Source organism: Gouania willdenowi, chromosome 3 (genome assembly GCF_900634775.1).
Source record: "Gouania willdenowi chromosome 3, fGouWil2.1, whole genome shotgun sequence".
Taxonomy (NCBI): Eukaryota; Metazoa; Chordata; class Actinopteri; order Blenniiformes; family Gobiesocidae; genus Gouania; species Gouania willdenowi.
Genome location: NC_041046.1, coordinates 3,385,528 through 3,529,706, shown reverse-complemented (window position 1 = coordinate 3,529,706; position 144,179 = coordinate 3,385,528). Strand labels below are relative to the sequence as shown.

General features: G+C 39.7%; 5 protein-coding genes and 1 long non-coding RNA gene across 10 annotated transcripts; 1 reads left to right on the top strand and 5 right to left on the bottom strand.

Moving 5' to 3' along the window:
• Positions 1-12,909: 12,909 nt before the first annotated feature.
• Positions 12,910-46,796, bottom strand: LOC114454635 (gastrula zinc finger protein XlCGF26.1-like). 4 transcript variants are annotated; one of them, XM_028435214.1, is made up of 3 exons: positions 40,882-42,926; positions 13,158-13,244; positions 12,910-13,062 (listed from the first exon to the last, which is right to left on the bottom strand). In XM_028435214.1, exons 1-3 carry the CDS (start codon positions 41,614-41,616, stop codon positions 13,021-13,023), a joined length of 864 nt encoding a protein of 287 aa, XP_028291015.1. In that variant the 5' UTR covers positions 41,617-42,926; the 3' UTR covers positions 12,910-13,020. The 4 variants fall into 4 exon arrangements, with proteins under 4 accessions (XP_028291015.1, XP_028291034.1, XP_028291026.1 ...); XM_028435233.1 differs by lacking the exon at positions 13,158-13,244 and having other exon boundaries at positions 12,913-13,062; positions 40,882-42,925; XM_028435225.1 differs by lacking the exons at positions 12,910-13,062; positions 13,158-13,244 and adding an exon at positions 18,331-19,605.
• On the bottom strand, positions 23,282-25,964 carry LOC114454650 (uncharacterized). The gene is made up of 2 exons (XM_028435268.1): positions 24,667-25,964; positions 23,282-23,389 (listed from the first exon to the last, which is right to left on the bottom strand). Exons 1-2 carry the CDS (start codon positions 25,885-25,887, stop codon positions 23,357-23,359), a joined length of 1,254 nt encoding a protein of 417 aa, XP_028291069.1. The 5' UTR covers positions 25,888-25,964; the 3' UTR covers positions 23,282-23,356.
• Positions 46,797-62,473: 15,677 nt separating the features above from the next.
• Positions 62,474-77,806, bottom strand: LOC114454643 (zinc finger protein 227-like). Of its 2 annotated transcripts, XM_028435255.1 has the most exons (3): positions 77,728-77,806; positions 63,744-64,932; positions 62,474-63,659 (listed from the first exon to the last, which is right to left on the bottom strand). In XM_028435255.1, exons 2-3 carry the CDS (start codon positions 64,652-64,654, stop codon positions 63,299-63,301), a joined length of 1,272 nt encoding a protein of 423 aa, XP_028291056.1. In that variant the 5' UTR covers positions 64,655-64,932; positions 77,728-77,806; the 3' UTR covers positions 62,474-63,298. The 2 variants fall into 2 exon arrangements, with proteins under 2 accessions (XP_028291056.1, XP_028291048.1); XM_028435247.1 differs by having other exon boundaries at positions 62,474-64,932.
• LOC114454658 (uncharacterized) lies at positions 68,620-69,141 on the top strand. Its single transcript, XR_003672574.1, has 3 exons — positions 68,620-68,637; positions 68,813-68,815; positions 69,003-69,141. It is a non-coding gene; the product is annotated as an uncharacterized LOC114454658 (long non-coding RNA).
• Positions 77,807-82,768: 4,962 nt separating the features above from the next.
• On the bottom strand, positions 82,769-126,386 carry nadsyn1 (NAD synthetase 1). The gene is made up of 21 exons (XM_028443294.1): positions 126,266-126,386; positions 120,265-120,325; positions 120,068-120,184; positions 119,866-119,919; positions 119,694-119,783; positions 114,445-114,496; positions 112,327-112,415; positions 112,140-112,257; positions 111,936-112,067; positions 106,045-106,116; positions 105,421-105,545; positions 99,189-99,237; positions 98,162-98,264; positions 92,751-92,919; positions 92,549-92,684; positions 92,287-92,393; positions 89,764-89,895; positions 89,609-89,678; positions 84,221-84,349; positions 82,974-83,150; positions 82,769-82,900 (listed from the first exon to the last, which is right to left on the bottom strand). The coding sequence occupies exons 1-21, from the start codon at positions 126,348-126,350 to the stop codon at positions 82,847-82,849; spliced, it is 2,121 nt and encodes a 706-aa protein (XP_028299095.1). The 5' UTR covers positions 126,351-126,386; the 3' UTR covers positions 82,769-82,846.
• Positions 126,387-127,356: 970 nt separating this feature from the next.
• Positions 127,357-142,370, bottom strand: LOC114457459 (docking protein 4-like). The gene is given in 13 exon segments (XM_028439288.1): positions 127,357-128,288; positions 131,387-131,504; positions 132,425-132,563; positions 137,498-137,511; positions 137,513-137,568; positions 137,571-137,606; positions 137,609-137,686; positions 139,413-139,532; positions 139,817-139,840; positions 139,843-139,930; positions 140,168-140,275; positions 140,862-141,062; positions 142,176-142,370. Coding segments are annotated over 12 exon segments (1,002 nt in total). The 5' UTR covers positions 140,985-141,062; positions 142,176-142,370; the 3' UTR covers positions 127,357-128,190.
• Positions 142,371-144,179: the final 1,809 nt, after the last annotated feature.

Genomic DNA, 144,179 nt, shown 5'->3' with positions numbered 1-144,179 from the left:
GCCGCTCTGATCCTCTGCAAGACCTCCTGGAGGTGGTGTAGATGCTGTTCCCAGGAGTTACTGTACACCACCACATCGTCCAGGTAGGCAGCTGAGAAATCTGACACATCCCGCAGTATGTGGTCCATCAGGCGCTGGAAGGTCGCTGGCGCCCCCTGCAGACCAAATGGCATTACTTTAAACTGGTACATACCAAATGGTGTCCTGAATCCAGTCAGCTCCTTTGCGTCTGGGGCCAGCGCCAGTTGCCAGTACCCTTTACTGAGGTCCAGGGTGGTGATGCAAGCTGCTCCCCCCACTCGCTCCAACAGCTCGTCGATCCGTGGCATTGGATATGGGTCGAAGTTGGAAATGGTGTTTAGGTACCTGAAATCAATGCAAAATCGCAAAGAGCCGTCCTTCTTCGGTACCAATACAATGGGACTGCACCACTCGCTACTAGACACTTCAATGATTCCCAGCTCCAGCATTAGCATTATTTCTTTTTGTAACACAGGCACCAACCGCTCCAGTATCCTATAGCTCCTCTGGCGAACCGGGGAATCCTTTTTCAGGCGTATTTTGTGCTGCACCAACGAGGTGAAGCCAGGGGTCTCCTTGAACAGAGACGGGTGGAGCAGTGGCTGAATGGATTCCTGCTGGAAGGGAGAGAGGTGAGAGAGGTCAATGGCAACAGTCTCCTCAATGCAGGTAGGGAAATATTTCTCTGTAACCTCTTCGTCCTGCACAACCCGAACCAGCAACTGTTGTGCAGGCTCCTGACGAACATGAAACTCCTTCAGCAGGTTAACATGAAAAACCTGGTGCTTCTTTTGTCTATCTGGCATATAGAGTTCATAAGTTACATTCCCCACCTTCTTAGTAATGTCATAAGGTCCGTGCCATTTGGCCAGCAGTTTGTTGTCACTCGTTGGTAACAGTAACAATACCTTTTGGCCTGGGCTGAAGACTCTCTCTTTTGCCTTTTGGTCAAACCACGTTTTCTGGTGCTGCTGCGCCTCCCTCAGATTCTCCTGCGCCAGTGCCACCATCTCCTCCAATCGCTCCCTCATGTTGATGACATACGTGATGATGTTGTCACCCTCTTTCTCTGTCTGCTCCCAGTAGTCCCTCAGGAGATCCAGTGGTCCCCGCACCTGGCGTCCGTACAATAGTTTGAAGGGTGAGAAGCCGGTGGATGCCTGTGGAACCTCCCGGTAGGCGAACAGAAGATACGGTAGCCACTGGTCCCAGTCAGCACCTGTGCTGGAAACAAACTTGCGCAGCATGTGTTTCAGAGTCTTGTTATAGCGCTCTACCAGCCCGTCCGTTTGGGGGTGATAAGGTGTGGTTCTAATCCCCTTAATCCCCAACAGCTGATAGACCTGCTTTAACAGTTTTGACATGAAATTGGTAAAGGTTGTAACTGAGCCTGCACAACTCCTTTCCCTGCTGTCAATTGACACTTTTCACAGGACTTACAAAACTTATTAATTTGTGTATACATGCCAGGCCACACAAAGCGACTGCCAACTCGGCGCAGGGTTTTTTGAAAAGCCATGTGACCGGCCCAGGGAATGGAGTGGCCCAGTTCCATAACCTGTTGTCTGAACTGGTGTGGTAATGCAAGGGCTTCAATTTTTTCATTAACTTGATACAAAATGCCATTTTTAACAATGTATCTGGCCCCATCCAAACGTTTTGTTTGCCCCTGATTGGCCACATTTTCAAACCAAGGTTTTAAAGTCAGATCTTGTTTTTGCAGTGCCCCCATATCTGAAGGGATATCAAACTCAACTGGACTGAGTGGTTTAGCCAAATCAGTGTTTTCTTTGGGGGAGCCTGCAAACTTCTCTTGCCTTCTTTGGGTTCTTGTCTTTCTAAGCTTCCCTGGCTGAGCTCCAAACTCTTCCTCCCAAAAAGGCAGCTCTTCCAACATAGCCTTTGCTTTTTGAGCCCTGGTGAGGACATTTACAGAATTAACTGGTTCAATAATTGGCTTTTCAGAAGCCGGATTAACCTTCTCTTTTCCTGTCAGGTTATTTTGAACTATAAGATCAAGTATGGTTGGAACGTCATTACCAAGAATGACTTCAAAAGGCAATTTTCCTGCAAGGGCCACATTTAACAAGTAGGTTTGACCTCCGACTGTCATATAAACCTCAGCTGTGGGGTAAAAATGCTCATCTCCATGAATACAGGTAAGTGGTGTTTTGTCTCTAGACCACCTCTCCTCTGGGACCAAACTGGACAGGATTACCGACTGGAAGCAACCCGAGTCTAACAGTGCCTCTACTTTTTGGCCATTAACTAGCACAGGTGTTGTGCGCCCCCCCCCCGCTTCTATATTTGGTACTGCAGCTGGTCTTGGTACAGCACACAATAAAGATTTGTTTAGATTTTAGGGCTGGGCAAAAATGCTGTGTATGGCCCAAGTTCTTACAGTTGTAGCACCTAATATCCTGGCGCTGTGTCCAATTTGAGGATTTTTTTGATGGACCTGAGTGAGACGGAAAAGATGGAGATGGCTTACTGGTGTTACCCCCAGGGACCGGACCACACCCATCACCCCCAAAGGACTTACGTGACTGGGTGAAGCGGGGCTCCCGTCCGGGGTAGCCAGCTCTGGTCCCTTGGCGTGCAGATAGGAAGGCCTCTGCCAGACGGGCAGCTTCTTCTGCACTGTCTGGGTCACGTTCTCGGATCCACACCTTGAGCTCTGGACTAACCATTTGAAGAAACTGCTCCAGAATCAGCCTCTCCAAAATAACACCTTTATTCACTTTCTCAGGTTGGAACCATCGGTTTATCAAGTCCTTCAATCGCACGTAAAGCTCCCGCGGCTTCTCATCTGGCTCAATTTTTAGCGACCTGAAGCGACGACGGTAGGTTTCTTCAGTTATCTCATATTTAGCAAGAATGGCATCCTTCACCTTATTGTAGTCGTCCGAGTGCCGAATATCCATCAGCACGAAGGCGCTGCGTGCGTTCCCAGTCAACAAGGGAACCAGACGGACCGCCCACTCTTCGTCTGGCCAGCGACTGACCTGAGCCATCCTCTCGAACGTAATCAAAAAATGTTCAATGTCATCTTCTGATGTCAACACCGGAAGTTTAGGCTCCCTCTGCGGTCTATAGCCATAGGCGCCGGTGGCGCCAGGTTCTGCCCCATCTTCTTCTAGGTCATCTTCTTCACGGGAAGGCTGTAAACCACTTGTCCGTCTTCGCACGTTAAGCTCAGAGTGCTCAGACCGCTGAACCTGCTGCTCCTGGATCTGCTGGATCTGTTGCTGCATAGACTTCCAGCGTTGCTCCTGTAGAGACATTTCTTTCTCCAGCCTTTTGTCTCTGGCACCCTGGTTCTCAATCAGTGACTTAACCAGGCCCGTCAATTCCTCCACTTCATTTTTAGGACCACCACTAGATGTTGCAGAGCCAGACACTGTAGCACCCCCGTCATCTGGCTCCTCAGCTCTCTTTCCTCCTCTAGTCATGTTGGTATTAGTAGTCACAACACTGAGTAGGACTTCTGACACCAAATGTGACAAAGCGGCACGAGCAGGAGGCGGTGAGTAAAGAGAAAAACCAGGGAGGCCGTCTTAGTGGTGCACTTCCTTTTTTTTTGGTATTTATTTTTTTTCTTTTGTGCAAAAATACAATAACGTGCACAGTGCAAAACAAAGGTGCATCAGAGGACTGACAGGTCTCCTCCAGCAGCAGAACCTAGAGTGAGGGCATCAGGCGCCTTAAATACCCTCCCACTAAACTGGATAAAACCATAAAAGCTAAGCAGGTGTAGAAAATAACATTAGCTTCTAAAACCACATTCAAATCCTCCAATAAAACCCATAGCCATAATATAAACAAAGAAAAACCCCACTACAATAAACTCCCAACCAACATCCCCTAACTGAATCAAACTACATCCTAAAACCGGTTAAAACCTATTCAGCCACCCCCAAGCTATTTCGCCCCTTGGTCCAGCCCGGAACGCTTTTCAGCGGCGTCTGTTTCCCTGGGGAATCTTTTGGCCAGACACCGCCACCCTGGACACAAGAGGAAACGTAAGTAGCTTGTACCCACACAGATACACATTCACACACCCAAACATTCACCGCATGCACGCAACACCTAAAGCATCAACTAATTCTTAACATAGCACATAATATTGCACAATCCCAATCCTAAACATCCCGTTGCCTCCGCAGGACCGGCCGCCATTACCGGAGGCGACGCACCCCGACCGGACCCACGGGCAACAACAACAAATCCTTTCAATAAACAATTTAAAACTGACCAACGTGTGCAATACTTTTATATGTGCAAATTAGCGTGTTTCAAGTGCAGTGTGCATAAAAGTGCTAGTGAATATAAAAGTGCTGTGTGTGTAAAGTGCAAGTGCACGTAATGAACGTCCTGTTCGTTACACCGCCTATGAGGCTTTCATGACAACATTAATTAATCTATATGATAAAAATTGTAAAATATCCAAAACGAGCGCTCGTACCAAGAAAAATGCTGTTAACAATCCATGGATGACAAATGGACTGAAAAATGCTTACAAGAAAAAACACTGTTTCTGTTTCTAAGAACAAGAACCAAAGATGATGAAGTTTGGTATAAAACATATAAAAACTAATTAGTTGGAATCATAAGAAGGCAAAAAAAGGATTATTATACTAAATTGTTAGACAAAAATAAAAATAGTACAAAAGACACATGGAGCGTATTAAATACTGTCATGCAAAAAGGCAAGATAAAAACAAAATTTCCTAAATATCTAACAAAGAATAATGTTGACATTTACAATAAAACTGAAATTGTAAATGAATTCAATAATTATTTTGTAAATATTGGTCCTACTTTGTCACAACAAATTCCAGATGGAAACATCAATGATGGAACAGTACCAGATAACGTTAACAGTATTTTTCTTGAAAGTGTACAAGCGAGTGACATATTGACAAATGTCCAGAAGTATGCCAACAAAAAATCAAATGATTATACTGATATGAATATGGTATTGATAAAGCAAATTATAGATGTAATTATTGAGCCTTTTACCTAGATCTGTAATTTCCCACCAATGGGTTACCAGCTACTTAAAAAACAGAAGTCAGTTTGTCCAAATTAACAACGTAAAGTCTAAAAATTGTAACATAACTTGTGGGGTACCACAAGGATGGGTCCTAGGACCTATACTTTTTCTTCTTTATGTAAATGACATTGTGTCTGTGTCTCAGTTACATAGGTGTATTCTATTCGTCCATGAGGTGATCTGGAGTTATGGATTTGATGGACTCTGTGGTTGTTTCAAGTCATTACAACCTCATTTATTTCATCCTGAGATAAACAGAGTAGTATTAGTGTACACAAATAGTTTGGATAATGTGTGTATTTCCTGTGTGTTTTATGTAATAGTTCACCTAAACTAGGTCCATGTAATGTATGTTATTCTTACCTGTATTTTTTTGAAGAAAACAAAACTGGATCAAAGATTTGTTCAAAAATGTGTCTGAGAAGTAGCCATCTTCTCTCAGTTTGTCAAACATGTCCATCCAAAACTGGGCACACACTTGGCAGGATCAGCCACCATCTTTCAATGCGCTGGTTTCCAGTGTTTGGACCAAAGGTTACTGATTCATTCTTATCTTGGTTCTCAGAAAAATGCAAAAAGCGCTGCATTTGTGCCATGTGTCTATTTTCTGTTCCTAAGTCAAGCCTCAGACGGGCAGGGCACCCTCCAGCAGTTATCACGGTATCTATGACGTAGCCAACAATGACCTTTGGATCATTGTTTGTCTTGAAAGCTTCAATAATTGTAGCAATATTCGAACAGTTTCTCTGTCAGTCACAATTCCATTTAGCCAACATTTTTGGTACATCCATCTGTACCCATGGCACTGACCAGAAGTCTCCATTTGTTGTTCAATAAACTGAGCCACATCAGTTTTATTCTTTCGACGCCAGAGCCTCTTTTTGCTTAGTATCCTTTCAAGAGTGCGTTTACTCAGCATATTTCTATGTGAATTTGGAAGCAAAAAAAGTATTTCATCATTTGTAAAGCCCCGTCTAAAGTAGTCTTTAAAAGTCTTATCAGCATCTCTCAGCGTCAGCTACTCACCACATGAACAAGCTGCTGTAAATGTGTTACTCATAATTATGACTTTATCTCATAATTATGACTTTATATCTCATATAGCAAACCTACTGTATATAACTGTATCAGACTTTTTCTTTCAAACCAGTAAGTTTGTTTTATCACATTACTTAAAAACTGTCATTATTTCAGGAGGACAGGGGTTGCGTCTAAATGTATGAATTGGTCTCAAACAAATGAACCTTATAATTATTTTTAAAATCAGAGAAAAGTGACAAAGACTTTTCTGATTTAAACAAAAATCCTTGCAGTTTGAATTTACATTGATGACTGATGCCAATCAATTGACCACAGACATGGAGAATTTCAGTATTTTCTAATTATAGTGGTTGCATGAACTACCCATTTTGATATATAGTGTTATAAGCCGAGTCATGTCCTCAATCATTCATTAGGACTTTCACCTCAGCAAAGACAAAGCTCTGACTTCCATCAACACAAACAAATATTTATTCTGCAAAAGTCAATATTTGGGTGTGACAGTGTACAGTGTGGGAAGAAGGCTGCAGATATTAAGAGACTCTGATGATGATGATGATGATGATGAATGTCTTTATTGTCATTGTACACATGAACCATGAGATTAAAACAAACCAACTCCAGTAACAGTGCAAGAAATAAAATAAACAATATAACATAATAAATAGTACAGGAAAGGAGGTCAAGTGAACGGTATGTACATTTTGTATTAAAAATAAATAAATAAACAACTACATTGCTATATACAGTGTCTGGTGTATAGCACATTGTCTATATATGCCGTTCAATTATATTCCAAAAATGATATTATTAAAAAGTGGCTGAGCAGAGTCCGTGGGTATGAATATGAGATCAGCGCGTATGAGAATTCAGTGGTTATTGCTTTTGGAAAAAAGCTGTTTTTGAGTCTGTTTGTTCTGGCCTTAATGTACCTGTAGCGCCTCCCTGAGGGCAACAGGTCAAACAGGTCAAAGCCAGGGTGGCAGCAGTCTTTGGTGATGGTTTTAGCTCTGTTGAGACAGCAGGAGGTGTAAATGTCCATCAGGACAACTCTCCATCCAGATCCTCTCCCTGTCTGCAGCGGTGCAGCTGCCGTACCGTACTGTGATACAGTACGTCAGCAGGCTCTCGATGGCTGAGCGGTAGAAGATCAGCAGCAGGTTGGAATTTAGTTTATACCTCCTGAGAACTCTGAAGAAGTGTAGTCGCTGCTGAGCCTTCTTGCAGACTGCCGTGAGGTTCTCTGACCAGGACATATCCGCGGAGATGAGGACACCAAGAATGTATGGACCCTCTACACACACTCACCGTTGATGTACAGGGGGGCTGGGTCTGTGCTGTGCTTCCTGAAGTCCACAATGATCTCTCTGGTTTTCTTGGTGTTCAGAGCGAGGTTATTCTCTGAACACCAGGCTGCCGACTTCAGGACCTCCGCTCTGTCGGACGTCTCATCATCCTTAGAAATGAGTCCGACCACTGTAGTGTCGTCGGCAAACTTGACGATGAGATTGTCATTGTGGGCCGAGCTCCAGTCGTAGGTGTAGAGGCAGTACAGGAGGGGGCTCAGCACACAGCCCTGTGGGGAGCCCATGCTCAGCGTATGGGTGGAGGAGAGGTGGGGGCCATGTCTCACATTCTGGGGTCGGTTGGTTAAAAAGTCATTTATCCAGGCATGTGAGAGGGGGGAGGACGAGAGTGTTCAGTTTAGTGATGAGTCTGTCTGGAATTATTGTGTTAAAGGCTGGACTGTAATCACAAAGAGCATCTGAACATAGCTCTGCTGCTGCTCCAGGTGGTTCAGTGCAGAGTGCAGAGCTACAGAAATGACGTCTTCTGTGGATCTGTTTGCACAATGTGTGGGTCGAAGTCTGGGGGAGATCGTCCTTAATGTGCTGAAGGACCAATCTCTCAAAGCACTTTATGATTACTGGAGTGAGGGCCACTGGGCGGTAATCGTTCAAGCTTGTGGTGGGGGACTTCTTGGGTACTGGGATTATTGTGGCTGATTTTAGACACAGTGGGATGACTGCCTGGGCCAGGGAGAGGTTGAAGATCCTGGTAAAGGTGGGGGCGAGCTGGTCGGCACATGCTCCAAGCACCTTGCCAGGTACTCCATCTGGGCCAGCCACTTTCTTAGGGTTCACTGTCAGAAGCACCCGCCTGACATTGTGTTCCTGTACAGTGAATGGAGTGGTGCAGGAGCCAGATAGGGTGGGGCCAGGGCTGGAGCAGATGAGTACTGCTGAGGGGTTTCAAAACGAGCAAAGAAGCAGTTTAACTCCTCAGCCAATGCCATGCTCAGGTCTACTGTGGACACATCACAGCCTCTGAGATTTGTGATGTGAACACTTCCCGTGTGTTGTTGCTGGACAGGTGGGACTCTATGCCCATCCTGTGGTCTGCCTTGGCTCTTTTTGTTCCTCTTTTCAGGTCAGCTCGAGCAGCTCTGTACAGAGCTCTGTCTCCTGACCTGTAGGCAGCATCGCGGGCCCTGAGGAGTGTGCGGACCTGTCTGGTCATCCAGGGTTTTTGATTTAAGAAAACCTGGATGTTTTTTTCCACAGTCACATTCCCAATGCAGAACTGGATATAGTCCAGTAACGTTCCTGTGATTGTCTCCAAGTCCTGATGTGCAAATAAGTCCCAGTCTGTCTGTTCAAAGCAGTCCTGTAGTTTGAGGAGCACGTTTCCAGTTCAGGTTTTAACAGTCTTAGTGGTGGGTTTAGCCCTACGTCTAAGGGGGGTGTAGGCTGGTGAGAGCAGGAGGGAAAGATGGTCAGACTGGCCAAGGTGGGGGAGGGGAACGGCTCTGTACGCATGATTAATGTTGGTACAAACATGATCCAAAGTGTTCTTCCCCCTAGTAGAACACTTGACATGCTGGTAGAACTTCAGTCTTTAAGTTGGCTTTGTTAAAATCCCCTGCGATTATGTGAACACCATCGGGATGGGCTCAGTGCTGTTCATTTATGGTGTTCAGCAGGTGAGAGAGTGCTGTGTTTACATTGGCGTCAGGTGGAAAATAAACAGACAAATGTTTATCTCGGTGGAAAAACTCTCCTGTATCAGCAAACGAAGGCTGAAATTAGACTGTTTTTAATATACTACTGTCAACGGAGGAAAGAAAGGTCTGGGAACAGGCAACTTTCAAGGTTCACAAGTCAATCAACATTCCAACAGCCGAGCTACAGAGATAACTGGCTGGGATTGTAAACCCCATATGTTTAAAGCCATCTGTTGAAGGCCTATACTCAGCTTTAAGTGAAAAGGTGTATAGCATAAATGAATATCATGTTAAGCAGTCAATATACATCAACTGCAAACAGTTATGAAAGGGGGCCAAGCCTTCCACTCGGCCCCCAGGTTCCACGGAACCCATGGAAGTACGTCACAGAGGATGACGGGCTTGTGGCGAGTGTCAGAACACAGGCCAACGTGCCATTTGCAGTAAATAGGTGAATATGAAGTTCATAAGATTGTGATTTAAAATGTTAAAGTTACAAGATAAAACGTGTTTGCACCCATTATAGCACCACCTAGTGGTACACTTTTTGGTATGGGTGATCTGTGTGCTCTTCTATATATATCCTGTACATTTCACAGCCCTCAACATTATACTCCAGCTGAAATAAATGTTAGTTTATTTATAATTTATGTTGTATTAAGCCACGCCCACTTTGACCCATCGCGAATAACTTCAAGATACAGCCTCAGGAGGGCCCCAAGGTGATACCCACTAAGTTTGGTAAAGATCGGTCTTGCCATTTAAGAGATATAAATTTTCCATATTTGCAGCGCCCCCTAGAGGCACCTTGCACGATTTAGCCTGCAGCAACACTTTTCCCAAAGGCCCCGCGGGCTTGGCCCCCTAATTAGGTATTATGTGGGACCTGCAGTAATATTGGAACACACATTGTTTTTAAGTGGTTGGTAAACAGTGGTTAATATATGTGTGTGTGCTTTCATTAAGCTAACAATGACTGAACAATGTCCAGTGTGTACAGTAGCTTTAAGCTTCTGATTTCTAGTGAAGTCAGTAAATATTAGGACAGGGACACCATTGTTAGCATTTGGCCTTTAAACACCGCTGGAGTTATACACATACTGTACATATGTACTGTACATCAGCTGGAAGTGCAGACATTGATGCAAAAGGACAACAATGTGGAATTATTTCTACCTCTGACAAATATTACAACATTTTCAGTTTTTAAAGAAGTCCATAAAGCTTAGCACTTTTTTTAGCAATAAAAACACCAATACACTACAGAAGTGTAAGTATAAAAAAGAGCAAGCTTTTATTATGGAACACAAATGAGGCTTTAATATTCAAAGGTAAAACACAAAATGTTTACAGTCATACAGTTGTGAATACAAATTGCCACAACTCAGCATAAATCTGTTAACTTCTTAAAAAAACTAACTTATAAAACTATAGGTTATTTACATAACCCCGGTTCTCTGACTGCGGTCAAACCAGCCTCCAAAATCCTGTTTGTGCCTGTTTATTGATTACAGTATGGTCTGAGGAAAGACTTCAAAATAAAAGCACCGACCTATGAACATTTTACAAGTCTGATGTGCTGCTACTTGGTTGAAAAGAAAGTCACGTCGGCCCATTGTGGAATAGTTTGGACATGGCTGACTTATTAATTAATTGAACATTTAATGAGTAAATTCATTGATTATTGATATACACTGAAAAAACTGAAATTGGGAGCTAACTACGCAGTTGTGCGGACCTTCTTTTCTTCTTAGCATTTTTGGACCTTTTGATCCTGCACACTGCCTCAAGTAAAAGGGAAGTGCGTGTTTTTTTTTTATTGTGCTACAGAATTAAAATGGTAATAATAATTCTGTAAATCATCAATTAATTCCTTAAATTCATCAATCAATTAACAGACTGACCGATTGATTGAATCCGTGTGAAATTGCAGACTGCCTTCATAAGTCATGAAGTCCATCCTCCGACTGCATTACCGTAAAATTATCTATAAACAGGCACCGCAAATTGGCTGGCAGCTAGAATGACCGAGGATTTTGGAGTGCAGGCTGGCTTGACCACAGTGTTCTCTGAGTAATATGAGTGAGATGTCTCACTATGGGATATACGCCTCCGCGTCACATCTCAGAAGCTCTATCTCATCACGCAATTAGTTCTGCCTATTATAAGTAGAGTGGGCGGACAATGCAGCACCATTCAATAAGCAAATCTCTTATTACTCAGCGAGCAGGAAGGGCGGTCTGGTGAGACTTCTCACTCATATTACTCATAGAAGTGGGGTTATGTATATAACCAATAGTTGTCTTTCATAACATTCGTTTTGATATCTCACTATGGGATGTCGTAGCTCCCGTATAGCAGACAATCATCAGCAGCTTATCACGTGTACACCAGCCCACAGGGCAAGCATGGTACCAATCAGGACAGAACCGCTCGTGCCACGCACATCCAGCCTATAGAAATGGACAAAGTGAGGGACGAGGACCAACTTGCTGTCGCACAAATGTCCTGAACAAACACTCCCCTGAACAAGGCCCAGGATGTGGGTAAACCAGCTGCAGACCTGCTGCTCACTGAGCTCCGGAAGTGACATCAGGAAATGAAGTCTAAAAAATACAAAATAAAACCGATAGCATAGTTGGCTAGGCACTTCAGGAAAGTTTTTCTACGTTTTAATAAATTTGTTAACTGGATTCCTCAGCAGTGTTACATTGAAAAAACAATAACATATAAATTGATCAGCATTTGCGTAAATGAGACACAATCGTTTTATTTGTGCTGCAGCCCCATCACAGCCTCCTTGTTTTAACCTTAAAAATGGGATAAAGTAAATGTTTAATGATTCATAGCATTGTGAATACCTTAAAATATTAAGTACAATACATAAAGGTAAAATATTTCATAACTGTTATGTATGGTATATATATCATTTTTTGTGAATTTGTTTGTGATTTGCGTATTCTTACTTTTTAAAAACTGCAAGTTTAAGGTTCTACTAGGATAATGTTTCATGTGCTTGCAATTCATGCTCATCTGTAGTAAAACTACACAAGAAATATTTAACATATACAGAATCACATGGCTTGAGAATCAAATAGTCATTAAGTAAAAGCACAGATCTAGTAAAAGTACGCCTAAAGGTATATATTATCTGCTATATGTCGTAAATCTGATATTGAGGACATCAGTAAAATATGAAATGCAGATTTTGTTAGTTATGAATAAGCATACTGTTATTAACCTATTAAGTATACAATGCCAGATACAAATACATTTACATTAGAAGCACTAAAACTTACCTTGGCGAGCACTAACAGTAAATGTTACAAAAATCATTGAGGACAATTTTGTTTCAAAGTATCAAACAAGTATTGTTTAAGTTATAAGAAAGTAATATGGAGAATAATTTTCTAACTAAAGACACAAATAAGTGGTTGACAAAAGGCAATATTTAGTCTAAAAAAGTACAAACTGAGTTATGTAAGATAAATAATATTAAACAAGAACAATGGGCTGTAAACACTTAAGGACATCTGTTTGGTTTTAAGTAACCTTAATTCAATTTCAATTCAACACTATTTATAAAAAGCAACTAAAATAATAAGTCACTTTCAAATAAACAAGCATCAGTGGGAAGAAGAAAAAAAAGAATAAAAGCTTTTATTGTCATTGTACACATCAAGAATGGCATAAAACACACTTAAAGCTACTCAGCAAACTGTATATATGACCATACACACAATATATGGGTATTTGATGAGGATTATTGAGTTTGAGTCATGGGATGATGGTTATTTTTATTCAGGGTGGGAAGGGTCAGAGGATGGCTCTAAACCAGCTGAGGCAGCGGGTGGTGGTGATCTGCTCCAGGTTTGGTAGTGACCTCCAAAGCTTGGTCCTAGGTGTCAACATCCCCCACAATCCATTGCTGTGCATTCATCTATGTAAAAAAAGGAAATATGCCTTTAATATGACATAAATACACACTTTAATATTCATCTTAGCACCTATGGGGCTTTACAGTTTGAATTCTACCTCCTCTATAAGCGTTTTCTCAGCATCAGGTTGAAGAGAGTCTTGTTCTTGTTGGAGGTCTTTCAGGTGTGGATGGTGTAGCTGACACTGTTTTAAAAAGGTTTGAATCAATCTGAAACAAGTTCCATTCAGAAATGTTTTGGTGTACACATGACACTTTTGGTTTTGCACAAGGACAGTGCCATGTGTTTTCTTGTAAGTTGTATGTAACAATTAATCTTCCAAGATGACTGTAATGGTTCCGACTTGGCTCATAAACAGAAAAACAAAACTGTACCATTCTTATTTGGTTATTTTTTTTCAAAACCAGATTTTTCCCAGAATAGATATAGAATCAACTGGACTTTTTAAAAAAGACAAACAAACAAAACAATATAATATGTTGGCATTGTTATTTACCATTATTATAAACACATTCAATTATGACTGTTATTACAATCTAATGGTATCAAAATTAACCCTTGCGACTAATATCAATGTGATGACGAACAATAGAAAGATTTTCCATTTCATCTATTTGAAAAAAAATAGGCCACGTTAGGTCAGCCTTATAAAAATAAAAGCTTTGTTCTACTGTTATTATTGTATTTTACATCAATAGATCATCTGAAGAAACTAATAGTAATAGTCAGTCTGAACACTGCAAGTGTAAAAGCAAAACTAAGTAACTTTTTCACCTTAATAAATCCTTCTCATAGTTTCTGTGGGTAATACAAGTGTTTATAGGGTTATTGGGGGTCTTTCCCCCAATTTTCTTATAAAATGTGCTGCTTAAGTGACTCCATGATTGGTTCAGTGAATAGAAAATGTATTGGTTCTGTTTTACTTCCACACCTATCACCTGGTTTTCCTCCGTGTGGTCCTGCCTCAGCTTGTGGAGCTCATGCAGTTGAAAAAAAAAACCTGTTATAATTCAAGCATGAAAAGCATGTTTTAGATCAGGAGATAAGATTTTAAGGCCTACATTTATCTGATTGTATTGTATGATTTGAGCTGTGTTTACAGACAGGGCTGTTTGTCACACATGAGTATGAAAATATTCTGTAGCACTGTGTCTTTAAGACAAACAGCCTCTGATTATCAAAGTGGCACTAAGGTCTGCAGCTGGGCTCTGCTGCAGACCCTAACTCGTAAAAGCCAAATCAATCGCTTTCACCATCCAGTGTGACAGGCGTTGCTTAGTAACAGGCTTCCCCTTGTGGGGCGGAGACAAAGAGCTGATTGCTCCTCCTGAAGCCCCGTCACATCCATGTAGGCGTGCAACACACGTACCGAACACAACAAATGAGGCTGCTGCTCACCCTGTGAGGCAGAAAAGGCAGTGAGGTCAATGGGAGAACTAGCGCCCAACACCTTTAGCACAAACACAGGGTTGGGCCTCAGCACCATCCTCAAATCACCCGTGAAGAATTGAACACAAGACGTGTGCACTAATAGTGCATGGATGTCACTGACACGCTGACGTCAAAGCCAGTAGTAAACACTGTTTTCAGGGACACAAACTTCGTCTGCTCATCCCATTGGTTCAAAGGGAGGACGTTTAAGTCTCTCCAGAACCACAGTCAAATCGCATGGTGGCACCAGCGGCCTGGAAACTGGGAGGAGCCTGCGTGATCCTTTCATAAAACTAACGATCAGCGGATGCTGACTCGCAGTTTTATCCCCAAAGCCCACATGACGCGCAGGAATAGCTGCCATTGTACATGATGTCAAAGGTCAACACTACAAGAAGTGTAATCTTTTTAAAGACAGCAATGCACGTATAGTTATTCCAATTAAATGAATTAATGTATTTTATTGCATAATTGTGACCATCACCAGCCCTCCCTAAGGAAGGGTAAGAAACACTTTATTAAAGAGAGAATATAAAAAGAGGGAAGTGTTACACCTGGGTGAGGGGGAAGGGAACAGGGAAGATGGAGTCGGGGTAGGAAATGGAAAGGGCAGGGAATAGGTGAGATGTGATGTTATATTATCATATATTGTGCTTATTATGTTGTGTAATCAATCCAGTCAGGTGACCAGTGTGAAGCTTAGGTATAATGGTGGTGTCTGTGGACAGAGGGAAGTAGTGAGTGGTAAAACCTAAAACAGGTATTTAGGATCAACGTGTCTAGTGTTGTGGTGGTCAAGACCGGTCTTGGTCTCGAGACCAAATTTTAAAGGTCTTGGTCTCGTCTCGGACTCTGAAGCATTTGGACTCGGTCTTGTCCCGGACTCGGGATTTTCCGTCAAGACCGTTTGAGACCAGCACTAATTCCTGCTATTTTTAAACTTCTCTCTGTCTCTGTCCATCCACTCTTTTCATTATATCCATGTCTTTTAAGGCTTTTATTACATAGTGTTGCTGTAGTCCAGGCCGCCGCCATCTTGGATTATGTCGTCACCAGCGCGTCATCGCCGCAGAGTTGCACTAGCACAGAATGAGTCAAATAACTGTAAAGAGGTCTTATATTAGTTTATTATCTTCATAAAGTGGTGTTTTTTTGTGTCTTTAGACTCCAATTACATGTATGTATATAATATGTTCCCTACAATATAAACAGGTTCACAATATAATTATTTTTTATAGTTTCTGTTTCCACTGTATCCATAATAATAATAATTCTCAACAAGAACAATTGATTAATTTGTCACATGACTGTTCCAGGGTTTGTTTTATTTAGTTTCACATCTACCTGTAGATCTATGTTTTTTACACTGATGACAACTTGTTTGTAGTTTTATTTCAGAAAGTTTCACTTTTACAGTTACAGTTGGAAACCTTTGTTAATTAAATATTCTAGTTACATTACAGTAACCAAATTAAACTATATCAACTAAGTGAATTAATAAAAATAACCTGTGTAAAGGCTTTTTCAAACTAAATAATGATCTTATTAAATCTCTGACCTGTTAAACCTGCACAACTGAAAGAATCAGAATCAGAATCATTATTTATTGGTAGAAATACTTTTAAACACTTGCTGTACATTCAGCTGACATAAAAATATTGTTTTCAAAAATGTAGAATAATTGTGAATTTATCAGTAGCAGTAGTAGTTTTAATATTTTAGTTAATTTTTTGCAGACACCTTTTCTGTCTGTCAAATGTATTTAAAATAAACTAAAATTAAAGAGAATGTTATTTAACTGTTGAACCTTGTCATAATTTTATTTATTTATATATTTTTTTAAATTGAAAAAAAAATGTTTATGGTCTTGGTCTTGTCTTGGTCTCAGTGCATTCTGGTCTCGGGCAAGTCTTGGTCTCAGTGCATTCTGGTCTCGGGCAAGTCTTGGTCTCGGATGGTGTGGTCTTGAACACAACACTAAACGTGTCTAAAGTTAAGCCCACTACCAGTTTATTCCACAGCCCCAGGCCAGTGCATCCATGACCATTGTTTGTGCAAGAACTGCTACTGCAAACCCAAGTGGATCCGAACTCCGGACTCGAAGATGCAGCCAGGCCAGCAGAAGATGTGGGAGCCAAGGAGCCCCAGGCCACCACAACACGTCCGAGCAACCCCCCAGATGTCCCCAAGATCCTAAACCGAGAGACAGCCACCGACCCCAACCCCAAGGCCCCCCGCCAACATCCACGCCTCAGCAAGAGAAACAGCTGAAACCTCCAAATAATTGAGCACTCTGGTGGCTCACATCCCACTAAACCCTCACAGATTGGCCCTTGAGCATCTCACCCCATTTCGTCAGGCTGGCGTCTGTGGTGACCACTTTGCTGGACACCTAGCGTCAGGAAAAACGGGGCACACCAGTGGCGCAGAGCCCTGGCGCGCTCTGGTGTGACCAACACCCTTCGTGCATGTGGAGGCAGCCGAAGCAGGTCACAAGGATGGCCCTAACCCATCAACCAGAGCAACTAAAGACAATCTGAATTGGACAGACTTTCCAGGTTGGAAAAGCGAGACATGTTTCGAAGGTTTCGAATGCACTCCTGTACCGGTTCCAAAATGCTTTTTTCCGCGTTTATCATGAAACCCAGGTCATCTAGGTGACATATCAGGATACGTGTGTGTGCTCTGGCCTCTGTCTCCAACTATGCCAAAAGCAACCAGTCGTCCAGATATGTGGCCAAGCCGATGCCCTGCCGTCTCAGCGGGGCCGAGGCTGCAGTGACAAAAATGTAATCTTATTATTTGTCATCTGAGATGAGGAGCTCAGAGGTGAAATCTTTGCCATCCCCACAGTCCAGGTCCAGGATGTCTTCCTCTAGTGGAGGAACGGTGGCGAGGTTGAGCTAGGAGCCCGAGCTAGAACCGAGCCTCACCACGGGCTCCACACAGGACCCCTTTTCCATCTCCGTCGTGATGGTGGTGCCGTGAGGAGGAAGATACGACTCCTGTTGAGACAGGCTGGCTTGGCGTACCAGCCGTCTACAAAGGCTCTTTACCGTGAAAACAGTGCAGCCAGAGGCACCCTGAGCAGACCTGGTGTGTGTCTTAGCAGATATCTTGTTGCCGCAGAGGCAAGCCTCTAGATCCCCTGGTGTGTAGGGCCTTGTTCTCCATTTTCCATTTGTGCTGGTGTACAGGCAGAAGGAAGTTGGCAGCAAGCTTGGTAAGTGGTGGGTAGCCACTAAGCTAGCTGGGGAACCACCATGTAGTTCCAGGCGACTGTGGTGGGGTGGTGAGGGCGGTGTTGTAACTTGGACCTTAACTAGAGTGTTAAGTCCCGGACTCGACAGCCTTGGTGCGGCGTCGAGGAAGTGGTGAACCGAGCCGAAAACAGGTGTTAGCGGTCGGCGTGCTGTACCGAGCGTGGAAAACAAAGAAGCACTGGTCGACCTGATGTGGTCGAGAGCAAAAAGCGTCCAAAAGCAGAGTCTGGAGACAGAATCCAAAAGAGGTTCCATCAGTGGACAGTTAAGCTGCTGCAGATGTGAAATGGCTCCGAGTAAGAAGAGGTTTTTGATTGGCGCGGTATCATCCGCCCACTCTACTTATAGTAGGTGGGACAACCTGCCGTGAATTCATACATTTCACCAGCCAATCAGTATTGGCGTAATGATAATGGGCTTCTGAGGAAAGACACCAAGGCATATATCCCATCGTGAGACATCAAAAGGAATGTTATGAAAAAGAACTCAAAGTTCACTTCACACTTCAACCTCCTAAACATCACGTCCACTAGTTTTTTCTCAGAAGTAGATTATGTTTGTGAAGGTGATGAAAACATTTACTACAAACATCACATTTGAATGGTTTCTCTCCTGTGTGGATTCTCATGTGTGCTTTCAGTGAAGCCTTTTGGTTAAAACATTTTCCACAAATATCACACAGAATGGGTTTCTGTACTGTGTGGTTTTTCAGTTTTGAAGCTGAACTGAGTGATGCTTTCTCACCACCCACACATTCAGATGTTATTTTTACCTGAACCTTCTTCTTTGAACAAATCTGTTGAAATGAACTAATGTGTGTTTTAGAAGCTTTACATACCATTTCAGCATTTTTACTTGAGTCACACATTTTTGCCTTTTTCCTAGTGAAGTCAAAGTCAGCTTCAGTTTCAGCTTCAGTTTCAGACTCTGACACAGGTTTCAGCCAACAATCAGAGTCTTCATCATCATCATCATCACTATTATGTTCAGTCTGAGACAAGTCTGTTTCTGTTCCATCAGGACCTTGTAGAACTAAACTGCTATGATCTGGGTTCTGGGCTGTTTCTGGTCCTTTGCTGTTCATTCCCACACTTTGTCTTGTCATTAATCCATTTAAAGTGCAGGTTGAAGGTTCCTCCTTCATGTTCATTTGTGTTTGTGGTCTCCAGTGGAGCTGGGAGGCCTGAGGCTTCTCCTCTTCATCTTCATCTTCACATTTAACAGGACAAGCAGCACTGTTTGTCTCCTGCTGCACACAAAGCTGCTTTTCCTCCTGACCTTCACTGAACGTCTCTGGTTCCTCCTTTATGTGGAGACGCTCTGGGAGCAGCTGCTCCACATTCTTCCTCTCACTGAAAACACAATCAGTGACTGACGGCTGCTGGAGCTGTAATCTGTGCAGATGAACTTTGGGCATGAAGGCAGCCAGCACTGGTTTTTCTGCTGGATCCGTATTTGGAACAGATTGGGAACCTAATTGTTTACTGGTGTAATGGTGGAGACTTTTGTCAGGAAGGATCATTTTCATTTCAGCATCCACTGGAACTTGTGGCACTTCCTGTTCAGTCTTCATGGCGTGTAACGGAGTGTTTGCTAGCTCTGTATAACGTTAGCCCTCTTTTTTAGGTGACAGTCTGTGATGCTGTGAGGCCACTATATAGAGCACAAAGCTTTGTTCTCTGCAGGGTTACCTGTGAGAGACAGTGGTGACGGTGCCTTCTACTGCTCTATTTCCTCTCCTTGTTCCTGCTATCTTTACTTTTCTTTCCAGTAGCGTCTCGGCGGTGCTAGCTCCTCTGCTAGTGTTACGGCCCCAAGCACTGGGACTGCTGTAGCAGTGAAGTGTGACGTCTGAAAAATGTAGTGTTTAGTGAGAACAATGAAAACTATGCTCTGTCTTTCTCATTCATATTCAGGGTTTCCCCAGATAACATGCTACGCCTGGTGGTAGAGAAGCCCATGTTTAAAGTTGAGGAATTTTGAAATTATGACTATTATGTGTTATTATAAGCCATTTATTAACAATACTTAAACGCAGAGTCTTACAAAAAGACACAATTTTGAAATACTGTTTTAACAAACACAAAAAAATACAATTAAAATAAATAATTTCAATTGTTTAGTGAATCTTAAAACAAGTCATTGCTGGTCACATTTAAAAGTAAAATAAACAAACATCTGTGTGTGTGTGTGTGTGTGTGTGTGTGTGTGTGTGTGTGTGTGTGTGTGTGTGTGTGTGTGTGTGTGTGTGTGTGTGTGTGTGGAGTGAATATCTCCCCGACGCAGTATGAGTTTGATCTGAAACTTTGTCAACAGGTTCCAAACACCACATTCATTTGTTAATTTGGAGTAATTTGGTGTTGAAAAATGTTTAAAACATTCATTTTAAGATTACGTCACTCTCTGTAATAAGCGGCTACTTCCGTTTCCAGGTTCATGACGTCACTGTGTCGCAGTTTGTTTGGGTTTAAAAAGGTAAATATTAAAAATGTTATTTATGTTAATATTTCATGGTTATTTAAAATTATTCCCGTGTTCCCAAACTTCTTTTAAATCACGGGTCATGGAGTTCACTTCCTCCTCTGTCTCCATGACTGTGTGCAACGGCACCATATCTCACACACACACACACACACACACACACTGTAGAAAAGGCCCCAAAGTTAAAGATAAATAAATACGGTTGTTTATGGAGGTCTCCTTTATCTATGATTGATGAGTGAGGAATATGTTATTCACTGCTGTTCACACCAGAGGTGAGTTTACTCACATCACATCAGAATCACATTCTAAATGGGTGTTACGCAGAAAGCTGTTGACGAGCTGACTAGTGTCTTCAGCGGTGAAATTATAACTTAACTAGAAGTTATTTGTGCATAAATGAAAGTGTGATTACCAGCTCTTATATACAGTAGTTTGTCATAGTCATTATGATATAGTTTGGTTAGTTAATGTGAATGAAAGCCACAGCGGTGTGTGTGTGTGTGTGTGTGTGTGTGTGTGTGTGTGTGTGTGTGTGTGTGTGTTCATGATAGCACACCTGACTCACTACGTCAGTTCTACATACGTCATGTCTAGTTAAAAACATGTTTCTTTATGTACTTATAACGTAGTGTTAGGATGGTTCATGTTTGAGCAGTTATTCTAGTGGTTAGTAGACAGGATGTAGTATCAGACCTGTTTAGAACATGTTTTAATGTCTGGGTGGATGACAGTTATTTTCTTATCCTCTGTCAGAAGGAACTGGAACATCAACGATGAAGAAGCCTTTGATGTAATTCCAGACTTCTTTAATGAACTCTTGCAGTGGTTACATGTGTGTGTGTGTGTGTGTGTGTGTGTGTGTGTGTGTGTGTGTGGTCTTTCTGGAAACAGTAGAAAGGAGGTAAACATAATTAGGATATGGTTGAATGCAGGTAACAAACCAACAGGCAAACTAATGCACCCTGAACAGGCCAGCGGTCTGAGGGCCAATGGCGCCCCCTCTTGGATGTATTAATGTACTGCACTCAACTATTGAGGCTGCAGTCGATGCAAAGGAGTACTTATTATTGACGCACACAGACGCAGCACATGTAACAACAACGTCACAAAGAGAAACTAGTCCAGGCTTAAACAGGTGGAGTGGAATGTACCATTGCAACAGGGGAACATGGAACAGTCCAAACGACACCGACCTCAGGGGGTTTTCTACAATACCTGCATATTTCACAATAAAAGCAGCCTGTTGGTTTCAGCAGTTAAGGGGTTTTGTTGCGTGTTCAGCCTCGTTGCTCATTCTTTCAGTGAACCACACGTTTCTCGTTTGAGTAGTCTTTATTCTCAACTTAGTTCTGGCATCCTCATCAGAACATAACGGAAGTAAACTAAAACATCTTCCCGCTCAAACGGAACCGGAAATACTCACAAAACAAAGGAAGTAAAAACACACTCAGCAGGATCTAGAACCACGTTCCGTGCCTATCAAAATAAAGTGCTAAAAGAAACATATAACATCACACAGACAAGGCTGATTGAGAACATACTCCAACACTCCCCCTTGTTCTCATCATCCTTGCTTCACAGTATTTAGTGTCCAAAGAACCATTTTTTGAATTTAACAAACTTAGCTTTGGGTGCAGGTTTGGTAAGGATGTCGGCAACCATGTTTTCAGATGGACAGTACATCACATTGATTTTCCCTTCTTTCAACGCATCACGTATGAAATGGTACTTTACATCAATATGTTTAGATCTCTGTCTGTTCACAGGATTTTTACACAATGCGATTGCCCCTTGATTATCACCATGGATTTTTGTACAGCTGTACTTTTTGTTGTCAATGCCATTTAACAGTTGGGTTAGATACATGCTTTCTTGAGTAGTGGCTGTCAAAGCAATGTACTCAGCCTCACATGTGGAAAGAGCTACAGTTGGCTGTTTCCTGGATTTCCAAGAAATAGCTGGACCTTGTGATGTTAAGCTAAAACAATAGCCTGTGGTGCTGCGTCTGTCCTCAACTGAGGATGCCCAGTCCGAGTCACTGTATGCAATGAGGTTCAAGTCTTCGTTGTTTTTCTTGAATGTTAGCTCATAGTCACATGTACCTTTGAGGTATCTTAAAACATGTTTAGCATTCACCAGGTCTTCTGTCGCAGGTTTAGCTAATGTTTGGGATAGTTTACTCACTACCCAACTGATGTCTGGTCTGGTGCAGGTCATTGCATAAATCAGACTACCTACTATCTCACGATAGTGTGTAGGATTTACAGTGTTTGTTTTGTCATCCCCATTATTTTCATTTAAATTAGCACTTTGCTCACATGGGGTGGATCTCGGTTTGGAATCTGACATTCTGTATTTTTCCAACACTTTCAGGACGTATTTCTTTTGGCTCATTTTAATTTCATCTTCTTCTTGCTTAAAATGTATACCTAAAAAATAATTTATTTTGCCCAAATCTTTCATGTTAAATTTGGATCTCATCGTTTCTTTGAAATTGTTCAAAAAATCAATGCTGCTTGCAGCAATGATCAAATCATCCACCCAAATGAGAACAATAACACTGGCATTTTCTGTTTGTTTTCTGTAAACACAATGATCAGCAGGATTCCTTTCAAAATCGTTTTGTTCGAGATGGTCATTTAAAAGTTTGTACCAGTTTCTTCCTGATTGTTTTAACCCATACAGGGATTTCTTTAATTTGTACACATACTTCTCTCCTGTTCCTGTGTGTTCTTCATAGCCCTCTGGCTGTTCTATGTAAATTTCTTCATCAATTGGAGCGTGCAAGAAAGCTGTTTTGACATCCATCTGATGTACTTTAAGGTTGTTTTGAACTGCTAACTGCATTAACACTCTCACAGATGTGATGTTTGCTGTTGGTGCAAAGGTTTCGTGGTAATCTATACCTTCTGTTTGGCTGTAGCCCTTTGCTACATATCTAGCTTTGAAGATCTTTTCTTTCTCTTCATTTTCTTTGATGGTATAAACCCACTTTCCTCCCACTGTGTTTCTACCTTTTGGTAAAATGCTCAGTTCAAATGTATCATTTTCTTTAAGTGAGTTTATCTCTTCTGTCATTGCTTGTTTCCATCTTTCTGATTGTGTTGATTTTTGAGCCTCACTGAATGTTTGAGGGATACCGCACACAGCCCTGTAACAAAAATCAACAGTTATTTGTGTTACATCTTTGATTTTGGAATCTGGTACGTAATCCTCAAAGTATTTTGGTGGTCTTTTCTCTCTTTTCGGATACCGGTCATTTTGTTTTGTTTTGTTTTCCTCATCTTCATTTTTATTTCTTATCATGTTATCAGAAAAATTCTCATTTTGTGTTTCATCTAGAGTGTTTTCCTCATCTTCACCTGCATTGATGTTTTCAGTGATGCCTTGGATTAACAGAGTCTCAACGTGTCTTTTGTCTGTCTGTTTTTCCTGGGTTTCTACTTCCCACTCATTTGTCTGTGTTTGTTGATTAACGCCATTTTCTTTAATGAACTTCACTAGTCTGTGTCTGGACACTTTTCTTGTCTGTGGGTGATACACTAAGTAGGCTGGGCTGTTTTTGCTGTATCCTACAAACATTCCTTTTTCCCCTTTTGAGTCTAATTTCTTGTGATTGTCATTGTAAGTGTAACAGTTTGATCCAAAAATCCACATTTTAGACAGATTAGGTTTTCTTCCAGTCATCATGTAATATGGGGTACTTTTAGTTCGGTTATTGTAGCACCTGTTGCGAATGTGGGCAGCGCACTGTACTGCATAAGGCCATAGTTCTTTTGGCAAACCCTTTTCTAACAACATGCACCTTCCCATCTCAAATAGCGTCCTCCACTGTCTTTCTGCTGTTCCATTTTGATGTGGGGAGTATGGTGATGAGGTCTCGTGTCTGATACCCTTTTCTCTGAGCAGTGTTTGAAATGAATCACTTGTGTATTCAGTACCGTTGTCCGATCTAATGCACTTAACATTGCCATAAGGTGCACAGTCAGCTAGAAATTTCTGTGTTGCTTTAGTTGTATCACTCTTGTTTTTCAGAAAATAGACAGTCGCTAATCCAGAGAAATCATCAGTAAAACAAATTGCATATCTGTGTCCCTCTAAGCCTGCAGGATCAATGGGGCCTGATAAGTCCGTATGGACTAACTGTAGTGGTGCTCCAGCTTTAACATCTGATTCTTTGTTTCTGCTGTTAATGAATTTTCCTTCTGTGCATATGTCACACTCTATTTTACTGTTGTCAGTGACTTTCATGCCCTCAACGACATTTTGTAAGTTCAGAACATCATTTACATTACAGTGTCCTAATATTTGATGCCATGTTTTGACATCACAGGCTAGTTTAACTTTATCATCACAGATCACATCAGTAAAATGCCTCTCAATGCATTTTTCATTGTTATTTTTCAGATAATACAGTCTCTCATGTACCTCGATTGGGAACACAGTTCCATCCTTACACAGGAGTTCATTTTGTCCTTCCATGAAGGTCACACTGGCTCCATGGGCTGTAGCTGCTTGCACTGAAAAAATGCTCTGTGGATAGGATGGGATTAGCAAAGCATTTTTAAGAGTGACTCTAACATACTTCCCCTCAGAGTTCAGCAGCTTAATCAGTGCATCACCCCGCTTCAGTGCAACATTGTTCATCTTGCTTCCATCCGCCAACTCCATAAAGTGCTTATTTGGGTCGAAGGTCTTGTCAAATTGTGTGAACTGCTCCTCATCTGTAATGATATGTGATGTGGCTCCACAGTCCACCATGATGCCATTAAGTTTGATGTTATCAGGTAGAAGATCCTGGCTGGCTTTGAATACCATCGTCTGATCCTCCTCGTAGTTGTCCTGCTTCTCTGAAGTCTGCTTGGCGTCGTCCTTCCGTTTGGCTCTTCTTCTGCATGTCTCATCACTGTGGGTTGTGCTTCTGTGGTAGTTACACCATTTTGGTGTACTCTTTTGACGGCAGTCTCTCGCCATATGCCCACGATTTCCACAATTGTAGCAGGTTACAGCTGTCATGTCTACTTTCATCACATTGTCTGACTTCAGTTTGTTTTCAAACTTTTCTGTCTCTTCGTAGCTTCTCAGTCTGCTTTTAAACTGGATAAATGTTAATTCTTCACTGCTCTGAGTTGTGTGAATAGCAAAAGGCTTGTATGACTCCGGAAGCCCCTTTAGGATCATTGCTATGATCAGTCCGTCACTTATCACCTCATTTGCATTTCTCAGAGACGTTGCTGCTTTTTCAGCACGTAAAATATAATCTGTCACTGTTTCCCCAGGGTCTTTTAACAGGGAGGTGAGCTCTGTGTAAAGAGCGATGATTCTCGGTTTACCGTGGCTGGCGTAATGGCCGCGTAGTATATGGAGCGCTTTCCGGCCGTTATCTGCAGCATCTCTCATCACCAACGACAGGCTTTTATCGTCGAGGAACTGTATTAGCTCTGCATAGCACTCCTCGTTTTTCTCTCGGTCTGGGTTATCAGCCGATAGGATGGTATCTTTTAATCCCAGCGTTCTCAAGTAAGCAAGGAATTTTACCTCCCATATTTCGTAGTGGTTTTCGTCTCCGTCGAAAACCAGTCTGTGCCATCGGCCTCCTGTGCTGTGCCTGGGCCCATAACCTGTTGCGTGTTCAGCCTCGTTGCTCATTCTTTCAGTGAACCACACGTTTCTCGTTTGAGTAGTCTTTATTCTCAACTTAGTTCTGGCATCCTCATCAGAACATAACGGAAGTAAACTAAAACATCTTCCCGCTCAAACGGAACCGGAAATACTCACAAAACAAAGGAAGTAAAAACACACTCAGCAGGATCTAGAACCACGTTCCGTGCCTATCAAAATAAAGTGCTAAAAGAAACATATAACATCACACAGACAAGGCTGATTGAGAACATACTCCAACAGGTTTATATGTTGGCTAATGTGTGATAATGATAAAATGTGGTTATTTTATGATCCTAAGCCAATAGCCACTGGACTCATTTTACTCATTTGAGTATTGTTAATGTATCATCTAGATACTGTTATTCTCAGTGGTGAATAATTAAGAGTTATATTAATAAACCTGATTTTTATTTTAATAAACCTAGTTGTATTCTTTTCTGTACTCATGTATTACATGTTTTTCAGCCTATTTGGAAATCGATCAGAGAATCGATAAAAAAAACGGTTCGATAAGCACAAATCAATAAAGCATCGGAATCGCACCACTAGTAGTTGTGGCTAAACTGCTAATGCTACGTGTGCTAGCAGCAGTGGCAGACTGTGCAGACTAAGCTAGCGTTTTCATGCTTTCCGTATAATCACCTGGGTGATACTTCTTCAAATGATTAAATAAATACGTTGTTTTTGACGGCACTGACTGCCGACATACCTTGCACATCGACTTAATTTGCTCCACGTCACTTTGGAGATACCAAACCACCGCCACACAACTGATGTTGAGTAACTTTTTCGCAATAATAGCCTCATCTTCAGAGGATAACTCCAAGTCATGGCTGACATCTGTTTATCTCCTCGCTCGTTCTGTTTACATCTCCGGCAACTTATAGGCAGAAGTATAGCAGGAAAAGGTCGACTCTGATTGGCTGTTTTAACACACATGGCCGCCTTCTTCCTCTTTATGAAGTACTATTATAGTTTGTGTCTTACAACCACACACATTTCCACCATGTGTGATCGAGTAAATATGCTCGCAGCTGATCACCGTAATCGACCTGAAAGTTTCTTGCGATCATGAATCACGATCATATAATCTCCCAGGCCTTGCAGTGGTTATCAGTACGTAATAAGGGTCCATTACCCAGCAGTCTATCAGTACGCAGCGCCCCTCATTGGCCAGTTTAGGTCACTCGATAGATGCACCACTTGACTTAAAGTTCCGTCACTTTTATTTTAGCTCATATTTATTTTTAGCTACCCCGCTAACCATTTTATATTAGCCCTAACCAGAATTTTAACCCAAACCCAGGAAATACCCTAAAATTTTGTCAGATATGTATTTTTAAAGGTGGAATTTGCTGTGTTAAATATGTTAAAGTGAAAAAGCATATAAAAAAATGTGGGTTCCAACCCACGACAGCAGAAGGAAGAATCCTTGAGTCAGGAGCCTTAGACCATTCTGACACGGTGAAAACACAGGCACAGCCTTACACTGAGGCACCGTCATCTTTCTTATGGTTTATTGATACGCATTACATACTCAAAGAAGTATCAACAAGTAAAATGTATCTGAAGAAGGTTTGTCTCCATATTTATCATAATCCTGTGTGATATGGGTGGGAGGGACTAAAAGGGGTGGGGTTAACTGATGTAGGCTGTACAGTAGGATAGTGCCATAGGCATGGGTGTGTGGAAATGTGGGTGGAGCTTATTGGTGATGTTAATGTACCATCTGTTATTGAGTCAATGTCATGTTTTTAGATCAATAACCTTTTAGTTTTACTAATTCTTACTGGATATTCAGTCATGTGACCTATTGTTGGATGACTTTATTCTAACACTTACTTTCTATGACTCGTTTAGACTGACTGGGCCTGGCCTTCTTTTAATTGGTCTAATTATGCATTGTCATGTTTTCATGTACAAACCTTCAATAAATATGATCAAAGTCATTTAATCTGATCATTTGTAATGTGATAAACAGATCCATCCATCCATCCATTTTCAAACCCACTTGCTCCTGTTTTACAGGGTCGCGGGGGTACTCATTGGGCGCTGGGCGGGGGTACACCCTGGACAGGGCACCAGTCCATCGCAGGGCGTGATGAACATATATAATCTTTAAATTGTTAACTAATATACATCTTTTTTTAAAATAGTGTTCCTAAACAAAGGCGTTTGGATGAGTTTGTCATGAGGAGAGGTTCATTAACCCCCCAAAAGGCTAAAGTACTAACAGAGAACATCCTGAATATGATAGTCATTGATATGAGATCAATATCTATGGTTGAGGATGAAACAGACCTTCCATCCAGACTTTAAAGTTCAAACCACCAGAACCTGAAACGCACGTTAACAACATATTTTGTTACTTTTTTACAACGTGTTTCTCTTTTGAGTAGTTGTTCAAGACCACATGCTCTTTCTATTGTTTCATTTATTGATTTTTTTTATTGTGATCACAATTTTTCATATTGAAAATACAACTATTATAAATGCATTATTTTGTCCTGTCATTGTTTTATTTCCTGTGTGTAAAACATGCTCAGAATACAACAGGGTCACTTTCACAGGTGGGTTAAAATATATATATCAATATATCAAAAACATATGCTTCAAAACAAAAACAATAATCGTGATTAGACTTATCAAAAACATATTGATGATTAGTCGACTACAAACAATAGTTGCAGCTCTAAACCTGACGGATACTGGCTGTACATACTGTAAATGTACAACAAAACCAACTTAATCAAACACTTCCACAGAAACTATTTTAATAGTCGACTCGTCATTGATTATTGAAAAGATAATTAAACTAATCAGATGACAAACGATCATTTGCTCTATGTTGATACAATCTCTGGCTTGAGGCAAATTACGACAAATAAAAAAATAAAACAATTCCCAACTAAAGGTGTAAACAGGTTCCTTACAGACACAAATTAAATTGAATATATCATCACTAGAATCTGCTTCAGTTAAAATATTTACACATTAAAAATAGAGCTCCAATATCTGCTGACTCATCATGGGCTGATATTTTTGTGCATAAGGGTCACTGCATTAGTTTTACTGTATGCACTTACTTTATTTCCTCATTTACAATAAAATACATTTCTGAAAAATAAATAAAAAGTACATGAAAAGCAAAACTAACTCCAATAGTGTTTTTATTTCTGCTGAATCTAGTTTATTTTATATCTGACAATGAGTTACATAAAGTTATGGTTGATAAATATCTCTCTGATTTCCTATAATTAAACCAAATCAGACTTGATGATTTAATCATTAATATACTGAGTATTACTAATGGGATATTCTGGTGTAATAATCACAATATTTACATTACTGTCTAATGGGACCAGCTTTGTCTGTGAACACGTAAAATATAATAAAAAATATTGTGTTGGGACGAAAGAATAGTGACAATAGTTTTATGCCAGAATTTATTTCACACGACATGTGACATGTTTAGTTTTTATCCTTTCATAAAAGTGTTAAATCTGACCATTATTATCATTATTATTAAAAATATTATTATTTTTACTCGTCACTTCCTTTCCCTGAGGCTAACCCTATGAAAAATAGAAAAAACTGACGGTTGTTTTTTTTTTAAATTCATTTCAAACCAGAAACAGGAAAATAGAAAAACCAGTATTTCAAAATAACAATGCCAACCTATTATATTGTTTTGCTTGTTTGTCTTTTTTAAAAAGTGCAGTTGACTTTATATCTATAAACGACAGAACACATTTCTTTTAAATTAAAAACAAAACAGGACATGTCTGGGTAAAACTGAACGTATGGTCAACATACATCATTATTATTTGGTCATGAACGGGAAAAGTGAAAAAATGAAAATGCAGTGTTATAGTTTAGTCACAGCTTTACAAAGTTCTATTACTTGTGAATATATGGGATTTTGGTGTTGTTTATCATATCTGCATTGAAAAAACCACCTTGGGATGAAATATTAATTACAAAATATTGTTTAAAAAAACATCAAAAGAATATTGACTCACTGGAACACATCTGTAACCTTTGTACACCCAGAAACACAATATAATATTACTGTAAATTAGGGCTGTCAAAATTGACGTGTTATTAACACGTTAATGCAAATTCCTTTTAGCACCACTATTTTTTTTAATGCGTAATTAACGTTGGCCAACTTGCAGGAGATTAATTTAGTTTGGACCTGTTCCCCACGCTCCGTGACAATATGATGGAGGCGACCACCGATAAAGAAGAACATGGGCTGCCCCAGTGCGTGGTTGGAAATTCAGGGAGCAACATGTTTATGGATAAAGGTAGAGCAGGGCGGAGCTATGGACACGGAAAAAGGGCTTTTAGATGAAAAGTTCAGCTTCAAAGTCCTGCCAGATGGTTCACGCAACAAAACAAAAGTCATATGCGTGAATTGTCAGTGTGAGTTGGTATATCATAGAAGTACGTCAAGTCTAAAATATCACCTAAGCATACAGCCAATGCTGTGGCCCCGCCTCCTCCACGCCAAAGGCGGACCACGTGGGATTGTTTCCAGAGAGACTGGACATCAAACTTTAACAGCAATCACTAAATGTGTGGCTCCATCTACAGGTCCATTAGCTTTGTGGAGGATGAAATAACTACACGTACACTGACTATGCTGAACACTATGATGTAACACCTTATGTTGAACCTACTTTGTAGTAAGGGATGAGTTTGTGTTTTATGTTTTATTCTATTCATGTGAGGTGGTTTGGCACAATCATATTGTGTGATATTAGCTTTGAGGTGGAACGTTTAGATGATGAATTGAAAATGTCTCTGTTGTGATGCAGAATGATCAGTTATTTATTTTAAGCTCTTTGAAAACTGGATGTTTATTAATTATTTTCAAATGTTGAGTTAAACACTACATTGTCCATTTTGAATTGAATTGTGCCCATTTGAGGTTTCCTGTTGGGCTGAGACGGGTAGAGACCACTGAGCTCACCAGGCATCATGACGGAGTACATGTGGGGCGTCAAACGGAGAGCGTACACGTGCAGCACATACGAGGAGGACCTCATCAGAATCATCATGGAGGGACCAGAACTGATGGACTATGATACCAGGACAGATGTTCAGCTGTGGTTCTCCCAGAGCAGGGGTCTGCAACCTGTGGTTCTGGGGCCTAATGTCGCCCTTTGACTCTTATACAATGGCTCCCTATAGCTTTAAAAAAAAAAAACATCTCCTCCTACAACATCTACAGACCATCAACTTTCCTCCACCTGTGACTAACCTTAAGTTTTAAATCCCTGGTAAGAAACTAAACCAACAAAAACACTATTTCTGGAAGAAAATACAGATTTTAATTGTGTGGGAACAGATTCATTTAACCACCAATGTACAGGTTAAATATGTATGTTTTATGTGTGGCAAGAAATGAGTAATTAGCATGTGTTGATCACATGATCATGTTTTATTATATTCATGTTACTTTTTATAGACTTTCATATACATTAACTATAAAAATCTACTTTATAAACATTATATTCATATAAACTAAGATGTGTAAGAATTTGAAGATGAAGATACTGTTTTATTTATTGATGTTATTTATTTTATTTTAAACTGTTTTTAAGTTTCCATTTACATGATCAATATAAATCACATCAAAGTAAATCAAGCATCATTCTTAGGGATGCACCGAATGTTCGGTGGCCAAATAATGCAAAAAAAGCAACATTCAGCCTTTGGTTTGGTGAGTTAAAATCAAGGCCGAATAATAGCGTGTGAAGCATTTTGAGACGGAAAAGTGTGTGCGCGTTGCTGCAGGAGCACAGCAGCAGTCCTTTCCTCACACAAACACAGCCAGACTCTTTCCTTAACGCTCTCCGTCGTCTGTCACCACGTAAACCCTCCAATTCCAGTCTGTTGTTAGCGCTGTGAGCTATGAATACATAAACATCTCCATCGTTTCCTCGTTACACTACACCGGGTCTCACTGCATAGACTGGTGTAGCATTAGCATGGAGTGCTAACAGCTGATGTGTGTAAACAATGGGTTTGTGGCTCCAAGCAGTGACTCTCAACACCATCAGCAGCAGAAAAAGTAGTGCAGTTTGTATTTACATATATGGTAATAAAGTATAATATATATTCTATAATAAACAGCAGTGTTTGTTTTAGCTGTTAGATAGTTGGAGAGGGAGGAGCTAACATTCTAGGAGGCGTGTTAGGTGACGTCACCTGCCAACGTGGGTAAAATCCAACTGTCCTGTTTAAAGCTGACTTTATATAAAATATGTAATAACAAGAGAGGAAACATAACTTTTTACACTTTGTTCCTCTGAATGAGGCTAAATGATGTTTATCACTGTAGATAAACCATTAGAAAGTCATTTATTATCATACCTCACCTTTAATGTACTTTAGATTTTTTAATCATGTTTTGTTTTATTTAAAGAGTTAATATAAATGATAAACTTTGTTGTCATAATGTCATAATATTCAATAAACATTTACTTTCTTTAAAAAACATGTCTAAAAATGTATTCTAGGTTATTTATGCACTATTTAAAAAAAAAAAAAATAGTGAAAAACTTAACTGTATTCAGCCACAAATTTTTATTTCGGTGCATCCCTAGTAAATTTAATTTTGTTTAATGGTTCTTTTAAATTTTTAAACTAATTCATGTCATCATTTAATTTATTTCATCCGTTCTGGATCTATTAAAGTCTTTTCATTAGTTGCTACTTTATTCATCCTGAGCTTATATGTTTTTTAATTACAGTAGATTTATACATCTTTTTGAAAGCTGTGACTGTTCTGAACTGTTTTATTTGATCTTTCCAGTCATTCCACAGATTAACACCTCTTACAGAAATACATCCACTTTTTTTTTATTTGTTCTAGATTTTACTATTAAAAAAATAGTGAACAACTTAACCTCTTGACACCCTACTATAAATATTATGTCTGCTATTTCAAACTGTATATTACAATGGTTTGCATATTTGCACACACTTAGCTATAAGACTTTTTTTTTTTTACCTGAAATTGATCAGAAATGATCTGATTTTCTACCATTTGTAATTCTTCTGCATTTACTTCATCCAGGGCGTAAATGGCTCTTTAATCGTTACGAGGAGGTTTATGTAGTTGACGTAGAGCTTTTATTCTCTATTACAAATCCACCAGGAAGCTGCAGTGTTTGCAACTGTTGTCACCGGTATAGATATAGAATCAACTGCGCTTTTAAAAAAACGACAAACAAACAAAACAATATAATAGGTTGGCATTGTTATTTTGATTTTAAAACCAATCCAATCAATTTATTTTTTTTTGTATTTGGTTTTTCCGTTTTTCTGTTTCTGGTTTTAAAATAGTAAAACAAAACAAAAAACAATCATTTTTTTCTATTTTTTATTTTGGTTTTGAAACGAAATAACCAAAGAACGAAGGGTACACAGATTTTTCAGTGCGGTCAAACCAGCCGTGGTTCGCGTTTGTCTGGTCAAATCAGCCGCACGTTGTTTTCTTGTGTGCGAATATACTGACACTTACGGTAATCACAATGAGACCGCCCTGCAGAGCTGCATTTAAGAATATTTCACCCAAATTTGAATTAAAATAATAAACTTTTTTCCCATAAGTAGTTCATGATTCATATTTTGAGTAACTTGAGTAACTAAGAGCCCACCAAGTTTTTGTTTAAAAAAAAAAAAAAAAAAAAGTTAAAATGTTAAAAGATGAGAGGATTTTTCAAATTATGATTATGTGTTATTATAAAACATTTATTAACTATATTTAAATGTAGAGTCTTATGAAAGGCACAATCTTGAACGATGGTTTTAACAAACACAAAAAAAATACATTTTAAATAAATTGTTTTCACTTAACTTAAATTCTAGTGAAAATAAAATAATAAATTAACAAATAAAAAGGGTAAAATCAGGAAACTCAGAACCTTTAGTGATTGACAGCCTACAACATGAAAAATGTGAAAGCTATTAGTTATTTCATAATAGATTCCATTTTAGTCAGTGTACTGTATATACATCAGATATTTGTTTCACCAGCAGAGGGAGATGGTAACCCAGTGGTCGTTTGACATGCAGCTATTCTAGCAGTGAAGAAGAGATGCTATGCTAGCAGACAGAGCTAATAGAAAAACATGACTTTTACAGATATTCAAGTATTACAGATATTCTTTTGGTGCTAAAGGGGTAAGAAATCATTTATGAACATGTTTAAGAGTAGAAGACGATTCCAGTTTTGATGTGCACAATGCACAGCAGTACCAGTAACATCAGAGCTGCCAAGTTTCAGAAAATGACAAGAGTTAGAAAAAAGTGTCCTTTTTTAACATGGCTTTGGTCTGTTTTACGTTGATTTAAACCTTCAGACTGATGTCATCACCTCCATGCCAGCGCCTCTCCCTTCACTGTGGCCTCCTAATGCTAGTTTTAATTACAGACATGCAACACCAATGACATAAAAAAGGTGACAACAAAATCCATTGTCTAGGGGGATCCTCCCCCAAATCATTTTTTTGTTTTTAACACAAATTAAGCAATCTGGAGCACTCTATATAGTACAATAAGGCAAAATACAATATTTTCTTCAAGCCTAAAAACATTTATTTACTTAAGTTGTGGTTTGTGAAAAATTACTATATATATATATATATATATACATATATATATATATAGTAAATATCACCACATTAGTCTGGCAAGAATATGAACAGAGGCCAAAGTGGTAGCAAAATGTATGTTTTTTTATTTATCTTCAACAATTGTAAAAAAAAATATTTTTATTTCATGATATGGTTTAAAAGCTTTACATACAAAAATATAATTAACTTTCAATACCAACAAAATTTTACCAAACAAGGTGAAGTTTATAAAATGAAAATATTAACAAACGTAAGGTTAGTAACTCAACCAAAAACAAACCAAACGTTAGACAAAGATTAACAAAATCAAACTAATCAACTAAACCTCACTTCATTCAGTTAAAGTGCATGGTGCTACGTTTAGTAAACATGATTTGAGAGCTTATCTGAACAGCAGTGGCCAACTGCATAAAAAAACATAACAATTAGCCTCCTGAACATCTACACTTAATAAAGAATAAATAAGACAAAAGCTACCTTCCACACTTGGAAACCTTGTTACCACAGGGGCTCAGGGCGCCTCACAAGAGCAGCATTTCCCCCTTAATGCAAACTCCACCCAGGGACAGCGCAACAATAAGTTATTGAGTACATTAATACCAAAAAGCTTGAAGAGACTAGTACTCACATTTAGCACCTAACAGTAGAGCCTAGGAGCCCCGAACACGCAGACGCTACGTGTGCGTGCACACCTGTTTATAATCCTTCTAATCAGAGGGTGTGGTTAAGAAAGCTTCAGGTATATATATGACGGTGGGAAACTACCGCCTGGTTACATCTACCCCCCTTAATGAATCGGTGGCCAACCGATTAATAAAACGACCTATGACCATGGGCAAAATATGACCGTCGTTAGGCTGCTAGCACCTTGGGTCCGAGAGGCAGCAACCCCATTTTCTTCACTCTGCTGGCAGATGTTCTTTGCAATTTAATTGGGAACCCGGGTGCCAGGTAGGTAGCGCTCCAACTCAATCCCCTCGCCGCCAGCAGGATTACATTGCCTGGAGAGGGCGTCCGCATTCTGGTTAATTCGTCCTGGTCGATACCTCACACTATAGTCGAATGCAGACAACTTGGCGACCCAGCGCTGCTCCGTTGCTCCAAGCTTGGCAGTGTCCAGGTGGCTCAGCGGATTGTTGTCCATCCATACAACACAGCGGTGGCCCACAGGTAATCCTTGAATTTGTCGGCCATGGCCCACTTCATGGCTGCCATCTCCAGCTTCACGGAGCTATAGTTTCTCTGTGCAGGGTGCAGGCTGCGACTGCCATAGGCCACGGATCTCACTTTTCCTCCTTGCTCCTGTGATAGCACAGCTCCCAATCCACAGTGGCTGGCATCTACTTCAAGGATAAATGGCAGAGAGAATTCAGCAAAAGCTAAGGTGGGCGCACTTACAAGGCGGGACTTCAGCTCCTTGAAGCTCTCCTCACACTCCTCCGACCATGCGTCACCCAGGTGAGTTCCTCTTCCCCACCGGTTGTTGGGACCAGATAGTTCTGCAACTAGCTGATGAAGGGGGGCGGCCAGCTTGGAAAATTCTTCCACGAACCTTCCGTAATAGCTGGCAAAGCCAATGAAGGACTGCAGCTCAGGGACAGTTTTAGGAAGGGGCCAGTTGGACACGGCAGAAATCTTCCCAGGATTAGTTGACACTCCTTCTTCTGAAATGCGATGTCCCAAGTATTGCACCTCCTGATTAAAAAAAATCACATTTCTCCAACTTCACTTTGAGTCCTTCTTGCTGCAGAAGGCTAAACACAACCTCCAGCTGCTTTAAATGTTCATCAACAGTGGAAGAGAAAACGACATCATCTAAGTTGAGTAGCAGTGACTGGCCATGCTGTGCGCCAAACATTCGCTCCACAAGCCTCTGGAAACTCCCCGGCGCATTACATAACCCAAAGGGCATTCGGTTAAATTCAAATAACCCAAATGAGGTACAGAAAGCAGTGTTTTGTGTGTCTCCCTCTGCCATTGGCACCTGATTATAGCCAGAGGCTAAGTCCATGATGGTAAACCACTGAGCTCCACACAACGAGTCCAGGGACTCCTCAATTCGGGGCAGCGGAAACGCGTCCTTTTTGGTTTTCTTATTGAGTTGTCGATAGTCCACACAGAGGCGCAGACTGCCATCGTTTTTGCGTATGATGACAATGGGGGAGGAGTAGGGGCTACTGCTCTACCAGATTACCTGAGCATCTAACAGTTGGTTTATGTGGGCCTTAACCGACTCGTACTCTGTTGGAGGAATACGTCTATAATGCAAACGCACGGGTACATTGTCCAAAAGAAGGATATCGTGAGAAATAAGCCTAGTACAACCTAAGTCACCTTCAAACGCGAAAAACACTGACCCGTAATTAACTAGCAGTGCTCTGACTTTTAGCTGCTTAGCTTCAGTCAACATGGAAAGATTCAGCCCCAATATTTTATCCCGCACCAAACCCTCCTTTGCCTTGTGAAACCGAATGGTAGCAACAATGGATTCACGTTCTCCGGGAACTTCATTTAATCTCGAGGGTAGGCTAACAACCTTGACAGAGAACACAAGGGCCAAGGGACAGCGAGACTTTAAAGTTACAGTGGACATACCAACATTGGTCACAGGTACAAAAACAGTCTCTCTAACAACACTAACCAAAGTGGGCGACGCAAACAGCCCAGGTGGCAGACTAAACCCATTCCCCAGGGGCTCAGCAAGGGTAGCTCCAGTACACCCAACTGCGGCGGAGCAAGTGGCAGCAACAAATTTTGTGGTTCCTGCAGGGATAACAACAGGCCTCCGACCTCAAACTTTTGCCAAACCATTTCTAGTTGAGAGATCCTGCGCCGCAACCTGTTAGCACAACTGAAGAGTAGGTAACCAGGGTATGGAGACTCCTAAGGTAAGGTCAAACAAATCAAGGCTGTACTGGTGATAAAGCTGCTTGTAATATGCTTTTATGACATTCATGCCAATAATACCGGCACGGAAGTGGTGCTAATCCTGTCCTGGGGGTCTTTTACTACCAAGATTCCTCTTCTAGTGATCACTCTCCCATCCACTTCTACATCAGGCTCAAGATAACATAGGTAGGGGATCGCTAACCCATTAGCAGCCCTCAATTCAAGCCAATTACATGACTGTAACTTTTGCCTGAAGAAGGACTCTGAAATAGTTGAGACCATTGACCCAGTATCTAGGATACACTGAACAAGAACCCTAGCCAATTTGACTGTTATCTGTGGATGAGCCTAGCCCACCCCCTCCTAATGTCTGGCTCCTGACAGTAGGGGATGCTAGTTTTCCATCTGCTGAAGACTAGTGGGGGCAACAGCCTGGGGGGAATGATCAGGATTGGGCCTGGAACAAAAACAGACATTACAGTGCCGAGCGATATGGCCAGACTGCTGACAGTGATGACAGGTAACACTATTGGGACCCGAAGACCTCGGTGGAGGTGACTGCATAGCAGTAAGGGCCTGGGTAATCTGTGTTAATTGCTCCTGTTGTTTCTGAACTAAGGCAGTTAGAGCTGCTAGTTGGGAAGCAGTATCGGTATGAGTCGGGCTCTGTGGTGGTATTTTCGCGCTTTGAATAGCACACAAAGAAGACACAGAATGGAAATTTGCTCTATTCTCAACAACCCCTCCCTCACGCTCCCACTTAATAGCTTCTGACCGGACATCAAGCAGCGTGCCGTTTGGATTTTCCCGCACTAAACGCTTGAGCTCTCTGCGTAAATTAGGGTTATTGACATTTTCAACAAACTGATCACGCAACAATGTTGGTGAATTTGTCATTCTATGGGGAGCATTGGCAACCACTTTTTCCATTAGACAAAACAATGCATGTGAAAATTATTGTAATGTAAGGTTTCTGACACCCATATAGCTTTTAAAATGTTAAAAACAGTCTCAGGGTTCTCACGTTCTTCAACAGTTCTGTACTTGATCTCATTCCACGCTTCACCCTCCAGATGATCAAAAATAAACCCAGGCTGATCTAGTCCAACATGCCTAACACACATGCTTGCACAAATTTCTTCAACCCACTCATCAATCCCAATACCTTGATTTCCTCAGAACATGGGGCACTTTCTTTCTCGAGGCAGGTAGATGATCCGGTCCATAGTGGCTGTGTTTTCTGCTCCTCTTTGACTAGGCATCCCGCTCCTGCTGTTTCTGGCCTCCAACTCGCGGACCCGGTCCTGGAGCTGCTGTAGTTCTTCCACCATTGATAGTGGGATGGACGTCAGCAGCCAAAGATCTTGGACCATGTCCCACGGCGCGCCAACTGAGCATCAATTCAGCTTTTTTTTTTTTTTTTAAATCAGGGGCTGGTGGTCCTGATTCCTGCTGAAGACCAACAGGAGGTGAGATAAGCCATCGCCAGTGCTCAACGGGGAAGCATCAACACTGCCACCGCCGCTGATTAATTAAGGAGACAAGGAGAGTCTAGTTTTATATAGAGACATTCATTCAATACAATAAATATATAAGACATTGGTTAAGTATCTCAGGCTAAGCTTTCTAGTTGTACTGAGGTTAGGATACAAAAACCAATACTTTGGATCCATGACATAGCAGCAGGCAACCCTCCCCCTCTAAAGGTGTCCCTTTATTTTCATCATTGTGGAGGAAATAAGGTCTTTAAAATAAAAGGTCCTTATTCTAGGAACCCGTCCTGTGACAACATACGTGTATTTTTTTAAATAAATAAAAAAAAAAAATGATGATGATTTTATGAGGTTACACAGATGAAGCTTTAATATTCAAAATAAAGGTAAAACAATTTATACAAAATGTTTAAGTCATACAGTAAAAATAAAAAAAAATCACAAAAAATCAATTGTAAATACAAACTGCACAACTTTAAAACTTCAGCATAAATCTTTTATTAATTTACTAAATATATGAAATTACAAAACTACACTTCAACTACCTCAACCCATATAGCTAAAAAAAAATAAAAATATATAAAGATAATACAGGATACAATATCAGCATTTCCCACAGCAAATAAATCATTATATACTTTCCACAGTATCACATTCAAAGGGATTGTTTTTCGTTTATCTTTTCATTTCCTTATCCAGGTCAGTGTTAGCAAACATCACATCCACTAGATTTCTCTCAGAAGTACATAATTATTGTTTGTCAAGGTGAGAATTTTGTTGAAAACATTTACAACAAACATGACATTTGAAAGTATTTTGTGTGTTGACACCTTGGTTTAGTTTTAAAAAATTCTGACAAACATTTTTTAGGGTTTCTTGCCTTTGTGCACTTTCACATGTGACAGCAGGGAAGCTTTTTGTGTAAAACATTTATTACAAACATCACATTTGAATGGTTTCTCTCCGGTGTGGATTCTCATGTGTAACTGCAGGTAAGACTTAACGCTAAAGTATTTATTACAAACATCACATTCAAATGGTTTCTCTCCTGTGTGGATTCTCCAGTGTGACTGCAGCGCAGCCTTTTGGCTAAAACATTTACTACAAACATCACATTCGAATGGTTTCTCTCCTGTGTGGATCCTCATGTGTGACCGCAGGGCAGCCTTTTGGATAAAACATTTACTACAAACATCACATTCGAATGGTTTATTTCCTGTGTGGATCCTCATGTGTGACTGCAAGGAAGCCTTTTGGGTAAAACATTTATTACAAACATCACATTTGAATGGTTTCTCTCCTGTGTGGATTCTCACGTGTGACTGTAGGTGATGATTTTTGTAAAAACATGTATGACAAACATCACATTTGAATGGTTTCTCTCCTGTGTGAATTCTCGTGTGTGACTGCAGGATATACTTTGAGGTAAAACATTTACTACAAATATCACATTTGAATGGTTTCTCTCCTGTATGGACTCTCACGTGTGACTGCAGGTGCTGATTTTTGTAAAAACATTTACTACAAATATCACATTTGAATGGTTTTGCTCCTGTGTGGATGCTCATGTGTAACTGCACGGAAAACTTTCGGGTAAAACATTTTCCACAAACATCACATTGAAAAGGTTTCTCTGCTGTGTGAATCCTCATGTGTGACTGCAGGTGATGCTTGTGGTGAAAACATTTACTACAAACATCACATTTGAATGGTTTCTCTCCTGTGTGGATTCTCATGTGTGCTTTCAGTGAAGCCTTTTGGTTAAAACATTTTCCACAAATATCACACAGAATGGGTTTCTGTACTGTGTGGTTTTTCAGTTTTGAAGCTGAACTGAGTGATGCTTTCTCACCACCCACACATTCAGATGTTATTTTTACCTGAACCTTCTTCTTTGAACAAATCTGTTGAAATGAACTAATGTGTGTTTTAGAAGCTTTACATACCATTTCAGCACTTTTACTTGAGTCACACATTTTTGCCTTTTTCCTGGTGAAGTCAAAGTCAGCTTCAGTTTCAGCTTCAGTTTCAGACTCTGACACAGGTTTCAGCCAACAATCAGAGTCTTCATCATCATCATCATCACTATTATGTTCAGTCTGAGACAAGTCTGTTTCTGTTCCATCAGGACCTTGTAGAACTAAACTGCTATGATCTGGGTTCTGGGCTGTTTCTGGTCCTTTGCTGTTCATTCCCACACTTTGTCTTGTCATTAATCCATTTAAAGTGCAGGTTGAAGGTTCCTCCTTCATGTTCATTTGTGTTTGTGGTCTCCAGTGGAGCTGGGAGGCCTGAGGCTTCTCCTCTTCATCTTCATCTTCACATTTAACAGGACAAGCAGCACTGTTTGTCTCCTGCTGCACACAAAGCTGCTTTTCCTCCTGACCTTCACTGAACGTCTCTGGTTCCTCCTTTATGTGGAGACGCTCTGGGAGCAGCTGCTCCACATTCTTCCTCTCACTGAAAACACAATCAGTGACTGACGGCTGCTGGAGCTGTAATCTGTGCAGATGAACTTTGGGCATGAAGGCAGCCAGCACTGGTTTTTCTGCTGGATCCGTATTTGGAACAGATTGGGAACCTAATTGTTTACTGGTGTAATGGTGGAGACTTTTGTCAGGAAGGATCATTTTCATTTCAGCATCCACTGGAACTTGTGGCACTTCCTGTTCAGTCTTCATGGCGTGTAACGGAGTGTTTGCTAGCTCTGTATAACGTTAGCCCTCTTTTTTAGGTGACAGTCTGTGATGCTGTGAGGCCACTATATAGAGCACAAAGCTTTGTTCTCTGCAGGGTTACCTGTGAGAGACAGTGGTGACGGTGCCTTCTACTGCTCTATTTCCTCTCCTTGTTCCTGCTATCTTTACTTTTCTTTCCAGTAGCGTCTCGGCGGTGCTAGCTCCTCTGCTAGTGTTACGGCCCCAAGCACTGGGACTGCTGTAGCAGTGAAGTGTGACGTCTGAAAAATGTAGTGTTTAGTGAGAACAATGAAGACTATGCTCTGTCTTTCTCATTCATATTCAATTCTTATTTTGTTCATAAACAATGTTATTACAGTACCATAAAAGTACATAAGTTAATCCAAAATACTATGCAGTGCCTGTAGGAAGTATGTGTTGCTATAGTAAAGTGGGAGGTTGTGTAGCTTTTTCATGGATGGTTTACATGGGAGCTTTAATTCAGAATAAAAGTTAAATCCACTTTAAACTTTTCTTGTAAACCCTTAAATCCTAATGCAAATTTAATTCACCAAAAAGTGAATCAAAGTATGATTCACTGGTGCCAAACATCAGTATTTATTTATTTATTTTTTATCCTATTACTCAAGTTAAGTATAGGGCCCTATAAAATCAAATGGACAGAATTGGCATGAAAAGCGTCTCTGTGAGAAGGAAGGAACGTTTTTATGGAAATACGTGTTTCTGGGGAGTGTTTATTAGGGGCACCCTCCTCCTCCTGTCCTGGCTGCGTTAAACAGCTCCTAAACCACCTGAAACCACATTTAAAATGCCAAAAAAACTACATAAATCATCAGTGACTCCTAAACACAGAGCCCACCAGTGCCTGCTTAACTTTAATGTGTCTCTGAAACTCTGTCCGTTTCTCATGTAGAGCAGCAGCTTCACCTGCTCAGTGTGTGTTAACATCTCATCAGAGCTACAGAAGATCTGTGGGAAAAGTTACATGTTGTTGTGGAAGAGACCATAGATACCAGGGTAATGTACTGACTGATATGTTTCATATACAGTGAAATGTTCCAGTTTTCATAAAGCACTGATATGTGTCCATGTTTACAGAGAAGTTGATAATATTAGCACTGAAATGACTATTTTCTGCATTCATTTTGTTTTTAATGATTTAAAGTTCATTTGCACAAACATTAACAATATTTTGGTGAAACATTATTTAGTATCAGTCTTCCTTTCAAGACTTAAACATAACACAAGGTCATGTGACTAGTTGTGGTCAGTGTGTGTTAATGTGCTGTACACACTGTGTTTTACTGTCATTCATGTGAAAATGATTAACAATGTTAAGTAATTCCTGTGAAATGAATTCAGTTCCGTAGATAAATTCTGAATTTCTTAAGTGACAGATATTGTGATGTATCGCGAATTAAATTTCTAGCGACATATCGATTATCGCTGTATCCTCGTATTGTGGGCACAAATATTGATATATCGTATCGTAGGGATGTAACAATTCACTCAACTCCCACTACGATTTGATTCACGATACTTATTTTACAAAATGGGACTGTAGACAAATGATGACTGAAAAATATTCCTTTATTTTTTTGGGGGGGGAAAACTAGAAAATACTGTACTATTTTCCTTTTATTTTTCATTGTCAAAAGAATCCCTTGATAAACTATTCAAAACAATAGAATTTAACTAAAAATAAATCTTGAATGAAATAAATAAAGGAATAATACAAATGAAGAAGCAGCCTATTAATTTAAATTCTGGTTCTATAGTAAACAATGCAAAACTACATAATAGTTCCTTTTCTTTTTAAAAGAGCAACTGAACATGTATTTGTGCCTTAACAATTGGACTTAAACAAAAAAAACAAAAAACACTGTAACAAACACTGTATTTAAGTCAGATATTTGTTTGGACCAGCAGAGGGCGCTGGTAACCCAGTGGTTGGTTGGCATGCAGATATTATTGCAGTGAAGAAGAGATGCTATGCTAGCAGACAGAGCTAATGGAAAAACATGACTTTTACAGATATTCACGTAATATTATAGATATTCTTTCGGTGCTAAAGGGGTAAGGAATCATTTATGAATATGTTTAAGAGTAGAAGGTGGCCAAAAAGAAAGTCCTGCGATTTAATTTTTAGAGCATCGATGTGAACCGCGATACCTATGAATTGATTTTTAACGGCCTCACGATTAATCGTTACATCCCCATCGTATCGTGAGGTACCTGGCAATACCCAGCCTTACACTCCAGCAGAGTGTTGCGCTCTGCCTGGCTGGGACGCTACGCGGTGTGAAGCACCATTCCTTGAGCACCCCTGTCTCAGCTCTGCTACCCTGACACAGAGCCTCTGCCACACCCACACCCACTAACCCGCCCAACTGTGCCATGTGGTCAAAGCTAGCAAAGGCTAAATCCAAGTGCCCGGGAGAAGTATGTATTCATATAGTGGGAGGAGCTTAAGTAGAGTTGTCAATTATGGCCAAAAGAGTATGTGTACATACTCTGTACTCTATAAAGGGTTATAAAGGGGTATATTTTCCATATGTTTTTTGGAGTCATTTTGTGTGTTTCTGGAGTTTTTTTAAAATATATTTTTGTGCATTGCTGTACTTTTTGTATAGTTTATTTTTTTATTTTATTTTACTCATTTAGTATATTTTTATTATAAACACCTATGTGTGGTGAGGGCGTGTTTTGAGATGTGTGTGTGTGACTCGGACTCTATCTCCTCCGTGGGTTCGCTCACACACAAGCAGCATCCACACGCATGTACATACCACATCACAGGTTGTTGAAATACGTGGGAAACAGCGCGTTAGTAAACAATTACACAGAGTTATACGGTTTAAACAATGAGAAACTTGTCTGCAAAAACTCACCAGTGGCTGATGGTTTCAAATGATTTATTCAGGGAGCTCCGTGTTTGAGACGCTGACAATAGCATGGTACAGGAGGAAGTGGAGTCTGTAACCTGTGATTTAATGGAAGTTTGGGATCACGGGAATAATTTTAAATAACCACGAAATATTAACTTAAATAACTTTTAGCACTGCAACACAGTGCCGCCATGACCCGGAACCAGAAGCACCCTCAATACCGTGCTCCAGAGGGAGCCGTAATCACAATCGCACACACACGCACACGCACACACACACACACTTTTTACTCTGTGGAATCGAGTCATTTGACTGCATTCTCGGGAACGTGGTACGCACTATTAGGTGCGGAGACGTTCCGTGGGCCCCGTCCAAACTTTTCATAATCGATAAATGAATTGATTATTTGACGAATCAGATTTTTTAAACACATTTTTAATTTCAGCCTCTTTATTTGTCCCATAGTAAATGTAGTGACAGGAAACCCTAAGGTAGATTCATTAGCACTGCAACATGTTTGTTGTTTGTGATCATTTCAGTTTTCACTTCCTTTAAAGTCTCCTAATTTTTTACCCCCATGAGCTTTATAAAATATCAAATGTAAAATATGTTGTGACCTGATTAAAGGTGAGGATCATTGTATTGAAGCTTCATCTTCAAATGTGAGTCGATGTAATAAGTTACTTTAAATATAATTAAAGCAGAACTTGTGCTTAGCGCTCGCCCTAAAGGTCCCTTTTAGTGATATCACTGTTGTAAACACTTCGCATCCACCTTTGCTCTCTCAAGACAGTAGCAACCGATCACTGAAAAATCCTACTGCAACAGTGACACTAAGGGTGCTTTCACACATAGTGTCCTGGTTATAAAGGGCGTGTCCTGCAGCTCCAGGTGGTCACACACAGCTTCTACTCCATGGTTGAATGGGTGAACAGACCAGTGTCAATCACTGTCTGATCACTAGCAGTGTGACTCTGAAGTGTTGTATGTTTGAAAACAGGTTTATGTTTTAAAATCTACAAAGGTTTGAACTTTGAGAGTGTTTAAACAAGAGAAATGTTAATTCCTGTCTGAGAAAAGTGTATAAAGTGTGTGCTGAGGGGTTTTACAGCCTTAAAACATGTATAAAAATTGTAAAAAATAATTGACTACTTCACGGATTTCGCCTATTGCTGGTTATTTTTAGAACGTAACCCCCATGATAAACAAACTCTGGAGCAGTCATGTGACAAATCAATCAACAGTTCTTGTTGAGAAAGATCATTGTTATTCTGGATACAGTGGAAGCTAGCAATTTAACGATTGATCGTAAGGCAGTTAAAAATCGATTCATAGGTATCACGGTTCGTATCAATTTTCTGAAAATTGAATTGCAGTACTTTCTTTAAGCAGCAGAGGGCGCTATATATTTATCCTTCTCTTGTCCAAATGCTGAGGCGGTGGGGGGAATCTGCTACTACTTTCTTTCTGGCCGCCTTCTACTCTTAAACATGTTCATGAATGATTCCTTACCCCTTCAGCACCGAAAGAACATCTGTAATATTACCTGAATATCTGTAAAAGTCACGTTTTTCTATTAGCTTTGTCTGCTAGCATAGGATCTCTTCTTCACTGCACCGAATAACTGCATCCCAACCGAACACTGGGTTACCAGCGCCCTCTGCTGGTCCAAACAAATATCTGACGTAAATACAGTGCAGACTGTTTTTTGTTAAGGCACAAAACACATTTTCAGTTGCACTTTTAAAAAGAAAAAGAACTATTATGTAGTTTTGTTTACTATAGAACCAGAATGTAAATGAATAGGCTTCTTCATTTGTATTATTCCTTTATTTATTTCATTCAAGATTTATTTTTAGTTAAATTGCATTGTTTTGAATAGTTTATCAAGGGATTCTTTTGACAATGAAAAACAAAAGGAAAACAATACAGTATTTTCTATTTTTTCCCCCCCCAAAAATAAAAGAATATTTTTCAATCATCTTTTGTCTACAGTCCCATTTTGTAAAATAACTCGTGAGAGAAGCGTATCGTGAATCGAATCATATCGGGAGTTGAGTGAATCGTTGCATCCCCAGTGGAAACAAACTATAAAAATAATTATATTATGAACCTGTTTATATTGTGGGGAACATATTATATACATAAATGTAATTGGAGTCTAAAGCCACAAAAAACACCACTTTAAAAAGAAAATAGACTAATATAAGACCTCTTTACAGTTATTTGACTCATTCTGCACTTCCGGTGATGACGCGCTGGTGACGACATAATTCAAGATGGCGGCGTCCCGGACTACAGCCGACACTATTTAATAAGAGATTTAAAAGACATGGATATAATGAAAAGAGTGGATGGACAGAGGTATAAACATACAGACTTTCACACAGACTTATTAAACACACACAGACCTCGGTAAACGAAACAGGCTTCACCAGACAGCAGGCACTAGGACCCAGAGGTGGAGTAAATGCATCCCTGTACTGCATTCACAGACTGTAATATCATCAGTTTATCATTTTACCTGTTGATAGAGCTACTGTCTTTACCAGGGAGATAATATTTATGGTAATTGTTTTACAGAGTTTTACTGGTGATCAGTTTCTATCTCTCTTCCGCTCCACTGTCCAAACTGAAACCGTAGCCACAGGCGCACAGAGAGAGAAAGAGAGAGAGAAAGAGAGAGAGAAAGAGAGAGAGCAAGCAGTCGCATTCTTATAAAAACACCACGTAAACGAACTGAGGAAGTCGTGGAAACAAACTAGTGCGTGCATTTAGGAATCAAAAAAAAGAATTGAAATGCAAACATCTTCGTAACGTTTCTGGAACCGGACGTTAGGAACCGGTTCTTGGTGCCCAACATCGTCTACATGATGATCACTGACATGAGGTCTGTGTCCATGGATGAAGATGAAGCTTTGAGGAGAATTAATGTCCACACAGCAGTAGGACAGACAACATTCCTGGCCCTCAGAGCATGTGTAAATGAGCTGACAGATGTTCTCACCCCCCTATTCAACCTCTCCCTGAGACAGAGCACCCCCCACCCGCTCCCTACTGCTTCAAAACTACGACCACTGTCCCCCACCCAAAGAATTGCCCCCCACCAGTTTGAATGGAGCTTTAATTCAGAATAAAAGTTAATTCTTCTTTAAACTGACCGTGTAAACAGTAAATTCCTAATGCAAAGTTAATTCCGAATTAGATGGCTGGTTTATTCTGATTTTAATTCCAAATTAAATAATTCCTCTTTCCAGTACACACTTGTTTTTAAAGTAGGGACAGTACATACACTGCGGATCAAAAATTTACATTTTGTACTGTTGGATCTTAAGAAAGTTCTAAGTAGAGCTTCAAAACGTAAAGAGAAGAAATACTAGTGAGACAAAAACAAAATTTGAGTCAGCTATTTATGGTAAACAAGAATTAAACTGAAACAGGCCGTTCATCAGCTGATCAAAAGTTTAAGACCATGGATAAAAAAAAATAAAAAATGTAATACAAATAAAAGTTGCAAAAAAGGACTGAGTAATGAGATCAATCATAATTACATGAATGGAATTCATTGTATACATTTATAAATATGAGTTTAAGTTATTATAAATGTACATTTTGAGTTTCATTATCTTCCAAAAACAAAATAACTTTTTAAAGTGCCGCTGAGCATTGCAAATAGCCCTAAGGTGCATTATAATAATAATAATAGTTTGATCAATTATGTTCACAAGTCTGAACATGATGACAAATAACCCTTTAAGTTCATTACGGTTGTTCTGAGCATGCGCGACTTGCCGCTGATGATGACATAATCCAAGATGGCCGCCCGGACTAGAGCCAAGACTATAATGGAAAGAATTGATGGACAGAAGAATAAACATGAGGACATTCTAAAGAACGTCAACAAATGGAACAGATTTCATCAGAACATGAAGCACCAGAGCTTCACTAATGATGTTTATGAAGTTATTTTTATACTCATCCTCGTCCTGTAGATGGAGGTAGAACAGCTGTTACATTAACCGCTGGCTTCAGCCGTCCTTCACTGTTCTATACCTTCCCAACCCCAGACCTAAAGCTGAATTAATTAAAGCCAAAATCAATTCAGAATTATTATTTCGATATAAACACAAAGCAGAACACTTTCATTCCAAATATTTTAATTCTGAATACCAAATTCCAAATTAAAACCGTGGCCAGTGACTTTGATAGAGCGGGATTTGAACCACCAACCCTTGTCAGTGGACAATCTACCACTGAGCCACGGTTGCCCAATATTAATACCAATATTTTCATAACAAGGTAACCAATAGAGAACAAACTAATTAGATAATATAATATTTTTTGTGTATTTTACAGTTGATTTAAGACATGGGTGAAACTGATCCATTAGCATTAGAGATGCTAACAGAAAGCTAACAAGAGGAAGAATTTAAGTATGGGGTTATTGATTTCAGACTCAGTAACTGTGAATAATTGTAAATTAAATTTAGTGAATGAGAACGTAATTGACTTTCAGTGGATAAAAATAAATAATCAGTTTAATTATAATTGGGAAAAATGATGGGCACTGTAATTGAAATGTAATTGTAATTGAACATGGATAATTGAAAGCATAATTGTAATTTTAAACTGTAAATGACCCCAACTCTGGCACAAACGCACACAGCCATCCAATATACACATTTTTAAATCCAAGTTAAAAGCTTTTCTTTTTCTCTACTAACTATCACTGAGAAATGTTAAATGTTTTTACTGCTGATTTAATGTTCTTATTGATTTTTAAACTTTTGAATCTTTTCTGTTACACTTTTTAATTATGTAAAGCACCTTCATTTACCTTGTGTATGACATGCACTATACAAATATATTAGCCTTGCCTTAACATTATACAAATATTGCACAATTATTTAATAATTATAATAGTATTCATAGTATTTTAATAATAATTGTAATAGTGTAAATATTAAAATCTAATTATTTACAGTTATAACTGTCCATGGTAGAAGTAGCTTGCGAGCGTGTGTACACCCCTACTTTACAAGATAAAACATTACATTAGCCCATATAGACCAATAATCATAGCTCAATAATTTCCCTCAAAATGGCGACAGATGACTTGAACTAAATTTTTCTGTGTCTAGAGATACGTTAAAGGTTAAAAGTGTTGTTAAACGTAGCCAAAACCCCCGGGATTATGGGAAACGTCATTGCCGGACCTTTTCTACATCAGCGGTCTAAGGTTCTGATTCAAGGATTCTTCCTTCCGCTGGCGTGGGTTCTAACCCCACTTTTGTCATAAATATTTTTTCATGTTAACATATTCAACTTCTAGGGATGTAGCGATTAATCGTAAGGCAGTTAAAAATCGATTCATAGGTATAACGATTCACATCGATGCTGTGAAAATTGAATCGCAGTACTTTTTTTAACCAGCAGAGGGCGCTGCCCAGAAGTGTTGGCGGCGAGCGAAATCTGCTAATACTTTCTTTCTGGCCTCCTTCTACTCTTAAACATATTCATAAATGATTCCTTACCCCTTTAGCACCGAACGAATATCTGTAATATTACGTGAATATCTGTAAAAGTCACGTTTTTCTATTAGCTCTGTCTGCTAGCATAGCATCTCTTCTTCACTGCAAAATATCTGCATGCCAACCGACCACTGGGTTACCAGCGCCCTCTGCTGGTTCAAACAAATATCTGACTTAAATACAGTGTTTGTTACAGTGTTTTTTTTGTTTTTGTTTTTTTAGTCCAATTGTTAAGGCACAAAATACATTTTCAGTTGCACTTTTAAAAAGAAAAATAACTATTATACAGTTTTGTATTGTTTACTATAGAACCAGAATTTAAATAATAAGCTTCTTCTTCATTTGTATTATTCCTTTATTTATTTCATTCAAGATTTATTTTTAGTTAAATTGCATTGTTTTGAATAGTTTATCAAGGGATTCTTTTGACAATGAAAAATAGTGTAGTATTTTCCCCAAAAAAATAAAGGAATATTTTTCAGTCATTTATATACAGTCCCATTTTGTAAAATAAATCGCGAGAGAATCGTATCGTGAACCCAGTATCGTGAATCGAATCGTATCGGGAGTTGAGTGAATCGTTACATCCTTACCAACTTCCACTTTTTAAAAATACATATACGAAAAAAATTAACATTTTAGGGTATTTCCTGGGTAAGGGTTAAAACAAAAGCGTTAACGTGGTAGCTAAAAATAAATATGAGCTAAAAAAAAACTGACAAAACTTTAAGTCACGTGGTGCACCTATCACGTGACCTAAACTGGCCAATGAGGTGCTGCGTATGAATAGAGTGGCCTTTTTATTCTTCAATAGTTTTACAAGAAAAACAATAACGGGTCAAAGTCAGTGGATAAAAATGCCACAAAAACCATATTAATCACTAGCAGCACAATATCAACATTTTGTGCCACTTTTGGCTTTTTCCTTCATTAATGCTGAAATGTGATTAAATTCTGTAGTGTTGCTTCTTTCGGTGCAGCCGCGAGTTTTTAAACCACATTCAGGACCTGGTCCCTTAGTGATAAATGATCACTACAGACGGTTCTATTATCCCTGTGATTAGTAGTCATGTTTTAATCCTTCACCATCTAATTTAGTCAGATCACATACTCTTACTTTACGAGATATATATATATATATAGTAAAAGAAGAGTATGTGATCTGACTAAACTCGATATACAACAGTATCGGAAATTATGTTTTTTGCACAAACATTGATTTAAATCAAAATATATCTATAAAACCCACACAAATACAAAACAACGTCTCAACAAATTCACATGACGATGTCCATCGATTTTACGGCAAACAAGAGCAACTATTCCAAGATATACAACTCAAATACTACAGATACTTATCAGTCATTCATTCAAGTTACTGAAGTAAAGTAAAGTGCTAATGGATTACCATGAAAGCAAAATAAAACTAAAATACAAAAGCTTCAGGAATGTCGACATATTTCAACCACGTGTGACGTCACAGGCGCGGGTAACTAAGCGGTAAATCTCCCCCTGGCGCCAAACTTCCAAACATGTGTAAATAATGATCAGTGTGTTCTGTAACAGTGTAACATAGTGATCAATCATTAGTAGTTACCTTACGCTATACTTTGGAACGACTTTCAGCGGGTACTGACCTGAAAAATGCAGTATTTAGTGAGAATTATGAAGACGATGGACTCACATCCAGACGCGTTAGAGAGGAAACAGGAAGTTACACTGTAAAATCCAACCTGGGGGAAACGCCTCCCACACAAAGGTTCCGCTTCACTCTTCTTCTTTTGGGGGTTTTATGGCAGTTGGCAACCTTAAAAAGTGCATTACCGCCACCTACTGGATTCTAGGTGGACCAGAATTTAAGAGGACCAAAAACTTGCAAAAATAAAATAAAGTAAATAACCCTGCCCCTCCCATTAGACACCCAGAAATTCACCACAGACATGTAGTGAATCCACTAGCTTTGCTGTCACTTTTTAACATGTTTTTAACTTCCTCCCATGACAGCTCCTTCATATTTAAGAACTTATCTGTTCTTTTCACAATAATTTCAATATTTTCCAATAAATGATAATAGCCTACTAGCATAACTGGTGTCATTAGATCTTTTAACTTTCTCCACTTCCTCACCACATTTCCTGTCCAAAACTCAATGTTCTACACTATTACAAAGAAGCTCCCAAAGAACAATGTGGTCCTTTTATTTCCCACTGCCTCCAATCAGATGACAGCATTCATTAAATTGGGATTTTTGGCTTTTTCAAAAATGTATGTGAATTTCTCAGTTTTCAAACAATTTGTCAGTATTGTCAGTATTCAGCTTCACACACAAATAAATAAAATAAAACAAGAGAACAGTAGTGAGCTTAAAAAAAACAAAAAAAAACCAACAGAAGTATGTAGGCTTTCTATAATAAATAAAGCAGAGGCCAATATAAATGTATAATTTGCATTTATAGAATAAAAATAAAATCTGGTTGAACAGCCCATAGCAGACCCACAACAGTCAGGAACAGGACATACTATCTCCCCTCTGCATTAACCACAAAATGCACAAAGTTTGAATAAACAAAAATAAAAAGTAAAAATAAAAAGTCTGTAGCCACTGAGTACCTCAATCTCTATTAAAATCAATCCTTTACACATTCATTGAGAAATAATCTTAGAATATGATGCTATTTAAGACATTAGTTAACAATATTAAAGATCATTTTTGCACTCACTCATCATTTTGACGTCCATTTTACCTTTTATGTATCAAACTTGTCAGCGAGGCTCTGTCGTTTCTAAATTCTAAGTATGCATAAGTATGCATACTCCGTACTAGTGAACTGGGTATGGACTAGTGGGAGTAGAAGAACGGACTTGTGGACTTTACATACTCGTTGTTTTGGGACAAAACAAACTTCCTGACATTGTTGTGCACAACAGTGTGTATTATGTGCACGTCACTGTAATTGTAATATGTATCATTGTTGTAAATATTAATTGTTTTGTAAACCAATAAAACATTTGGTGATACATTTAAAAAAAAACCAACATGAACAAAAATATAAATACAATAAACGTGTGTGTATGTGTGTGTGTTTTGTTTCATATATTAACAGTCCTTATAAATAGGTGGTTATGGATATTATTGGATGAACAAAAACAAGAAGCAACAATAAATGATACAGACATTTAATCCAAACAAATATAAAGCATCACTAACAATGGATCACACAGGTGTGGCTGCCTTTACCACTATAATAATAATAATAATAATAATAATAATAATAATAATAAATTATGACACACACACACACACACACTCCAAAAAACATACATTACATAAAAATACACCAAACAAAAAATATATATAAATCAGTAAAAAACTGTCACAGCAAATTTGCGGTTGACCTCATTTGGAGACATGACATAAACAGATAAGAAGGAAGAAACAGGGAGGAGGTCAAGTCAGTTTGTTCTGTTCGTTCGGAGATGGCGCCACCCCGTATCGGATGTGATTGTCATGTGCGCAGATGTGTGTAGGAATGTGTGTGTGGTGTATTGTGTGTGTGGGAGAGTGTGTATGGTTGTGTATGTGAGAGTGTGTGCGTGTGTGTGTAAGTCAAAGGCTGTCGTTCAGATAAAGCTGTGTTTTGGGAGGGTGAGTTAACCAACCTTCCAGAAAGAGGAAGACAAAAGACAGGCATGGAAAGTATACAACATAAGGCATTAAGTTGTATAAGATCAAATATATGAGTAAACATCACAAAACAAACACATTTATCATGTTTATGTCCCATAGAAATAAACCAGATAAATCACACACACTATTTTACACAAATAAACCCTTTATAACACTACAGAGTATGTACACCTTTATGTACATACAACCTTTAAACACATACTCATTTGGCCATAATTAACTCTACTTAAGCTCCTCCCACTCTGGCGGGCACTGTACTGGTGATGAGAATGAGCAAAAAAAAAAGTGAAAAAAGTTTTCTTGAAGTTTACTGTTCACAGGAATTTAAAAGTATTTTCTGACATTTACCAAAGACGTGACTTTTTGCACTTTAAGACATTTCAAAATTGTTCTAATTTCTTGATGTTTGCTTTTATTTACAATTATTCATTTTTATGGTTGTGTCTGTTTTTATATGTTATATTTGTTGTGCAGCCACTGGAACATTAGCACTAAACCTTTGTGAGATTCAAAGAATGAGAATGTGTTGAGTTTACAAAGTGTCTGTTACATAACTGTCAAGTATCCCGTTTTAATTATTACTGTAGTAATAATTAAAAGATGTCTCACTAAACTGAACGCCGCCACTAGCCTCGTGAGAACTTCCACCTGAAATGGCCTGAGTGGAAGTTCTCACGAGATTAGTGCTGACATCAGCAACAAACCCAGAACAGAGATGATGAATGAAGACGTTCTGGTGATAAAAACAAAGAACTCGTTATTCTTCATAAAGACCATCAGGATGTGACACAGTTACACGTTCTGTTAGATTAATAACTGATATTTTAACGTCTACCACAGCAGAAGGAACCACGTAAGTCACCATGAAAAATCATCCAATCACAAGCTCCACAAATATACACTGTTTATAAAGTGTTAAATAATGTAAAGTCTGTAATAAATGTGTTTAATAAGTCATTAGTGAATACCAGAGAACCACATGAGTGAGTATGAGAAATTATAATAAAATATATAATAAAATAAAATGTTAATGTCTAACTTAAAGACAAGCAACGTGAATTTAACAGTAATTATACAACGTGTTGACTTGTTTATAAACTGTAAGTATATTAAATAAACACATGTGCTTCATATACACATTTATGTTTTTATTTAGGCTGTTTTATAATTTAGGAATTAGAGCTGGGAGATATATCGATATTCAAGATGTATCGAGTTTTTTTATTTTGGTGATATAGAAAACTATAATATTTCATATATATATATATATATAAACATATCTAAATAATAGCTTATTATGTATCAAAATACTAGTTTTAGGAGTCAGTGCTTTTACTTCTCAGAACAACATGTAAAGCTCAGTTAGATGGATTTCTGAGTGCACATATTGATCAGCTGTTTGTTAATAAGACCCGATTATAATCACATAATTATATTTAATAAGTGGTTGACAAGTGGCTATTTTAGATTTCTTGTACACCTATCTTATTATATAAGAGATACTGGAGCTTGGTTGGGCGGGTGGGACGGCTCGTAGTGGACGCCAGAAAATTTCCCTCATTTTCAAATCCAAAACTTGACAGTTATGGTCTGTTACCACTTTTTTTTACACAGACTGTCTGTGCTTTGAGTTGATTTAAGTCGTTGCAATTTTGTTGTGCTCAGCTCATGTTAAATAAAACATACATGATTAATATAGCATGAGGTTCAATTATTCATATGAATATTCATATTTTTACAAATGCAGCGAGATAAAGCTGTATTTTCTATTTGCATCATTAGTTCTAATGATAATGTGTTCCATATCCAACTAAAATTGGTACTGCATGATATCCTTAACTTAAGAAACGAATCGGGCCCTTGTGAATCGAATCAAATTGATTTGGGAAATTTGAATTGATACCCAGCCCTAATTTCATCAGGTGGACAGTACACCTTTGCATTCTGGAGGACCATTCTTTCAGCTGCTTTTCTTTCTGCAAACTCTCTTGCTCACTCATGTGAGTCTGTATTCTCACTTTGTCCTTCCTCCTGCCCAAGCAGAGCATCAACTGGGAGATGGGGGTGTACTCCAAACAACATGTAATGGGGGGAGTAATCAGTTGAAGAGTGGGGCATGCACAAGTTCAGCTTGATGTTCAGGCCAGCAGCACTTTTTCTCAGGGTTAAGTGTTCTCAAAAGGTCATGCAAGGTCCTATTAAACCTCTCACATTGGGGGTTTTCTTGAGGGTGATGAGGTGTGGTGCAAGTTTTCTTCACCCCACACAAACTGCACAGTTCAGCAATCATAGCACTCTCAAAATGTCTGCCTTGATCCGAGTGCAAACTCTCAGGCACTCCGTATTTCATGAACTACTCTTTCAGTATGACTTTTGCAGTTGTGTCTGCTCTCTAATTTCTTGTGGGGAACGCTTGGCTGAACTGTGTGAATACGTCTGTAAGTACAAGTACATTTTCACATCCATCACTGAATCATTCCAGTATAGTGCAATCGACAGTAACCACTTCAAGAGGAGGTAGCTAGAAATGGGGTTTGCAGAGCATGAACTTTGGGCTATGGCAACTTTGTTAACACACATCTCTTACAGTTTTTAATCATCATACATACCACCCCAAAGACATCTTTGTCTCAACAGTCCAAGTGTCCGTTCTATTCCTTGGTGTCCCTTTTGATCATTTACATATGTGAGAACCTTTTCTTTGAGACAGGTGAGCAACAACAACTGGTGACGTTTTCCATGGTATACATCCTCAATCTCACGGTACAAGAGTTTATCTTTTTCTCTGAGGCGGGGGCATTGTTTCAGTAGGGACCGCACAGGCATTGGTAGGGCTCTTCTCTCTTACAAGAAGGGCTTTTGTTTCTTGGCCCTGAGCTCTTTTAAAACTTTGAGAGCTGGATCTGAAACTTGGAATGTTTGTAGTTCTGCTTTGGTGTAACTGGGAACAGTGAGGATGTTATTTAGGACTAAACCACTGTCACTATCTGGGTCTACAACATTTAACTGCCTCATTCTACAGTGCTCAACCCTTGCAGCTGCTAACTCACAACCTAAAGCAGTGCCTACCCTGAGACTGTTACAGATAGCTACACAACTATCAAACTGCATCCTCTGGTCTTCGGAGAGAGCAGACGTGTTTTTACTCGCTCCGACAACACGACCTTGGGAGATTAACAGCCTGAGAAAAGAAAACTTGGGCCCAAGACGAAAAGAAAAATGGTTAAAAAAGGCCATACAGAACCTAATCCAGGTTTGGAAGAGGTCAAGGAGATGATACGAAACCTCAAAGACGATCTATCTCTGAAGTTCACTACCGAGATAAAGTCGTTGGAAAAGACGCTGGACGAAACACTGGAAAGCCTTCAAAGTGAACTAAAGGTATTGGAACAACAGAATGTAAAGAATGCTGAAGAGATAAGACTGCTGAACGCGAGGGTTGAAGAGCTGGAACAAAAGGAAAGAGAGAAAGATGTCATCATTACAGGCTTAAAGATAACACCCAGGAGTTACGCGAGTGCATTGAGACAGGCAACGGAACCGAGTGACGGAGACACAAAATCGATTGAACAACAGGTCATTGATTACTTGGAAACAAAGGACATTGTCTTGAACCCTCACATCAACTCCTGCCAACTCCTTCCAAAGCGTAATGACACCAGAGCAGTAAAAATCACCTTCACAAATGTGAAATTTAAAGGAGAACTACTGAAGCAAGGCAAGAAACTGAAGGAAATGAAGGTTTCCATGAATGAACACTTGACGAAACAAAACGCAAGCATCGCATGGAAGGCACGCCAAATGAAAAAAGGAGGAAAAATTCTAAAGACGTGGACAAGAAACTGCAGGATTTATATCACACCACTGGGAGAACAGAACGGAAAACCAATCTTCATCAAAAAGGTTGAAGACCTGGGAAAATACGAAGGATCCACCTAAACAACAACATTACTGATGGTAATCATGGATATGGACTCAGATCAATACACACACTGGAAGAGCACTGTCAGAAACTTGGCTAAATTAACAAAAAGGTATGAACTTTACGATAAAAGGATATAAATTTGTCTGTAAGAAAATAACGAGACCAAAGAAAGAGAGCATATTAATCTGCTGTTTGTATCAAGATAACATCTTCACAAACATACAAAATTCAGATCTAACCAATGAAATATTAATAAATGACATCTCCAACCATTTACCAATATTTACAATATTTAACACTAACGACAACATCCACCCAGAAACACACAAACCAATAAATACAAAAGACTAGAAAGAGAAAAAAAGCTAGAAAACTTTAAACAACAGATAAGAACAGAAACGTGGAAGGAAGTTTTTACAAAACAAGATGTGAACATTGCATGTGACACATTCACAGACACAATAACTACAATATATGATGAATGCAAACGCATGCAAAAAAAAAAAAATACATTATATAAAAAATATCTTAAAGACAAAATATTGAAAACAGAAACAAAGTCAACAATCTCCTAAGAGAGAAAAAAAAGAGAAATAATACACTACAACACACAAATTCTCGCATTTAGGGCCTCACTTAAAACACTCCCATATCAAATACAAAAACGTTTCACATACAAACAAACGGCTTATGAACTAAGACATAGTAATGTGTTTATACAAGAAAGGGTTAAATCTAACATTGAAAAATACAGCTATCAACAGCTGGAATAACCTTGATGTAGAGACAAAACAAGCTACAAGCTTGACTAGCAACAAGGTGCCTTTGTAATCCTATGTATGTTTAGAAAACTTTCTGAAAATATCAAGGTACTTCGAAAGAAGATGAACTTTTCTTTTGAACTGGAGGAACGCAAACAATGTCTGGGAATGAAATCTGCAGGGAACAAGGCCGACACGAACAACGATAGAGAGGAGGAGGAATAAAGAAAGACAACACTGACTACAGATGAGAATAAATCCTACTCAAAAAAGGACAAAAAAAATAAATAAATAAAATAAAAATGAAATGATTTTGTCTTCAGAACAACCTAAGAATGTTTGACCAGAGAGACAAGCTTTGATGTAAATTTTCTGTGTTCAAAACAGGGGACGGGACTTAGATAAGCAATTTGCTTCTCTCGTCTCCTTTTTCGGCATGGACAAAAAAAAAAAAAAAGATTGTGTGACAGTGAATGTAACCATGTCAAAAATAAACTGAATAAATAAATAAAATAAATAGATCGGACTCTGCTACAGCGAACTGTCTGGATAGGGCGATACTTGACATTGAAATCAAACACAGCTAACTGTGCAACCCACCACTTTTGGATAGCCCCTAACTTGGCTAGCTAACCCTCAACCAGGAACAATAGGGCTGGCAGTCAATGTTGTGACTAGCCCGTCTGAAAACAACTTCTCTTATCTTCATTTGGCCCCGAGATGAACAGCCTCTTGTCAAAGTCAGTTTTTTTTTTCACCACACTCTTCCATGGACGGTATGTAGATTCTAGGGTTGTAGTCAACCAAGGAAATGGTTGGTCGACCAAGACTATGGCACAGGTAGCAAATAATCGACAAAAAAATTTAAATAAAATTAAAATTGGAGCGGAGAGACAGATTTGAGTCACGCTTGAAGCATCCACTTTTGAATCAATCATTTTTCTTCACAAGAACATGAAGTATCCTTATATTTGATACGTGGATTATGTAACTAGAGTCATTTCTAGCGCGTGGTGCACACCTGTGTGTTTGACGTGCACTCGTTTCCCCGTGCTCTGATCTGATGATGACATAAACAGTTGTCTGTAAAGTGTTAATAAAAGCAGGTTTACCACTAAAACAAACGTAAATGTGTCATTTGTATGAGGAAAAAATAGGTTTTAATTGTAGGTTTCGGGTCGTGCACTGATATAAATACCTAATGTCTGTCAGACCTGTAGGTTTCAGCTTCAATTTTGGGCCAAAGCTTGAATAAGGTCAGATTGGAGCCGTAAACCACTCTCAATGGAGTCTGATACAGGTCACATTTTAAATGATCATGTGAACGGATGAAGAAAAAAAATTGTAAATGAGCATTAGGGCGCTTTGGAGAAGATGCGCTCTGCAGGCGTGGATGGTAGGGACGCAGAGGAGTCGCTTCGCATCCAGAAGGAGTCTGTGGTATCTGCCCTGATTTAGTTTCCACACACCAGTGGCCCTGTAGAGTCACACTTGCTTCGGTCTTGAATATAATCCTTCATTTTGTTGAAACTGGATCCTCTTTGCACAGCAGGATGAGTGTGTTAGTCAGGTTGATACTGTCGTCTGCTATGAATGTGGACTGATCACACGCAGCGTTGCATCATATACTTAATTGACAGCGACGAGAGTTAACAGGGAAAAAAGCTGTCGACTTACAAAATATATCAGTAGACTACATTATTACAATCACACAAATATCACTCATTGTAATTTTATTATTTTGCAAATAATGAACAATTTTTAATGCTGAAATTGAAAGTTAAAGTCCCTGCATATTTAGTAAGTCATGGTCGACCAAAGTTGGCAGCCCTCATTGATTCGACATTCTGACCTTTCCCTCACTTTCCCATGAACACCTGGGATCTTGTCTCGGCTAACGAACTTTCAGGATCATCTCTACAGCAACGCCATCGGCATTGAGGCGAACTGTGAGAGACTGCAGTCTCAATATACAGGCTCACACAAACACTCCCAATCCCACACACAACCTGTTTTTTCACTGTCTCCTCTAGCTCCAATCCCTTCTCCTTCCCTGCAGAGGCAGCAGGAGGCGAGGCCGTAAGGACAGCACCATCCCATGTGATTGTCTTTTCATGTTTTTTGGTCGGGATGTAACTGAAACTGAATTGCCCCACGGGGATGAATAAAGTATTCTGAATCTGGATCTAAAGATGAGCCTTATTTAAATATGTGTGAGAACAGTTTCTGGTATCAATCCTCTCATACGCATTTCACCAACCTGACGGCTACACTTACTATTTACACTGTAGTGGATCAAACTGTGACTTTACATTGGACATAGTATGAAAATAGTTGGACATCACTTTGACCACATGGACAGAGGTCTGTGTCTGTCAGAGTTTTATTTAATCGAGCAGCAGCAGCAGCAGGAGAGGCACAACTCAAAAGATCACAGCTGATCATCTCCACGACGCACGACCTACCGTCTGGAGGAAAAAGAGTGGATGTCACAAATAAAATTTAATGAAATGGAACATTTTGTCCCGTCTAGAACTGGTAAATGTGAACATTTTACAAGTGCTGCTGGTCAATCCTTTGGCGTGCTTGTGTGACTCCTCCCACCCCAGTGACAGCGTGACAGTGTTACTTTGGATAGATTATTTCTGGGAGTCTGTTCGGCATTATGAGTCTGTGTGGCTTCAAATGTAACTAAGTCCATATTTCTAGTGCAATAGAATGTTTCACCTTGTGGGGCCCTGCACTTAATCCAGGTTCAGAAACAGAACATAACCAGATATTAAAATGCATGCAAGGCCAGATTTAGTAAGTAATTTATTTATAAAGCGCTTTTCACAGATAAAATCACAAAGTACTGTACAGAGTTGTGGAGAAATTAATACAAATACAACATCATAATAGAATAATAAACCATGTACATATACATCATAAAAGGATAAAAACATTTAAAATCCAGTAACTAAAAGCTTTTCTGTAAAGTAAAGTCTTCAACAGTTTTTAAAAGTAACCACACAGTTGAGCTCCCTGAGAGACTGGTGCAGGTTATTCCAGAGTCTGGAACACCAGGTCTCCTCTGGTTTTACATTTAGTTCTAGGGTCTTTAGGAGACCCTGGTCTGAAGACTGAAGAATTCACCCTGAAGTGTAGGGGTACAACAAGTATGAGATATATTGAGGGGTCTGACCATGTAACGCTCATGTAATGTAATAACTAATATTTATAGTTTATTCTAAACTTCACTAGAACCAGTGCAGAGTAGAAAGAATGGTGGTAATGTGGGATGTTCTAGAAGCACCAGTTAAAAGTCTGACAGCAGCATCTGTACGATCTGGAGTCTGTTTAGGGTCGACTTATTAAAACATGTCAAATTCCAATAGTTAATGTGTGATGATATAAATGTGTGTATGACCAGTTCTAGATCTGATTTTAATAATAAATGTCTGACTTTAGAGATATTTGTCAGATGATAAAACAGTTTTTAGTCAGTAGATGACAGTGACCCTCCAAAGACATGAACTGATCAAACACAAGGTTTTAACAGATGAGCCCAGATCACCAAGAGACTTTTAATCACATGATCAGAGTTTATGTTTTATTACAATTTATCTGGAGATCATTTGATGACAACCAGTCTTTGATACAGGATATACAGTCTAAGAACTCTGATAAAAAGTGAAACGCTGAGTCATTAAAGGAGCAGAACAACTGGATATCATCAGCATAAAAATGATAAGATACATTTTTAAAACCATGGATCAACCTACCAAGAGGCATCAGATACAATAAAAACTAAACAGGAACCAGAACAGAGCCCTGGGCTACTCCACATGACAGGTTGGACATATTAGACATTACATCATTAATAGTAACATTAAAGGTTCTTCTATTAATATAAGAGGTAAAACACTGGAAAACAGCACCAGAAAACCATCTCAGATGTAAGTGGATCAACCAGTATACTATGATCTACTGTATCAAAGGCAGCATCAGATCAAGTCAAACTAAAACTGTGTATCGACCAGAGTCAGTGACATCATCATGTCACTAGAAACTTTCAGAAGATCAGTTTCAGTGGATTGATCTAAAACCAGATTAATATTTATCATAATAATCATGTTGTTCCATGTATGAGGTTAGCTGCTTAGCAACCACTTTCTTTAAGAATGGGATTTACTATCACATGTTTAAAAAAGCTGGGGACAGAGACAGATAAAAGTGAGAGGATTATTAATTTCACCACCCAAGGACCGACAACATCAAAAACATTTAAAAGCAGAGAAGTAGGAACAATGTCTACAGAGCTCGATGAGGGTTTCATCTTTCTACTAAAACCTGAACATCCTGTAGGCTGACAGGAGTGAAGGAGGACCATGAGCTCACAGGGGCTGATGCAGTGCACAAGCTAACCAAGGGAGGAGTGATACTGACCCTAATGTCTTGTACTTTGTTTACAAAAAAATTTAAAAAATTGTTACAGTCCTCCTGTGTGTGTACAGGCACATGGGACGGCGAGGGTGCAACATAATTTTTAATAGTTTTGAACAAGACCTTGGGGTTTCTCTTATTTTGCATAATAAGATTAGTGAAATAAGCAGAGCGGGAGCGCTTTATTATTTCATTTCGCTCCATTATCCATATTTAAATGGAAACACCCACATTTCAGGGCTGCTCCACCCAGAGTGCGTAACTGGGATGAAGGCGTGCAGCGACTGACTTAAGTACAGGGGGAGAATAGCGCACAGCCAAAAACAGCGTCGCTGTGCGGCTTTTCTTACTTATGGGAGAATAAACCCTGTTACTGTATGTTTTGACCAAACACTAGCACAGATCTGTCATTTAGACCACAGGGAACTGTTTTAAAAGGTGAAAAATTAGTATAAGTCCCCTTGAAGGAGAAAACTACAAACTACACATTTGAATGGTTTCTCTCCTGTGTAGATTCTCATGTGTGACTGCATGGAAGACTTTTTGGGAAAACATTTATTACAAACTACACATTTGAATGGTTTCTCTTCTGTGTGGATTCTCATGTGTGACTGCAGGTTAGGCTTACTGGAAAAACATTTACTACAAACATCACATTTGAATGGTTTCTCTCCTGTGTGGATTCTGGTGTGTGAGTGCAGGGAAAATTTCTGGGTAAAACATTTATTACAAATATCACATTTGAATGGTTTCTCTCCTGTGTGGATTCTGGTGTGTGCTTTCATGGAAGCCTTTTGGGTAAAACATTTACTACAAACATCACATTTGAATGGTTTCTCTCCTGTGTGGATTCTCATGTGTGCTTTCAGTGAAGCCTTTTGGTTAAAACATTTTCCACAAATATCACACAGAATGGGTTTCTGTACTGTGTGGTTTTTCAGTTTTGAAGCTGAACTGAGTGATGCTTTCTCACCACCCACACATTCAGATGTTATTTTTACCTGAACCTTCTTCTTTGAACAAATCTGTTGAAATGAACTAATGTGTGTTTTAGAAGCTTTACATACCATTTCAGCATTTTTACTTGAGTCACACATTTTTGCCTTTTTCCTAGTGAAGTCAAAGTCAGCTTCAGTTTCAGCTTCAGTTTCAGACTCTGACACAGGTTTCAGCCAACAATCAGAGTCTTCATCATCATCATCATCACTATTATGTTCAGTCTGAGACAAGTCTGTTTCTGTTCCATCAGGACCTTGTAGAACTAAACTGCTATGATCTGGGTTCTGGGCTGTTTCTGGTCCTTTGCTGTTCATTCCCACACTTTGTCTTGTCATTAATCCATTTAAAGTGCAGGTTGAAGGTTCCTCCTTCATGTTCATTTGTGTTTGTGGTCTCCAGTGGAGCTGGGAGGCCTGAGGCTTCTCCTCTTCATCTTCATCTTCACATTTAACAGGACAAGCAGCACTGTTTGTCTCCTGCTGCACACAAAGCTGCTTTTCCTCCTGACCTTCACTGAACGTCTCTGGTTCCTCCTTTATGTGGAGACGCTCTGGGAGCAGCTGCTCCACATTCTTCCTCTCACTGAAAACACAATCAGTGACTGATGGCTGCTGGAGCTGTAATCTGTGCAGATGAACTTTGGGCATGAAGGCAGCCAGCACTGGTTTTTCTGCTGGATCCGTATTTGGAACAGATTGGGAACCTAATTGTTTACTGGTGTAATGGTGGAGACTTTTGTCAGGAAGGATCATTTTCATTTCAGCATCCACTGGAACTTGTGGCACTTCCTGTTCAGTCTTCATGGCGTGTAACGGAGTGTTTGCTAGCTCTGTATAACGTTAGCCCTCTTTTTTAGGTGACAGTCTGTGATGCTGTGAGGCCACTATATAGAGCACAAAGCTTTGTTCTCTGCAGGGCTACCTGTGAGAGACAGTGGTGACGGTGCCTTCTACTGCTCTATTTCCTCTCCTTGTTCCTGCTATCTTTACTTTTCTTTCCAGTAGCGTCTCGGCGGTGCTAGCTCCTCTGCTAGTGTTACGGCTCCAAGCACTGGGACTGCTGTAGCAGTGAAGTGTGACGTCTGAAAAATGTAGTGTTTAGTGAGAACAATGAAGACTATGCTCTGTCTTTCTCATTCATATTCAATTCTTATTTTGTTCATAAACAATGTTATTACAGTACCATAAAAGTACATAAGTTACATTTATTTCATCCAAAATATATCTATAAAACGCATAAAAATATAAATCAACAGCAGTGTCCATTAGGGATGTAACGATTAATGGTAAGGTAGTTAGAAATCGATTAATAGGTATCACGATTCACATCTGCTACTACTTTCTTTCTGGCCGCCCTCTACTCTTAAACATGTTCATAAATGATTCCTTACCCCTTTAGTACCGAAAAAATATCTGTAATTTTACTTGAATATCTGTAAAAGTCACGTTTTTCTATTAGCTCTGTCTGCTAGCATAGCATCTCTTCTTCACTGCAAGATAACTGCATGCCAACCGACCACTGGGTTACCAGCACCATCTGCTGGTCCAAACAAATATCTGACCTAAATACAATGAAATGACTGTTTTTTTTTACAGTCCAATTGTTAAGGCACAAAATAAATTTTCAGTTGCACTTTTAAAAAGAAAAAGAACTATTATGCAGTTTTGCATCGTTTACTATAGAACCATAATTTAAATTAATAGGCTTCTTCTTAATTTGTATTATTCCTTTATTTATTTCATTCAAGATTTATTTTTAGTTAAATTGCATTCTTTTGAAAAGTTTATCAAGGGATTCTTTTGACAATGAAAAATAAAAGGAAAATAATACAGTATTTTTTAGTTTTTTCCCCAAAAAAATAAAGGAATATTTTTCAGTCATCATATGTCTACAGTTCCATTTTGTAAAGTAATTCGTGAGAGAATCGTATCGTGAACCCAGTACCGTGAATCGAATCATATCGGGAGTTGAGTGAATCGTTACATCCCTAGTGTCCATCAATCTCTGAACTGGACTTTACATCATCAGGATTTTTGGGCCGAAAAAACAATCAGTGAGTTTAAAAACCCGATCACTGATCTGAACATATTAGTTGGGATGAGTTCTCAGTGTTTTCCCTAAAGTTCATTTGGCAGGGCACCCCGCACCCCCCGAACGGACACCCACACCCTGCCAACAGGTTCCCACCCAGAAATTCAATTCATAGATTCAATAGAATGATATAAAAAAAATATTAAATTATCCTATACTATAACAGTCGTTTTATCAAATACAAAGGAAACTCTAATTTATGCAATGTCAGAGTGTAAAGAGATGCTATTGTTTCATTACATCTATTAAAATGTATTTCTCTTCACACAACACCAGTACCAACTAAGGATGCACCCATCTCATATTTGGGATCCGAAACGCTTCCAATCTGAAGAAAATTCTGGATCAGGAATTCTAAAAACAGGCCCGAACCATAGGGCTGATCTACAATGGGGCAAAAAAGTATTTATTCAGCCACCAATTGTACAAGTTCTCCCACTTAATTTTCATCATAGATAAACCTCAACTATGAGAGACAAAATGAGAAAAAAAAAATCCATAAAATCACATTGTAGGATTTTTAATGAATTAATTGGTAAATCCCACAGTAAAATAAGTAGTAGGTCATCTACAAACAAGCCAGATTTGTGTCTCTCACAGACCTGTAACTTCTTCTTTAAGAGGCTCCTCCTCCTCTCGTTACCTGTATTAATGGAGCCTGTTTGAACTGGTTATCAGTATAAAACACACCTGTCCACAACCTCAAACAGTCAGACTCCAAACTCCACTATGGCCAAGACCAAAGAGCTGTCAAAGGACACCAGAAACTAAATAGTAGACCTGCACCAGGCTGGGGAGACTGAATCTACAATAGGTAAACAGCTTGGTGTGAAGAAATCAACTGTGGGAGCAATTATTAGAAAATAGAAGACATACAAGACACTGATAATCTCCCTCCATCTGGGGCTCCAAGATCTCACCCCGTGGGGTCAAAATGATCACAAGAACAATGAGCAAAAATCCCAGAACCACACGGGGGGACCTAGTGAATGATCTGCAGAGAGCTGGGACCAAAGTAACAAAGGTTACCATCAGTAACACACTACACCATCAGGGACTCAAACCCTGCAGTACCAGACGTGTCCTCCTGCTTAAGCCACTACATGTCCAGACCCGTCTGAAGTTTGCTAGAGAACATTTAGATGATCCAGAAGAGGATTGGATGAAGGTCATATGGTCAGATGAAACCAAAATAGAACTTTTTGGTAAAAACTCAACTCGTCGTGTTTGGAGGAGAATAAACACCATACCTACTGTAAAACATGGTAGTGGTAACATCATGCTTTGGGGCTGTTTCTCTGCAAAGGGACCAGGACGACTGATCCATGTAAAGGAAAGAATGAATGGGGCCATGAATCGTGAGATTTAGAGTGAAAACCTCCTTTCATCAGCAAGGGCATTGAAGATGAAACGTGGTCTTTCAGCACGACAATGATCCCAAACACATCACCCGGGCAACGAAGGAGTGGCTTTGTAAGAAGCATTTCAAGGTCCTGGAGTGGCCTAGCCAGTCTCCAGATCTCAACCCCATAGAAAATCTTTGGAGGGAGTTGAAAGGCCGTGTTGCCTAGCGACAGCACCAAAACATCACTGCTCTAGAGGAGATCTGTATGGAGGAATGAACCAAAATACCAGCAACAGTGTGTGAAAACTTACAGAAAACATTTGACCTCTATCATTGCCAACAAAGTGTACATTACAAAGTATTGTTGTGGTGGTAAAGACCGGTCTCGTCTCAGACTCTGAAGCATTTTGACTCAGGATTTTCCGTCAAGACCGTTCGAGACCAGCACTAATTCCTGCTATTTTAAAAAAAATGTATAATGTGATAATAACACGGAGAAGAACGGGATAAAACAATCTTTTATTCATTCTTTAATCCACCCTGTATAATGACCACAACCTTCCTTAATGTGACTGAGTGACGTGTGTGACACACTCGTGTGTGACACACTCGTGTGTGACACACTCGTGTGTGTGTGTGTTTTTTTTTCCTCCTTGTCTGCACATGCTGTCAAAGGTCAACACTACAAGAAGTGCAATCATTATGAGACAGAAACGCATGTTTTGTTATTGAAATAAAATAAATTTATTTATTTATTTAAAATAAATTTATTTATTTTATTGCTTAATTCTGACCATCACCAGCCCTCCATAAGGAAGGGTAAGAAATATTTTATTAGAGGGAGGATATAAAAAAGGAGAGCAGTGTTATACCCGCCCCCCACACACACATCCGAAGAAGCCCCAAGCAGCCGAGCACCCAGCGCATCCCGCCACCGACCCCAACCCCCAACCGCAAGGCCTCCTGCCAGCATCCCGCCCCCCCACCCACCCACACTCAAGCACCCAACCCCCAAGGGGAGGGCCCAGAGAGCCCCCCGCCCGAGACCCCAGTAGAGGAGTCAAGGCCCACGCCCAGCAGACAGCCAAAGCCGCGCAGAACGGGCAGCCAGCGGGCGCACGTCGGTGGGCCCAAAGCCAGCAAGGACCGGACCACAGGCCAGAAGGACCCAGAACGAAAGCAGCAGCGAGAACAGTGCCCCCAGGGACGGCGACCACGCCCACAGTTGCTGAGGGCACCAAGGGGATGCTGCAAGTTGCCCCGCCAGCCCCCAGGCGCACCGACCAAGCACCCCAGAGTGCACCAGATCGCCTTTCCTTGATGCCGCCCATGCCACAGGCATGGCAGGGCGTGGCCCGCACCACCCTCCCCGGAAGACAGCCGACAAGCCCCGCCAGGCCCCAGGGGCACCACCGCAGAACAGGGAACCCCCAAGGGCGAGCCCCCGGGCCAAACCCCCGTGGGGGGTGCCCCCCCACCCCATCCCATGAACAGGCCACAACCCAGCAAGACTGCACATCCCCAGACGGTGCAAGAAAAGCATCCCAGGCCCCGCCCACAACCGGACAGCGCAAGCCACGGGGCAATGCCCCCCCCGGCGCAAGAGCGACTGGCGGCCGCCACCGCGGGAAAGAGGCACCCCAACGGCACACAACCGATGCGGAGCAGCAGCCCCCAGCCAAAGGCACAGAACCCACCCACCCGCCAGCCCACAGATAGCAGGATAGACCTACCAAGCGGCTGATGCCGACCTCAACCACCGGAACAGCTAGAGCCGCCCCCCAGCAAAGAGCACCACCCCAGAGCACCAAGCAACCCTGCCCCAACCACGGTGCAGACGCCAGCACCCCCCAGCGCGCCCACCCCTCACACCGGTGGGGCAGGCCGCCCCGACCCACATGCGGCGAGGCGCGCTCCCAAGGCAACCAGGAGACGAGACAAGCACCAAGCCCCACCCGTAGAGGAGGGACACCCCCACACCCCACCAGGCCAGCACCGTCCGGAGAGACCCCGCAAAGAGAGCCCCCAGCAACACCCCTCCACACCCCCCAGAGACCCACCGCCCCGCCACGCCCGACCGCACCCTCCTGAATCCCCACACGGCGGCCCAGCCATCAACAAAGGGGCCGGGGCCCCACCCGACAGGCCCAAATGTGTGAAGTTACCCACCACCCTGTTATGGTGCCTCTCCATTCCCCCATGGAGAGGCACTTCCCTATCCCCTGAGTGAACGTATGTGTTTAGTGAATGTATGAAGTGCTATTAAATAAGGGTGGATGGAGCCTATGTGTATATACTGTATATGTGTATGTGGTGCAATAGCTCCGGAGGGTGGAAGTGGTGGTCCCACCCTCCGGGGGGTGGTGTGTTGAGGTGTAATTAAAATTGGAGGGATTAGTAGGGCAGCCAGAGGTGGGAGTGCCGCCCCCGTGCCACTACATAGTAGCACAGGCGGCGGCCCCCTCCACCCCCAGCCCCACCATCCAGCCCCCTAAGGGTTGGGTATGTGAGTGTGGTGCAACAAGTGGGTGAGCCAGACCAGCTGGGAGTGTGTGATGTGTATCCATGTCGGAAACCTGTCCGATAGGAGCCTGGACCGTCCAAAAGGCGGGCCACCGGAGAGGGTAGATGGCGCAGACGGGCACGCAGCACTGCAGGACCCAGGGACGCGCCAAGCAGCACAACCGGAGACCCCCCACGGCACCCCCCGAACCATGCCGGCCATACAAAGCGCGGCGGGTCCCCCCCACGGCACCCCCCGAACCATGCCGGCCATACAAAGCGCGGCGGGTCCCCCCCCAGGGGGAGCCAGGCACCAGCCACATCCCCCAGCAGTCCAGGAGGCGACCCCTGCCGCCAGCCGGCCCAGAGCAGCCCGCCCCCTGAGAGGCCAGCTCCCACACCAGGGCCAGCACAGGCCCGCACAATACCACGACATAGCACCCTCCACAGGTGGGCAGCCCCGGCCCTCCCGATGAGAGAGGACGCCACCAACCACCAAAGCAGGGACTCCCCCACCAGCCACGGACCGAAAGGCAGGCAAACCCATGCACCCCCAGCCAGGCACTGCAACCCCACACCAACGTTGCCAGCAGAGCCCCCCCCCCATAGAGGCCACCCCCAATCACCCAGCACAGCCCAGAGGACAGTGGGGCCCAGCCACAGCCAGTCCCCGGACAGATGGCGGGGGGGCGCGCCCCGAGACGTCAAACCCAAAGACCCACTCCCGGGACACCCCCGCCCAGATAGGCACCCATGTGGCCCGACGCCCCCAGTCAGCAGACCAATCACTCCCAACGCGGATCCGCCAGGACAGGAGCCACCGGCCGCGCCCCCACACACACCTACCCAGCACGACCCAGGGGGGGCCCAACAAGTCCCCCAAGTGAGCGGTCCCCCAAGTGAGCCCCCGGGGAGGGGGGGGGGGGGGGGGCGACCCTCAGCGAAGGCGCGCCCCAGGGAACCAGGCCAAGGTGCCGAGACCACCCGGCGGAGCAACCCACTGCCACCCAAAACCCAGGACGCAAGCGCCGCCCCCAAGAGCAGCCACCCCCACCCCGGACCCTCCCGTCCCGAAGCCATGAACCCCACCACCCCAGGCCCCCAGACGAGCCAACCCCCAAGCTACCCACCCGGCGCAGCAATGCCCGCCCCCCAAGCGAAGGCCACAGCCCCCCCACCAGCATCCCGGGCCGACAGGATCCCCCCACGCCAAACCCAACGTGTGTGTGTGTGTGTATCTGGCTACGGTTTCAGTTTGGACCGTGGAGCGCAAGGGAGAAATGAACTAATCACCGGTAAAAATCCCAGTAAAACTCCAGAAAACAATCACCAGTAATAAATATTATCTCCCTGGTAAAGACAGTAGCTCTAATAACTGGTAAAATGATAAATTGATGATATTACAGTCTGTGAATGCAGTACAGGGGATGCACTTACTCCGCCTCTGGGTCCTAGTGCCTGCTGTCCAGTGAAGCCTGTTCTGTTTACCGTGTTTACTGAGGTCTGTGTGTGTTTAATAAGTCTGTGTGTGTTTAATAAGTCTGTGTGAAAGTCTACATGTTTATGTCTCTGTCCATCCACTCTTTTCATTATATTCATGTCTTTTAAGGCTTTTATTACATAGTGTTGCTGTAGTCCAGGCCGCCGCCATCTTGGATTATGTCGTCACTAGCGCGTCATCAACGCAAGTTGCACTAGCACAGAATGAGTCAAATAACTGTAAAGAGGTCTTATATTAGTTTATTATCTTCATAAAGTGGTGTTTTTTTGTGTCTTTAGACTCCAATTACATTTATGTATATAATATGTTCCCTACAATATAAACAGGTTCACAATATAATTATTTTTTATAGTTTCTGTTTCCACTGTATCCATAATAATAATAATAATTCTCAACTAGAACTATTGATTAATTTGTCACATGACTGTTCCAGGGTTTGTTTGTTTTATTTAGTTTCACATCTACCTGTAGATCTATGTTTTTTACACTGATGACAACTTGTTTGTAGTTTTATTTCAGAAAGTTTCACTTTTACAGTTACAGCTGAAAACCTTTGTTAATTGAATATCCTAGTTATATTACAGTAACCAAATTAAACTATATCAACTAAGTGAATTAATAAAATAACCTGTGTAAAGACTTTTTCAAACTAAAAAATGATCTTGTGAAATCTGTGACCTGTTAAACCTGCACAACTCAAAGAATCAGAATCAGAATCATTATTTATTGGTAGAAATACTTTTAAACACTTGCTGTACATTCAGCTGACATAAAAATATTGTTTTCAAATATGTAGAATAATTGTGAATTTATCAGTAGTAGTTTTAATATTTTAGTTAATTTTTTGCAGGCACCTTTTTTGTCCGTCAAATGTATTTAAAATAAACTAAAATTAAAGAGAGATGTTATTTAACTGTCGAACCTTGTCATAATTTTATTTATTTATGTATTTTTTAAAAATGTTTATGGTCTTGGTCTTGTCTTGGTCTCGGTGCATTCTGGTCTCGGGCAAGTCTTGGTCTCGGATAGTGTGGTGTTGAACACAACACTATTACAAAGTATTGAGTAATTGACCAACTACAGTAGTCCCTCGTTTATCGCGGGGGTTCTAAAAATAACCCACAATAGGCAAAACTTGCGAAGTTGTCAAACATTCTCAGTTCAAACCTTTATAGATTTTAAAACATAATCCTGTTTTCAAACATACAGCACTACAGAGTCACACTGCTAGTGATGACGTCACGTTAACACAGACACTGGTCTGTTCATCCATTCAACCATGGAGTAGAAGCTGTGTGTGACCACCTGGAGCTGCAGGACACGCCCCTTATAACCAGGACTAGGAAGGATTAGGTGTGGAGGAGAATCAGAGAGGAGGTGGTAGTAGCAGGTAAAAGTTCTCTCTTAGCCGCTAATCACACCAGCTTGGTGGTTTATGTTTATGAGAGGAGAAAAAGGAGCACAGCTCCTCACTTCAGCAGGTAGTGAAATTCACCGTGTTGGATGTGTCACTGGTGGGTGAACACAGCATTAGCCAATCAGGGCACAGAACACAATGTACGTTCATACACTGTAAAAAAAATGCATCCAACATTGTACTGTAAAAAAAATCCGCCAAACACAGAGGCCGCGAAGGGTGAACCGCGATAGAGCGAGGGACTACTCTAAATACTTTCCACCATAATTTGCAAATCAATTCATCAAAAATCCTACAATGTGATTTTCTGGATTTTTTTTTTCATTTTGTCTCATAGTTGAGGTTTATCTATGACGAAAAATACAGGCCTCTCTCATCTTAAACAAGAACTTAAGGAGAACTTAAACAAATGGCGGCTGACTAATAACTTTTTTGCCCCATTGTATTCAGTTCAAAGCTATGCTCGGCATCAATGACGTCATGTGGTAGTTACACACCGAGTGGAGCTCACGTTTTCACTATGGAGCAGGAAAAGTGTTTTTAAACAACCTCAGCTGTACTATAGAAGTAGGGCTCTGTAAAATCCACGTTTACGGAATTGCTGACGGAATCGACCAGTGAAAACGGTTAAACGTGGAAATGGACAGAATCGGCATAAAACACCATCACCGTGAGACAAGGAATGTTTTTAATGTGGAAATGTTTCTGGGGACAGCTCATTAAATGCACCGCCCCCCTCTTGTCCTAAACGAATTAAGCACTGCCTGAACCACACCTAGCCCTGTCTAAACTGCTAAACACAACATCTCATCAGAGCTACAGAAGATCTTCTGATACTGTCAAATATTCTGCCCCCTAGTGGTGAAAAAACTGATGCATTCTTGTGTCCATTTGTTTTTGTGTAATCATTGTAGTCTGGAATGATGTCATCAGGATCATTTAAATTAGGTTAATTTAAATGAAGTTGATGGAAACCATTGATCAGATTCAGGAAACCATTGATCCCTGAGGGAGAATATGATGACAATAATGCTGCTGTTATTCATCTTTATATGACATAAATAATTAAAAATGAGCAGTCAGAATAATCCATGTCACTACAACTTATATATAAGTACATTTTATTTATATAGCGCTTTTCACAGATAAAATCCAAGTGCTGTACAAAGGTGAACTAAAACAACAGCAGCAACACCACAAAAGGATAATAAAACACAAGAGAATTTGAAACAACAGGACGAACATCATAAATAAAATAATAAAAGTTTAAAGCAATTTAACCAAAAGCCTTTCTGAAAAGCGCGGTTTTTAGATGTTTTTAAAAGTCCACACAGTCAAGCTGTTGCAGGCTATTCCAGATATACCTTTTAATTGTATCTGACTTTGTTTTTCACATACATGTTTGTTTAATTATGAGTTTTATTTATTAGTATATATTGTGTTCCCTCACAGGAGTTAAAAACTATAATTTTCTGAAAAAAAAAGTAACATTTCTAAAAAAAAATTAATTTTTAATTAAAGTGGGAAAAAACGGAATTTGGAAAAAAATAAAAACAGATTTTATAGGGCCCTATACATAGTTCCCACACAACATACGGGCATTTCCTGATCCAGTGCCATTGTTGTGTGAAGCTGAAATGAGTTAAACCTCTTTTTACAGCCAAAAGAGCACAATATGGTAGTTTTGTGTTGGGTTTAGGGATGTAACGATTCACTCAACTCCCGATACGATTCGATTCACGATACTGGGTTCACGATACGATTTTCTCACGATTTATTTTACAAAATGGGAATGTTGACAAATGACTGAAAAATATTCCTTTATTTTTTTTGGGGAAAATACTGTACTATTTTCCTTTTATTTTTCATTGTCAAAAGAATCCCTTGATGAACTATTCAAAATGATGCAATTTAACTAAAAATAAATCTTGAATGAAATAAATAAATGAATAATACAAATGAAGAAGAAGCCTATTAATTTAAATTCTGGTTCTATAGTAAACAATTCTAAAGTACATAATAGTTCTTTTTCTTTTTAAAAGTGCAACTGAAAATGTATTTTGTGCCTTAACAATTGGACTTTAAAAAAAAAAAAAAAAACAGTCATTTTACTGTATTTACGTCAGATATTTGTTTAGACCAGCAGAGGGCGCTGGTAACCCAGTAGTCGGTTGGCATGCAGTTATTCCACCAGTGAAGAAGAGAAGCTATGCTAGCAGACAGAGCTAATAGAAAAACCTGACTTTTACAGATATTCAAGTAATATTACAGATATTCTTTTGGTGCTAAAGGAGTAAAGAATCATTATGAACATGTTTAACAGTAAATGGCGGCCAGAAAGAAAATAGTAGCAGATTCCGCCCGTCACGTCCGCTTCTGGAAGGATTAATATATAGCGCCCTCTGCTGTTTAAAAAAAGTACTGCGATTCAATTTTCAGAGCATCGATGTGAACCGTGGTACCTATGAATCGATTTTTAACTGCCTTACGATTAATCGTTACATCCCTAGTTGGGTTAATGGGTGCACGAATCTCCGCAATAGTTCACTTAAACGTGGATCATTTAGTAAGGGAAGTCACCAAGTCAGAGCTGTCACATGCTGCACACCTCTTTCCCCCAACCATTCACGAACTGGTTGTACACCTCGAGTGATTTGAAAGCCTTTAACTCTTTGTGTTGGTTTTGTAAGACATGATAACCGTCTTTTGTGGAGTAAAATGTATAGTTGCACGATACCCATGATACCCGCGGTGCCAAATTGGAACAGTTCCTACTATACTATAAATTCTACATGACGGTTCAACCGTAGATTACGATACTACTGGTACCAGTTTCTGCTACATAACGCTGCCTCTACTCTCCTCCTCTCACTGCACAGTCTAAACTCACTGCATGATATTCACTTGAAAACAAACCAACATGGCAACCGAACTCCACAGCTGCTGAATGATTGGCTGTTTGCCTGTTACTGGTGACGTACAGAGAGATGATAGGCTGTTTCTGCACGCTGGGTCCACCCCTCTGTTAGCTGATTGGCTGTTAGTGTGTTACTGCCCACATGAAGGAACTAAAGACAGCTCTGCTTCAACAGAAACTTGCTTCGTAACATAAAAAAAGCTAAAGTTCTGTCTCTCCTGGACACGTGTACGTCGTACAGTCACAAACACCAGACAACACATGGTAGAAGCACCGTGGCGGCGGCGTCCGTCACTAATTTTGCTCAAAAAACCAAACTCCAAAAGTCCCATTAGGAACTATTTTGTCTTTAAATGAGGCAGAGATGGTAAAACAATAGGAGATCTACTGTGCAGGCGCTGTCACCAGCTATAGCAGCGAAAGGAGGAACACTTTTTTGTTTGTTTTTTCCGCACAAACTTGATTTTATTATTTTTTTTTTTTTATTTACCGAGATATTTACAAATTATCTACACACAAAGGAGGGGTCACATCCAATCTCATAAAACACCAGTGATGTCACCCAGAAAATGCATAAATCTAGTTTTCTCAGGGAATCAGTTCCTGTTTATTGTATTTTATCCTCTATGGTTTATTATGTTGGAGAAGAAACATTACTGTCAAATAGTTATTTTTTTTTTTTAAAGACAGTGGATTTGTTATCCTAAGTTGATTATTTATTATTTAAATATAAATTGATGTGCAAAGGTAACTGAATATTTTTTTTAAACAAATGTATTAGGTTTTTTATTGCTTATATGCTTTAGTTTATGTACTCTTATCATGCACCAAACAACAATATAAGTAATTAATAAATATTTGTAACTTGTACAAATACATTGCAGTTCATAAAAATAATAATAATAATAAAAGGCTTCAGTATCGCGATATTATCTCGAACTGTGATACTTTGGTATAGTATCGTGACAACTCTAGTAGAATGCAGCAAAGCAGGTAAACAATACAAGCGTGCCTCTAAGCTTGCCTTCACAGATGGCGTCTCCGGGGAGGTCACGTGGCCTGTGGGAACTATGTATAGATATACTACACCTCAGCCCACTAACCCGACTAAGGCTGCAACAATTAGTCAACATAATCGATAAGGTCTTCTGAACTACATCCCCCCCAGGTGATCAGGAGTGGCGTAGATTAATTTAGCAGAGTGGCTTTAAAAAAAATGTTCTCATGGTTTCACTGAACTGGGTGTACTGGGTAATATAACCTAAAGAGTACAACTACAACTGTGTGTTGCCACATTCTATAATGCATAAAGTAAGCTTCATCATTTTCCATATGGTCAATTACAGTTGCAACATTTCATCATACAACATTTTTATTTGATTATCATCCTACAGATAATAAAGTTGTCTAACAAAGGTGTGACTGACTGTCTGTATTAAATCTGCATGTTCATTGTAGCCACGCTGTTTGTTACCCTGATGAAGGTCCTCGGACCAAAGCTTGGATACAAACATGTTTTACTTTAATCATAAACATATTTATAAAACCCACAAAAATACCAACCAACATCGCAGTGTTCAAACTGTTTTTAAGTCCCTGAAAAACCTTCAGATAAGTAGATTTGTATGGAAGTTATGTTTAGACTTTGTTCATGATTGTTTTAATTTGAAATTATGTTCACCTGTGTATGTAGATATGTTTATGTGCATATATGTCTTTTTTTCTTTTCTTTCCTCAACCAAAACTCACAAAGAAACTTTAACTGAAATGTATTATTTACAGACTATTTGATACTACGTTTAACCTTGATTTCCTCTGATTTACGGTTATTATTTTATATTCATTTATATATTTTTGTATATCTAACTCACATGGGAGCCCTGGTGCACCTTATTTGATGATTTGCATTATTTTTGTTTGTTTTTTATTTTCCTGAAATGTACCTTTTCTTGTTGTTTAGGTTTATGTTTATTATCCTCCAAAACAAAACAAATCTCCCCCTGTAAATAATGATCAGTGTGTTCTGTAACAGTGTAACATAGTGATCAATCATTAGTAGTTACCTTACGCTATACTTTGGAACGACTTTCAGCGGGTACTGACCTGAAAAATGCAGTATTTAGTGAGAATTATGAAGACGATGGACTCACATCCAGATGCGTTAGAGAGGAAACAGGAAGTTACACCGTAAAATCCAACCTGGGGGAAACGCCTCCCACACAAAGGTTCCGCTTCACTCTTTACAGTTCTCATCGTTTACTAAAATCACTACTTATGACACAATAACATGTCTGAATATTTAACTTTGTATTATTGTGCAATAAATACATGTAATTATTCAATTACTGTAAAATACAAAATTAAATAAAAATAAAAACCTTTTTTTTTTTTTTTTACTTTTATGGTTAATTTGCAAAAATACAAACAGCTACAGGTGTTGTAGATAATTAATCAACAGTTTTGCTCAATGATCATGTGATTTTAATTACAATTATTATTAATATGAAACTGTATTTGTAGGCACACGCACGTCATTCTGGGGCATCAGCATCATTCTTTCCTCCTTCGGCTCATTCCACTTAGAATGTTTTATAGACTTTATATAACATACTGTACGCATTTCTTGTTTTCAGAGGTGATTCATTGGATGCTCTGACACATTGGATGTATTGACACAAACATATTTTCTCTTATTAATAATAATAATAATAATAATAATAATAATAATACATTTTATTTAAAAGCACTTTTTCAGACACTCAAAGACACTTTACAGCATAAAAACAACAAGAGCATTGATAGAAGAAAATATGATACAGAAAAGAAGTGGGTGGGTGGTTTAAACATTACTCAAATCCTTCAAATCATTACTCAAGTTTTGAGAAGTGATTTGAAGGATGGAGGTCGGTGCAGTAGTGGATGTGGTTTGGTAGTGAGTTCCATAGGGTGGGGGCAGCTACAGAGAAATCTCTGTTACCCCAGGTTCTGTGCTTGGTCCTGGGGACAGTGAGGAGGTTTTCATCTGAGGAGCGGAGGCTACGGGAGGGAGTGTAGGGGTGGAGCAGATCTGTGAGGTAGGAGGGGGAGGAGCCTGATTTTGAAGGCCTTTATAGGTGAGAAGGAGTAGTTTGAATTCAATGCGCTGAGGAACGAGGAGCCAGTGGAGGTTTTGGAGGACAGGGGTGATGTGGTCACGGGAGCGGGTGTGGATGAGGAGGTGGGCAGCTGCGTTTTGGATGTATTGAGTTTATTTAGGAGTGTGGAGGTTGTACCAAAGAGGAGCTATTGCAGTAGTCAAGGTAGGATGTGATAAAGGCGTGAATTAGAGTTTCAGCGACAGGGAAGGAAAGTGATGGACGGAGACGAGAGATGTTTTTGAGGTGAAAAAAAGCGATTTTCATGATTTGTTTGATGTGGTGGTTGAAGGAAAGGTTATTATCAAAAATGATACCAAGATTACGGCAATGAGAGGTGGGAAACAGGGTGGAGTTATCAATGGTGAGGTGAAAGTCAGAGGCTGTTTGGGTGATGGAGTTTGGACCAATGAGAAGTATGTCTGATTTGTTACTGTTTAAGATCAGGAAGTTTTCTTGGAGCCATGCTTTGATATCAGAGAGACAGTTTTAAAGTGTGGAGTGGGTTTCATGGGTGATAGACTTGGTGGAGATGTATAAATGGACGTCGTCGGCGTAACAGTGAAAACGGAGACCATGATGACAAATGTTTTGACCGAGGGGGAGGAGGTAGATGGTGAAGAGGAGAGGACCAAGCACAGAGCCCTGGGGGGCTCCTTGGGAGAGGGGGGCAGTGGAGGAGGAGCAGTTGTTGATAAAATGAAATTGTTTTCTGTTAGTGAGGTAGGACTGTAACCAGGTGAGGGCATCGCCAGTGATATTGAGGAGGGATTTTAAGCGGGAAAGTAGGATAGAGTGGTTGACGGTGTCAAAAAGAATGAGAATTGAGATTAGGCCAGAGTCAGATGAGAGGAGGAGGTTGTTGGTGACTTTGAGGAGGGCTGTTTCAGTGCTGTGTTTGGTGCGGAATCCAAATGATTATTAGGGATGTAACGATTAATCGTAAGGCAGTTAAAAATCGATTCATAGGTATCACGGTTGAAATCGATTTTCTGAAAATTGAATCGCAGTACTTTTTTTAAACAGCAGAGGGCGCTATATATTTATCCTTCTCTTGTCCAAATACTGAATCTGCTACTTTCTTTCTGGCCACCTTCTACTTTTAAACATGTTTATAAATGATTCCTTACCCCTTTAGCACCAAAAGAATATCTGTAATATTATGTGAATATCTGTGAAAGTCACGTTTTTCTATTAGCGCTGTCTGCTAGCATAGCATCTCTTCTTCACTGCAAGATATCTGCATGCCAACCGACCACTGGGTTACCAGCACCCTCTGCTGGTCCAAACAAATATCTGACGTAAATACAGCGCAATGACTGTTTTTTTTTTTTAAAGTCCAATTGTTAAGGCACAAAATACATTTTCAGTTGCACTTTTAAAAAGAAAAACAACTATTATGCAGTTTTGCATTGTTTACTATAGAACCAGAATTTAAATTAATAGGCTTCCTCTTCATTTGTATTATTCCTTTATTTATTTCATTCAAGATTTATTTTTAGTTAAATTGCGTTGTTTTGAATAGTTTATCAAGGGATTCTTTTGACAATGAAAAATAAAAGTAAAATAATACAGTATTTTCTAGTTTTTTTCCCAAAAAAAATAAAGGAATATTTTTCAGTCATCATTTGTCTACAGTCCCATTTTGTAAAATAAATCGTGAGAGAATTGTATTGTGAACTCAGTATCGTGAATCGAATCGTATCGGGAGTTAAGTGAATTGTTACATCCCTAGTGATTATTGTTAAGATGGGATGTGATTTGTGAGGCAACAACGCGTTCCAGAACTTTTGACAGGAAGGGGAGGTTGGAGATGGGTCGGAAGTTGCTCATGATGTCGGGGTTGAGACCAGGTTTTTTGATGACGGGGTTACGGCGGCCAGTTTCAGTGATGAAGGGACGGAGGGACAGGTGAGGGAGGATTATTGAGATGAGGTGGGAGATGGTGGGGAAACAGTGCCTAACAAAGGTGGATGGGACAGGGTCAAGTATGCAGGTGGAGAGGATTTTTAACAGTTCAACTGGGTGGACAGGTGTGAAGTTGGAAAGAGAACGAGTGGTAAGAGAGGCTGTTATGTATTGACATAAGCAGCTATGGTTAGTACTGTGTAAGAGGCACTACTTTATGTTGCGCATGTTTACAGGCGCATACGTTATGTGTACAGTGTCAGAGCACTCATGTTATAGTTGTGATAAGGCACCTGTGGAGTAAAAGATGTTTAAAACGTTACCGGAGCTTTCGTCTATTATTTTACAAGATTATGTAAGTGACAAACATAACAGGGGCGGAGGCAGGTGAGGAGTGGGCGGGGTTGAGAGGAATATTTAAGGAACTGTAGAGGGTGCTCATTTTTGATTGGAAGAATGACAGGAAAGAGTTGCATTTGTCTGTGTTAAATAAGTGGGAAATGTTGTCACAGGGTTTGAGGAGTTTGTTGACGGTGGAGAAGAGAGTCTTTTGGTTATTGGAACTGTTGTGGATAAGGTTAGAGTAGTAGTTAGAGCGGGCGGTGTTAATTGAAGGTGATCAGAGTAAGCTAGGAGATGGACTGTTAACTGTTTCTTTTTGTGGAGACGTTCAAGTTGTTTGTGGGTTTTTAGTTTTCTGAGGTCGGGGGTGTACCAGGGGGCGGTGTGTGTCAATGAGACTGATTTGGTTTTGGAGGGGGAGGGGCAAGTTGGTCAAGGCAATTATTGTAATAATTAACAAGGTCAGTGGGGTCGTCAGAGAGCGGGGGGGGGGAGGGGGGGACAGACAGAAGGTCAAGAAGAGAGGGTGGGGAGGTGGAGGTCCATGGTGATAGCCAGATGATCAGAGATGCAGAGGTCAGTACTGGAAAGATGCTGGATGGTGAGACCGGTGGAGCAGACTAAATCTAGGGTGTGGCCATGGGTGTGTGTGGGGAAGTTGATTGGTTGGATGTTAAGAGCTTTTTTATGGACTGAGGCTATGCCACCGCCCCGGCCAGTGAGGCGGGGCTTTAATTAATGAATGCTTATTGTGCTGAGAGGACACTTCTGACAGCAAGTCTTCATAATCAAAGTTCAATAACAGGTATAAGAATCATATAAGAAGATACACACAGGGACTCATTTTCAGCCCTGGACCGTCAGACCACTTTAGATAAAAACATATTATTATAATAATCAATCAATCAATCTTTATTTGTATAGCGCCAAATCATAACCAATGGTATCTCAAGACACTTTACAGTAGAGCAGTCTTAAGGACAGACTCTTCATTTTATGGATACACACATATGCATATATACGTATATACACATACATATGTATCCCACACCCAACATGAATCCATTATGGCGGCAAGGAAAACCGCCACAATTATAATCATGTTATAATTGTACATGTTGAGTCTACAATAGTATGTTGTTCTGTAAAGTCTTGTATTTCAGTAGATTGTTCTAAAATATTTCAATTCAGTGCTGGTAAGAGTTGCTTTAAAATGTAGAATTATTTCTAGATGAACTTTCCATCCTTAGTCTTTATAACACGTCTTTTTCAAAAATAGCAGAATTTACACTTATCAATGAAGGAAGTGGTTAAAAACCTTTTCTGCTGTACCCCGCCTTAGAAACATGAAACACTCTCAGGGACCCCCATTGTGACAAAATGCTTAAAAAAAGTAAGTGAAAAAGTGCAACCTTTTTTAAAAACAAACATTTTTTTTTTTACTATTTTTCAAATCTCATTTTTTTTTGCAAAAAATAATAATTCAGTTTTGTTTAATTTTGTTTTCAAAGTGAACGTGTTTTATTAGTTAGGGTTAGATGCACATATATGATATATATATATATTTGTGTTAAAAATAAGTCGTTTTTTTTTAACAAAGGAGGTATTGATATGTGATCATAGAATCTCTAAAACAGACCAGATACTATTGTAGAACAGCTACAGATTCATTAATGACTCACACACTGAAACCTCTGAATCACAGACCATGTGTCCACATTTAACTAGACTGTGTCTCATTTCATTCACAACAACAATAATATGGTAATCATCTTTAATAACAAGTGAAAAGCACAAACACAGTGTTAGCTGATCAACCAGAGAGGAGGTGGTAAACGTCACTGGGGGCGTGGCCTGTCCTCTGCAGGCTGTGAGGTAGACATCTGCTGCACCTGTGACGAGGAAGAACAAGCTTCATGTCTAGACTAAGGTGGGCACAAGAGAGGGGGCGGAGCTCTGGGTCACCTGCTGGTCGATGCTCCTGAATTGCCAACCCCAGCCCACGTTGTAGAGGAACGGACGCAGGTCGAAGCGGTTGTCGTCAGGACTGTAGCTCTCAGCGTGGTAGGACGGGGTCACCGTGGTCATCTTATGACGGTTCATAGAGTACATCCTGAAGAAGTGTTTGACCTTCTGAGCAACCTATGGTGGAGAGAAACACTTGTGTTAACATCAGGTCACAGGAACCAGGGTCAGGATCAAATACCATATTTTATGGCGTATAAGATGCTATTTTTTCCTTTAAAGTTGAGGGTGTGGCCAATGTTGAGGGTGTTTTTATCGTGGTGCCGTGCTGGCCCTCGTGCGGGCTTTTCTCTTGCTCGGCCGCTCCCTGTTGCGGCGGAGCGGGGCACTCTGGGCCGGCGTGCGGCGAGGGTCACCCCCAGGGGATAGGGAAGTACCATAACAGGGTGGTGGGTAGGTGCACACATTTGGACCTGTCAGGTGGGGGCCCGGCCCCTCTGTTGATGGCTGGGCCACCGTGTAGACTACAAATACATCAGGATGGTTGGACGTAGATAGATTTTTAAGACCTTTCAAAAATTATATTTAAGACCTTTTATGAGATTTTAGGAAAATTCCAGACATTTCCTGGTTCCTGGTTAAAAATCCTGGTTTTTAGTGTTCAGTGGTTTGCTGATGCTTTGTGGATGGAGTGGCCCATGGTGGGGGTGGGGTTATGGTATGTTATGGACAACCAATACAGGTGCATTTTATTGATGGTATTTTGAATATACAGATACTGTGATGAGATCCTGTGTCATTCATCTACGATCATCACCTCGTGTTGCAGTATGATAATACACGGCCTCATGTTGCTGGGATCCAAACACAATTCCTGAAGCTGAAAACATAGCAGTTGTTGAATGACCAGCACAGTCAGTGGTCATGTGACCCATTGAACATGTTTAGGATGCTCTGAGTGGGCAGATACCACAGCGTGTTCCACTTCCTGCTAATATCCAGCAACTTGTCTCAGCCATTGATGAGGAATGGACCAACATTTTACAGACTACCATCAATAACCTGATCAACTCTATGTGAAGGAGATGTGATGGACTGCGTGAGGCTAATGGTGGTCACACCAGACATTTTTAGAGTGGCCTTTTATTGTGGCCACACCTGTGTTATCTCTGCTCACTAACACACATTTGTCTTTAATGTTTTAGATCTTTGAGTTCAGCTTGTGTTTAGTGTAGATTCTCTCTGACCTCTGAAGGAGACACAGCTTCCTTCCACATGTGGATCAGTTTACAGAACATACTGAAGGGACCACATCTTGAGATCTTCCTCAGTCGACCAATCACAGACAACTCAGAGTACGTCATCCCCATGTCTGCCTGGGGACGAGAGAGAGAGAGAGAGAATCAGTGCAAACATCTAAAGGTCCAGTGCTGGACGGCTGCTGTCCTGCATGTCTGACATGATTCCTTTCATCATTAGATCAATGAATGGATTTATATTCCTTTGATCCATCTGCACTGATCTGTGCTCGGCTAGTTGGACCCTAACCTGAACTGAAAAGGTTATAAAATGTAATCAATGGATTGTATAGATACAAGTAAATAAGTGACGTGATTTAATCACAGCAGACTTTATATGGATGTGTTTTAAAACTCTTTTAATAATAAAGACGTTAGTGTGTGTGACGTCATGGCCACGCCCCCAGCAGATGACTAAACATGATGGAGGAGAAATGGATGGAACCACCTTTGGGTCCAGTGTGTGAAACACTTTGTCTTTATCACAGACGGAGATATTCTAAAGCTGTGGTTCACGTAGGGCTGGACAAAAAATCAATTTATCAAATTTATCGATAAAAACTATTTTTATTTGGCACAATAAATTTTATTTTTTAGCACTACAGTTTTTTCTGGGCTTTTTTGCGTTCCATTCTTGTGGTTTAGATGTTGAAATTGCAGTGAACACAAGTTGGAAGAATGGACTGAAGGTGTGCAGCACAAATGTAGCAACTGTAGAGGAAAACATGGAGTTATGGACAGAACGTGTGAAATAAGGACAAAAGCAGAGGAAGTGTTAATGTTTAATGACATCACTTATGTTGAAGCAGTGAAAAAAGTCAAGAAGAGAAAAGGTCATAGAAAAGATCAGTAAATGAACAAATCACAGCCAGGCTGGGGGCGGGGCTAATGACCAGGCCCTTTAAACCCAAATAATAAAACTCATAATAACATCATTTTACAACATACACACGACCACAACAGCAGCGCTGACACGCTTCACCACAGAGTCCATCAAACAGACATGAAATATAAGAAAATAAGAGAACAACAAAAACATCAGGATGGTCAATAACACACATTTAAAACATCTCAGCACCACAGATAGAGATATTTTAACACCTCAGAGCCTGAATCAGTAGATATAGAGTTAAACTAACACAGTGACCCACATGTTCACTATCACTATTTAATATGAACTATTATAGACATACTCACCACTATATGAACTACTATAGACATATTCACCACTATAGACATATTCACTACTATATGAACTACTATAGACATATTCACCACTATATGAACTACTATAGACATATTCACCACTATATGAACTACTATAGACATATTCACCACTATAGACATATTCACCACTATATGAACTACTATAGACATATTCACCACTATATGAACTACTATAGACATATTCACCACTATAGACATATTCACTACTATATGAACTACTATAGACATATTCACTACTATATGAACTACTATAGACATATTCACCACTATAGACATATTCACTACTATATGAACTATTATAGACATATTCACCACTATAGACATATTCACCACTATATGAACTACTATAGACATATTCACTACTATATGAACTACTATAGACATATTCACCACTATATGAACTACTATAGACATATTCACCACTATATGAACTACTATAGACATATTCACCACTATATGAACTACTATAGACATATTCACCACTATATGAACTACTATAGACATATTCACCACTATATGAACTACTATAGACATATTCACCACTATATGAACTACTATAGACATATTCACCACTATATGAAGCCTTACGCTCTGTGAACTCGTCCATGATGATCTATGTGCATTGTCTTTGTTCTGTCATTCTCTATAGACATTATAAGTCCATCAGTCTCTGCTGTCCCACTGTGCTCCTCATATGGTTTTAATCTGTTTAAAGTTAGAGAATGAGTGGAGCACGTGACTGATGTGCACATACTCTGTGCAGAAACCATGTTGTTTACATATGTGACGCTTGAAAAAAGGAAATGAATGAACGTCTGTTGAGGCTCATAAATAGTTTGTAGTACAGTATATACAGGGTGACTATAAATAGGAAGAAGCTATATTTAAGACTTTTTAATCCCAAATTTACAATGGAAATACAGACCAAAGGGAAAATATATTATTTTAGAATTAAAGCATTGATGTCAGTTAATAATGTACAATAAGGAAAAAATGAAAATAATCAGTTGCTCAAGAACATTCTTCAAATGTGTTTATTAATGTGGAAAGAGAACAAAAATATTGTCCAAAATGATGTTTATTGTAACACAAAAACATTTAATATCAGTGGACAATAAACTAGAAATGAAAAGCTGTGAACAAACCAAACACTAAAATACTTTTATCAGATCCATCACTGTGTAATGTTATATGTTATATACAGTATTATACATTAGCAGTTTAATTTCTGTCCTGGTTAATGAAACTTTATATTTCTATTATAGCCCACCTTAGACATAATAATGTGAAAAACACAATTTTCATTTGAAATGTTGTGAAAACATAAATTCTGGGGTTGAGATAAATGTGAGAAGGTTAGAGACTGGACATCAACATATGTCTGACTTTAGATTATTTATCTTCCAGCTCCATCTCAACTACAGCTGCAACAAATTATTATTTTCATAATCCATTAAATGGTCAATCAATTATTCTATGAATTGGATAAAAACACACCACATTTTTAATTTCAGCCTCTTTATTGGTCTCATAGTGAATGTAGTGACAGGTCATCATTATCTACATATATTAGAGTTTGTGTTAAATACACTTTCTTTAGCGTCTCTTCATATTTTCTCTCCATGAGTTTTATTAAATATTAAATATTAAATGTTAAATATAAAATGTTAAATCTAAAATGTTAAATATTAAATGTTAAATATTAAATGTGTGGTTGAGGGCAGAATGTGACCTGGATTAAAGGTGATGATGATTGTAGTGAAGCTTCATCTTCATCTATGGACACAGACCTCATGTCAGTGATTATCATGTAGAAGATGTTCTCAGTCACAGCTTCTCTCTGTGTTTATCATCATGTGTTTATTATCATGTGTTTATTATCGTGTGTTTATCATCGTGTGTTCATCACCATGTGTTTATCATCGTGTGTTTATCATCGTGTGTTTATCATGTGTTTATCACCGTGTGTTTATCATCGCGTGTTTATCATCGTGTGTTTATCATGTGTTTATCACCGTGTGTTTATCACCGTGTGTTTATCATTGCGTGTTTATCATTGTGTGTTTATCATGTGTGTTTATGATCGTGTGTTTATGATCGTGTGTTTATGATCGCGTGTTTATCATTGCGTGTTTATCATCGCGTGTTTATCATCGTGTTTATCATCGTGTGTTTATCATCGTGTGTTTATCATCGTGTGTTTATCATCGCGTGTTTATCATCGTGTGTTTATGATCGCGTGTTTATCATCGTGTGTTTATCATGTGTTTATGATCGCGTGTTTATGATCGCGTGTTTATCATCGTGTTTATCATCGTGTTTATCATCGTGTTTATCATCGTGTTTATCATCGTGTGTTTATCATCGTGTGTTTATCATGTGTGTTTATGATCGTGTGTTTATGATCGCGTGTTTATCATTGCGTGTTTATCATCGCGTGTTTATCATCGTGTTTATCATCGTGTGTTTATCATCGTGTGTTTATCATCGTGTGTTTATCATCGCGTGTTTATCATCGTGTGTTTATGATCGCGTGTTTATCATCGCGTGTTTATCATCGTGTTTATCATCGTGTGTTTATCATCGTGTGTTTATCATCGCGTGTTTATCATCGTGTTTATCATCGTGTTTAGCATCGTGTGTTTATCATCGTGTGTTTATCATCGTGTGTTTATGATCGCTTGTTTATCATCGTGTGTTTATCATGTGTTTATCATCGTGTGTTTATCATCATGTGTACTAAATTATTAACTTGTTTTATTTACAGTATTAGGTTAAGACATGTTAATAGTCCAAAGAGCAAAATACACACATACACTAACACATAAAGTACAAATACCTTAAAATATCAAACAAATGTGAGTAGATGTGATAAATTACTTTAACCTCAGTCTAAATGTAATTAATCAAGTCTGAAAAGGTTATAAAATGTAATCAATGGATTGTATAGATACAAGTAAATAAGTGACGTGATTTAATCACAGCAGACTTTATATGGATGTGTTTTAAAACTCTTTTAATAATAAAGACGTTAGTGTGTGTGACGTCATGGCCACGCCCCCAGCAGATGACTAAACATGATTAATCCAGCCTCACTACATTACAGACTAGACTATCTTTAAACTATTACTAACATTGTGTAAAAGTCTATATATAAAGCACATTTAAATCCTACTTAAGCTGATAAAACTAAAATATAAAAGTATCTCTCACCCACACACAAACACACGTAAATCATACAAACACTGGCACGAGCGCGCTCACACAAACATACTCAACACGCACTCAAAAACATTTGTGCGCACGCACATTAGCATCAGGCTAGCTAACCGAGAGGCTAACGATACGTTTTGTCTCTTCCAAAACGGAACAATATTATGATGTTGTAGATTTACCTGATGGGCGTCTACGTAATATGTCTATGGCTCTGATGACTCGCTCCTCGGCAGGGGGAGTTTTTTTTTTTTTTAACAAAAACTTTATTGACTAAACTCTGCAGGTGAAGCAAACGTGTCAGTCAGTGAAACATAACGCAGCACGTTTGTCTGTGTGAGAACGTGACTAAAGCACATTTAAGACATTAACATCTTGTTAATCTAAACTAAAGTGTTGGTTGAATTTTATTCAAATAAATGTGAATATATTTGACATTAAATGTTGTTTACTTGTTTATGTCCATCATTGACTTATAGATGATTCCCTGATAATAAACATCAGGAATCTAGTAAAACTCACATGTACTGTCCAGTATCAGGGATTTATTTCACACACACTGAACACATTATTATTCTGGATAAAAAGTCATTGAATTGATTTGAGATTGAAAAGTTCTAAATGAACTAATATCATTCATTAATCAAATCAGCAACAGTGAATCGTGATTGATATGTAATCGTTACTAAAATGAATCATTACAGCCCTCGTGAACTCACATCCTTTAAAACCACAAACCAATCATGACCAATTTAAAACGTTCACAGCGTGTGAACATGTTATGCTCTGATGATGCAGCAGATTCTATGTGAAGCACAACGTTCACACTCACTTTAAATTACATGTTCGTTTCTCTCACAGGTGACCAAACAGGTCATGTGACCCATCATGTCCTACCTCGTCTGTCTGCGACACCTGTCCGTCACTCAGAGGCTCCAGTTCAGCAGTGGGTGGAGCCTCCAGGATGCTGCAGGGGGGACAAACCACAGCCACTGAGGAACAAGCTGTGCACGATTTAACGTGTGTTGGACAGACTACACAGCACACCTCACCTTCTTAACGCTGTGAGCTGGAAACGTTCCACACAGTAGAGGAGGAAGTCTTTCAGATCATTTTTACTGATTCCTCCGATAGGGTTGATGTCAGCGCTGGAGCAGTCGTACTTAGTGAAGTACCCTGTAAGACTGGACCAGGAACACATGAAATATCAGGAACACATGAACCAGGAACACATGGACCAGGAACACATGGACCAGGAACACATGAACCAGGAACACATGGACCAGGAACACATGAAATATCAGGAACACATGAACCAGGAACACATGGACCAGGAACACATGAACCAGGAACACATGGACCAGGAACACATGAAATATCAGGAACACAAAGCCTAATGCTGCGTTCACACCAAATGCGTTTCAGGCGTCAAAATCATGCCTCACGCCCCTAATGATGTGATTTTGCTCTGAATGTCAAATGAATTTCTGTAAATGCAACCATGTCGGAAATGAACTGAATAAATAAATAAAATAAAAATAAATTGAATCGCTCTGGACGCACGTCCAAACAAGTTGGGAAGAGAGCGCGTTTAGGGGAGGGGCTTCTCTGTAGCCGGAGTTGTTCATACAATGGATGATATTATGATCAGTTACGTTCATAATTCACACAGTGACTGTGAAGTGGTGGAACATTGTGATGAGAAGGTGTTACTGGTCAGATGTATTTGGTGTGACTGAGTGTGTGCACTGTGATGTCAGAGGGTTATAGAGAAGTGTGGGTGGATGGAGAATAAAGTTTGGAGTTCCTTACTGAACACGCCCCCTCTGACTCCCGTTCATCAGCTCTACATTATCCAGACACTGACTTGGCTTTATTTGCTCCTCGGCGCCGTTTCTGGATTCACCAGAGCTGCGCTCGGGACGAGAGTCGCTTTCAGCTCTACTTCTGTCTCTCCCGTCTGCAGTTTGACGACCTGCTGACCCGCATCGGTGCTCACATCTCCTACCAGAACACCAACTACAGACGCTCTATTCCAGCAGGAGTCTGTCCATCTGTCTGAGTTAGTGTTTTTTTTTTTATTATTCTGAATATGTCACGGTTGGGGAAAGTTCCTGATTGGTCAACGCGTCGCGATATGCCCCAAAAGCTCAACTCTAGCGTCAGCCGCGTTGGAGACGCCGGACACACGTCAAAAGCTTGAAATCTCAGGAGGCGCAGCGGGAACTCTTGACGCTTCTAGAAGCGCGTCCACCATATATTGTGTATGTCCACCTGACGCCTTTGATGCTTTCGACACGTTTGGTGTGAACGTGGCATTAACCTCTTAAGCTCCAGCCACTTTACTCCGAAAATCACATACTCATAACAAATATAGTTTTCTAAGCTTCTACATTAGCTACATGGCTAATTTTAGTTCATTGAAGGAGGACCCCTAGTGGTTACAGATGATGTAAAATTTAGAAATTATATTATACTGAGTGACAATAAACCATGTTTTAAATACAGAAATCTGTAGTCCACCCAAAAAAACAAAGAGATTTAATATCAATTATGAAGCTAATTCTCTGTAGGGAAGGCTATAAAAGCAGAAATAACTGAACTAATGTTTGAACATCAACTGCACCAAGTTTGGTGATAATAAACATTAGGCCAAAGATACACATTTTTGTCCAAAAAAGTTCAGGTTGACGCCCACTTTACCAATCATTGTTAGTCTTATGTTTGACCACTAGATGTTGCAATTTGGCTTGAAATAAACGCAGTTTTATTCAGGTCTCTGTGGTGCCATGGTTAATGCTATTTTTGGTTCCACTCTTTAATGCCGTTACGCATGGGTGTTATTTAGCAATACTTAGACCAATCAGAATGATTTATACAGGGCTGAAAAAAAGAGAGCCTGTAGAAATTGGTGATATCAAACACTATGGGAGTGGCTTTAGCCCTGGCCAATCAGAACTGGGTAAAGGAACGAGCACTGTGCACTCAGACGGATTTCTCAACGGAGACCTGCTCAGATGTGTGTAATGGTGGTATCTCTCTGACAAAATATGGAGTTTTATGCACATTGGAGCAACTTTTGATAAGAAACAACAAAGGTAACAATTTGTCATTATTGCTGACTTTTTCCGCTGTGTATTTTCTGGTTTTGTGGAGTTGTTTTGAGTTTGAGTTTATTTTATTTAAAACATATTAATGAACATATACATGTAAATATGCAATATGACCTGTATATCAGTGGATTCAGCTCAGCCTGTAGTTTCACGTAGGCTCTTGTTATAGAGATCTGTGTTTATTTTGTAACTCACAGCAGTGGAAAAACGCTGAGTTTGTTGAGTTGTCAACCTTTCCCTCGTTGAACATAATGTCCTGGTGTGTGTGCGGTGACTGTGGATTGGCTACAGTGATTTCATTCATTCTTTACAACATTAGACCAATGAGAGTCATGGAGGTTGGAGCTGCCCCCACGGGGGGATCTGGTGGGGCTGAAGAGGTGAAAACCTTTTTAAGGAACATTCTCCATCTTAAAGGAGCAAGGACACACAACGTGAAGTCATTAAACATCATCATCGTACCTCTCATCTACGTTAGCAGAGCCCAGTACCAACAGACCACCAGACTGACCCCGCCCCCAAAGACTGAGCTGAGCAAACAGGTAGGCTAGCAGCATCCGAACTCTGGCCTGGAAACACACACGCATGCACACACACGTATGAGAGTGGAAATAATGCTTTTTAGTCCAAATGGACAAGAAAATATCAATAAATGAGAAAAAACATGGACAACGTTGACTGAGGTTGTTTGTAGAAGATGGTTGGATGTAGTGGATGGATGTACCTGTACATTCTGCAGAGCCAGGTTTTCTCTGTGACTTCCTCCATTCACTCTGAACTGAGGACGTCGTCCAGTGACCAGTGAGAAAATTCCCAGAATTCCCTTTACTGCCATGTCGATGTTAAAGCTCAGGTGTGTGCTGGAGGAGAGAGATACATAAGTATATATATGTTGACTAAATCATGACCATTGGGTCACATGGTACCTCCCAATCTGATTGGCCAGCTGTTTGGCACGGCTGCGTGTGCTCTCTGAGGAGTTCTCAGAGGACATGTAGCAGGTGGTGAGGAGACGAGAACACAGCTCCTTAGGATCCTCAGGGACGTACGAACCGTCTGACACCACAGCACGGACGTCCTCTAGGATCCTGGAGTCTGAGGAGGAGGAGCAACAACATGTATTCCCTCTACAGATTCATCTGAACACATATTTTAGCACTGGATCAAATCAAACTGTAATTTTCTGTTTTCATGCACCTACAAAGACCAACTGATATATTTCAGGAAATCAGTTATTTATAACTGACAATAAAAAGTAACTTTATTCTGAAAGTGCCTAAGTTAGATTACAAGTTACATTTAGCAGCTGCAGACCACACCCCCCACCACCTCATGAAAAAAACTCACTTTATTGGAACTTCATTGTTAACAATGTTACTGTTACTAACAGTAACATCATCAATATGTATCCTGACAAACTATTACCTGAAATAAATATATATATCAGAGATGTCCAGGAAAAAAGTAGTAAGCTTAACATTTTTTTATTTATGATGTTTTTTTGGTGCAATATATTAGTGTAATTGTGGCTTTTCTTCTATTTTGTAGCACTTTTCTTATCATGATGTATTTTCTCACCTAGTTTGTGTTTACATGATGCATTTACAAGTTGAAAACTGGTATAAATAATAATGATGACAAAGAATTGAGCATCATTATCAGTTTACCTCTTTACAGTGTAAAATGTACCAACTTATAGTATAGCAGTAGTATGGGGGCGTGGTCTGTTAGTAGTCCTCTGTAGAATACTGTCTGGTACTGGAACTTATCTGTATGATTTACATTATTTATGTGTGATTTAACTGTAGTTGGTTTTGGTAATATATTTAGTTGTATCAATGCACATTAATATTCATAATATATCTTACATATACCCTTACATTTGTGATTAAAGTAACTCAGTACGCAAGACTTTTAAGTCATGATTCATGATATTAATCATGAATGTTTAAAAAAATACATATTAAAATCTATAGAGACGAATTAAAACCCCTTCAAAATCTACTTTCTTCAAATTTAGTCTGTGAATTATTCTTACCAGCGACTGTTTTTTTGTTGAATATTTATAAAGATAATCTAATTTAATTTAGTTGAATTCAGTAATGTTGTGAGTGTTAAGATTTATTATATTATTGGGGAAATGTTTAGAGAGAATGATTGTTTTCCTTCAGTTGTAGCCGCCAGATATTAGTTTGAACCAGCAGAGGGCGCTGGTAACCCAGTGTTTGGTTGGGATGCAGCTATTCTAGCAGTGAAGAAGAGATGCTATGCTAGCAGACAGAGCTAATAGAAAAACCTGACTTAAAGATATTCATGTCATATTATAGATATTCTTTTGGTGCTGAAGGGGTAAGGAATCATTCATGAACATGTTTAAGAGTAGAAGGCAGCCAGAAAGAGAGTAATAGGCCATTCCTAACGCCGCCTACACTTCTGGACATCCCTGATATTTGTATATAATATCAACATTTTTACTTTTGTGCCACTTTTTTCAATGAAACAGGATGTTGTGATGATCCAGTGTTTGTCTGGATATATGTTAACGTGTCTGCGCTGTGAACGTAACATATCTTTAGGTTATGTATATAACCCCAATTCTATGAGTAATATGAGTGAGATGTCTCACTATGGGATGCAACCTCTGTCTGCATTCCTCAGAAGCATTTATTTCAATCTGCCAATCCTGACTGGCCAGTGAAGCACATCCGTCCACTAGTTGGAGACCCACCTCCTATAATAGATGGACAGACACGCACCATTTAAAATAAGCACCTCTTCTCCTCGGTCAAGCAAGAAGGGTAGTCTGGTGTGACATCTCACTCATATTTCTCATAGAACCGGGGTTATATACATAATCTAAAGTTCTATTTTATATTGCGCCCGTAGTGCAGGCATGCTTATCATGCGGTACCAGCCCCCAGGGCAGAAGTCTGATCACATGAAAACGAAAAAACGTCCAGCATGTAAAAGCGGACAAACGTGAGGGGCGAGATCCAACTCGCCGCTGCACAGATGTCCTGAACAAAGCCCAGGACGCGGCAAGACCCCCGAGTCGAGTGTGCACGCAGACCCGTAAACCAAAACAATAGCCTCCACCACCCAGTGTGACAGGCGTTGCTTAGTAACAGGCTTCCCCTTGAGGGGATTGGCCCAGAAGACGAACAGCTGATCGCTCCTCCTGAAGCTCCTCATCATATTTATATAAGTGCGAATTGCATGAACTGGACATAACACATTCGGCCACTGCTCACCCTGTGAGGCAGTAAAGGCCAAAAGGTCAAATGGGAGAACATGAGCCTACACTCTTCGGCACAAAGGCCAGGTTGGGTCTGAGCGCACGACGGGTGAACCAAGAGCGCATGGATGTCACTGACCCTCTTGGCCGAAGCCAGAGCCAGTAACAAATGGGCCTTAAGAGAGGCGAACTTCAGGGCCGCTTCCTCCAGTGCTTCGAACAGAGGATGTTTAAGTTTCTCCAGAGGTGGGGAGGCAAAGGCAGTGAGCCTCCTTGTCTTTCTTTTTCTCTTTGCAGCGCTGCTGCATTGAAGACAGAGCGGAGCCGGAAATCCTTGGAGAACAACGGGGGCATCCAGGATGACGCTCTTGTCTGTGTCAGTTAGTTTGGCGAGGTCGAGCCAGCGAGCTCGTTCCTGGATAACCATGTTGCCCATCACGTTTCCCATAGCCTGCACTGAGCATCGTTGGGTGCGGAGGCACATGTCGGCAACCGCAGATATTTCTTCCATTGTCGCAGGGTCTGAGACAGTGCAAAATCCTCACAGAGTTCAGCCTGATAGGCAGTGAGGAGAGAGGGGACATTCAGCGCCCTGACCGAGAGGGTCAGAAAAGACAGGAAGGTTATGCCTCGGTGCACTCTTCAAAAATGGAAACTTCTTTCCTTCGCAGCGGGACCTGGTGGTTTCAGTCACTACAGTGGGCTACGGAATGGCCAGCCGAGCCGCAGTGCATTTACACATGTCCACTGAATCCAGGCTGGGAGGATAGGAGACGGGCGTGGAGCCCTCCATTTCCTCCTGAGAGGCGAAAAAGGTGGCAGGAAGCTCATCCACACCCAAGCCGAGAGAGTCAGAGGAGTCTTCATCAAACTCTCCACAGTCAATCACGAGGACATCCTTGTGAAGCGGGGAGGGGGTCGCCAGGTTGAGCTGGGAACCCCAGCTGGAACCCTGAGCAGCCGCAGTGTCCATCAGCGGAGTCTCTACTTCACCCGCCTCTACGGGGACGCGGTGAGGAGGGAAGGAGTCCTGCTCGGAAGGGTCAACCTGGCATGCCAGCCTCCTGTGGAGGCTCCGAGCGTTGAAAATGGCGCAGTGCTGACACGAGTTTCGACCGCCATACAGGCATGTTCCAGACCCAGGCAGTTGGAGCAGACTTTGTGCCTGTCCTTAAGGGAGATTTTACCCACTCACGGACAGAGGCGAACCCCAGAGCATCCCGCTCCCTCGGTGAGAAAAGCCTTAGCTTCCATCACCACGTGATGCAGTCAGGAGAGCAGGTGGCTTAGCTAGCAGTACCACGAGGCAGCTAGCACGTGCTAGCAGGGATGCAGGCCAACGTGTACTGGACCGTCTCAGACATCAAGGACAGCGTTGTATTTCGAGACAGCAGCTGTTCGCTGGTGTCCGAAGCTCGGATACCGCAGTATCTGGAGCTGGAGCCAGGCTACACACTTTCATGAGAGCCCAGAGGAAGGACCGATGTGCGCACAGGCCCGTAGGCGCCGAGGGCATTGGGACCGACAACAGCGAGGTCTGCTGAAGTCAACGCACCGGCCTTGCGGCAAGGAGCGTGCAGCGAGGCCAACACCGCAGTGAAAGAGCCGCTGGGAACCAATGTGCGGCGAAGCAGCAGCGTTGGAAGGAGCCATCAGCCGGAGCTGGAGCACGGAGGTTCACTACCTTTCAGAGGTGAAGGACAGCACCTCGAGCTGTATTTCTTTCCCACTTCTCGACCTGTTGTGGTCTAGTTCTGCCAGCGTTCGTTGACTGGAAAAGGAGTCCGCCTGTGGACAGTTAAACTGGCAAAACATAAAAACACGAGATAGCTGAGAGGAGAAGAGGTGTTTGAATGGTGCGCATCTGTCCGTGTCTTCCTTTTATAGGAGGGGGGTAGCTCCCTAGCTAACGGACGCGCTTCACCAGCCAATCAGAATTGGCAGATTGTCAGCATTCCTCAGATGCATTATTTCAGAGGTTGCATCCCATAGTGAGACATCTCACGAAATAGAACTAATGTGAGAGCACTAAAGCTTCTTCTAAGCAGAAGTTGAGATGGAGCATAGAATGAAAACTATGAAAAGTTCACTCTTAAAGATTTATGTTTGTGTGTCACGTCCACGAGGCTCCGTACAACGGGGCCTGATGTCCACGGAGCGCCTCTAAAAAAAATCCAAACTATGCGTCAGATTAAGGAGCATAAATCCAGCTTTAGAATCTTTCGAGAGCATGTTTCACTGAAATCTATTGAGATGCTCTGCACTTCATCATGACATTATAAAGACCATCATATGTGGGAATAAAGCAGCACACAGGGAAACGTGCACAGAGCAGGATAAGATGAACAGATTTCACTGTAATACAGCAGAAAATCTGATTTTCAATCTTTGTGTATCATTTGACTCTCTTTCAACAGCTTATTTATTTAATTATGCATTGGCTTATTTAACAGGGACAGTGTACATTAATATCCAGATAGAAAATGTACCAGATTTAGGCAGAAGACTATTTTTCATCTGTAGTCACTGAACAGAATGTTCAAATGTCAACCTAAAATAATACAAATGACAGGAAATATACAATAAAATAAACGGGGAAAAATGTAACTACACAACAGCTCAGTCACTAATAGGTCTGTACATTATTATTGAATGTACTCATTAGTGGAGTCAAGTTCAACAGTTTTATTATATTGTGCATTGTTTAATTTTAATTGATTTATTCTTTGAAGCATTAAAATAAATTTACATAATTGCAATGTATTAATTTAATTGAGGTTAGTTCACAGTCAAAGCCATAAATGCAGTGTTTCTAATAATCATTTCTTTCTGGCTTTTGGTTTCTTCATTTTTAGTTTTGTTTTATATATAATTTTAAAGTTAACCTTTTTCACCAAACAACATTTATTAGTTTATTTGAATCCATGAGTTTAATTATTTACATTGGCTAACACTACTGTATGATTATTGATTAAATGACTTTAAAAGCTCAACATCCTAAATAAGCTCGGCCCCGTACACAGATGTCATCTGGTGGTATCCCATGTGTATCATGTGTGGGTCCCTATCCAGAGGTTGTAAACCATGGTGAGTCGTACTCACTGCCGTTCTCCACAGCCTGGCAAAGCAGGACACACATGGAGTAGACAATACACGCTGTGGAGGAGCTGTCCACCCCCCCACTGAGAGGGAGCAGGAACCCAGCCTGAAGCACACACACACACACACACACACACACACACACACACACACACACACAATAATTTATAATAAAAATATACTAAATGAGTAAGTCTGGTCGGCGCTATCTTGGATAAATTGGTTGAACGCTTGCTGAGTCATGATAAAAAGACGAGGATAAGTGAAGCTGTGGATGTTTGAAATAAGTGGGCGTTCCCAGTGTTCTGTAGAAGGTTAGCTGTAGAGGCTAAATCACCATGGTTACAGGTTAGCTGTAGAGGCTAAATCATCATGGTAACAGGTTAGCTGTAGAGGCTAAATCACCATGGTAACAGGTTAGCTGTAGAGACTAAATCACCATGGTTACAGGTTAGCTGTAGAGGCTAAATCATCATGGTAACAGGTTAGCTGTAGAGGCTAAATCATCATGGTAACAGGTTAGCTGTAGAGACTAAATCACCATGGTTACAGGTTAGCTGTAGAGGCTAAATCATCATGGTAACAGGTTAGCTGTAGAGGCTAAATCACCATGGTTACAGGTTAGCTGTAGAGGCTAAATCACCATGGTTACTTTTCCTAGATAATGTAGCACAATCAAAGAAACATGCACTTCCCTTTACTTGAAGCAGTGTGCTGGATCAAAAAAGGTCCAAAGTAGCTATGAAGAAACGAAGGTCCGCACCACTGCATAGTTTGCTCCCAAATTCAGTTTTTAATAAAACACCAAAAGACGTGACGTTTCGGGCTGAGCGCCCTTCATCAGACAAGCAAACTATGCAGTGGTGCAGACCTACTTTTCCTCGATAAACTTGGCTGGCTTTCCTTCAACCAACTTGGGGATAAGTTTATCAAGGACAGACCATTTTTCCCAGCTTTATCACATATACATATACCCAGAAACACACACGAACCAATCAGAACTCACTGTTTACAGTGTGTGGTACCTCACCTGTCCACTCCTCCTCAGGTAGTCCCATAGCCAGCAGGCAGGCCCTAGACTGACACACACACACACACACACACACACACACACACACACACACACACACACACACACACACACACACACACACACACACACACACACACACACACACACACCACACACACACACACACACACACACACACACACACACACACACAATAATTTATAATAAAAATATACTAAATGAGTAAAATAAAACTAACAACTAAAAAATACGAAATGCATAAAAATATACAAAAAGGCTCAAAAAACACACAAAATTACTCCAAAAAACATACATTACAGAAAAATACAACAAACTACAAAAATGACTCAAAACACACAAAACTAAATACTTATACAAAAAAATACACAAAATGACAACAGAAATGTACAAAACTACACCAAAAAAGATACAAAAATACACAAAATGACTCCAGAATCACACTACAATGGCAACAAAAACAATATACAAAAAATGCAGAAAAACACAACAGAAAGATACAAAAATACATATAATGACATATATAACAGAAAAATACATCAAACAAAAAAATAAAAAGGGAGTGTTATGGCAAAATTTGCGGTTGACCTCATTTGGAGACATGATTTATTGCTCTGGTTGAGTGATGGAGTCCAGGCAAAGCATTGATGATTTTATAAAAAAGGTTTATTATAAAACTAAGTAAAAAAGAGTACAAAGTGGAACAAAAATATGTGAGCGCCCGGCCAGGCGATCCAAAGACCGAGACCCGCTCTCTCCCGCAGTTTTCACAGCTTAAGCTTTTATACAGATAACATAAGAAGTTCCACCCTGAGGTGAGGAGAAGGAGGAGTCAGATGCAACAGTGGAAACATTTGAGGATGATGAAGACGTGTATATTATGAGGAAGATTGGGCGCCACTCTTATCTATCCTTGATAGTGTGTGTGTTCGTGTATATTTGCATGTGAGTTTGAGTTTGGCCTTCAGCAGAGACTCTGTGTTGTACTGAGTACAATACGATCTGTACTGTTTAATCTAACATGATTCAGCTGTTCAAAGAGTAATGGAGTCATCATGTATTAAAACATGACAAATTGTACACATGAACATACATTTGACGATATGATGATGAATATAAAAATTGCCATAACAGGAGTAAAAAAAAAAAAACATTTATCATGCACATGTCCCATAGAATTAAACCAGGAAAATTGCACCCACATTTTGCACCCGCAATTATACCCCTTATGCCCCCACATGAATGCATACTTCCGACGGACACTGTACTAGTGACTTGTTAGTGCCGATTACCTCATCGTGTTTAGCTTTTTGTCCTTTTTGCAAGAAACCTGGCATGGTTGAGTCAGGAGTGATATGTCCATGTAAAAAGCAATGTTGTTCGGCAGAATCCCGGAAGCGATCATAAAGTTAGGCACCTGGTGTTCTACAAAGGCCTTTAGATGTTCTCCAGTCTAGTTCTGTAGGTCTACACAATCATGGAGAAAACTGCTGACCTGACAGTTTTCCAAAAGACGACCATTGACACCTTGAACAAGGAGGACCAGACACAAAGGTCATGGCTAAACTAAATGTGAAACTAAACCCATTCAAACATGTGGAGGAGATTCACAAAGAGTAACTGTAGCTGGAGTCAGAGCTTCAAGAACCACTACGTACAGACGTATGTAAGACATGGTTTCAGCTGTAGCATTCCTGGTGTCAAGACACTGAACTAGAGACAGCGTCAGAAGCGTCTCGTCTGGGCTAAAGACAAAAAGGACTGGACTGCTGCTGAGTGGTCCAAAGTGATGTTCTCTGATCAAAGGACATTTAGCATGTTCTTTGGAGATCAAGGTCCCAGAGTCTGGAGGAAGAGAGGAGAGGAACAGAATCCACGTTGCTTGAGGTGGAGTGTAAAGTTTCCACAGTCAGTGATGGTTTGAGGTGCCATGTCATGTGCTGGTGTTGGTCCACTGTGGTTCCTTAGGTCCAAGGTCAACGTAGACGTCTACCAGGAAGTTTTAGAGCACTTCATGCTTCCTGCTGCTGACCAACTTTATGGAGATACACATTTCATTTTCCAACAGGACCTAACACCTGCACACAGTGCTAAAGCTACCAGTACCTGGTTTAAGGACCATGGTATCCATGTTCTTGATTGGTCATCAAACTGGCCTGACCTTCACCCCATAGAACATCTATGAGGTATTGTGAAGAGGAAAATGTGAGACACCAGACCCAATATGCAGAAGAGCTGAAGGTCACTATCAGAACAACCTGGGCTCTCATAACACCTGATCAGTACCACAGACTGATCCACTCCATGCCACGCCCATTGCTGCAGTAATTCAGACAAAACCAACTAAGTATTGAGTACATGATCATACTTTTCAGTTGGACAACATTTCTAGAAATCTGTGAGTCTGTGTGTAATGAATGTAGACATTATATAAGTTTCACTTTTTGAATAGAATTACTGAAATAAATCAACTTTTTCATGATATTCTAATTATATGACCAGCACCTGTATAATATGTCTTCTTGTATCTTTTTATTTTCTATGTAATCTGAAACTGTTTTTATTTCATTAGACTTTAACTAAGCTTGCTAGCTGTTCTAACTGCTGCTGAACTGAACACTGAGAATCAACACAGGAGAACAAAGCAAGCTGAAACAGATAAATATATATAAATTCAAACCAGTGGTGAAGAATTCACAGCCAGAAGCAGGAAACCTGCTGCTTCTGAACAAACTGAGGAAAACCAGCTTTGAAAACACTGAAAACCCAGCAAAAGGCCAGACGGGGCTGATCTTAACATACAGTAGCTGTCACACACACACTCACACACACACACACGCTGAAATCATGCTATATTTATGTCTTTACTAAGCTTTTGACCTTTGTATATAAATGTATCCTCACCCGGGGTTTCTACTGGATGCGTCTCCGCTGCTCCACGCCACCGATCCGGTATTTCACCGCTGTCCGCCGTCCGGTAATTCACACCGGTTGCGTTTGGAGTGCGCCGCGGTGCTCTCCGTTTGAACGACTGTGACATCACGAGACAGATCAGTTCTCACGATATTTATATAATTGCGCGAGAATGCGGTTTAAAGGGGACATATCATGGTTTTAAATCCTTCCTTTTTACATATAAATCATACAGTTGTGGTCTATATAAAGCAGAACTGCAATGCTTGGGTCTGAATTCCTCATTATATAGCTCCACCCCTTTTCTGATGTGTTTCTGAGAACAACTCGTTTTGGTGCTGTCTCTTTAAATGCAAATGAGACACTCCATACCCCGCCCCCTCTTCAGGTGACACTCGGTTCAACTACACCCTGTTCGGCCATTTTTGTAGTTTGATAGAAGAGATATGGCTATGTAGCGGAGCATAAACTTTTTATTCAGAGGTTATTTACACAATGTCAACAACGTTAGACTTGTCCATCCAGCCTTACATGTTCCAGCCAGAGTCTGACCCAGTGGAGCGAGATGAAAATGAAGATGATGAACCTGCAGAACCCTAACAAGTGAGCTAACACAAGCACCGAGCTAACGCTAGCGCCAAGCTAACATCACGAAATGCATTTTAATACAGTCTTTTCAAAGACAAAAACGTCAAAATGAAATGACTAATGAAAACTTTTGACTTAAATTAAATCACGTAGGCCATATCATCAAGGATCTAAAACGAGCACACAGCGCTAACATATGAAGACGGTGCTAATGCTAATGCTAACAAAACAATGACAGGGACGTCTTATCATCACACTTTTTAGCGTTATTTACAGCTTACCGAAGTGCTCTGTTCATCGTCTCCAAAGATAGAAGGAATTGAACCCTCAATCAGACAAAGTCTTTCTGTAAATCCTTCTTTATACTGGTGGAGGTTGATGAAGCAGTCATCATTGAAGTGCTTCACACACACAAAAATGACCTTATCCACAGATGTGGTACATTTCTATAAAAAATAAAACTCAACCAGACACTTTGAAAAGGTTCTGATGCTGGGAGACGGTGTAATGAAGCGTGTGGGTTACTACATCCAACAACCCAACATTTTGACTTATCCTCTCGTAACTTCTGCATCCTGGAGCTTGGACTACAAAATAAAAGCCAGAAATAAAAATGGTGGATTGCTCGAAGTGTTGGACCTGGAGTTGATGAAGTAATTTGGCAGTTCTGCTGCAAATACTGTGATGTAATAGTTCAAAAAACGTAATAGAGAATAGAAAAATCTAAACAGATTGAAAAATATGATCAAAACAGAATATAAAGATATCTATGGAGCACCTGAAGAGACTAATTTGAACTTTTCTGTACTTCTAAACACTCTAAATATACAACAAAATGCATTTAAGGGATAAAAAAGTGGATTTAGCATGATATGTTCCTTTAATGTATGTGTTCTAAACACAACAATAAACAGATAAACAGGTCAGTGTTCCTAACGAAGGAGAAGGTTGGACTCTGGATTTGTCAGAGACACATTTTTTATCAACAGAGAAGAGATAAAACTGTAAAACCAGTAAAACATGAACTAAATCAAAGTTGCTGCAGTTTACAGTGAGTTACAGTATGAGAGGAATCAATATAGTGGATGTGAATTTGTTTTTACACATTATGACGTTTTGGTGATGTATTTACTTGAAATATAATCTGAAGTGTTTTATTTTGAAAAGTAACCCGATATTTTATTGTGGAGTACATGCTTAATTTCCTGTTTAGCTTCATTTGCTCTGTGCTGATTGATGTGTCAGAAATAGAAGTCCTGTGTATATCTGGTGGAGGACACTGGACTACCACATCTGTGAAGGAGCAGACACACACCACAGTGGACCTGGTGGAAATTAATACATAGACTAAAGTGGAAACTTATCAGCTCTGGTGACGCGGCGGTGACGTTACGCAGCGGAGCCTCATCCAGTGGAAATTGTGGATTAGTGTAGTGAGCGTAGCGCTCTTTTAGCTTTATTGTGTTAGTAGATTTTAACTTGTTTGATAAATAAATGTTTATACTTTGAAAAGTTGTCTGTGGTTTATGAAAATATCACAATCATAGGGTTTGTTAAATGGAGAGTAGATAGTGTTGACAAAAGTTCACAACCCTGGATGACAAAATATTAATAACTAATTAAGTGATCTGAAACACTGAATTTCAGATGGCACCTGTAATATTACTGTATTACTGTTATATTAATAATAATGAACATTATAATTTTTATCACTCCTTGTCTAAGTCCCCCTACTCAGCAGTTCTGACTATCACCATGAATGGATTATTCCCGTAATCTCTACATGAGATGATGACAATAAAGCAACGTAGCAGCTCCGCTAAGTGCTTGACGCTGCTGACTCAGCTGTTTTTACTGCTGACTCAGCTGTTTTTGCTGCTGACTCAGCTGTTGCTGCACAGTGCATACACTTCAAACATTGTTTTTCTGACTCACAATCACAATAAATATAAATATTCATGTGTTTTACTGTAATGTACAGTTTTTATGGCTGAAAACTACAACAACAAGAGTGTGTGTGAATAGCAAAAGAAAGTCTCTAGTGATCAGCTGTTGTGTGGAGTCATAGGTGGAGTCATCATCTATAGACACGCCCACTCACACAGCCCAGTTTTAGAATTGGTCAGAAAGTGACTTTTCAGAGGCTAAAACTCCAGAAAACAGGCGGGTTTGGTAAAATAAAGCTTAAATACTATGTTGTTGGTGTTCTTAGAACAAATGGTGAAAAATATCAGAATATGGACCTTTAATTTAGGTGGAATCCATCAGTTGTTCTGTTGTTGTTGACTTCTAATTTATAAATGTAGACTATATGCATAGATAGGACAATGTTACGTGTTTAGAGGGTCACGTGCTTTAGGCTGATATGTAATTATAGACCTCATTGTGAGGCTATTGTGGTGCTGATGATATTTATTTTTAATGTGTAGATCTTTATCAATCATTTCTAGCAGCATATCCATGTTTTTCAGCCCAAAGTGGAATTCAGCCCCTGAGGTCTCACTTTAACTAAATCTGACCACGTTTACCCTGGTATAGTGATCTAAAGTGACTGAAGTCAAAAGATAAAAGTGATGAGCTTTATATAATTAATTAAAACTGTCAGTTACTGTAATCTGACTAATGCTCTGAGATAAAAAGAGAAGATTAGTGATGAATATTATTGTGCTGCACAGGTACAGTGAGGTGTGTGTGTTAATGAAGGCGGTACCTGATCTCCTCTGGAGCAGAGTGAAAGCTCCACTCTATGGGTCTGTGAGTAGGAAGGTAGACGTCATCATAGCTGGACAGACTGAAGTCCACTTTGATCCTGGGTAAAGATTTCACCTGGTTTCCCTACAGCACACACAGAACATCAGCTCTAACACACCACGGTCACACACAGTTTAACCACTTAAAGCTGCAGTATGTAAGGTTTTCTTTGGCTCCATTTGGTCATAACTCCATCCAAACCTTTATTCATATTGTAATCTAAAGTGTTCTGAGAGGAATAAGGACCTCTGCTGCTTCTCTTCTCTGGATTTAAACTTTAGAAATCCTACTAATCTACTTTTCAGCCAATCACAGATCTGGAACGAAATGGAATGTGGAACAGAAGCATAAAAAAATGATTGAAGTCAGTATATGTTCACCTTCTTTCAAAGTGAAAAATATAATAAAAGTTTGAGAAGCAATAGATTAAAGTGACCTTAACATCATATACAGTAATTATCATTCACATCATGAGTTCTGAGCCCCTGCTCTGCCTCACCTGAACCTACAGGAGGCGGAGCTTCAGCCTCACCTGTACCTACAGCTGTGTAGAGCACAGGAGGAGGCGGAGCTTCTTTCTCACCGTTTGTGGCTGACACAGCTCTCCTCTGTAGCTCCGAACGTCCTCCAGATCCAGAGTAGCCGTGACTACCTCCTGTAACCACAGATGATTAGATCATTAATGATTAATCATCATTATACTACAGTTAGTTACCACCAAGTAATCTGATTGGACGACAGACATTCCCAGAGTGCTGATATAGAGCGACAACAGCACTGGGACTTCTTACAAATCATATCACTACGCTGTACAGATGAACCACATACCGTTAATTACCATTAGTCATTACGTAATGTCATATCTTTTTATCCTAATTGTATTTTATCTGCTTTTATCTTCTGTACAGTGACCTTGAATGACCTGAAAGGCTCTTTGAAATTTAATACATTATTATTATTTTCTTTCTCAAATGATCAAACAGATCAAAAATGAAACATGCATTGGTTTAAAATATATATAACTGCATACATTACACCTTAAACATATGTTTGGTAACACTTGACTTTTATACATTAGGCTGACATCATTAACATGAATAAAGTGTCATTAAACTGTATTTAAAGCTGATATCTGGTGTTTGTGAGAAATCTATGTTTATCTATGATTCTTTTGAAATGTGAAAAAATACCTTTTACTATGGTCTACTGTTAGTGGTCATTCATATACATTACAGACATGCAAACACCAACAGCATGAAAAAGTTGACAACAAAACCCATTGTTGGGGGATCTGGGGGGATCCTCCCCCAGGTAATAATTATGATTTTAACACAAATTAAACAATCTGATACAATAAGGCAAAATACACTATTTTCTTCAGGCCTAAAAACATTTATTTACACTACTTAAATTGTGGTTTGTGAAAAATTACAGTATATACTGTATATGATATAAAAGTACCAAAAATTTGCAAAATATGAAGTACAATATAAAAAAAACAATTTATTGCCATTTTCTGAATTTAAAGTTAGTTAATTGTGACATATTCTGTGTGTTCTTGATGAAGTTTGTTGTTTTCAGAAAAAAAAGTCTGTGCAAGAAGCAACTTTAGCGTGAGTGTTCAGAACCTGGAAGTGACTAGCGTAGCAACAGAGATACACGGAGGACAGCACAGCTGTGGGTGGAGGAGGTGGATTCTCCACAGTGGACAGCAAACAACTATATGGTGGGAGGAGCTTCACTTGGTGCTAGCATAAACACAATATACAGGACCTGGAGGAGTTTATCGTTACATATTTGCGACGTATGAGGAACCAATAAGCAGAATTGACAGACAAGCAAACAAACTATTCCTCGGAATAGGATTAGGGAATCGGTTCTCAAAAAGAACTGCTTTTGGATTCTCATCCCTATTTAGTACTGACTCAAATCCTATCCAAAAACAAACCTGGTCCGGACCAGGTTAGTCATCCAGCCTAAGTTACCATGGTGATTTAGCGGTGTAATTTGTTAGCCAGCTTCATAGTCTAGCACACACTGACTAAATCCTTAAAGTTAGCACGATAGGATGAAATCTATCTTCGTAGTGTAGGCCCTTAATGACAGCCTTCATGAGACCTTATTTATGCTAATGACAGCCTTTATGTAAAAAACTGAAAGTGTTACTGTTTGTTCTCATGTGGAAGTGTTTAGAAAAAACTCAATAATAATAATAATAAATATAGCCACAAGCGGCAATAACCATCGCCTTTGCCTTCACCACAGTGCACTGCCTTTTGGCAATTTACACTGCCTTTGATGTGCTGCCTTTGATGCGCTGCCTTTGATGCGCTGCCTCAAGTTCAAACAAAGACATAATATAACAGTAAATTTTATACTATCAATGCATTATTATTGATTTGTTTAGACAGAAATGTAAAATTGATATATAAACTTCGATATATTTATGATTTTTGTTGTTGTACTAACACATCCAAGAACAATGCTGGAGATGTAGTAGTAGTAGTAGTGGTAGTAGTAGTAGTAGTGGTAGTAGTAGTAGTAGTGGTAGTAGAGGTAGTAGTAGTAGTAGTAATAGTAGTAGTAGTAGTAGTAGTAGTAGTAGTAGTGGTAGTAGTAGTAATAGTAGTAGTAATAGTAGTAGTAGTAGTATTAATAGTAGTAGTAGTAATATTAGTAGTAGTATTAATAGTAGTAGTAGTAGTGGTAGTAGTTGTAATAGTAGTAGTAGTAGTAGTAATAGTGGTAGTAATAATAGTAGTAATATTAATAGCAGTAATAGTAGTAGTAATATTAATAGCAGTAATAGTAGTACTAGGAGTAGTAGTTGTAATAGTAGTAGTAATAACAGTAGTAATAGTAATAGTACTTGTAGTAATAGTAACAGTAATAGTAGTAGTAGTAATAGTACTAGTAGTAATAGTAACAATACTAGTAGTAATAGTAACAGTAATAGTAGTATTGTAGTAGTAATAGTAGTAGTAGTAGTAGTGGTAGTAGTTGTAATAGTAGTAGTAGTAGTAATAGTGGTAGTAATAATGGTAGTAATATTAATAGCAGTAATAGTAGTACTAGGAGTAGTAGTTGTAATAGTAGTAGTAATAGTAGTAGTACTTGTAGTAATAATAACAGTAATAGTAGTAGTAGTAATAGTACTAGTAGTAATAGTAACAGTAATAGTAGTAATAGCAGTAAAAGGAATAGGAGTAATAGCAATAGTAATAATAGTAGTAGTAAAAGTAATAGTAGTAGTAACAGTAGTAGTAGTAATAATCTTCCTTTTATTTCAAAGATTCTTGAGAAAGTTGTGGCAGCTCAGCTCTGTGACTTCCTTCAAAACAACAGCCTGTTGGAGGACTTCCAGTCAGGTTTTAGAGCTCAACACAGCACAGAGACTGCTTTAGTTAAAGTAACTAATGATCTACTCTGGGCTTCAGATGAAGGACGACTCTCAGTGCTGGTTTTATTAGATCTTAGTGCAGCTTTTGACACTATAGATCACTATATTCTACTAGAGAGATTAGAGAAATTACTTGGAATCACAGGGACTGCCCTAAACAGGTTTAAGTCCTACCTATCTGATAGGTACCAGTTTGTACACGTGAATAGAATTCAAGATTCTTCTTCTCACTTATAAAGCCCTAAATGGACAGGCACCAGTCTATCTCAAGGAGCTTGTAGTGCCATACAATCCCCCCAGAACACTACGCTCTCAAAATGCCGGACTACTCGTTGTTCCATTTGTCTCTAAAAGTAGTATAGGAGGAAGAGCTTTCAGTTATCAGGCCCCACTTCTCTGGAACCATCTACCAACCACGGTTCGGGGGGCAGACACCCTCTCTACCTTTAAGGTTAGGCTCAAAACATTCCTCTTTGGTAAAGCTTTTAGTTAGGAACCAGCTCATAGCTCATAATTAAGATGCAATAGGCATAGACTGCCGGGGGGGGGGGTCTGGCATGCTCGGTTGGAGAGAGGTTGGAGAGGGCGTTAAGAGAGAGGTCATTTAGGTTAGAGAGGGACCGGAGAGGGTCCCATTCCTCTCTCAAACACTCCCTCTATGTCTGCTTCTTCCCTTGTGTGTTTGCTCCTGTTCTCCTTCTGGTTTTTGTCTTGCAGGTCCGTGGGATCCTCAGTGTGGAGTTACAGAGTCTCAACAACTCTGTCTCCACCCTTTCCTCTGCACACACCCAACACAGCATAACGTGGATGGCTGTTCATCATAGGAATGGGATCCACACAAGGTTCCTGCTGCTTAACAGAAGGTTTTCCTTGCCGCCATGATGAATTCATGTTGGGTGTGGGATACATATGTATGTGTATATACGTATATATGCATATGTGTGTATCCATAAAATGAAGAGTCCGTCCTTAAGACTGCTCTACTGTAAAGTGTCTTGAGATACCATTGGTTATGATTTGGCGCTATACAAATAAAGATTGATTGATTGATTGATAGTAATAGTAGTAGTAGTAATAGTAATATTAGTAGTAGTAATAGTAGTAGTAGTAGTAGTAGTGGTAATATTAGTAATAGTAATAGTAATAGTAGTAATAGTAATATTAGTAATAGTAATAGTAATATTAGTAATAGTATTAGTAATAGTAGTAGTAGTAGAGGTAGTAGTAGTAGTAGTAGTAATAGTAGTAATAGTAATAGTAGTAGTAATAGTAATACTAATATTAGTAATAGTAATAGTAATATTAGCAGTAGTAACAGTAATAGTAATATTAGTAGTAGTAATATTAGTAGTAGTAGTAATAGTAATATTAGTAATAGTAATATTAGTAATAGTAATATTAGTAATAGTAATAGTAATAGTAATATTAGTAGTAGTAGTAAAAGTAATATTAGTAATAGTAATATTAGTAGTAGTAGTAATAGTAATATTAGTAATAGTAATAGTAATAGTAATATTAGTAATAGTAATAGTAATATTAGTAGTAGTAATAGTAGTAGTAATATTAGTAGTAATAGTAATAGTAATATTAGTAGTAGTAATAGTAGTAGTAATAGTAATATTAGTAATAGTAATAGTAATAGTAATATTAGTAATAGTAATAGTAATATTAGTAGTAGTAATAGTAGTAGTAATATTAGTAGTAGTAATAGTAATAGTAATATTAGTAGTAGTAATAGTAGTAGTAATAGTAGTAGTAATAGTAATATTAGTAATAGTAATAGTAATAGTAATATTAGTAATAGTAATAGTAATATTAGTAGTAGTAATAGTAGTAGTAATATTAGTAGTAGTAATAGTAATAGTAATATTAGTAATAGTAATAGTAATAGTAATATTAGTAGTAGTAATAGTAGTAGTAATAGTAGTAGTAATATTAGTAGTAGTAGTAATATTAGTAATAGTAATATTAGTAATAGTAATAGTAGTAGTAATAGTAGTTCCAGGAGGAGTGTGTTAATGTTTGAGCTGACAATTTTCACGATTTGGCCAATTTTCTATTAACAAATATGTTATTACAAAATACAATAAATATTAAAACATGCTCTTAATTGACTTTTTTGATCGAGACCAAAGACCAAATTGTCTTCACTCTGTAGGGGGCGCTAACTCGCCAATTTCCATTTTTCTACATTGAGCTGGTTTCGGGCCGAGAGTTTAACAACTGATTCACATTTGACACAAATTCGACTTCGTATGTGAAAATGGGAGAATTTAAAAAACAAAATGAAAAAAAAATTAGGCCATAATTCACGGCTCCGCCCTGCAAACACCGTAAAAGTTGTTAAAAATCCAGGGATCACTTTCGGTGAGGTGTGAACCCAGCCAGTGAAACGCCCTTGGAGAAATCTGTTAAATGATTGGTCTTAATAATATTTTTTACTTGTCTTGTCATGGTCTACTTCTGTGTCTATTTTCATAATTCATAATGCATTTTTGGCATTTTTAAATCAGAAAAGACCAGAAATTAGAGAACCACGCGATTTAATTTTGTTTTAATTTTTAAGACTCTTCATAATGGTTCAGTGTGTGAAAAGTAGGTGAGTTGGTTCTGACACAAAGAAAGAAAGAAAGAAAGAAAGAAAGAAAGAAAGAAAGAAAGAAAGAAAGAAAGAAAGAAAGAAAGAAAGAAAGAAAGAAAGAAAGAAAGAAAGAAAGAAACAATAACAATGTTATTGGGTTAGGGTTAGGGTTAGGGTTTTGAGTACCATGAACTATACATTGTCTGAAAGCGTGGGGGCGTGTCTATGACATGACAAGGGCCCTGGTCACTGACGGGCACGTGGTGCTTGTATAGGCTCCGCCCCTTCCCTCGTAGTGTGGCCACAGCGAGAACAAGAGACCTTCCCCAGCTCATGGCGTTAGGATCTAATGATAATACAGCATTTTTCTGCTTTGATCCACTTCAGGGTGGGTCTAATGTGTCCCTGAACTGAAGTCTGACAAATGAAACTCTCCCATAGACCATATGAGCTCACGTGCACACCTAACGTGCACATCTACGTGCACACCTACCACATCATTGAGGGAGAACTGGGATCCCTGAGCAACAACGTCTCCATTGATGGCCACCAACGAGCATCCGTCGTAGTAGACACGCTCTCCATCACAGCCCCTGTGATTAGAGTAGAGGTAGATCCCCCCACTCTGGGTAGCATACAGAACATTCTCCATCAAACACACCAGAACCCACCAGGAACCACTCATGTTTCCACTAACCTTTGTGGTAGCAGACTGGATAAGATGGACTCTTTGGTCGGCTTTGCGTAGTTCATGATGACTTGCAGATGCATTGGTGAATATCTCCACTCCATCCTGTCCCATGTGGATGTGTGGACTGAGGAGAGGAAACCATCACTAGTGTGTTTACATGTGTTTATGTATAACTACAGATGTGAACACAAACCTGCAGGGACTCCACAGCTCCTGACACATCTCACTGCCTAGACACGTGTCCTTAGTAGACAGCACACAGTCCCCAATGGGAACTACGTCCTACACGCACACGCACACGCACACGCACACGCACACGCACACGCACACGCACACGCACACACACACACACACACACACACACACACACACACACACACACACACACAAAATCAGATTAGATCACATGGCTGTGTAGTAAATGTCCCACTAATGTACTCTCCACTACACACTCAATGAGTATATACTGTCTACTGTATAGTACAGTATATACTGTCTACTGTATACTACAGTATATACTGTCTACTGTATACTATAGTATATACTGTCTACTATAGACTAGTATGATTGGGATGATCAGCGTTCCCACTGAAGTATAATTCCAAGTTTCCCAAGATGCATCTGGAACCTCCAGCGTTAAAAACCTTGTTCACACTGAGGCTAAATATCTCTGATTCTCCACCTTTATTTTGAAAGGTCTGAAAACATTTGAAGTGAGAAAGTGACCAAATAGAATATCAACATGTGCTCATTAGATCCATAAAACTCACGTAGACATATTTCATTCGCATATTTTCAGAGTCCCTCCATTGGTCTACTGACTACACTTCCTGTTCACTTCAAAATAAGAGCCCTATTTACAAAATAGTTTAAAAAACTAATGGAAAACAAAGAGGTGCTTTTATTTTGAAAAGGGAATGTTTGATTTTTATCTTGAAGGTGGTCCCAGGACCATTTTACCTTCAGCTCCCAATGCATCATGGGACCATTGAGTATGACTTGTGTGTACACTGTGCATACTTAAAACATGTCCTCATATAGTATACATCCTGGTATTTCTCACATAATCTATTCATACGATCTAAGGTGAACACACTACATACTCATTTAGACACCACACTTAGAATGAGTAGTACGTTAGCGTGAGTAGTACGTTAGCGTGAGTAGTACGTTAGCGTGAGTAGTACGTTAGCGTGAGTAGTACGTTAGCGTGAGTAGTACGCTAGCGTGAGTAGTACGCTAGCGTGAGTTGTACGTTAGCGTGAGTAGTACGTTAGCGTGAGTAGTACGCTAGCGTGAGTAGTACGCTAGCGTGAGTTGTACGTTAGCGTGAGTAGTACGTTAGCGTGAGTAGTACGTTAGCGTGAGTAGTACGCTAGCGTGAGTAGTACGCTAGCGTGAGTTGTACGTTAGCGTGAGTAGTACGTTAGCGTGAGTAGTACGTTAGCGTGAGTAGTACGTTAGCGTGAGTAGTACGCTAGCGTGAGTAGTACGCTAGCGTGAGTTGTACGTTAGCGTGAGTAGTACGTTAGCGTGAGTAGTACGTTAGCGTGAGTAGTACTTTAGCGTGAGTAGTACGTTAGCGTGAGTAGTACGTTAGCGTGAGTAGTACGCTAGCGTGAGTTGATCGTTAGCGTGAGTAGTACGCTAGCGTGAGTTGTACGTTAGCGTGAGTAGTACATTAGCGTGAGTAGTACGTTAGCGTGAGTTGTACGTTAGCGTGAGTAGTGCGTTAGCGTGAGTAGTGCGTTAGCGTGAGTAGTACGTTAGCGTGAGTAGTACGTTAGCGTGAGTAGTATGCTAGCGTGAGTAGTACGTTAGCGTGAGTAGTACGTTAGCGTGAGTAGTACGTTAGCGTGAGTAGTACGTTAGCGTGAGTAGTACGTTAGGGTGAGTAGTACGTTAGGATGAGTAGTGCGTTAGCGTGAGTAGTACGCTAGCCTGAGTAGTACGCTAGCGTGAGTTGTACGCTAGCGTGAGTAGTACGTTAGCGTGAGTAGTACGTTAGCGTGAGTAGTACGTTAGCGTGAGTAGTACGCTAGCGTGAGTTGTTCGTTAGCGTGAGTAGTACGTTAGCGTGAGTAGTACGCTAGCGTGAGTTGTACGTTAGCGTGAGTAGTACGTTAGCGTGAGTAGTACGTTAGCGTGAGTAGTACGTTAGCGTGAGTAGTACGCTAGCGTGAGTTGTACGTTAGCGTGAGTAGTACGTTAGCGTGAGTAGTACGTTAGCGTGAGTAGTACGTTAGCTTGAGTAGTACGTTAGGATGACATAATCTATTCCTAAACTAAAGGTTAATTAGCTAAACTTTACCTGTCCTGTTACTTCCTGGATCATTTTGGGCAGAAAATACTCCTCCACGTACCTTCAAACATAAAAAACAAAAATAAATATCATCCATTGCTGAAGTTAAACTCACTGTTACAGGATCAATAAGTGTACAGTGTGTGTTTCAGTCAATCAAGACCAGAACGTCACAACAACATGTTGTGATGGTTTGGCAGTTGGTCAATTGTTATTATTGCTATTATTGTCAATATTATTATTATTTTTTTCTATAATATTATTAGGTTCTTTTCTATGGGTGCCAGTCAGGTTTCCCTCCTGATGTATAGGATGAATGTATAAGTATATAGTTAGTGTTCCATTATGTTTTATTTTGTTTGTACAGTCAGTGAGTTTCCTTTATAATGTAAAAACCCTCACAAGGACCAATGTTTCTAATCATACACCCTGTTTACAGATGTCATAGAGACTGAAAAACACCAAAACACTCAGAAAATGTAGTTGTTTGAAGTATATTGAAAATAAACACATAAAATATATTTACAGAAGTGTAAGAGAGTTTTTGCCCCCATACATGAAATAAAGCTCCAACTCAAAAATGTGCAAGAAAAGTCCAGATCAGTCAGAAGATCTCCTTTGCTCCACAGAGTATTGATTAACCAAATGATGTCACACAGACGGAACGCGGAAGTGCCATTTGGCTGCACAGAGATCTAAAATAAACATACTTAATATTTTAACATACTTCCAACATTGTTATGTCGTAACAGCAGAGGCACAGAATAATATAATGAATAAAGAAAACTCACGGACAGTCCAGTGTCCAGTCAGACTCGTACGCACGGTAACAATAATGACGTCGTGTTGCAGCGATCAGGAAGCGGTAATGTCCGGGTTTGTCGGCTGGATTTTTTAGCTTTAAAAAGCTATTTGAGGCAAATGACCAAGAGTCGTGGGTGGATGGAGTGTTGGCAGAAAGGATGCGTTTGTAGATGAGTTGAACAACCTCGTATTGAGCTTAAACAGAAACATTCTGCTCCGATCTAGGAACCGATGCTGCTGCTACCTCTGACGTAGACATTTTTACTACGGCAGGCAGAGGAGGCGGTGGCGGGAACGGGGGGAGCCAATGGGCGAAGAGACAGAGATGGGCGTGAATGTGGTCAGAGAGAGAGGCTGGACAGGTGAGTGAACCGGGGGGTGTGGTAAAGACCAGTGGGTAAGTGACTGACCCTGCTCTAGAGGTGAGTATTGGCAAGGATGTTGCAATACAATACGTATCACGATATGTGGGTCACGATACAATATTATTGCGATATATTGTGATATTCTACCCAGTTAATATCAAAATTAAACGTAGAGATGAAAAATCAAGTTGCTGTATAAGTTCATCAGAAGATATTGATCATTCAGGACAAATTGAGTCAAAACTATTTGCTTGAAAACATACAATTTATTATTTATTATTAGTGTTTTTACACATTTTCAATGAAAAAAGAAAATACAGTATTACACACGTCATCATAAAATAAAGTGCAACAAGTTTCTTTTCACTGAAACTACTGTGTAGAAGTCTCAAAGTAACCATGACAACAGAATGACATCATTGTAACAACTATAAGTGAGAACATTAATGATGAATCACCCTGAGTTACTGATAATACACAAAAATATGAAAAAATAATGTATCCTATTGTATCAGTTTAAACACTGATCTGAACACATTGAAAGCATTGTAACCACCACTGAAATATTGCACAAATACACAAAAATATTGATTACATTTCCAAAAAAAAAAAAAAAAACGATTTTTTAAATGAAAAAAAAATCCCAAAAAATCGCAATATATTGTGAAATCGATTTTTTTTCACACCCCTACCCTGCACAGGTGTTTTGCAGGTTGTCACAACAGCCCCCCACCATGAACAATATACGCTACATTAACGTTCACTACCATGCATATAAAGTATAAGTACATATCATCCTCTCCCCAAACGTTCCATTCTTTAATTCATGTATATTTCCTTTGATAATTGTAGCACTTTTAATGTCTTTTTGTCTAGTTTCTTCTTATTATGTAAAAGCCGTTTCATTTCCCTTTCTGGTAAATGTAACTTTTTAATTAGTTTTCTTCAAGATTTAATCATTTTCATGAAATAGCACAAAGTGGTGAAAGCAGACGATTAGCATTAGTTTCTTTAATGTATTTAGTAGTGATCAACTGATTCATCGGCCGGCCCATTTTTGCGTATTTTACTGTAATCAGTGTTTCCTCCACCATAACCTGCAGCTCCTAAACGGAGAAGCTCCTCCCTTCAGCAGGCACTGAAACTCACCGTGTTGGATGTGTCGCTGGTGGGTGAACGCAGTATTAGCCAATCAGGACGCAGAACACGATGCGCGTTCATATGATGTAAAAAAATTCATCTAAAATTGCACTGGAAAAAAAAAAATCTGTGAAACACAGAGGCTGCAAAAGATGAGCCGCGATATAGTGAGAGACTACTGTATAAGCTTTCAGTGAGGGGCGCGTAAATGACCGCCCACTGTTGTGGTAACACTGACCAACAGGACTCTAAACTCACTTATACATTCAATATCACAAGTGACATTTTAAAGTTTTTAAGTTATTTGATCTTTTACATTTCTCTTTTCCTAAATCACTAATAATGTCTATGAATCTCCCTGTGTGGGGTAAAGACTCAAAAGTTAGATCTGATCATAGAGTGTATTTTTGATACTGTGTGCAATAGTGTGTGTCATTATTTTATTTATGCTTAAATATATATTTTCAGTATATATTATGTTTACATATTCTACATCACCTGTTTATATTTTTTGTTAAATACTTTGTGTTCTACCTCACCTTTGTTCATTTCAATAAATGTTCCTCTTTTAAAATTATCATCATTGTGTAATTTTTTGATGTAAATTGAGCAAAAGTAGTATCGGCTCCAAATATGGGCTAAAGAAAAATGAGCAGTCCTGATTGGTCATCGGCTCAGACTGATGGAAACGATCCCTATTATTTAAAAATACATGTGTAAATACTACGGTGGTCCTCTATACATTTATTTCTATAGCTTATTTCACACACAAAGAAATCCATCAAATCTTAAAAAAATGATCATCAAAATCCAACAATAAAAGTATTTGTAATTGATCATTTGATTCTCTGAGAGCAAACCACAAGTTTAACGGTTACTAAACGTTTCCTATTGTTTTGTATATCATTGTATATTTGTAATACTTGCTAAGCCTGGTTTGTGAAAAAAAAAAGTTAAAAGTTGAGAGGAATTTTGAAATTATGACTATTTTGTGTTATTATAAGCCATTTATTAACAATACTTAAAAGGCACAATCTAGTTGAAATATGGTTTTAACAAACACAAAAAAATACAATTCAAATAAATAATATCAATTGTTTTTACTGAAGTTAAATCCTAGTGAAACTTAAAACAAGCCATTGCTGGTCACATTTCAAAGTAAAATAAATAAACATAAATAATAAAGTGCAAACATGGCCATGTGTTAATGACAGCCTACAACATGAAAAATGTCATAATAGATATTTCATTTTAGTCAGTGTACTGTATTTACATTATTTATTGGTTACTTTAGCTTTTGCTTGCTACGTCTTAATGCTAGTGCCATGGTGTAGAGTCTAGAGCTGTAACTAACCACTATTTTAATAGTCAACTAGTCATTGATTATTGAAACCATTAATCAACTAATCCAATGACAAATTGGACAATTATTTGCTCTATGTTCCTACAATCTTTTAAATTTGGCTAAGGGCAAATTACGACCAAAAAAACAATAAATAAACAAAACAATTCCCAACTTAAAGGTGCAGTCTGCAACTCTTATAAAAGTAACTTTTTAGCATATTTACTAAAGCTGTCACTATGTAAGGACAGCTTTACATCAAACTAGTAGTTTGTGTGAAAAAAACAGGCTCATTCAGCCCCACCCCTTTTCCGGAGCTAGAGCACTATCCTTTTTTACAGTGTATGGTCTGGAGGAGTAGAAGATGGAATTTGTGACTTTTCTGTTTGAAAGGTAATTACTGCTGTTTGATTTACATTATATTTGATTTGTAATTGTTACACTAGAACTCTGTGATGCATGTGTTGTTCATGTGTGAGAGCAGCCTCTGTGTGGGCTGCTGTAAGTGACACTGTGTTGTTGCTGCTGCTGCTGAGGTGTGTGCGCATAGAAATAGAGAAGCGCTGCAGTAATATGATTTTAACAGAGCATGTTGTATTACTGTGATGTTGCTGTCAGACAAACGTTAGCTTGTTAGGTCCGCTGAGGTTGCAGACTGCATCTTTAAGGTGTAAACAGGTTCCTTACAGACACAAATTAAATTGAATATATCATCACTAAAATCTGCTTCAGTTATAACATTTACACATTAAAAAAAAAGCTCCAATATCTGCTGACTCATCATGGGCTGCTATTTTATAAAACATGTTTGTGCATAAGGGTCACTGCATTAGTGTTACTGTATGCACTTACTTTTTTTCCTCATTTATAATAAAATTATTTTCTAAAACTAAATAAAAAGTACATGAAAAGCAAAAATAACTACTTTAGTGTGGAGTGAAAGAATAATGCCTTAATTCTGTTTTTAATTTGAGTGTTTATGATAAAGCGCAATATAAAATCCAATGCATTATTATTATTATTGTTACTGTATCCTTCCATAAAAGTGTTAAATCTGACCATAAATAAATCTGTGGTCACAGCAGGTAAACAGGTAAACTGTGACCAGCAGAGCTACGTGTGTGAGCGGCGTCTACAGGGCGGAGCTCCCGGTAACAGTGACCTATTCTGACCAGTGGGAATGTTGTTGATGATGATATATCTCCCACTAATCTGGTCCGTAACGTCATACAGCTCTGACCACAGATATATAGAAGGTAGATGAGCCACTCCTCATGAAAAAACAATGTTCAGCTCCACCCACAGTTTGAAAAACTTTCGAACCATAAAAAAAAACAATTTAAGATAAATAAACAAGTGACGCTGAGCCTGGCGGGGGGGTGGGGGGGTGGGGGGGTACCTATAAAGCACTGGGGTAAACTGTATTTATATTACTGGTGTTTACTCTATTGATTCTTTAAGGGCTTAATGAGGGAAGTTGTTATTTCATTATGAACATGTTCATACACAGTATAACATCCCCATGCTGTCCACAGCCTGTCCTATTGGATCATTACTATTATATATATATATAATTATTATTATTAGTGTAATGAGGAGTGACCCACCCTGACTGTTTCCATGGTGCGAACCAGCGCAGCTCCCTGTAGTTCCCAGTGTTAGCCATCATTAGCTTTGGTCTGATCAGCAGGATTTTTCTGCATGAAGACGTAAAAGTGAGAATCCTGCAGAATGTTTGATCAATGATTATCTATTAATCAATCACTCCATAATGTTTACCTGTTGAGGAACAGCACTCTACAGTTGTAGCGAACATTGTGATGCATGATGGGCCTGGAAACAGAACAAGATTAACCTCTTCAGGTGATGTAGAAGCTTAGAAAAACATTATTTGTTATGAATATGTGATATTAGGAGAAAAGTAAGAGTTTAACTGAGAGTGTGAACACATTTTAGGTTAAAGTGCTAAAAATAAACTCACATTCCAACATCACAGATGATGTCCTCAGTCAGCGGAGACTCCAGAAGTTTCCTGAGAACCTGGAAGCTGTGGAGCAGCGTGTCCGACTCAAAGAAGTGGTCTGCACAGCCAAAGCCGCTGCACACACGTGGACCCATAATACATCAGGATAAACAGGAAACTGACACACAAACAGGAAGTGATCATCCTCATCCTACCAGATCTCTAACTCTGAACCCAGTCTGTATTTGGCTCCATGGCTTTTAGCGATTTCAATACCTGCAGAGACACAGAAGATTAGCAGCATGAAGAAAAGAAATAATAAATTCAATAGAAGAGTTAAAGTCCCTCTGTGTTCAACTCATTCATCAGTTTACTGAACCATGGAGAGGACATGAAATACAGTAAGTGCTGTTTTTGGTCTGAATTATTAATTTTAATTCTTCATATTTTCAAAGAATTATTCCTCAAAAGTGACGTAGCTGTTCTCCACAGTTTCTCTGTGATTGTGATTGGTCTGACGCTGCTAACTCCGCCCCCGTCACAGGAACGCACACGTAGCCAGGCTGAAATCACCTGAGTTAGTGCACGTGTTTATAACCTGCTTCATAGTACAGAGAATGTTTGGTTAGCTGAAGCTGACGCACACACATCAGGATTTATTGATCCAGCTTTGTAGTACAGGCCCAAGAAGACAAAATAAGAGAAAAATATACTGAAAAAAAAAGACAACAGCTAAACACACAAAATGCTAATAGAAATAGGGCCTATAAAATCCACGTTAACGGAATCGCAGATGGAATCATGGAATCGACCAATGAAAACAGTTAAACGTGGAAATGGACAGAATCAACATGAAATGCCGTCACCGTGAGACAAGGAATGTTTTTTTATGGGGAAATATTTCCAGCGACCGCTTATGAAATAGATCAGAAAGTTGAAAATTGATTCTTAGATACAATGAGATTCAGAGGTGGACGATTCTGTATTGATTCATATATTTTCAGTAATTGAAAATCAAAATTTGAGGGCGTTTAAAGGTCGAAACAAAAGGGAGGGGAACTGTGGCGTGCAGCGCGTTTCCAGAGGGACACTTTAAAAAGAACACCACAACAATGAAGCATGGACGTGTGGCAGTGAAGACCAGCCCTGTGCAGCTTCAAATCTGATGTTTGGAAGCACTTTGGCTTCTTTAATGTTCACAGTGGAAATGAACTGGACGCTGTATGTTAGCTCTGTTACACCAAAACTTTACATGCCAAACTCCTCGATGAGGCAAAGCAGAACATTAGAGAGTCATCTATGGTAAAGGAGATGAATCCATGAGGACCTCAGCAAGAGATACACCATCGAGCAGGAGATGAACGCCCTGCACACTGCTGCTGCTCTCAACCCAAGGTTCTAAAGCCTACCATTCCTTTCAGAGGAACAGAGAGAGGAGACCTTTGGAAGAGTGTCTACTCAGACTGCTTCACTATTAGAGGTCATTCTAACTTTTTATCATTTGTAAGTGACTGTGTTTAAGACTTTTATTGTTTATTGTACAGTGATTGAAATACTTAAGGCTTTTGTGTTTGTTTTCTTCTCCTTATGTTTACTGACAGCTAAATGAGAAAGTAGAAGAAGAGGAGAACCCTGTACATGCTGTAATGGAAGAGTCCACCTCAACCACTAATGAGGAGGAACACCAAAGCCATCCTCCCTAAAGAATGGTCATGTCATGCTGGGGCAGAGCTTTACTGATGCTGGAGTCCATCAGCACATGTAAGAGCTGAAGATGTAGTACTGTAGTACTGTAGTACTGTAGGACTGTAGGACTGTAGTACTGTAGGACTGTAGGACTGTAGGACTGTAGTACTGTAGGACTGTAGGACTGTAGTACTGTAGTACTGTAGTACTGTAGGACTGTAGGACTGTAGTACTGTAGGACTGTAGGACTGTAGTACTGTAGTACTGTAGGACTGTAGGACTGTAGTACTGTAGGACTGTAGTACTGTAGTACTGTAGGACTGTAGTACTGTAGTACTGTAGGACTGTAGGACTGTAGTACTGTAGTACTGTAGTACTGTAGGACTGTAGTACTGTAGGACTGTAGTACTGTAGGACTGTAGTACTCTAGTACTCTAGTACTCTAGTACTCTAGTACTGTAGGACTGTAGTACTGTAGTACTGTAGTACTGTAGGACTGTAGTACTGTAGTACTGTAGCACTGTAGTACTGTAGGACTGTAGTACTGTAGTACTGTAGTACTGTAGTACTGTAGGACTGTAGGACTGTAGTACTGTAGGACTGTAGTACTGTAGTACTGTTGTACTGTAGGACTGTAGCACTGTAGGACTGCAGTACTGTAGGACTGCAGTACTGTAGTACTGTAGGACTGTAGTACTCTAGTACTGTAGGACTGTAGGACTGTTGTACTGTAGTACTGTAGTACTGTTGTACTGTAGGACTGTAGGACTCTAGTACTGTAGGACTGTTGTACTGTTGTACTGTAGTACTGTTGTACTGTAGTACTGTAGTACTCTAGTACTGTAGGACTGTTGTACTGTAGTACTGTTGTACTGTAGGACTGTAGTACTGTAGGACTGTAGTACTCTAGTACTGTAGTACTGTAGGACTGTAGGACTGTAGTACTCTAGTACTGTAGGACTGTAGTACTGTAGTACTCTAGTACTGTAGGACTGTAGTACTCTAGTACTGTAGGACTGTAGTACTCTAGTACTGTAGGACTGTTGTACTGTAGTACTGTTGTACTGTAGGACTGTAGTACTGTAGGACTGTAGTACTGTAGGACTGTAGTACTGTAGGACTGTAGTACTCTAGTACTGTAGGACTGTAGTACTGTAGGACTGTAGGACTGTAGTACTCTAGTACTGTAGGACTGTAGTACTCTAGTACTGTAGGACTGTAGTACTGTAGTACTGCTGTACTGCTGTACTGTAGGACTGTAGGACTGTAGTACTGTAGGACTGTAGGACTGTAGTACTGTAGTACTGTAGTACTGTAGTACTGTAGGACTGTAGGACTGTAGTACTCTAGTACTCTAGTACTCTAGTACTCTAGTACTCTAGTACTCTAGGACTGTAGGACTGTAGGACTGTAGTACTGTAGTACTGTAGGACTGTAGGACTGTAGGACTGTAGGACTGTAGTACTCTAGTACTCTAGTACTCTAGTACTCTAGTACTGTAGGACTGTAGTACTCTAGTACTCTAGTACTGTAGGACTGTAGGACTGTAGGACTGTAGTACTGTAGTACTGTAGGACTGTAGGACTGTAGGACTGTAGGACTGTAGGACTGTAGTACTGTAGTACTGTAGGACTGTAGTACTGTAGTACTGTAGTACTCCCTCTGTGAGGATCCTCTTACCTGGTGGAGTCACAATGAAGTTGTGTATCTTCTGTATCTACAGTATGTTTTCCAGGAACCAGTGTCTCTACTACAGGAGGTGTGGTCACTGTACAGTGAAACACTGTTTCACCTGAACATCAGCTCCTGTTCTTACATAAGAACTTTTACTAACAACTGTTTGCTTTCACTTCATAAAACTATGAACATCTATAAGTTCTTCTGAAAGGACGTTATTTGTCTGAAGGATTTATTCTTTCTTTTTCAGACATTTCTTGCAGGTGAAATTATTTTTTCTATTTATTTGTGCTCAATGGTGGTTTTTTGTTAAGCTAAAGTTTGAAAGCACTATTAATAAATCATTGCTACATAATTGTGTATTACAGTTTTTGTCTGAATGATGTGTTACTCTTTGCACTTAACAGAAGTTACGTCACAAAGAAACTGTTACTACCTTTGTTTAAAAACACTTTCACGTTTTCCATTAGTTTAATAAAGGATAATAAATGATAATGTATCTTTGTTTTTCTAACTATAAATAATAGATTTTTTATACAGTAAGTGTACACAGTGAATACAACAGATGTTGTGAATAAAACATGCATCAAAATACATTAATAATCGATTTACAATCAAATCGTAATTGAATCGTGAGGTGCCTAAATATTCCCACGCCTACTGCTAACTAGCCTGATGCTAATGTGTGTGAGCACTGCACACAGATGTTTGAGGGCGTGGTTATCTGCTCCGTTTGTGTGTTTGTGTGTTTGTGTGCGCACTCACGCCAGTGTTTGTGTAATTTGCGTGTGCGCGTGTCTATGTTAGTGTGTGAGAATAAACCATCCTATGTTAATCTGCTACAGTATGTCTATATCAGCGTCTACAACAGGATGTACAGGAGTGTTCTAAATTAACCTCTATCTGTATTTCTCACACACTTTATTTAATAAACAGCTAATATTTTACAGGATCTAAACCTACAATAAGAACAAAATGAAGTTATCATACTTTTCATCAATAAAAACATATATTTTAATGTGTGAAACTAAATGATTATTAAACATTAAGAGTTCCTAAAAGCTCATTACTGGCCTTATTTTACACTGTGGTACTTTTATTTTATTATTTAACATGTCTGTTGGTATTTTAAGATCAATCACTATTATAATATAATCTTACACTAAAGTCTAAAATGAATTTTCATTGACTGACTGACTGACTGACTGACTGACTGATTGACTGATTGACTGATTGACTGATTGACTGATTGACTGATTGATTGACTGATTGACTGATTGATTGATTGATTGATTGATTGATTGATTGATTGATCAGTGTTCTGTTTAGGGTTGAATGTTAAAATAAGGTGAATGAGGGTTAATATGAAAGGTGTGTTTTTGTCTGTGTCTGGACGTGTTCAGTCTTCCTCTGCAGCTGTAAAAGCTGTGTGATGGTGGAGCAGCGCCCCCTGTGGTTGACCTAGGTAGTGTATTAACTAACTATAAACCAGGGGTGGGCAACTGCAGTATTCTAGGGCCTGATTCCTGCTCCAACACACCTGAATCATATGAATGGCTGGTTATCTGCTTATGCAGAGCTTAATGATGACAACACATTGGTCTGAACCAGGGGTGTTGGAGCAGGGACACATCTGAAAGGACTCTGGCCCTCAAGGACTGGAGATGAACACCTCTGCTATCGACCCTTTGATTGTCTGTAAACATTTGTTGGGCGGGGCTGTCTTTGTTTCTTTCTGAGTGTCCGCTGGAATCCTATAAAACTTTAATTTACATCCACTAACGTTACTCCTCCTATTCTGGCATCCAAACACACAACACTCTAAAGCATACGCAGAGTTGCGGGGGGGGGCATTGCCCCCCCGAGTGATCAAAAGTTTTCATTTAAGTTTTCTCAAATTCATTCAATAAAATACAATTCTCAATATAATTTGCATAATATTCAAATATGTTAAGTGCCAAAAGTGACTAGGAAATGATAAAAATGGTGATATGAAATTCAAAGGTTTACAAAATAAAACCAAGTAAAAAGTTTTAAAGGACCAGCAGTTGAAAACATGTGACCCTCTTGCAGCTCAGAGCTTTGTTTACAACATGGCGGACACGCGGGAACTCCGTAAACTCACTAGTCTGGTGTTAGTCGTGATGCACTGAGAAAACAAGAACAGAGAACGATCAAACCCTGTGATCAGTGACGGATATAAAGCGCTGCATTTAGCTGATGTTGTGATAATGAACTGACCCTCCACCGACCACGGGAACACATAGACAATCAGCGAAGGCGGAGTTATGTTGTCAGAGACTTTAAATACCATAATCTATGTTGTTGGATTTTAAATGCTTTTAATCCATAAGATCCATTTATTCTCTCCTACCTGTTGTTTAACTTAGTGATTACTAACTAACAGCTATATTTCTATGTTAAAGTGTATCTCACATAATAAAGCACATGTATCCAGTGTTCTATGATATATCATGTAGAACATCATAAATACTTAATCTCATTATTTAAATTACAGTAGGTGCTGAACATTTCAAGCTGCATTTCGAATTTATTTTGACAGGTCCATAAAACAGCTTTAGAAACTTGTTACAAAAATGATAATAATAATAATAATAATAATAATAATAATAATAATAATTAGATACATTTGTTTTCATTCCGTACTTGTGAAAGAAACCTGAAGACGTTCTATATATTTATCTTATTATACTTATATATGTATAATAAGATAAGCCCCCCCCTCCCCCCCCCGACAAGACTCTCAAACTCCGCCCATGGACGTGTGCCATTATGGGTGTATAAACTGTATATATTTATATAATACGTGTATATAAAGACAGTTAAACTCACTCCTCGTGATTCTCTCCAGGTTTCCATCGAAGTCCAGACTCCACTGGTTCAACGAGCACGTGGACAGAGTAACTTTACGACCCATTGGTCCGGAGTGTGTAGAGCAGAGAACCAGGAAGTGGGCACAGAGCGCATGCGCAAACTGCCACACTCGTTCTTAGCTTTGTGCTGCCATCATGAGGCCTAGAGAGGTACTACAGCTCTGTAACCTTTGACCCTAAACCCCTGGCGGGGGGAGGGTGTGTGTGTGTGTGTGTATATTTAATATATACTGTACTACATGTGTTGCTGCTAACAGTTGCACTATTTTGTAAATGTGTTTTTGTGGCGCTTGTTAAAATAATTCAGTGTTTATGTTACATATTTAGTTTTACAGTGATGGTGATCAGCTGCTGTTTCTTTATGTTTTGTTACATTAGACATAAATACTGTGTTTATTGTTTAGATGATTGAAGTAAAGCAAAACACAAAACCCTTATGTACAGTATATCAGCCTAGGATCAATAAATCTATTGTGATATTATTTGGTGTTTGTTGTGTCAGAATTCACTAGCACCTCCTATAACCCCCCCCCCCCCACTCCATGGACCCCCCAGTAATAACTGTCTGGAGCCCCCACTGCTCTAGATGTACAGTAAATAAAGCAGTCAGTGTTTATCACACAGATTATAAACCATCTGTGAATAAATCATCTTCTCTCCCACACAGACTTCATCTCTACATCTACAGTATGTTCTCTGTTCTAACCCAGTGGTTCTCTAACTCTAGGTTCTAGTCCTCCTTTCTCTGATTTCTGAATCCATGTCCTCACTTTGTCTGACCAACACATTTTACTCAGAATTCTATGAATAAACATCTATAAATCATAATGATGGAATTAATGAGTAAATATATTTAGTAAAGAAGTGAAATGAAACAGTATTTAGTTCCTCCTAAATTCATTTATTTGATAGTTTTTATTATTTCCAGTCATCTCCCTCCTGTGTGGAACCAGCACTGACCTTAGTGTTTTCAGTTCATGTTTTAATTAAAATCATTTACATCATCAATATTATGATCATCATTTTTAACTAAAAATAAACATTAGAAAACCTCATATTTTTAATGTTATTGTTCATTTCTCTCTCTCTCTCTCATGTACCCCCTGTAGTGTCATTGTGTGGCCCGAGGGGCACACATACCCTCATTTGAAAACCACAGTTGTAAACCTCCTCCCTGGTAGAACATACAGTATGTTCTCAGTTCATGTCCAAACCATCTCAGTCCTCTCACTCTTTAGCTCCAAAAAACATCTAACACAGTGTTATTCAACTTTGGAGTCGTGACCCCATGTGGGGTCGCCTGAAATGTCTAGTAGTTGATTTTATATTTTTAAATTACTGATTAATTTTTTAAATGATTCTTTTCCAAATTGAAACACAAAACAATCTTAAACAGCTGTATTGACTTTCTTAAATATATATCTAAAATATAACAATATATAAAGATATTAAAATGGGGTCACGATCTAAAAAAGGTTGAGAACCACTGATTGAACATGTGATAAACTGCTGACCCATCCAACATGGCCGCTCTCTGTCACTGAGTCTCTACTCCTTTACTTTTATTCTGGTTAACATCATTCATGCTGATGTTCTTTAAATGTGCTTCTTCCTGTGTTGGTTCCATGTTCCACAGCTGGAGGTTCTAGGTTCAGCCATGGAAACATCTTCTGTTCCTACACTTTAGTCCATGTTAGAACGTTCACTTTTTTCAGTAAAAATCATCTTTACAAACTGTGGACCAGGTCCTCAGTGATGGTCTCCTAGTGGGAGCTGGTGGTCCAGGTCCAGTGGGAGCTGTTTCTGCTGTACCCAGTGTGTTAGCGGTAGCGTTAGCCTCTGTGTGTGTGTGTGTGTGTGTGTGTGTGTGTGTGTGTGTGTGTGTTACTGTCCAGGGCAGGTGAAGTGTGTAGGTGTGTGTGTGTGTGACTGACGTAAAGTGTGTGTGTGGAAAGGAACCAGCTCATCCTCTGCAGCGCCCCCTACAGACAGACACACAACACACGTTAGAGTTATAATTACGTTTTTCAATTATCTGTATTCAATTACTATGTAATTACAATTACGGTGACCAACATTTTTTCCGATAACAATTCAATTACAATTATTTTTTTCCCCCTGAAAGTCATTTACACTTATTTTCTCAATTACAATTTTACTAACTTTTATTTGTAAAGTTCCCATGTGACCAAAGTGCTTTAATAATAATCTCATGTAGTTTGTATTTTTCTCATATTTACAGGCATGTTATGATGATTGTTTGCATCTTTACATTTCAGTGAATTGATTATTAAAACTTCTGTAAAAGTATAAATAGGGACAATTTATCAATAAACCATCAGTTAAATTCACAGTATTGTTACTCTTTGTATCGTCCTTATTTAAATAAATAATCTATAATCTATTATATCCAAACTCTAACTCTTCTAACCATTACCACCTGTACGAGAGGTGAAGATTCACACACAGTTAGTTGGAAAACTTGATATGAAACATATTTTAATATTTGTTAACTACATAGACCTGTAACATGGTTTCCCAGTTTTATGCCAATTACAATTACAAAGTCAATTATCTGAACTTAATTACAATTCAATTAAGATTACAACAGCAAAATAAATAAGCAAAAATAATTAAAATGATAATTATGCCTTAGTTGTAATGAATTATCAATTACAGGATTACATTAGAACGGGCAGAGGTGAGCCTGCTGATCTGGACAGAACGTTTGCTGCTGGATACGCACTTCACTCCTGGTGGAGGGTCGTGTGTCCGTCCATTGTTTCCGTTGAGGACGAGGAAGACGTCTACATGATTGGAATTATGGTAGCAGGTATGCTGCTGATTGGAGCGGGCAGCTTTCTGACTTATGAGGTTGGCAGTTGTTTGTGGCTCATAATACTCAGACTGAAAAGAATGCTTACACGTAATTGGAACCAACTTGGAGAAATTAAATGATCGGCTGCAGGTTAAGGCCATTTTATTGGATTACTGAAAGCTGAGACCTCATTTATAAAAGTGCTAAACACACTTCAGCTGGCGTACGCTAAAAACCAGGTAGTCCCTACAAATCTTTTTTTACGATTTATAAACGAGGGCGCACGTACGTCGTACGCCTGTTTCTGTTTATAAATCACAATCAACTCGAAGGTTGGCGCACGTCAAGAAACACCTGGCTCCGCCCATTTGGTGCCTATTAACGGTCAGGTGAACGCCTTAAATTAATATTCAATAATACGAATTTCACGGTGGACCGAGGGGGCAAATAAAACAAATTTCACTCAATGCGAGGTGGAGGTATTAATAGTTGAGGAGGACACGCCCATCAGAGCGTAATGTGGTGACACAGTGAACATTACTAATGATAGAACGTTACGTTACCTCAGACTGTGACAGGAAAATAAACCATCACACATAAAAGCAGAGGAGAAAATGTGGATCACTCTCCATAGGAACAACGTCTGTTCAAAAGGTGCAGGAAAGGGGCGGAGCTCAGCCTCACAAAAAGCTGGAGGACTAGTGGGGATCCCCTCTAGGGGGGGGGGGGGCAGTTTGCAATGATCATGTGATGTTGATTATTATTATTATTATAAAACTGTATTTTGGAGGCACACGCACGTCACTCACTCAGTATAATTTTTTCCTCCGTTTCTGCAAATGCATCCTTCAAATAATATGTTGTGAAATGTTCAATGTGTTCAATTATTTCACACTAAATCTATACATTTTACAGAACTGTCTTTAATTTCATCCTTCTAGTGTGGGGGGCGGAGTTTACTGTTTCTCATGATATTGTGCGTACGGCAGGGTCAGAGCTGCTGTGGAGCCAGGTTTTTTATTTTATAAATCCCAAACTTTGCTTATATGTGACGTTTATAAATGAGGACTCAGGGCGACTGAACGTGTGCTCGCTTGAACTGAAAACTAATTGCTTGTGATCATTGATTCACAGGAGGAAGTGAAAATGAGAACATGTGTAAATGACCAAATAATTCAGTTGTAAATTGTTGTTGAAAGAACTCTAAATGTTTCCAAAATCCTACAACTTCTCTCAAAGTATTCCACAAAATTTCCCCAAATGAAATAAAAATTGGTCAAAAAATTAAAAATCAAATGATATTTAAGTATTTGTCACTTATTGCTTAAATATTGTTGATGTCTTCCATACTTTGTCTAATTTATAACTGAAAGTGCAAACTTGGACACAATAATATTGAAAGTGTTTGTTTTCCAACCTAAAACCTGTGGCCCACTTGTGGTCAAACTAGTGGGTGTTTGGGCCTTGAACTAAAATGAGTTTCACAGGCCTGGTTTACAACCTGCTGATGAAGGTTTGATGACCAAAGCAGGACATTGTGAACATTGTGAAGTTAAAGGTTCTCTTTTTCTCTAAAGTGTATGATGATAGGGACATTTTTAATCACGTTATTGTTTTTAGTGATTATTTTAATGTTCTTATTGATTTTTAAACTGTTTAATGTTTTTTGTTGCATTTTTTAATCATGTAAAGCACACTGAATTGCCTTATATGAAATGTGCTATACAAATAAATTTGCCTTTCCATTAAAGACAAACTGATGCACTGTGGGAAATACTGAAAGAATGCCATGGTGTGTGTAGAGCAGAAATGGGCAACTGAAGGCCAGGGGCCACATACGGCCCTCCAAATAATTGTGTGTAGACCCCAAAGTAAATATACAAAATAAATCCAAAACATACAAAATGACAACCTAAACGCAGAAAACGACTCCAAAAACACAAGTGACAAAAATAAGACACAAAAGGATGATAATAACACATAAAACTAGAAAAGAAAACACACACAATTACTCCCAAAAACATACAGTTGAAAAAATACACACAATGACACACCAATAACACACAAAACAAAAACAATAATATAAGAAAATTAAGGGAAAAATTAGAAAATGACAAAAAAAATAAATAGAAAATGACTCCAACAAACATACAAAATGTAAAAACACACAAAATAACTTGATTAACACACGAAACAAGGACAATAACGGTTAAAAACTGAGTTGTGTGCCTGGATGAGTGAACAATGGAGAGGATGTGGTACCACTGGGTTCTGAGCTGCTCTGGGTCCCAGTGATGTGATGCCAGTAGGCGGAGCGAGGCAGGATAGGGGTGGGGACGCACGGGTAAGGCTCTGCTGGGGATTCCTTTAGACTCAACAACTGGAAAACAGGCGGGAAAAAAAACAAGCTGGGACTCAACCTCAAAGAGTACAGCTATATGTATTTATTGACTCTGGGAATATATATATATACACACATATATATATATATATATATATATATATATATATACATATATATATATACACACATATATATATATATATAGAGAGAGAGAGAGAGAGAAAGAGATTTTTATTGTATTTTTCTTATTGCACCATTATAGAATAAAATTCTTTAAACAATGTGATTTCCTGGATTTTTTTATTTTTACGTTCTATCTCTTATAGTTGAAGAGAACCTATGATGAAAATTATTATTATATTTTTAAGTGGAACAACTTATACAATCGGTGGCTGCCAAATACTTTCCACTGTAATAAAAGTTGAAATATATAATAAAAGTCTGAATATATGGAATGAAAACTGACATCATCCATCCATCATCTTTGTAGACATTTTTCCCACACGGATGTATTTATTTACCTCCAAAATAATGGTATATTTTATGTAATAACATTTTAAAGTGCTTTGAGATGACTTTTGTTGTATATAGCACAATATAAATAAAATTTAATTTAATTTAATTTAATTTAATTTAATTTAATTTAATTTAAAAATAACAATGGATTTAGCAGGAATTCATCATCTTTTATTCCATATATTCAAACTCACATATACAGTATATTCAGACTTTTCTTATGTTGATTTAGACTGTCTGGAAGCTGAGGAAGACTTCCAGCAAAAGCAAGAATCTGCATTACAGTTTTGAAAGGAACACTTTATAAATGAAGCAAAGAAACTGTGTGAACAGCAGCTGTGATTATGTTTTTTATCACCTCAGCCAATTATTTTCACAGTGTTCTCACGAGAAACATTCACCGTAATGTGTGTGTGTGTGTGTGTGTGTGTGTGTCTCACCCTGTTGTTTTTCTCCATCTCCAGCAGAACCTTTTTGTGCTGCTCAGCGATGCTGAGAGTGGAGGTGTGAACCCTCTGGTAGATGTGTTCTCCCTCTGATGTCTGGAAGGTGTAGAGACCCTCACCACTGTCACACATTCTACAGAAAACAATAAAATACAGCTGTAAACGTTAATGTTCACGTTTACATGGGAGCTTTAATTCCTCTTTTAATTCAACTCAACTTTATTTATATAGCGCAAAAAACAACAAAGTCATCTCAGTGAGCTTAACAATATAGAGTTCATAGCAAGAAAGAAAAACCCATAAGTAAGTAATCTTTATTTCTAGAGAGCTTTTCACAGGTAAAAGTGCGTTACACAAATGTCAGTATCATCCCGTCTAAAGAGAACATGTGAAAACAGGAACAAATAACATGGGAGACAAGAACAAGAGAACTGTGGGTCGCCAACGCCATTAGAGAAGCCTCCAATTTAGATGAAAAATGGGAAAAACAACATAAGAAGAGATTTACATGAACAAGCATTTAGTGACAGTGAGAAGAAAAAACTCCCCCTTTTTTTATAATAGGACAAATATTAATACAAAATCAAACAAACTCCGTGAAATTAGTGCGGCAATGTAATGTTTCCGAAAGCACGCAACTTCACTGAAAAAAACCATAAATATGCGGCTGCTTATTGTTATTTTTGGCATTTTTATGTCTATGCTTTGCGCTGCTTACAAGGAACTTACGAAGAAGAAAATGCCTACATCACATCCTGTTTTCAACCAGTGCCGGTAGAAAACATTCAATGGAGTCATAATTCGCATTTGCTTACAAAAATATCGGCTAAAGACGGTGTAAAACAGAACCCAACGTTGTTTCATAAGAGTGGAGAGAATGTAAGCTAGAGCACAACCCCATGTGGAGACAAACAGGAAGCACACAATATCATTACATACAGTATGTTTGTTAATGCTTTGTAATTTTACTTTTTTTTGTTATGCTTAAAAAAATATGTCTTCATGACAGATTCATGTTATGCACTTTAAGATTCCTTAAGTTCATTATTGTTTAATGACTTTAACTTCTGCTGAACATTTTGATTAAAAACTGTTGCATCTTTTGCATTCTGGGTATGTTTATTGTATAAGTTTAAAAAAAAAGTGTTGATAAACTGTTGTGTTTGATTTACAACAATAAAGCATAATTTTTCGAGAACATTTCTGGTCAATGTGTATTTATAATTGGTAGAAAAAATTAACTTGATTGTGTCTGAACTTGTCTGAATATTTATTCCTGTTAATGTTGATGAGATGATTCCAAAACACAGGACAAGATGTTAATACCCTTTTTGTGCGAGCACGTACAAAAGTTATGAAAAAGCTTGACCCGGGGAACAGAACACCCATCCCCCCACAGGGCAAGCAAGGGCCTAGGATGCATCATCAGTCGTGTTCCTCCGGATCATAGGGTGTTTCGGCCATTCACTATACACCCTCCCCAGAGTTGGCCAGCCACAGGGTGATCAGCCCATAGCTTGCATCCCAGGCCCACACATGGCATGGGCGCCCTGCCCCCAGAGCCAAGCCTGAGCCAACCACATACCCCAACCCGCTATTTGGGGGCCCAAGCGGTATCGTTTCCTCTTCAGCCAGAGCCACTGGCTGCTTCTCTCTGCTGACTCCGATGCAGCTTTGATGGCTGCGCGCTGGCTCTGGCCCCTGACTCCCAGGTCCCTGAGTAGTTGGTGGTATATGTTGCTACAAACCCTCTGCATCCAACCTCCACTGGGCGGACTTCTGTATTCCAGCCGCGATGTTGTGCTTCTGCTTCTAGTCGGCATAGCGCAGGTGTTTTCGCTCATATGCCTCATCTATGGAATCCTCCCAGGGTACAGTGAGCTCGATGATGTAAACCTTCTTGATGGAGTGGGACCAAAGCACCAGATCAGGCCTTAAGGTGGTGGTGGTGATCTCTGCAGGAAACGCCAATTGTTGGCCAATATCTACCAGCATTGCCCAGTCACGTGCTAAGCACAGCTGGCCTCTCTCTGATGGTGCCGAGCTGCTCCTGGTTGCTTTCACCCCTTCACCGACAAAGGCAGTTGTCCATGTGGGGTTGGCTATTGGCAGTGGTAGGGAGTTGAGTTGATGGCAGATCTTTTGCCCTCAAAGGCGGGCCGCAAGGCTCTTTAGGACTTGGTTGTGGCGCCAAGTGTACCGTCCTTGGGTGAGACTGGCTTTACATCCTGTTAGAATGTGCCGGAGAGAGGCTGGCCTGGAGCATAGGGTACAAGCTGGGTTCTCCCCAAACCATGATGGAGATTGACAGGTGTTGGAAGGACATCATAAGTAGCCTCTGATGGTGAAACGCAGACTCTGTGCTTCCATGGCCCACACCTCTCTCCAGCTGAGCCTCCTCTTCTCCACATTGTCCCCCCGTGTCCACTGTCCCTGTTTGCCAAGGGAAGACTGCCTTGGCCCACCTTGCAGCCTCCTCCTGACGGCGGTAATGTATTAATAACAGAAACTTGAAAGTTTGTTGCTTAATGCACATCTGACATCACGTTATTTTCCTCTATTAATTTATGTTCTGGGATTGTGTTGAAATGGATTATTATTCATTGTTTCTTTTTGTGTTTCAGAATCTGAATCAACTTTTATTAACCATGTAATGTATGTTATACACACCAGGAATGTGACTTAGTGAACTGTGCTCTCTCTAATAATGTAAACATTAAATAATAACAATTACCTAGAAGAATAGAAACATTAATATAAACAGTAGTTAGACTAATAGATGCAAAACTAAATAAATAATATAACAAGATACAATAACAAGATAATAATAATAATAATAATAATAAAATAATAATAATAATAATAATAATAATAATAATAATAGTGTAGTGAACATTTATATTAAATATTATGTACATAAACATTTCTCAAGTGACAGGTTGATCCAGGGTTGTTATGTTTAGTTCCAGGTTATTCACAGTAACAGAAACAGGTCTGACTCTCTATGACTGTTTAGTGTTGATCACAGTGACAGCCTGGGGGAACAAACTGTTTTATGGCGTACAGTGATCTGTAAGCGTCTGCCGGAGGGGAGGAGTTTAAACAGATTGTGTGCAGGGTGGGAGGGGTCTGCAGTGATGTTACCCTCCCCGTTTCCTGACCCTGGACAGGTATAAGTTCTTGGATGGAGGGCAGATCAACACCAATGATCTTTTCTGTTTCCTGATTATCTGTTGTAGTCTATGTTTGTCTAGTTTGGTTGTAGATCTAAACCAGGACAGTGGGGGGGGGGGTTCCTCCTGAAGTCCACTGTCATCTCCACAGTCTTGAACGGGTTCAGTTCCAGATGTTTCTGACAGCACCAGAGGCCAGCTATTCCACCTCCGTCTGACGGTGGTGTCGTCTGCAAACTTCAGGAGTTTCACAGAGGGGGTCCCCTGAGGTGCAGTCATTGGTGTAGAGGGAGAAAATAGCAGTGGGGAGAGAACACACCCATGGGGGGGCGCCCGTTTCTGAGTGACCGGGTGCTGGAAGTGATGCTTCCCAGCCTTACTTGCTGCTTCCCTGTCAGACAGGAAGTTGGTGATCCCACTGACAGGTTAATACTATAATTATATAGATTATAATTATAATCCTGTTAATAAAATATATCTTTCAGTCAGACCAACTTTTGTCAAAGCTATTTTCAGGACAAGGACGAACAGTTTTTGTCAGAATATTTAATGAGATGTCACTTTATTTATTTACTTGGTGTCGTTTCTTACATCACCTTTGTTAATCTTCAATACATGTTCCGTTTTTAATTGAGACCATTTGTTATCATCATGGTGTATTTTTATGATGTAAATTGAGGGAGTAAAATCAGTCTGTATCTGTCTGTATCCGTCTGTATCTGCCTGTATCAGTCTGTATCTGTCTGTATCAAGTCTGTATCGTCTGTATCTGTCTGTATCTGTCTGTATCAGTCTGTATCTGTCTGTATCAGTCTGTATCAGTCTGTATCTGTCTGTATCAGTCTGTATCAGTCTGTATCAGTCTGTATCTGCCTGTATCAGTCTGTATCTGTCTGTAAGTCGTGTATCAGTCTGTATCAGTCGTATTCTGTATACAGTCTGTATCTGTCTGTATCAGTCTGTATCGTCTGTATCTGTCTGTATCAGTCTGTATCTGTCTGTATCTGCCTGTATCTGCCTGTATCAGTCTGTATCAGTCTGTATCTGTCTGTATCTGCCTGTATCTGCCTGTATCAGTCTGTATCTGCCTGTATCTGTCTGTATCAGTCTGTATCTGTCTGTATCAGTCTGTATCAGTCTGTATCAGTCTGTATCTGTCTGTATCAGTCATCTTCTAAGGCTGATGGTAAAAATTGGTATTGTCATCAGCCCTAAAAAAACCCATTTCGGTCGATCCCTAAATTACAGTCCACATAAGCTGCATCAAATGTTAAATTGGTGGTCAAGTGTAAGCTAAATGTTTAGAAATTATACAAAGTGGGCAGGTCAGCGCCTGTCAATCATGAGGCCCCGCCCACACTCCACTCACCCCCCCCTCAAAGTTCTTCTTCATCTTAGTTTCTTCATCACTGATTAGAGTGAGGGAACTGCTGCTCTCGGTTGTTGTTTAACATGTGCCAAGCCCGTCATTACCGCTATTTACAGAGCCCTCCCACCTTGTCTCTGGCTCCTCCCCTCTCCTCATTCACTGAGCCACAGTCAGTGGTGTGGGTGGGGCCTGATCAACAGACACTGACCGGTCCACTTTATATAACTTATCAACATTTAGGTTTACACTTGGTGACCAATTTAACATTTAGATTTCGATTTACATTTAACATTTAGATTTAGATTAGTTTTCATGTGTAAACATTTTGAACAATGATATTGAACATGCATTATGATGAGAACATGAATTTCTGTCTCAAATATGTCAGCTATGAAAAAGTGACTTAGTTTTTACATTCGACACCCATGTGCAGGAAGTTACAACCCATAACCAGAAAGTGGGAGGGGCCAAGAACTGATCCTATGTGAACAGTTCCTATGTCCCTATCCGTGGGCAGCTACTGACCGTCCTGCTTCAAAGGGTGAAGCGCGTGGCGTCTCGTCCGTAGCGTCGCAGCGCGCAGAGCGGCCAGGTGAAAGCTTGGTGCGGGGGTTGTGGACGTCCCACAGGTAATGTTCTCCTGGGTCACCTGCATCATACACTCCCCGTAGATGTCCAGGTTGGAAGATGGCAGCAGGAACACGTGGAAACGTTCTGAGGAGAGGAAATAGCTTAGCGTAGCGTAGCTGAGCGTGCTTAGCCTAACTTAGCTTAGCTTACTTTATCTTAACTTAACTTAGATTGGTTGTTAGCTTGGTTTAATTTTGCTTAGCTTAGCTTAATTTAACTTAGTTTACCTTGGCTTAGTTTAGTTTAGCTTAATTTAACATAGCTTAGTTAGTTTAGTTTAGCTTAGCTTAGCTTAGTTTAGCTTAGCTTAGCTTAATTTAACTTAGCTTAGTTTAGTTTAGCTTAGTTTAGTTTAGCTTAGCTTAATTTAACTTAGCTTAGTTTAGTTTAGCTTAGTTTAGCTTAGTTTAGCTTAGCTTACTTTAACTTAACTAGATTGGTTGTTAGCTTGGTTTAATTTTGCTTAGCTTAGCTTAATTTAACTTAGCTTAGTTTAGTTTAGCTTAATTTAACTTTGTTTAGTTTAGTTTAGCTTAGCTTAGTTTAGCTTAATTTAACTTAGCTTAGTTTAGTTTAGTTTAGCTTAGCTTAATTTAACTTAGCTTAGTTTAGTTTAGCTTAGCTTAGTTTAGTTTAGCTTAGCTTACTTTAACTTAACTAGATTGGTTGTTAGCTTGGTTTAATTTGCTTAGCTTAGCTTAATTTAACTTAGCTTAGTTTAGTTTAGCTTAGCTTAATTTAACTTAGCTTAGTTTAGTTTAGCTTAATTTAACTTAGCTTAGTTTAGCTTAGCGTAGTTTAGTTTAGCTTAGCTTAGCTTAGCTTAATTTAACTTAGCTTAGTTTAGTTTAGCTTAGCTTAGTTTAGCTTAGTTTAGCTTAGCGTAGTTTAGTTTAGTTTAGCTTAGCTTAGCTTAATTTAACTTAGCTTAGCTTAGTTTAGCTTAGTTTAGTTTAGCTTAGCTTAATTTAACTTAGCTTAGTTTAGTTTAGTTTAGCTTAGCTTAATTTAACTTAGCTTAGTTTAGTTTAGCTTAGCGTAGTTTAGCTTAGCTTAATTTAACTTAGCTTAGCTTAGTTTAGTTTAGCTTAGCTTAGCTTAATTTAACTTAGCTTAGTTTAGTTTAGCTTAATTTAACTTAGCTTAGTTTAGTTTAGCTTAGCGTAGTTTAGTTTAGCTTAGCTTAGCTTAGCTTAATTTAACTTAGCTTAGTTTAGTTTAGTTTAGCTTAGCTTAGTTTAGCTTAGTTTAGCTTAGCGTAGTTTAGTTTAGCTTAGCTTAGCTTAATTTAACTTAGCTTAGCTTAGTTTAGCTTAGTTTAGCTTAGCTTAATTTAACTTAGCTTAGTTTAGTTTAGTTTAGCTTAGCTTAGTTTAGCTTAGCTTAATTTAACTTAGCTTAGTTTAGTTTAGCTTAGCGTAGTTTAGTTTAGTTTAGCTTAGCTTAATTTAACTTAGCTTAGCTTAGTTTAGTTTAGCTTAGCTTAGCTTAGCTTAATTTAACTTAGCTTAGTTTAGTTTAGCTTAGCTTAGTTTAGCTTAGCTTAATTTACCTTAGCTTAGTTTAGTTTAGCTTAGCTTAATTTAACTTAGCTTAGTTTAGTTTAACTTAGCTTAGCATGCTGCCTGGGGCTCAGGTAACGTGACCATATCATAATTTTATAGAGGACACGTGGATCGACCTCTTCTCGTAGACATTTCCTAGAATCTAACTTGTAACAACAGAATACAATATAGTAGATAAATACAATGTTATTGTCAAAAGGGTTTAAAAAATAATTTCTGTGTGTGTGTGTGTGTGTGTGTTCTACCTGTGTGTTCACACTGTACTCCCGCTGCCAGCAGGTCCGGTTCTCCCAGACTGATGTCATTGAGTCCACAACCCAGACACTCCACAGAAAGGCTCTTATACCAGTCCTCAGCCTCCAGATCTGACACACACACACACACACACACACACGCACACACACACACACACACACACACACACACACACACACACAAACCACAACAACACCACACACACACACACGCACACACACACGTGTCTGATGCTAATGCTGATGCTAATGCTGATGCTAATAATTATGCTAATGTTAATGTTGCTGATGTTGATGCTAACGTTGTTGCTAATGCTCTTGTTGATGCTGATGTTAATGTTGATGTTGATGCTAATGCTTATGCTAATGTTGATGCTAATGCATCCATTTCTTACCTGATTCACAGCTGAAGGTGCGGACGTATCATCTGTAAACACTATTGTCACCGCCTGTCTCTTGGTATCCCGTGGCAACCGTGTGATACTCTTCACATGACTCATATCTGTCACCTTGGTCAAAGATGAATAAATTAGGTCACATGACTGATGTTTCAAACACATGTTCATCAGTATGTTTGATGTTTGGAGGAAACATTGAAATGTTCTGTTTGGAATCAAAAACCTTTATTAATCACCAAACATTAGTAACGACTGTTCTGTTCAGTCCTGATAGTCTCAGGGTCAGGGTTCAGATCTGGGTCTATCAGGGTCAGGGTTCAGATGAGGACCCTGTTCTTCTTCTCTTACTTTAGGACTGGTTCTGATGTAGGCTGCCTTCTCTTCAGGGTATTTCTCCAGGCGACACGGACCTTTACTGGATGACTTCCTGAACACCAACCAGCAGCGGCGGTAGATCTGTGACACACAGAGTAACATATTTAAAGTATACTACTACTACTAGTAAATTGTCTACTAGTAGATCATTTTACTTTACTGGTAATAAAACAGTTTTTGGTTTACTAGTACTACTAGTACAATAACATATCTCACAGTAGTACTAGTATAATGATTCTAGTCTACTAGTACTAGTCTACTAGTACTACTAGTATAATAACAGTAGTACTAGTATAATGATTCTAGTCTACTAGTACTACTAGTAAAGCCCTAGAGTCACTAGTAGTACTAGTAGACCTAATATAATTGAAGTAGGAGGGATTAGAACCAAATCCTGCTCTCTGATTGGTTGGAATAATTTCTCAAACCAATGGCAAGCCTGACTTTATTTCCCCGCCCCTTTATTAGCATATGATGCTAGCAAGTGACACTGTTTACTTCACTGGTAAAGTCTACTCATGCACTCGTAAAGCTAAACTGAGCACATGTACTCTATGTACTCTACTCTATGTACATGTACTCTATAACTGAGTAGAGTTTAATATAGTTTGATAATCACTGATATCACATTTATACTCAAACCACATGTTGAAGAGCGCCCCCTCACCCCCAGCTTGCGGCTGCGCATGCGGACGTAGCCCTGCTTGAGAACGTCGTTGAAGTTGGAGGCCATCGTCAGCAGAAGGAGATCATCCAGATGTTCCAGCTGCAGATCCAGATGTTTAGTCATTTATCAATAACCATCCTCTCCATCCATCCATCATCCATCCTCTGCTCACATGGCTCCTCCCCTCCTCCATGACACCAGCTGTAGAAGAACAAACATGTTTGTCTCATAGAAATAAATCACATAATTCACACACACTATTTTATTTTACATCCATAAATAAAGCCTTTATAACACTACAGAGTACAGTATGTACACCTCTATGTACATACAACCTTATAACACATACTCATTTGGACATAATAGACACTCTACTTAAGCTCCTCCCACTCTATGAATACATACTTCCACAGGCACTGTACTAGTGAAGTCTAATGATAATAATATCTGTCCACACGTACCACGTCATGTTTACTCATGTGACCAGGTACGTCACGTTGTGTGATGTGTATTTGTGTAAAAGTGTTTCCATGGTGATTTTGCAACACATTTCATTATGGAAACGTCTGAAATTCCTCCTCATGAAAGCATAACAACTTTAGTGTTATTTAGAAATTCAGGTGTTTTTATTACTAGTTTTTATGAAGATATTTGAGTCAAATGTTTTTTCCTTGAGGACAATAATCTGTAATAATCATAAAGAGGAAAGTGAGCTGTTTTATTTCTCTGTGGAAACATTTAGTGTTTTTATTCTTTCTAAAGCAGCAGCACTCACTTCCTGGTCTTTGGGCCACGCTCCACAGGTTGAACACACTGTTCACATAGAGGATGTTTTTACTGAGATCAGCACAAACAAGGCTGTGAGCAGAACCTTTAATTCATCACATATTAGTTAGTCATAAAAACACTGTTAATATAAGAGAGGGGGCGGGGCTTAATGGGCAACTGATGGGGGGGGGGGGGGGGGGGGGGGGGGGCTGCAGACACACACTTCTTTAATGTCAGGTTTTAATTACAACAGATTCCGCGCTGCTGCTCGTTGGGTTTTTAATAATATCTGTTTCCATGGAGACGCCCCTTCCTCCCTTTGCATCCATCCATCCATCCATCCATCCATCCATCACCACATGCTGCACGTGGGACGTGTTTAAAGTGTTTAATGTTTATATAAATCTATATCATAGATCTATAAATCTAGATATAGTCTACAGATCTACAGACATGCAGTACTTCATTTCGTTTGTTCATTGATTCTGTCTGTACATTCACTGACCGACAGTGTATCTCAAGCACACGCACATGCACGCGCATCACCTGTTCAGCTCGGGCTCCCGGTGCTCCTCCCGGTGCTCCTCCCGGTGCTCCTCCCGGTGCTCCTCCCGGTGCTCCTCCCGGTGCTTCAGGCTCCGGTGAACGGAACCACTTCCTGCTCCGGTGTCTCCATGCAGCAGCTCTAGCAGAGACTCTCCGGTAAAAGATGAGCACGCAGCACGCGCAGCCGGTGGAGGCGGAACCACGCACGGGAAGGGGCGGGGCGCGCGCACACACACACACACACACACACACACACACCACCACACACACACACCACCCCACACACACACACAGCTGCAGGAACAATAGATGCAGCTGTGGCTTGTTGTTGTTCTACCTGTTATCATCATCTTCATCATCTTCATCATCTTCATCATCTTCATCATCGCCACAGCTGACTGAGGGGGCGGGGCCTATCCATTGAGGAGGAACTCATTCAATAACATCTAATATTAGAGTTGATTATAACTCATTTAAATGTAGTTTTAGTTTTTTCAGTTATAAGAACTCGTTCAGTTTTAGTCGACTAAAGATGTTACAGATAGTCGACTAAAATATAAAGCAAAAAGAGTTTAGGTGTAAAGATTCAATTCTTATAGAAGGTTTTCACCTCCGTCATGTTCTGGGCAGTAACCAGGATGTGCGGCCATATTGGAGGCACTTTAGGTAAACACTGTGGTAGATAAATGTCTAAAACCAGGGAAAAGCTCCTGAAAATATGCCTGCTTATGCATATTCATGAGTGGGCGTGTCTATACACTGACTTGCCTGCATGACTCGCTCTGAGGCAGATCAATGATCACCAAAGTGATTTTCTCTTATTATCCACTCACTGTTATTGTTTTCAGCCAAAAACTGTACATTACAGTCAAACAATGATATTTAACAGACTATTGTGAGTCCGTCTCAGCGCTGTGTGTTCATCCAGCAACACCAGAGTTTTAAGCTGATAACTCACTTTCTTCTCCGCATCATTTTTATTAGATACAGGAATAGTTCATTTAAGGTGATGGTAAATGTAAATGGGTTCATAATTCTAGTGACGTCACTAGAATTATGAAGAGGCAAAATCCATGTATCATTTGTTCATTATGTAACAAAAACACGAAAAACAAAGAAAACACTCGATTATTTGAAGTGTACTCTCATCCGACGCTAACGGCTATGCTAACGGCAGTTCAACATGACTAGATCGCTGCTTCCAACTGTGCATCAGAAATGTGTCCTTTTCTCTTTAGCTGGTGTTGAACACAGAACGTCCTCACAGACATTAAGGAGGATTCAGAGACTCCTTAGTGTTGCAGAGATAAATATATCTCAGAATGTGTAACGCTTCACTTCCTGGTCACGTACTTTGGCCAATCGGTGATGGAGAAAACAAATAAAGGTGTTTGTTTTCCGTTTTTCGTTTTTTGTACTGAAGCAAAGGAGCTTGAATTTGAAAAACAAGGAGTTTTCCATTTTTTTCATTTTGGTTTTGGAAACAAATATCAAATAATGAGTGTTTTTTTCGTTTTTCATGTTTTTGTTACATAATGAAAAACGAATGAACGAATGATACACAGATTAATCAGCTCAGAGAGCAGATTATTGGGCATTTCTCAGAGATGCAGGAAGGAATCCTTACAATACTTTGGGGTGTTTTTGTTAATGAATGAATATTGTAACAAGTTAAAAACTCCAAAAAGTTGATTTGAATGAGATAGAACCTTTAATGTTTGTACACAATGTTAAAGCACACTTTTAACCACTAGGGGCGCTAGACCGGTAACTTTCACGCCCGTCCCCTTCGACCCCCAGCGAAGGGGGCCGACAATGGCGGCAAGGCCAGGGAGTGGGGGGGCGCCACGGACGTGGTGAGGAAGGCCGAGCTCACAAGAGAGGAGGGCGGCGGCTACTCCTCCAGCCCATACTTCAGCCCGTAGCTGCAGCGTAAGCCCAGCCCTTAGAACCAATCCTTATCCTGAAGTTACAGATCTGATTTCCCTTATTAAAGACTCTACG

What these genes read in the sequence shown, in the direction of transcription:
- nadsyn1 (XM_028443294.1), bottom strand. Translation starts at nt 126,350, where the DNA reads ATGGGTCGTAAAGTTACTCTGTCCACGTGCTCGTTGAACCAGTGGAGT. An exon ending in CCTGGAGAGAATCACGAGGA is followed by an intron (nt 120,326 to 126,265) that starts GTGAGTTTAACT and finishes GTGTCTCTGCAG; the next exon opens with GTATTGAAATCGCTAAAAGC. An exon ending in ACCTGAGGAGGAGTGGACAG is followed by an intron (nt 98,265 to 99,188) that starts GTGAGGTACCAC and finishes TGTGTGCTTCAG; the next exon opens with GCTGGGTTCCTGCTCCCTCT.
- LOC114454650 (XM_028435268.1), bottom strand. Translation starts at nt 25,887, where the DNA reads ATGAGCAACGAGGCTGAACACGCAACAGGTTATGGGCCCAGGCACAGC. An exon ending in GAACTGTGTTCCCAATCGAG is followed by an intron (nt 23,390 to 24,666) that starts GTACATGAGAGA and finishes TTTTTGTTACAG; the next exon opens with GGCTGTGTGCGGTATCCCTC.
- LOC114454635 (XM_028435205.1), bottom strand. Translation starts at nt 41,616, where the DNA reads ATGAAGACTGAACAGGAAGTGCCACAAGTTCCAGTGGATGCTGAAATG.
- LOC114454643 (XM_028435247.1), bottom strand. Translation starts at nt 64,654, where the DNA reads ATGAAGACTGAACAGGAAGTGCCACAAGTTCCAGTGGATGCTGAAATG.